At 41.1% G+C, this 126,264-nt stretch overlaps 4 protein-coding genes and 1 long non-coding RNA gene across 13 annotated transcripts; 3 read left to right on the top strand and 2 right to left on the bottom strand.

Moving 5' to 3' along the window:
* The first annotated feature begins 2,336 nt into the window (after positions 1–2,336).
* Positions 2,337–3,303, top strand: LOC122981879. Its single transcript, XR_006403355.1, has 3 exons — positions 2,337–2,455; positions 2,794–2,859; positions 2,969–3,303. It is a non-coding gene; the product is annotated as an uncharacterized LOC122981879 (long non-coding RNA).
* Positions 3,304–24,290: 20,987 nt separating this feature from the next.
* On the bottom strand, positions 24,291–85,184 carry znf385a (zinc finger protein 385A). Of its 6 annotated transcripts, none has more exons than XM_044352253.1 (8): positions 84,724–85,184; positions 55,025–55,176; positions 44,516–44,626; positions 39,316–39,490; positions 32,366–32,725; positions 28,294–28,478; positions 27,875–27,967; positions 24,291–27,556 (listed from the first exon to the last, which is right to left on the bottom strand). In XM_044352253.1, exons 1-8 carry the CDS (start codon positions 84,731–84,733, stop codon positions 27,308–27,310), a joined length of 1,335 nt encoding a protein of 444 aa, XP_044208188.1. In that variant the 5' UTR covers positions 84,734–85,184; the 3' UTR covers positions 24,291–27,307. The 6 variants fall into 6 exon arrangements, with proteins under 6 accessions (XP_044208188.1, XP_044208193.1, XP_044208190.1 ...); XM_044352258.1 differs by lacking the exon at positions 84,724–85,184 and adding an exon at positions 62,092–62,162; XM_044352255.1 differs by lacking the exons at positions 55,025–55,176; positions 84,724–85,184 and adding exons at positions 47,661–47,927; positions 49,885–50,281.
* Positions 85,185–97,051: 11,867 nt separating this feature from the next.
* On the top strand, positions 97,052–99,004 carry birc5b (baculoviral IAP repeat containing 5b). The gene is made up of 4 exons (XM_044352023.1): positions 97,052–97,297; positions 98,026–98,135; positions 98,549–98,666; positions 98,762–99,004. The coding sequence occupies exons 1-4, from the start codon at positions 97,139–97,141 to the stop codon at positions 98,849–98,851; spliced, it is 477 nt and encodes a 158-aa protein (XP_044207958.1). The 5' UTR covers positions 97,052–97,138; the 3' UTR covers positions 98,852–99,004.
* Positions 99,005–105,055: 6,051 nt separating this feature from the next.
* Positions 105,056–108,210, bottom strand: neurod4 (neuronal differentiation 4). Its single transcript, XM_044351211.1, has 2 exons — positions 107,934–108,210; positions 105,056–106,877 (listed from the first exon to the last, which is right to left on the bottom strand). The coding sequence occupies exon 2, from the start codon at positions 106,869–106,871 to the stop codon at positions 105,801–105,803; it is 1,071 nt and encodes a 356-aa protein (XP_044207146.1). The 5' UTR covers positions 106,872–106,877; positions 107,934–108,210; the 3' UTR covers positions 105,056–105,800.
* Positions 108,211–118,494: 10,284 nt separating this feature from the next.
* Positions 118,495–124,756, top strand: zgc:153867 (uncharacterized protein LOC337226 homolog). 4 transcript variants are annotated; one of them, XM_044351212.1, is made up of 8 exons: positions 118,495–118,643; positions 119,063–119,090; positions 119,316–119,343; positions 121,782–121,925; positions 122,095–122,268; positions 122,583–122,660; positions 123,072–123,106; positions 124,169–124,756. In XM_044351212.1, the coding sequence occupies exons 1-7, from the start codon at positions 118,510–118,512 to the stop codon at positions 123,098–123,100; spliced, it is 615 nt and encodes a 204-aa protein (XP_044207147.1). In that variant the 5' UTR covers positions 118,495–118,509; the 3' UTR covers positions 123,101–123,106; positions 124,169–124,756. The 4 variants fall into 4 exon arrangements, with proteins under 4 accessions (XP_044207147.1, XP_044207148.1, XP_044207149.1 ...); XM_044351213.1 differs by lacking the exon at positions 123,072–123,106; XM_044351214.1 differs by lacking the exon at positions 119,316–119,343 and having other exon boundaries at positions 118,561–118,643.
* Positions 124,757–126,264: the final 1,508 nt, after the last annotated feature.

Here is a 126,264-nt window from a genome sequence, read left to right as displayed (position 1 = left end):
AAAGCTCACATGAAATGTTCATTTGGATAAAGTTAAGAACAAATGTAAACAGGTCATTAATATAGGAGCAAGTGGAGTATCTCTACAAAATATATACTGGGCACTCATGGGATCTGTCTTTGACTATGGGTGTGTAGCTTACATGTCAGCAGCAGAATCAAACCTCAAGAAGTTAGCTCAGGCCCTGAGAATCTGTAGTGGATCATTCAAAACATCTCTAGTATCAGTGATGCAGGTGGAAATGGAAGGAATGCCTTTAAAGATCAGAAGAGTGAAGTTAATGCTGGCATATGGGGTTAATCTCCAGTGCAAGACAATGTGATACACATCCTGCCAAGGGTGTTTTAACAGACTGCTGGGAACACAGTGAGACAAATTTCATAAATTTGGGTGGATTGGTGATGTAAAGGCAGAAAACATAGAGGAGAAGGAAATAAATAACACCATTATTGCATCTGACAGGCTTTCAGCACTAACAAGCATAAGATCTAGCAGATCACCATTTAGAACAGATATTATCAATGAAATATTCCTTATAATGTACAGGATGGAAATAAAGGGTATATCTACACGCTTCCTTTGGGTTCCTGCTCATGCTGGTGTGGAGGGAAATGAACAGGTGGATATTCTGGCCAAACAAATACTCAGAATTAAGACAGGGAGGCAGGAGTTTTGGGATGATAATGAAACTGGATCTATATAACATACACATTTTGGTGCTGGGAGGATGGTGGGCTGGAAATGAACTGAAGAAAAGGTCATCACTTGTCTGAGAATAGGTCACATGCACACACTGTAGCCAACCAGAAATAGTCGAACATGTACTACTTGGACTTTTTTGAGGTCCTCCATGGGCAGGTACTTCAGTCGTCTTCATTTCCCCTTTAGAAGCCCAAATGCCCTTTCAATCACAACTCTGGTTGAGCTATGGAGTGTGTTGAATTTCTTTTACCTCTGGGATAAGTGCTCATTATCTCTGTATGGTGTGATGAGAGATGTGCCGAGTGGGTATGCAGAGTCTCCAAGCAGGTGGTAGTCACTTCCCATTACATCCTGGAGGTGGCCATATAATGGACAGTTCCGAAACACCCTGGCATCATGCACTTGGTTTGCCAGCAACCAAACGGAGCACAGCAATTTTTTCGGGGTGTCCTAGGTTAAATTAACCAAGAAAGGACCAACTTTCTCACAGAAGACCTGTTGAAAGTATTTGCAGCATTAGTTTATAGTAGAACTTTTTTCACCCCTACGATGCTTTAAAATAAGCTGACACAAATCAGCTGTAATGGCTATCGTATACACATTCACAGGAGTAAGCATATTGTTTGCACATATTTGTTTTACATCAAAGGCAGAACAACTCCAATAATAAGAGCACAATCAATCATATAAATATCATTTAGTAACTGAAATGTCTTCTGGTTCCTTTCCTTAGGAAGTAGTGCTAGGCTTTATGATTAATGTAACTGGAGCTGGAGTATTTACTGCTGTGCTTCAGGTTGCTGTGGTGGCTCATCTTCTGGTCTGTGGGTTCAGTGGAGGATGCCTTGTAATTCTGTCTGGCCCATTGTGGTTCTCTGCCGTGTCTTCCTCGGTTGCGCCTTCCTCTGCGTTGCCTGCCTCAGTCTTTCTTTCTGTGTCTTGGAGGTCTGGTCCCTCCTCCCAGCAACCCCATTTCTACAGCTGCACCTTCATGTCCGATTGGTTAAAAGCAATGTCTATATGAGCTTGACCAGGTGTAGGTATTTAGTGGTAATACGATCACATGCCCAGTGGCAGGAAGTTAAACATGCAGCTAAAATTTCAAACATAAAACATTCAAATAAAACCAAGCACAGCAATAAAAAACAATTTAAAACAATATATAAAATCATGCAGTTTAGGAAACCACCACTACAAAAGAAAACAGCATAAGGTAAAACTGAAACATTTATCTAACACAGTTATTGTGTGTTTAATGAATACAAACATTGAATGTTGCTTAGTTTGGGGGAAATTTAGGGCCTCAACAAACTGTACTATTCTGGCTACCATATTGTGGTCTATCATGCCACCTGGTTAGACAGGAAAACTGAAAAATTTTGATACTTTATGATTTTCAAATGCCTTGTATGAATTTATGGCACTGTAAGTAAATAGCATTCTATAATACAAGTTATGTTAACATAACAAAAACACAAACTTACATGATATAAAACATTCAGCATTTAGCATACAGCATTAATCCCATGCACTTTGTCTGCCAAAAATAGTGTTGTCTCTAAATATGATACAAAATAGATTATGACTTTATCTGTGTTCTGTTTTGATATTTACAGGATTCACAAGAGTGGCAACTTAAGATCTTGAACCAGACTTCTTTGAATCCTTAGACCACTATTCCTCATGTTTCCTTGAGATCTTAAAATATAAAAAGGAAACTGTTGGCAGGACACTTATGGAGATCCTTCCCTAGGTTAAAATGAGAGTATACATTTTCATTTTCTTATTATTCTCATGTAAATGCAGAACACTTTACAAGTTAAAGTGCCTTTGTGATTTTTTGTAATACATGTACAATGCTGCTCTTTGACTTCTTAACTAGTGCATATAAACTATTGTCTGCTTGTATACTGTGTGACTGGCATGTTCTTTGTGTTCTTCCTTTTTGACAATGTTCTAGTCTCCCTTGTTTTTTTCCTTAAGTTACTGAACTTGAACTTTAACCAATGTGATGCACTTGTTCAGAGCAAGAACACGGTTTTTCTTCAGAAAATGCTTCTCCCTAATTGGACTGGTTTTCCTCACTGTTAGACCCATGATGTTGTTACAATTGAACTGCTGTCCAGCAATATCTTCTAGTTTTCTTTGGTGGGTTTTGTAAGTATTGCATATTCCGGTTGTTTTGAAGGTCTTACCCAGTGAATACAAAAGATATTTGCATGGCCAATTTTCACCTCATCTTTTCAACTTTCCTTTATGCCTGCAGGATTCAGAGGTCCTCGCAGATTCACATAGGTTGCTTTTGGGGTATTGACTGTCATACATGAAGACAGCCAGCCACCAGATCCAAATGGCCCTACACCTTTAACCATTTTGCATTGATGTTATACTGGAAGGTTACATCATCAGGATGCTCAAAGTCAATCTCAGGTCTTTTATTTGAACTGATGCTTTTCTTCTGGATTATCATAAAAGACTGAAGAGGACCTCTAACTTCATTCAGATGGTGATGTTTAACCTCAGAATTGGTTGTCTATGGATCTTAATTAAAGTATCAATTTTTTATTTCATTGTATAGTTTTGTTTGCTTCCACAAACACAAGCCTCAATGTTCTTGCCTCTAAATGACATTTTGTTTCAATTAAAAGAATTCCTGCCGACTAATTGTTATATGTTGTGCTTGCTTAGTTTTTCTAAGGCAATCAGTTTACTAAATTTTATTCAGTAAATAGAACTGCTCAGTTGACTCACACTAACCTAATTTACTTAAGTTACTTACACTTGGAAAAAGCAAGTTGAGGTTACTTGCCATTTTTATGTTGTAAGAATCCAACATTTTAATTAAACTTAACAAGAAGATAAACAATTAACACACCACAAAACTAATAGTAACATTTAACTGGTTTCTTACATTTTTTAAATCAACTGGTCAAATTTTTACAGTGGACCTCAATTTTAGCTTAGTTTTTTTATTTTTTTTATTTGTTTTCTGTTTTTGTTGACCATCTGTCTGTTCATATACCTACAGTGTTAAGTTTCGTCTGGTCAGTGAGATAACAACCAAACCAATCAGAGGCTTTGTTATTATAACTGAGAATTTGTCGTAATTACTGAAAAGTTACTGCTTCTTGAGGAGTCATAACTCTCTTGAGAGCAGGAAACTTAAAATTAATATTTTATGTTGAATTCATGTTGGACGCAGTTGTTTTTTGGAGCTCTGCATGGATGATGGAGATGTAACACAGGGTTTTTATTTCATTACTGAGAGTGGGCAGTATTGCCTGACTGCACTGCGATGTGACCTCTCTTTGCTGCTTATTTAATTCTGTCCCGCCTGCTCATAAAATTATGTCAAGTGAAATTATGGAATCATGCGATCAAAGTGTGCAACACAGTGACTGACACAGAAAAAGTCACATTATTCACCCCATGATTGAATTTGAGTATTTGATATTAGGAGTTTTATGATTTGTCACTTTGCACTGTGTGTGTGTGTCTTCTATTTCTGCATGGGTGTTTATCCATGTGAGCATAATGTATGTCTATAAATGTATTAATGGACAGCATGAAAATCTCAAGAGAGAGCACAGACACACACATAAACACACAAATTGCCAATGTTTTATTCAGCTTTGATGAGACAGATACCCATGAGACAATGTGGAAAATTTCCCATGACAGTGTTGGAAATACTATAAACCACATTGATCTAAGCTCTTTTCTATAGCAATTACCTCAGTCATTTCCTGAGGGGGTTATACTAGTCCTTTGTTCTTTATTCACTAATATGGTCAGTAGGTTTAATGTTAGATACATAAAAATTTAATAAGTTTAAGTATAAGATTCACCACTGGCTGATGCCCACCATATACTCAAAATTACAGAGTTTCAAAACAGAATTTATAGATTGCCACAAAGATACAACTGGACCAAAGGTGAGTCCTGCATAAAGGTAATTTCAGAGACAGTAAAAAACTCTCTGAATGACCGCTGGCATTTCTGTGCTCCACTTTGTCTCTTTTCACAAGAGACAAAGTCAATGAAACACATTATTCATGGAGAACCTAATTTGCTGGTTGCATTACCTTCAAGAAACAGCTGTTATTGCTTTTGTGGTATGAGGGGTCAGCTATTGATCACTTCTGACACATCAAGAGAGGTGTGTTTCTATTGAAGGTAAAGCTACATCAGCTACTGACAGCACCAGCTCATGTCTTCAGTGAAATGTGACTAAACACACTGCGGTGGGGTCAGAATAAGGATTTGTGGCTTTGACTGTAGTAGTACTACCCAATTGTAAATCCATAATATTTGAGTGATGATAAATCGTTAATCAGGACTTTAAAGCTGCTTAATTAATATTTTTACATAACAATGTATCAGATGACTATGTGTAATGTGAAAGGCATTGCTTGTAGTGGAAACCCCACATAGAATTATCACCAACTCTGCTTTAGTAAAGTTGTCTTGTATTAGTATCTATGACAATCTATAAGTCACATAACTGATTGATAGACTGTAGGAAACCAGAAACAATGTCAAGACACCACCCTGATGAAGGCAACATAACCAAAAACTGTTTTTCTTGAATTAAGTGTGTTGGTGTGCTGGAGAAGAGTTGCACAGCGTGTGTTAATTTTAAAAGGGTAGAATTAAGGACCAAGTTAGTGGCTACCGGGTGAACATAGATTTTACATTTACATATAGGAGGCTAAAGAACCAGATATTTCCCTCAGGATTTTGTAGAGAGAGGAGAGGTGGCCAGAAACATGACTCCATATGTTGCTCCATATCCTCTGGATATGAGGACTGAGGATGAGGACTAAGTGATGTGTTTTGTATGGAGCCCCAAAGTGTTCAATATTAGATTAAGAAAATAATTATGAAATAAATAATCACAGTAATAAATTGTATATATAAATGAAACAATAATTTAGTAAATTATCAAAATACATTATCATAAAATATTATTTCGTCATTCTTCCTAATTTTTATTTCAAAATGTCCCTTTTCAGAAGTCTGTTTTTCATAATGGAATTTTTCCAATAATATTTTTGTTACTTGCAACTTTTAATTTCAAAACGTTACATTTTATTATGTCACTTTTTACTGTATTTCATCATGTCACTTATCATGACAGTGTTGTTTTCACCACCCTCTCACCTTTCAGCCAATCACTTGTCTTGCCCCCTGCCTAAACTCAACAACTGCCACCAGATTTAGCCAGTTAGCGCCTGTCAAGGTAATTCTTAATCAACTTTATAGCTGCAGCTGTAAATAAACACAATACTAATGCAGTAAAAATGCAAAGCAGCTACATAGTAGGTTGTATCTGTCATTCTCCTATATAAAGTAGGCAGAAATCCTAGTTTTGTCAAACCATGGATGTATCACAGGTCAAACTGGAGAAGGTCTGGGAGGAGTAAACAAGCAAGCAGCAACCACCACGGATGACTGTCATAGACTGAGACACCTGTCAATCAAAAACAAGCAAAAACACTAGAAAACCATCAATTGTCTCCATAGTTTATTTCATTTCAAGATCCTCGTGGTAGATTGGAGTTTTTTTCGCACTGAGTTCTGAGCAGGTGGAATTTTTTTGGACCCAGACTCTAGTGGCCATTATAGGGACTGCATCTTAAAGCAACCTCACACTGGCTTCATCACTCAACTATGGTTGGTTTTGACTCATCAGTGTATTTTTGTGTGCTTGGCATACTCAACCCAACCCAATTGAACACCTGTGAAAGATTTTGGACTGATATGTTAGACAGCACTCTCCACCACCATCATCAAAACATCAAATGAGGGAATATCTTTTTGAAGAATGGTGTTCATCCCTCCAGTGGAGTTCAGAGACTGTAAAATCAATGCCAAGGCTGAGGAACACCAAGCATTCAGACCTGTACCAGTTTTCCCTTTAATTTGTCACCCATCTGTATGCTGCTAATAGATCATATGACCCAGCATTGATCACTGTTATATATCATACTCTGTATGTGCACTTTTTCTAGTGTAGATGGGACTGTGCAATGAATTGCACCCTGACGTGGTGTACAGTATGAGTGATGATTTCCAGCTTGAGTGTTCATATTTAAAATAACGGCATTGAGATTAGTTGTCCATAAATGAGTACTTTGTAGGTTTGAATTTGACAGCCTGTTGAAACTGAGGACTGTTTTGTGCACATTCTGTATGCTTGTCTGTGCAACTGTGTACGCTCCCAGTACAGCACTTTTATTTTTTTCTGTTCAGTTATTATATGTGAGAAGATTTTACTGTCTATTTGTCTCCCATGGAGCTACAGACAGATAAAAAGCCTCACCAACTCCACCCACTCCACACACACACACACACACACACATACGCACTCAAACACACTCACACAGAAACACGTTCGCACATACAGATGTCTGATGGCCCTGGGCTCTACTCTGTAAATGACAAGTGCCATCCATAACAGACAGGCAGGGGCTGGTAAAGTGATTACATTCGTATCACACGGTGTCCTGGTAAACACAGCTGCCACCATGTCTGTCATGCTAGATATGAAGGCAAATTGCTCAGTCCATGTAAATTTATGGATTGTGTTTTAGGTTTGTCTTAACAGACGGCTGTCATTGCCCCGACAGATGGATGGACTATGTACACCTTTATTCCACATCACTTACTGAAGCAACTATGACTATCTGGACCAGAGGATGTCAGGGAAGTAAGATAAAAACTGATAAGATACCAGGAGAACACTTAACATCTATTGTGAGCATGGGGAGCACATTATAAACTCGTTATACTTCACTATCTCACAATTACATGCATTATAATTCATTATAAATCTGGCATGACTATAATGAGATTTTTATCTGATGTATAATGTCCTGAATATAATGAATGTTGTTTATTATTATACAGTATCCAGAAGTACAGGGTCAGAAGCAACTGGACTTCCTGGCACATTTCATTACTAAGAATCTTCATGAACCCAATACAATCTCAGAGAACTGACAAATTATTAGTGCCATGAAATGACGGCTACTATAAATTTGTCTCAGTTTTCTCTCCTTATGACAAAATATGGATGCTTTTAACTGGATGTCTATCATGATTTCACAGTGGGCCTTTTTCACAGCAGACACAAAATACAGGTGTAATTAATAACAGCAATGATGGCCCAGTTCCATTTAGGTGTCCTATTAGCCATGCATATGAGCCAGCACCCACAATACCAGGGGCCTAGAACTTGCAGACGTAACTGGAATGCATCCATAATTAATGACATTAATGAGTGCTATTCCTGCTATTACAAGTCAAAATATCTGCTTCAAAAAAGGCCCATTGTCATTACCATTTAGACTCATTTAGACATCTGATCCATGGGCCATTCACACCTGATATCAATAAGTATTCTTTTTATTGCAATTCTGCCTGCAATGTGATCGTAGCTATATGAATAATATTGTATTGCTAGGCTCTCAAATGCCCAGCCAGTTTGAGAGAGGTGATGGGACACACCTGTCATTCAGGAAATATTGTTTATATGTTTATACTCTATATTCACAGCAAAATAATACAAACACCAAAGGAGGAGGGATGCTATTTGGCTGAGTGTATTAATGACAGTAAAGTGTCTAATTTGTGGACTGCTGTTGTTAGCCCGCTAGCCATTCCAACTCGTGCAATTCATGTTTACAATCCTACCAATGCTATCTCCTGTCCTGCCCGCTTTTTGCCACACCATCCCACAATGTGGGTGTTTTTGCAGCTGTGAGCAGCTCCTCTATTTCCTTTGTGCATTGCATTGTGGGACAATAGTGTACATCAAGAGCACACTCAAAAAACAAATGTTTTGTAGTATGCACACTGATTTTTGGAGTATACTTAATTATACCACTTTTCCAATACAAACACACTACCTAATTGAAACCTGTGTAGAATTACTATGTAGTGTGTAATTGGGACACAACTACCTTTTTCATGGCATGTGCATCATTTGGCTCAGTTCCATTAAATGTCATTTTCTGAAAAAAAAAGGTCTATACCCAACTTCAGACTGAGCAGAGGTCCAATCAGCCAGAATAACTGAAAACACCTGTGTGGGTGTGTTAGTTGAACAGAATGAAAGGAGGTTGAGTGGGTAAAATAAATCATGACATCCACAAGGACACAACTGTAAAATGTTGAACACAGCAGTGACTATTGTGTCTTTTGAGATTCCATTTGGATATCAAACTGAGGCAAAACACTGCTAAGGTACAATTCTTTTTACAGCTGTGAGTAACATTTATGAAACTATGAATGCAATAAATGACTTTGAGGAAATCATCGTTAAGGCAGAAGTTTGTAAGTTTTCATATTATAAATAATGCTGCTTTTATTAACAAACTATACATCTGGCTTCTTCCTGTCTCATTTTGTTTAATTTAGCATTTTTACACACTTCCTGTTCCCTTGATTAATGTTATTTTGAGTATTCTTCAAGATTCAATTACTACATCCTGTTATGATAGTTAGTGTAATATTTTATTATGACAGTGTGTGAAAATGGAGACACAGGCGTCAGAGGACAAGAATAATTAGTGAGAGGCTGTCACAACAGGATACGTCGAATGACAACATTATTTGCTTCCTTCCGTCAGTAACTCATCATCTAATTAAAGGTGGCACCCTATCTTTCACATTACATCTCGTATCTGACCTTCAAGCTTCTGTGTCAGTTTACCCCGTCTCCCACTCACCCCACGATTGTTTTCATCACCATCATTTCCTGAAATGCTCCAGGGTTTACATTGCATGTATTGTGGGAGATTTAAATAGAACATTCTTGGGAGGACATCTGTGCCTTTTGGGTAATCACATCAATAAGGTGCTGTACAGTATGGACAGTAGTAGATAAGCTGGACAGGAGCTCGAATGCCAGGGGTTTGGTGTATAAAAGTGATATTTTCTCCTAATGTTATTTGTAAATTATGGATAAGAATCAATTACATTCTAAAAAATAAAAATAACATTGAACTACAGGAGACGCTCTGGATCATCTGGTCCGAAGAAAGCTAAAAACGTTTCCCTCCTGCTGTTCGCCTGATCTGACACATGCATCCACACCTGTTGTTCATTTGTCTTTAGTATCAGTGTAGCACCCACTAGCATATACACTAACTATTATTCTCTTTAATGTCTTTTGATCTCTGCCTGCCTCTCTCAGCTCAGGGTATTTGTTTGCTTTACCTGACTTTTAGGTCTACTAATAGGCCTTTTTTATGGCGGACATTTTGACATGCCACTGTAGGAAAAGCACAGGTGTAAATAATGAAATTAATGCTGTCTGAATTTCCTTTAATATCTTTGGTTTCAGGGTATCGTGCATGGCTTACTGGGTTATTTGAAAAGTATAAGCTGGTGCCTGCAGTCCCTCTTCTATGCATTTTGTCTGTGTTTGGTATATGCATGATTTCTGAGACAGTTTCCCCATTTAATACATAATGTTGCAGTATTTTGCCTGATGGCACAAATGATTTGGCGTGTTTGGTACTCAGAAAAAAATCTAGCTCTTCTTCTATTTTGTTTTATCGGATTGTCATTTGTTGATGCAGTGTCACCAATCATTGTCTTGTATTGTTAATGATCTTGTATTATTATTTAATACCATGTGGTGAAACATCATGGATAACTAACTAACTAACTCTGCTGTATTGTATCAGTGTTACCGTAATAAAGTTGATTCAGGATACTCTTCAATGAAGTATTTACTTTATTTTTTGCCATCTGTTTATTGTACATTTGGACAGATCTTTAATTCCTAATATTTGACAATAAATAATAAATATTAATTAATTAATAAACATACTAATACAGTACTACTATAGTACATTTTACTCTATTATACTAAGTTATGTTCTTGCTCAAGGATAAAAATCAGTGTAAGCACAATGTGTAATTTTTTTTATCCGGCACACATTTTATTGAAATGTCTCCATTCACTGCTTGAAAACAGTTAATTAGATTCACTCCATGGCCTCTGCTGCATCAGTGCAGAAGGGCAATTTGCCTTGACCGCCTACTCCAGTATGAAGGACTGCAGACCATTTTCTCACAATTGTGGCTTTTTTTCTCGAACTGCTGCCATGCCAACACAACTGAGCCACCCAGCTGCTGTCGGCTCAGCCCTAAAACTACTGAGACATTACTAAGATGCCTTGTGAGAGCAACATATTGGGTGAGCAACATAATGGACTCTAAAGTGACTCTAAAGTGACATACTGTGACTTTAGAGCCCATAATGACGAGCATACTGTAGATAGGCTCAAGGTTTACTTTCATTCACCTAAATTAATCTTCTATGACATGGTCCCTTTATAACCAGAGAGTACCGGAAGGAATGCAGCTATTTTGTGTGGCCCTGAGTGCAAGTTTGGTGCAAGTTATTGTGTGGATGGTTGAGAATTGACTTAATTTCCCTGAAGAGGACAAGATATTAGCCACCCTATTTGCCTTCCTCAGATGCTTGTCCTGCATCTTGAGGCTCCAGGAGAAATTGTACAGCCAAGAGAGCGTTGACAAATGTTTGTCACAGCAGGGTGTTGCCTCTTTTTTGGGAGTGGTTAGGAAATTGAAAAGCAGAGATGAATGGAACTGAGATAGAATCAAGAGTCATGGTGTTGAAGGACGCACAAACATTGATAATGACATCCAGCTTTTGAAAAAAAGACAAGCTGAACTGAAAGGAACAATATCTACAGTTGGTCTCAACACAATTTTGTGGCTAGTTAAGGAAATTAGATTAAAGACTTGTTTGTTCCACTGTGTCTTCTCTTTCCTCCTAGATTGTCTGCAGAGCCTGGCCTAATTATCTCCTCACCGATGCACTTGAACCTGCAAACTCATATTTGTGAAGACAGACATGAGAGCACATGCCTGGATTAACCTTAGCTGTAACACTGAGAAAGATGTTTTCATGCTGATGATGTCCTGTTCCATCTCAGTATGCATCTGATATGGTACCATCTGTGTTTTTTGGGCTTTTTGTTTTTTGTTTTTAATTTGCATAGTGATGACATGCTTGAGCTTGTTCACTCTGTAGTTAAAATGCAGCACAGGATGTATCAGCACTTTCAGTCAGTGACATCTATTTATTCAGAAGATACTCATTTAATAAATGCCGATCATGATTTTTTTCCCCTAATTTGTAAAAGCTTTTTAAAACTTTTTCTACTTTTGTTCATTTTGTCTGGAGAGTACAATTCACCTCTTACATTTACACACAAACCCTTCTGTCTTTTTCTGAATTCAGATTATAAATCCTGTAGCTAATCAATTTTTTTTGGGGACAAGGTTTTGTATTTACCATTTTCAGCCAGTGTCAATCTCTACACCTACAATACTCTGTACAAGACTTCATTTAAATGCTTTATATTCAGACATATGACGTTTTATATTAAATATTCTATAGCATTTATGTGTGGTAAATATGAAGAGATCCTTATCTCTTGCTTTTCAATTTCTACAGTTTGCATGCAATTCTAATGCAAAGCAGGCACGGAACCGATGGCTCATTGCAGAGGGGCCAAGGACCTGTAGTGGGCCCTTATACACCCTATAGGCTGTATGGAGATGCAAGACAGATCAACAAGGAAACTTAGAGATGGAAGGAGGGCGGAACAGAAAGAAATGGGGATTACAATGAGGTGTGCTATTTCAGCACCATGGACAGTGCCATGGATTTATCATTAAAGAGGTGTTGCACACTTAAACATGTTTTTTGAGCTGTAAGCTAAAGTACTAGAGTACTTTATGATGATGAAACGCATCAATGCTGGTGTTAATATTGACATTGACACCAAATTTATAAAAATCGGTTTGAAAATGATTCAATATGTCATCTGCTGTTTTAAATCAGCCCTGAAAAGGCAGGGCCAGTGCTGACATAGAATCGACCATTTGGGACTTCTCTATGTCATGAAATTTATATAAAAAAACAAGAGTGTTAATGCCCACCTACCCCAGCCCCGCTCTTGAGTGTGAGTCTGTCTGAAACCGCACAGCGCACCCACACTCATTGTCAAATACATGCTGACGTAGACACATCATTCGCAGGAGTTTATGTTGTGTTTTGCTAGCCTTGCTAACCTTGTGCCTTTATTACATTTTCTACTAAGAAGTATATTCCTACCTACTTGGTATTTTCAATTTTGGCGCAATGGTTAGGACTTGTGCTTTTGATGGCTGTAGAAGCACCACCAGACTGCATTCTTTCCCTTCAGACCCTCATGCGACTCAGCAATGGTTGCAGATTGCAAGGCGGTCCCTCAATAGCAACACCACTGCTATGTACATTTACAATCTGCATTTTTCTGAAGAGTGCTCTTCCAATCACATGGAGGCTGAGTTGGGATTTGTGTCAACCTGCCATCTTCACCTCACTCCCTCTGCAGTTCCCAACCCTGCAAACTTGTGTGTGTGACCTGAATGTAAGTTATATGAGCTGACACTAATGCCACAGTAAGCTATCTGAAATCTGTAAGATTAGCTTAAGTTATTGTCCTGCTAACTATACAAAATTTGTGTACCGAGAAAAGCACATACTGTAATAATTTGCAATGGTTCCTGCCAACAACAGTAAGTTATTGTTCAGAATTCTGTTCATCTTATTATGTTAAAGGTGCAGTGTGTAGGATTTAGTGGCATCTAGCGGTGAGGTTGCAGATTGCAACCAACTCTCCCTCCCCTTCCCCTTCCAAGTGTGTAGGAGAACCTAGAGTGGCTGCGAAACTCACAAAAAACCTGTCCTTTAATTTTGTCATTATTTTACCCTCCAATTAACATTATGCAAGTAAACACTGATTTGACATTAGCTTTTATACACATGCAAAATGCCATTACTGCCATTTCATAAATGGTCTAATAACGACATACTCTTGTTTCCAGACCCATGTTTTTAGCAAGGTTTCATGTCTGACTGATTGTGAGAGTGACCCTGGAATGAAAGAAACTGCATGTCAAACATGTCCAGTGGGTCTGCAACATGACACTGTACAAGTGAAACCCTCAAGGAGAAGTAAGGATGAGTGTCTACCTTGCTGTTTCCATTACATTTATTGGTGGGATTTTCTCTGTTGCGAATTAGCAAGTGGTATATGTGTCACTGTACTGTCCATTTCTATTAATTTCCCTAATAATGCTGAACATTCGTGTGAATAAAGAGATGTGTAACATTATAGCTTTAGTTACATGTTAGTTGAATCCAATTCTGTACTGGTGCAAATTGTGCTGACACCTGATGTGTATAATTGAGTTACTGTGTGCACCTGTGTTGCCTATTGAAATTCCTCAACAATTATTGTATTTGACACATACATTGTGTTATTATAATGTATGTGTTGTGTATCTAAAAGCCATTCAGGCCAGAAGTCAAAACAAAAGTGTTGCATGTGACACTAGTTCTATGGATGCTGCTTCATGCATCCTCTGGCATCATCAATCAGTAAAAAAAGCCCAGGCGTGAAGTGTGTCAAATCATTCAAGCTTCTGTCCTGAGGTTACTGAAACTACCATTGATGGTGAAAGATATTCCTGTTTTATTGCACTATAGATATCAACCAAATGTAGTAATGTATGGCTTTGTCATATTTAAATTTAATATTAATGGCAAATCTATTGCATCAGATTAGTTTGATTTAATGTACACAATTGTTTCATCTTTTTTTCTTATCATTCACAGGACATCAGTTGAGACTAAGTCTCATGAGATGAAGAAGTTTATCATGTATGAAGACAACTTAATGCAACTTTTTCAGCATTGTCCTATAGGCACCAGAAGTTGCGTTGTCAGCACAAGAACTGTTGGCTCCCTGCTGCATGTTGACCAGAGCTGCCCCCACAGTGAATATTCATTGCAGTGGGATAGCCAGCCCTCCGTGAATAGGATCCCAGCGGGAAACCTTCAGTTTGCTGCAGCTGTGATGTTCACAGGATCCTTTTTTCTGAAGGTCTCACAGGTGAGTAATGGGTATGGATAGAAAAGATTATTTTATTGACAGCCTCATAATTTACTTCAGAATTTAAATTCTTCTCAGTTCATCAGACTTAAATGCAAATGCAGAAGTGTCTAAGCAATGAAATGAGACAATCCCATGCTTCAAAACTGATCAGGCTACTAACCAAAAAAAAAGCACTTTTACTTGAAAGTGTACTGTAATCCTTCTAAACGATAATGCATGGTACATTGCTCACATCATATAAGGTATAAAAGGTGAGGAATTGTCATGAAGTTGGCCCTTGGAAGAAGAGCGTGATAAACCATTTGCACTGGTCATCATCCCCAGGAGAGGAGACTGTGGCCAAATGGAAATTTGTGGCAAAACATATTCAGGATGTCCATACACACGACTCACACGAAAATTTTCCCACTGCATGCACCAGCCTCTTGTCGGTGACCAAGCCAGGCAATGGCTACAGCCAAGTATGTTTATATAAAAAGTTCATTTTATCTTTGTTTACAATATTATATAACCTATAGATTCTGTTAAAAAAAAGATTATTAAAAAAATAATTAAAATCATGGAGTGTTGGGGTTTGCCATTTTAATTTCTATTTGACATCATGAGGCATAAGGAAACCTTCTTGTTTATTGATACTGAGGAATATACAGGTCATGGGGTTCATGGTCATAGCACCGACAACTTTTTATGTCAGCAGGTACACTCACATGTAAGAAGCTGGATCTATTACTCCTGGCTTCAAGGTTGGTTTAAGACATGGAGAAAATTAGCTGCACATACCAGTCCATTGAAGCATTCCACAGCTTCATCCTAAAGTTTGCCCCGAAAAATGTGGCCTTCGCCTTCTTGGGGATGTTGGGCAGGTATGAATGTAGGATTTATATAAAAGTCATGATTCTTAGGATATTTTTGACTTGAGATCATTAATAAATGTGAGTATAACATGTCAGCACCCATGATTCATAAATAATCACAGCATAGAAAGCTCAAATTAGCATCCTTCAACACTTAAGTAACTCCTACAAGAGTGGTTTTGGATTAGCCTTATTTAGAATACATTCTTTTTGCCCATTGTTATGCTCTCCCCGCTTCTTGTGTTCTTCTCCCTCTCTTCTCTTCTCTCTCTCTCAGGTGCCCCTGATTGGGTGATTAGTGGGTGGCCCTGTCTCATATTTAAGGGAGGTTGGAGGAGAAGGATTTCTCTCTCTGAATAATGAAGCAGCCTTCTTATCATCTTAGTGTTTTATTTGTTTTGCTCCTTATTTTTGTGTTTATCTCTTTTGAGGATGGAGGTCTGGTAGTCCAGTTTTCACAGCTTTATTTCTTAGTTTAGTTATACACTCTTTTGATAGTTTAGGTAGGGAAACTCTGGGTCCAATGGCCCATTGTGTGGTTCACCCAGACTTTCCCCATCTTTTTGTTCTGTTTGACCAGGCCTCCAGACCATCATTGTTTTGGTCACAAAGTTGAGCCAAATGTTTCTTTTGTTGCAGCCGTGACACCATAGTTTTGTTTCCTCTCCAATGTGAGAGGTTTAGAAGTGAGTTTTGTTTTATGTGTGCTTTGATTTTTCACTGCTAAGCAGAGGTTTCAGCCCCCCCTAGTGATGGTTCCCTCTTCAGTAACATGGCCCAGCCTTCCAGTTTCCTTTTCTGTAAGCAGCAAAATGTCAGTGGCTTGTAATTACCTTTTAATATCCTCCAAACACACTCTCCAACATTGAGAATTTTAATGTATAAGCCTATACTTGTCTGTTTAATATTAATCCAAAATATATCTACTTTTTTCCTCTTCTGTTGCTACTGGTTATTATTTACTGTCCACATAAACAGGACTGAATCATTGACAGAAAAACCTGGACTTAACTGATCCTCCTCGTGTTCTGTTGCTGCTGAAGCTAATTGTGTTTTTTTTATGTCAAAAATGTTTATTTTTGATATTTTCATGATTTCTCACAAATGTTTTTACTCTTTAGTCAGAAACATTACACTAATGCAGTTTTATTGCTTCTCTGTTCTTTAGAAGACAGCAACCATAACAGTGACAATGGTGAAGCAGGCCAACGCAAAGCTTGAGGTAACACTTCATCTTGTTGCCATTTGCTACAACATACTCAGAAATTCTTTCAAGACACAGGATTCAAGAACTTGTTGCCATTTCTTGTCTTTCACACACCAGAAACCGGGTGAAGAACCCCAACTACAGTGATGACGCCAGTGAAGACAGGAGCAATTCCAGTGAAGGACAAGAGGATCATCAGTGAGGAACCTAGTGACACCAGTATCTCTTAAGAGGATTGTGAAAATACAGCATCCCAACACAAGACACTAAGGTCACGTTAACCAATAGTCTCTATCCTCAGGGAACTCTTCTGTAATCCAGGTAACTGCACAGAAGGGTATAACCACCTGGACATGGTGACCCAGGTATCCCCAGCACCAACGGCGAGCCAGTTGTCTGTAACAACTGAAGGAGAGGTATTGGTATATATGGCATATATCTGACAAAAGGTGACAGATAATTCCTGAGGTTAATACAAAACATCCTGTTCATTCTTTATTCCTGCAACTGACCTGTTCAAGACTGGGGCTTGCATTTTCCCAAAGAGCTGCAGATGTGTCATAGGCAGCTTGCAGCACATGAGGATTAAGAGCCACTGCCGCCCACCCCTCCCAGGACAAATGATTTAGTTATAATATATTACCTGGTGTGAATAATTGACAGGCCCCCATGTATGTAGGAAGCTCAAGATGTTGGTGTTGTCATTCTCATTATAGGTATGTAGATATGATTCAGCAACTTAGAAAATATATGGTTGAGCTAACGTATGAACATTACTGTTGTTGTAGGGTAGGTAAGTAAACTAGCTACCTACTGAAAAGAGATGGTTTTAATCAAATGGCTTTAAGCAATGCATAAAACATCAAGAGCGCAGGTCAGGGCAAACGGAATCCCGTCAGATAGCTTTGAATTAAAATGGAGAACAAGACAAGGGGACCCACTCTCGCCTTTAATTTTTGCGATCTGTATTGAACCTCTGGCAACATATATCAGAGCGACCAGTGAAACTGAAGGTGTGAGAATTGCAGAGGAATATCATAAAAATGGCTTTATATGCAGATTATGTGGTCCAAACTAAAAAAAAATCATTACTAGCACTCAAGCAAATTATTAATAACTACGGTTCAGTATCAGGGTACAAGCTAAACATGAGGAAGTGTGAGGCAATGGTTTTAGGTGCCCCTGTCTGCAGAGAACTGAAAAAGGAATATTTATTGAGATAGGACAAAGATAGAGTTAAATATCTGGGAACTGCGTTACCAAAGAATATCAAGTTATTATACCAATTGAACTATAACTTTTTGGAAACCCAAAGGAGGAAAGATTTGACTTGGCCGAGAACTGTTTCCCTATCACTAGGTGGAAGAGTAGATGCAATCAGAATGAATGTACTCCCCTGTTTTTTGTTTCTATTTCAGACAATACCCTTGTATATAAGTGTAAGTGCTTTCAAAAACTGGGACAAAATGATAAGCAACTTTGTATGGGACAAAACCAAGAACCAAGAGTTACAATGAAGACACTTAAAATGGCTTAAGAGAAAGGGGGACTTGCTCTCCCCAGTCTAAAGCACTATTGTTATGCAGCCCAAATGCAACCAATACATACCTGGTTAAATGATAACTCTGAAGCAAGGTGGAGGTCAATAGGTCATGTGTCATGTGTCGTGTTTTAATAAAAACAATACATTTCTGTAAAAAGAGTCAATGAAGGGCACAAGTAGCTTACAGTACTCTATTTAGAAATACTTTGGAGACTTGGGGTAGCATGAAGAAAAACTGGGAATTGAGGGATGACCTAATTGTACTGACAGAGATAAAGGAAGATCCTGACTTTACCCCTAACACACAATATACAGCTTTTAATACATGGGCACAAAATGGATCGACTATATTTGGACATTGTCTAAATGAAAACGGAACAATGTCATTCGAATCCTTAAGGCAACATTACCATTTACCACATTCCCACTTCCTCTGATATTTACGAGTGAGAAGTTATATCCAAAATAGTAAAATAGGAAGGAAGACCAGCAGTGATCTTCACCCACTTGTGCAATTTTTGGTAAAGAACTATGGCAATGTCAGAGTGTCACATCAAATCTCAGCAGTTTACATTATTTTAGAAAATAGCCAAAAGCAACAAGACACAAGAGCAAAACTAAAATGGGAAGAAGAACTTAACACATGCATATCTGAGGACACTTGGAGAGAGTAAGCACGGAAAATACAGTCACTTACTTTTTAACACCAGCACAACAAGCTAAACACAATTGTAAAATATTACCAAACTGCTGGAGGGATTGTGGTGAATCTTATTCCAACTTCAGTCATATCTTTTGGTTTTAACCATTATTACAAGTGTCTTGGAACAATATACAGAAAGAAATCAATACGATCTTAAATAGTGTTATTCATTTGATAACAAGAAACTGGCTCCAAAAAACATGTCCTCTGATTGACAAATGGAGAGACACGGTTCAACAATTATATCAGATGGAATATTTAACGTATAAAATCAGGGGGAACTTGAAGCTATTTAAAAAAAGATGGTCCAAGTGGTCAAGTTACTATAATATGGTAAACAAACAGTGAATTGAAGCTACTGGATTGTGGCTTAAACATTTTAGGGCTGTTAGTCACCTAGGGGAGCACTACATGTACCTCACTTTGAGTAAGGACTTATATTTTTTTTTCTCTTTCGTTTTGTTTTGTTTTTGTCTTTATCTTTGTCTCAGCTTTCTGTAGCTGTTTGTTTTATTTTGGATTTTTTTTCGTCTTCCTCCTTTAAGAAGGTGGGAAATTTTGATAGGAGAATAAACTATGGATTTATGGAATATGAAGTAGGATCAAAGATGTTTATCTATGAATTGAGAATCACTATAACATTGTATAATTTAAATCTGTACTGTAAATTTTGTCATTATCCATTTATTTATTGTCTTTTTATTGTATAATTTACTGTATGATGTATCACTGGGTGACACACCTACCTACATTATTTATGTATGTCATTAAAAAAATGTTGTCATCACTATATAGGCTATATAACATGGGTAAGATGTATGACATGCCATGATGACAATAAAATAAAAAAAGTATTAAAAAAATGAAAAGAGATAGTAACCCTAAAATAAAAACGATCATAATCAGACTGGGGAAAGTGTGTTTATAGACAAACTTTGTATCTTTACAGTATCTTTTACATCCAGAGCATGACGTGCTTGGTCTTATTCCAATAGCAAAGCGTTGCCTTTGGCACCTCCCTACAACACACATTCTTTAAGGGAGACAGTCTACTGAAATGCCTGCAAGAATACCTGTTGGGTCATAAAGGCCATTTTTTGTTAGGGATGGATGCAGTGTTTTGTTGTAATTACATAGCTTCACAACTTATTTGAAAGTTTGCTAACATTAGCCTGATACCTAACGTCGTATTACCACTCAAGAGACTGCCCACATCCTCTCTTGCACTTGCATTGCCTCGGCTCTGAGAGCTCCAGCTTCAGGCATTACTGGGGCTGGAGCCAACGGCTCAAATTAAAATGGCTTGGGGACCACCATGGTCCTCCACCACACTAATGTCCTCCTCAGGGGATGCTTGGGGGGGAATCCTCGACCTCAGAACTGGGGGTGAAGTTGCACTTTAAACGGTGACTTACTGATATTTAAGCGGCACAACTGCTGATAAGCTATTTCAGAACCATGGTCACCGCCATGGATTTTACCAATAATTTGCTCAAATCTCAGTCAGATAAAGGATTAAAAAAGTAAGTCAGACTAAACTAAAAGGGCAGGCAACCAAAAATTGGATGAATGAATACACAGTTTGACATTCAGTGATGTTGGATGCCCATACAGCCACACAGCCATATAGCCTACACAGTCAAGCCACACATGATTAACCCACAAACGACAGCAAACTACAGATGTGCAAGCAACGTATGGCCTGCCATTAATACAATAACCAAGCAAACACGACAGTTTACAACACAAGCCGCAACAAATATTGCTATTTTTGAAAAAGGCCATATATGACAAGCCTATGTCATCACAAATTATGAATATGAAACAACTTACCAATGATGTTTTCATCCAGCGGCTGTCAGTTTGAATCCAATCCAGCAAAAATGACATGGTTTCCATTGTAGCCTACATGAAATGTCCAATGACCAACATGTTTGAACACGCCAAACTTGAACGTATTCCCGAACTATATATCATGCAGTAATTTGACCTGACCTTATAGCACCATCCTCCCTTTATCCTTGCAAACCTTTCAGCCACCTTGTTCTTATCAATGACAATATCCCTCTCTATGGATAGTAAGGTGAGGTTTGATAGTCTGGCCCAGAGATAATTTTTAAATAACTTAAAGCAGCTGAAATTGCGTTCCGCATTTGAACTGTTGGCTGGTAGTGTTTTGTAAATACGACACAAAATCTGACTTTTTATTTTTTGCTGCAATCAAGACACACAAATGGCCCCTTTGTACTTGGAGAGTGACAAAGGGACCCCCACCCCACCCCCACTCGCTCCACTACTGTTGCTGAGCTAATTCCATTCTGAAAAGACTGTGTTATCTAAATTAGATTGGAAATGTGTATATAACATGCCATCATAACATTTTCATCATGCACAAAATTGATCTGGTTTGTTTAATCTCTCTTTTTTTTTCTTGTAGCTCAGAACTTAATTTGTTTGTCTGGATCCACTCAGCAAACAGTTGTTGGAAGCTTATCTTATCTTATCCAGCAGAAAAAGAAGAGCCAGTGAGGAAGAAAGAGAGGGAGTCCAAAGAAACATGCCCTTTCTTCTCTGGTGCAGACTTCCATTTAGAGAAAAGAGCAGGTACATATCTTTACCTCTTCAAATTCCATTTGAAGATCCTGTCTGACCATCTCTCTGGGTTACTGCCACATCTCAATGCATGAAGCTCTCAAGAAAAGAGATGCTGGGTCGGCCTTTTACAGCTGTCTGGTACAAAACTAGGACCATGCTATTAGTTCTCTGCTTTCAGGAATTGTGATATCTACAAATGGAAAAATAGAATTTAAAAAAGAGGAACAAACAGTGTTAGTGCTCTTTCTGTCTTCTTCTTCTAATAAAACTAAACTAATTATTGGCAAAATAAAATGTCTTGGTAGAGGTATCACACATTCAACAGTGAATTTAATTATTCAAGATTAGAGAGACTTTATTGCCATTTGCACAGGCACAAGGTGCATACACACTGGAATTCTTGTGCAGTTCAGGTCTTGAAAAAAATAATAAACAGATTTACAATAAAAACTAAATAAAAAAGGTCTGAGATATTACATAATTATGTTAATTGACTTAAACAAATATTTTTCATACTTTAAATGATCAATTGAAAGTATTATGCCTAAACAACAATGTGTATACAATGAAATTCTCTCTCTGCATAAATAAAATTACAATTTAACACCATGATCATGCTCCCAAATTTACAAGCAACTGAGTAAAAATGCAAAAATGCCTCTGAGTCCATATCTCAGCAGAGACTGCAGCTCGTCAGATTAACATAACATTTAACGATCTATCTTTCAGTTAATTTTTAAAGATGCTGGAGAATCCTTTGGGTCATTTTGTTTTACAATGTCTTTGATGACCATAGCAATAAAGAAAGTATTGCATAGAAACCATCTGGTCAGTCTGCTTGTGGCCTTTTCTCTGCCACATGGCCATGTGTTGTACTTTTATGTGAGATCACAGAGCTGGAGGGGCAGTTGTAAAATATACATTTTATATTCAGAACAATAGGTGTTTATGCATACTGTATGTATCAGTACTGAATGTCCTCAGTCTTCATCATTGCATCCACAGCACTGCAGTGTTACACAAGCATGATGTGTGAATAATTTTGACTGCTGATACTTTGCAGAAAGAATAGCTCTTTTCAGTTATCATACTGCATTGTTTCATGCGGACCTGCTACACCGTCATGGCAGCAGGACCATCTAGTGGCTAAACCGTGTATTGTTTCAGGATGAAATGCTCTGTTTAGGAATGTTTGAAAAAAATCCCCAGGGAACAACATGAGGGCTGCCTATTACGGGAAATCAGCAACACCATACAATGGTGCTCTTCATCAGACAGTACAATGCAGCCCCAGTCAGCTACTCCTCCTGCTAGCTGCATCTGCTGCCCACAAAGGAGATTCAGCAGTGTCTCATAGCAGCTGAGATGTATAACTGTGTTGTTCATGTTTTTTGCTGGACCCATTACAAATCATGGTCTAATGCTCAAATTGAACAAATGCTCAATTGTTCAAACTCATAGAAATGTGTTTTATATTTTAATAAAGATCCCAAGGTTTCCATAAATATGTCAGATTAAAAGATTAAAGGTTTGGTGTGTATGAAATAATATTTCCATTTAGAATAAACAAATAGTTATAATGTCAAAGAGTGTGAAATAAATGATATTTTACCTAAAATGTGACCCTTTAAAATGTGGCATTGTCTGCTTGCCACCCTCTTCACATGTCCAGTCTCTCAATCTGTGAACTAAAATAAAACTTTCCAGTATTTCAAAAATGAACAAAAAGTCAGAAAAAAATAATCATAATTTGAGTAGCAGAACAATATTTTGTTCTTTCTTGTCCTATTTATCATCTTGCAACTCCTCAGGTTTCTTTAGTTCTTCAGTATTGACACTGCACTGAGGTAAGTTGAGCATCTTTGGAAAACCTTAAAGGATCTTGAACATATATGATCAAGTATCTCCTTTGTTTGAACAGCACAGAGACTAGATTGTAGCAATGATGTCATCTTGAGACAAATTCTGGAGCTTCTCCGTGGACAGCTAATAATAAAGCACCTCCTAATTTATGACAGCTGTCATGTTTTTTGGGGGTTTTTTTACTGGGAAGAGCATATTGTGACTCGCAGCTTATAGCCCTCAATTTACAGTAAAACAATTTTTGATTTAATATCTGAAAACCAAGTCTATGAGTTCATAACTAATTCAGTCAATGTCAATGAACTGAAGGCAGAAATTCTCACATAATGATTTTTTTTTTTAGCAGTTTGTTGCTATCAGCTTTACTGTTCAAAATATTCAAACTAACATGCTGAAAATCTGTTTTAGGGTGGATCTTCTCTTGAACCATAATTTGTTAGTAGTGTACATATGCCCTGAGACTGTGATGCACTGAGAGATATTACATTTGTATGTATTTGAGATACTGTATGAGATATCTTTTGTGGTTTTTCTTGATGTGTTATGACTTTTGATTGAAGGTGCTGAATCACACAATTATTGATTCATAGAAACTCTGCAGACATTTGTTTCATTTAATGATTTATTGACATTTACTTTTTTCCACCATGGTTTCTCTTGATACCAATAGTATTTACCATAAAGTTTCTTTTTCATTTAAATTACATTTATAATGTTTTACTCACATACACATTTATTGTTTAATTTTCTTATTGCAATAAACAAGAGTAGCCAGAATGAGTCAGGTATTGCTACAATTCGCCATACAAACTCTTTGTCCCTCTGACAATGAAATTCAAAAATAACTTTATTGGCAAGACAAAATTACACCATAGCCTCTCCATCTCTCTCTCTCTGCTCTGGGAGAGACTGAGGGCAGAATAAGGCTAAGGCTAGTAGCCTAAACACAGCTAACATGAAATACCTGCCCAGAAAATAGGAATCTAACATTTATTTCCCATATGTGAATAATGAGGATGAATCAGTGGGACTTACCACAGTATGAACATATCAAGGACAATATGAACATATCTGTAGTGTTGCTACTTGACTGACCTACCAGGGACAAGATTGCAGTACTTTGATTAGATTGGGTCATTGATCAAGTCTCTGAATCAGATGATTGATCAATCCCCCAACCCAAACCAAATGTGCAGGTTTTTTGCCTCCAGTATTGTGTTAGGCCACTTTATAGCTCCAGGTTGCCTCTGTCTCTGATTGGTGGGAAGTGGGGAGAGAGCAGGTCCCAACACACACTAGAATACATATGGTACACACACCAACAGGAAGGAGAGCACGGATCCTGGAATAGTATCTCACTCACAAAACAAACTCAGCAAAGAAGATTTCGTTCAGCAACAACAACAAAAAAAAAGAGCACAACGGTGGAAGCTGACACCAAGCCAGCTTCTTCTTTAAGTAATGGCATTGATAATGTTCCTCAGGATTTTCACTTTAACACATTTCTCACGCACAGAAAAGAAAAATAATGCAACTCAAGTCCAACTAAAAAATAAGCCTGTTGAACAAATCTAGCTTTAATCCCTTGATACCTGGCGCTGTACCCTGTTCCCCAAGCAGAGATTACCATAGTAAAAAGGCCCTTTAATATGAAGGGTCGGTCCCTAAGCCCAGCTACACCTCTGTCTCTCTTTGTCCCTCTCGCAATCCCTTTGAGGGCTTGTACTCCTCACGGAAGAACAGAAAAGTCTGTCAGCTGGCGTGCTCCCGGTTTACACACAACTCCAGACAATATGTCACAACATGTCACAATGATAACAAGTCACTCTGATAAAAATTGCTCATTGCATTGCAATATTCAGACAAAGGTAAGACATTAGAGCTCATTGCTTCTCAATGAAAGGGCACAGTGTACATCTCGTTCAGAAAAGGGTGATAGTTTCAAGCCGTTGAGCAAGATAGGTCTGTTACTGCTTATAGCTAGCTTTTGTGGCTCCCCGCTGAGTCAGTTGATCTGTCTGTATGTCAGTTTGTCTGGGTCAACACTTATATAACCCACGCTCCAATAATTCCACCGCCTCCTTCTTTTCCCTCCCATGGGTGCAGTTATGAACATTTCCTACCTACAAAAATATTTTTTATTGTGTTTTCTATTTTGCTCTTTTTTCATGTATGATATAAACTTGAAACAACAGTCCAAAACAAACAAAACAAAGTGCTCACCAGTCTTTGTAAAAGAAAACAAATCATGGTGCGTTTCATGGCTTTCAGTTGTAAGACAGGAAGTATCAATAGATAGTTGCCTTGGACTGGACGTCTCGGCTCACGCTCTGGGCAGCTTCAATGGACCTCTGGCTCAGTTGTCACTCCGGCTCAAGATCATCTCTCCACAAATGTATTTGGCTTTCATCTTCCTCTCTATAATTTGTTCCCTTTCAGCATAATCCTTTCCAGCATTATGGTTGCCAGTGTCGATGTGCCCTCTGCTATAGACTCATGTGAACCTTTGGAGATGGGGGAGGTGAGAATGGACGAGGTCAACCCAGTGATGCAGAAGCCTGACCCCGCAGGACCCTTTTGCGAGGCTGCATGCAGAAATGACATAAATACATCAGTACACAGGGTCTTCACCTAAGTCATACCTCCCCACCTACACTGTGAATCAGCCTGACAGGGACCAGGGAGATGTGAGGATGTTGCTAATCTTCTTTCTAATTGCTGGATGTGAACTCTCCCCAGATGCTTGTGAACTATGCTCTCTCCTTTACAAAATATTTCCTGTTGCTATAAGTAGCAGCACAAATTCTTGCCATCAAAGGCATACTAAGCTACAGATTGTGATCGTTTATTAAATACAGGAGTACAGTATGTACCAATGTGTGATTTTTGCTGTTTCTCCCATCCTCTCTCCCTTTCGGTGAGGCTCTGCTCTGACTGTTATGGAGGTTGGCAGATGTGCCCTGTGGCAATTTTTGTTGGTACAATCTATTTTAAAACACAGAATCGTTCAGGCCTGTGTGTGTCTGCATGCTGCCTGGGGTCAATCCATCCACTGACCCGTGCCAGCCCTCCTCTCACCTCACCCTCTCAGGAAATGGCAGGGGAGTGCAATCCCCCACAGTCACTTTTCTGCTCTCTCAACCCCCAACCGTCCGACAAGTTCAGATGGGGCTATCACCTGCCTGTCAGCACAAGTCATGTTGTATCTAGCGAGGACCTAGTGTCACAAACTGAAGAGTTGCTGGCCTCCGGCGCAGAGGAGGACATGTACAGTACCGTGGAGGCTACCACAGCTACATGTGGTGCATACAGCAAAGACCGATGGAAGCAGCTACCCTACTGACATAACATTATTGTCTTGGTTTTTGAGGTGCATAGGATGAGAAGAACACGTTGAGCCATGATGACAGGAGAAAACCAACCTGGCCCAGAATAATTATGTAACACTACATGTGGTTTAATGTTTCTAGAAAGGTCTGCATGTGTCTCTTCTGTAACTATTGAGGCGACCATGACAGGGCCACAGTGCAAGGGAGAGGGACCAGGGGAGGTAAGAGATGCACAAGGGAGTTCAATGCATAATGAGTATCTCTCCTCTGCTCATTCCATCTGTGGGTCACTCAGAAGTCTTTGAAATGGAGGGAGAGTTTCAGGTAAAGGGAAAAAAAGAGAGACATATAATTCTACTCCTCTCCATTGCTCCTTTCCCTTGCTTTTCTCTCAGTTATGTATTTAAATGGTTGGATTTTTTCCCCTATCAATTGCAGTTTGTTGATCATGTTTGTATCTTCACAGTGTGCTTTTGGAGTGGCTGCTCCTGACTGGCCGAAGTCAGAGGGGGATGTGTCAGTAAGGGGAGAAGAGAATTGGCCCATGGGTGGTGCGGATGGGCCCGGGAGCGGGTCTCAGGATGGCGTGGCTGAGAGGCGGGCCTTGCAATAGGTGATGGTGCGGATGGGGTGCAGGAGCTGCTGCACGGAGAGCCAGCTGGTTCGAGGAGGCTGCAGCGGCCATTGCTGCAGCAACAGCCAAGGGGTTGGGCAACAGCCCTGCACCCAAAGCTTTGGTGAGATCCTTTGAGAAGGTCAAAGAAGACTAAAAACAGAAGGGGGTGCACAAGGAGACACAAGACGAGAGAGAGAGAGGGGGATAAAATGATTAGTTCCAGAAGGTCAACACATGGATGAGAAAACAGATATAGACCTTCCCCTCCAGACCCTATTTGAGCTGTCATAATGCAGAGGTTTTCAATTCAACTGACTTAATAAGCAGTTATCACTGCTTAATAATCACTGCAAGGCCTTGCAGACCTCATGCTCTAGATTAACACTGTCTATCTGATCTGTGGATCTCAGGTTTGCTGACTGTGTCACAGGAGGAGTCAGAGTTCATCTGTGAAACTTGAAAGGTTACCGTCAGATCAGCTCCCCTGTGCTTCTTGTGTCGGCTGAGGAGGGGATTTGGCTTGCCCGCCATGCCGTCCCGATGCCTTCGACTTGATATGTGCTGATAGAAAGGAACACAAATTATTCCCACTTTAGGTCAACCAGTCAAAACACTAACCATGGACACTATAAACAAAATAGCATGAACAAAACCAAAAAACATGAAACTCGAGACCATTGGTTTTGATTTTAAATGTGAGGTAATGAAAAGGATTTATTCCATAATTAAGCAATTATTGTTGGAAGAAATGGCAGTTGCTCTCACATAATGCTTGTTGTGCAAGCATTGAGCAATGTTAAGATTTTTTCTTCCAAAGAACCAGTTACATTGTGTGTAAAGTGGTAATATTTTTATATTTAAAAAAAACATACATAACTTCCTCCTACCTGTTTGAGTTGCAGTTCAGAGTTGACCCGCACATTGCAGATCTCACAGTGGAAGGTTCGTTCCTGAGTGTTAGGGTCCACTGGCCCCCCTCCCTGCTCTCCACTGGGCTTGGGTCCCAGGCGAGGATATGCCTTGATGGGGCCCAGCCCACTCCGTGCCTCCAAGATAGTTTTGTGTTTGGTACCTGCAGCAGACACACACACACAAGCAAAAACACAAGCCATTAACCATGATGAAATTACATATTTAGAGGCTAATAGAATAGAAATACAGTGGAGATGAATCACTATTTATAACATATGAGTCAAGCTGCTTCCACCTGTCTTAACTGAAATGAGTCTGGACAGCATTTCTCTGTGGCTCAAAGCACTGATGGAGACAGTGACAGTGACAAATATCAGGGCATGAAAGAAAGGAATATGAACCAGTGGCTTCATTCTCCAATAAATGACCACATACAGAATATACACAATCCACAATGCTGTGTGAAGTTGTAGTGCTGTGTTGTTACCACTAGAGGGCTGCAGTCAGACAGCTGTGCATCTGGTGATCTGGAAGATGAACTCAAAGCCCTCTCTAACATTAACATTACAGTAAGTGATTGATAATGTTTAATGTAAGGGCAATATAAGATCATATAGTATGCACTGTGATAAATTATATGACCTCATGTGCCAGTAATAGTGACAGTGTTGGACCACTGAACCCTCATTGTCAAGATCAATAATTTTGACTCTAAATGTCAAAATTTGGGAATTTAAGAGCATGTTGTTATGCGAAGCAGGTTTTGTCTGGTCTAAAGATGGATTCTGAAGTCAGACATTTGCTGTGCTATGAGAGTATGATTCCTGTACTTTTTACTGTTTCACAAAATATGAATGTGATGAATTAGTACAGCTCAGTGTTTAGTCAAAATTGTAACAAATATTTTTAAGATCTGATACTGAATGAGGTTCATAATGTATACCACAAAATACGGCCACTGTTTCTGTTGAGTGAGGTGGTGAGGCATTAAAATAGTGACCTGTTTCATTAGGTTGGTGTGTAACACAAGAGAATTTCTAGTAACCTTTGTATAAAAAAATTACACACATAACAGATGTATTTCCTGGACCCAGCACAGTACCAAGTATGACACAGTTAATGGCTTGAGTCTCCAGAGATGAATCCAGCAAGAATAAAAACTGAAATATTCAGCTGTTCAAAAAAGATTGTGTCAGATGTTATCTATAAAAGATGTCCACCTGCTAAAAAAGGATTTAACAGAGATTCTTAACTCTGGGGATTCATGTTCATATTTTTATATGCAGTATTTCTATGTACAGTATTTTCTTAATTTGGACAAATCCAACACCACGTGGCTCAATTTGCAAAGGAGGCCACATACTGGGAGGTGCTCTTGCATATTACTTTACGTTTAAAGAGGTCCAAAGAGTGTGTCAGAATAATTTATCATTAAATAATCACACATTTTGTTCTTGGCTGGAAATTTTTAGTCATTACCCCCCATCGCCCTCCCTTACCCTTTCTCCCCCATCCCCCACCCCCATACCGTTGTGGCTGTCCACACTCGAAGTGAAGCATCCTACTGTCATTGGCTCTGACTTTGAGTTTGAGTAACTCTCTAAAATCCCTTTAAAGAAGAGAGAGAAATGGTGAGGGTGGGGTGGGTGTTTGGGAACATGGATGCTGTTGCCTCCACTGGGGAGAGAGAGGCTGGAATGACTGATTTCGCTCGTGGCCAAAAATGTGCTCCTGGGGTGTTTTTTTTATTTATTTATTTTTGCCTTTCTTCTATTTTGGTCTGACAATGGATGGCCCAGTGGATTTTTTTTCTTTGTAAGGTTGACTCATAGTATAAACCAACACACAAGCAGACAAGGCACATTTCAAAAAACACAAAAATAGACAATGGGTTTGACAGGAAGCTGTTACATAAATGTTGAAATAACATTACATTCATTCTTCTCTTGTTTTCCTTTTTTTATCTGCTGTCTATTCTTTGCCACGCACACTGTTCATGTTTTGGTGTCTGCATGGCATATGTGTTTATTTTTGAATCCTGCTAACATGCACAGTTTTGTTTCTGAGAATGAGTAGGGTGATTGCTTCCAGATCATTTCCCTCGTAGAGTTTCAACTGTTTCAACTGTTAGTCATTTGGGGGTTGAACTTTGGAGCCAACTAGCTGACAGCAGGCTGTGACCATGTGTCATGGACCATGTTTATTAGTTATAATATACGGTGTGTGTGTGTGTGTGTGTGTGTGTGTGTGTGTGTGTGTGTTTGATCTATTTTTATACTAACATGTGCATGTACTGTACATAGTTGATATGCTTGTAGACTGATTTATTGTTGTATAGTTTTAGAATGATAAACTATAAATAAATAATCAGAGAACATTAAAGCATGATTTCTGAAAGTCTGCCAGTGGTGAATCCAACCATAATAGTGGCAGTGATTGCACTTTTATTGATTAATACTTTATCCAAATTAAGAGGCGTTCGTTGGCCAACATTACTCAAGGCAAGTGGGATACAGTTACACTAATTTGAAGTCAGTTCCTTGCTGTGTGTTGTGTCTCTGTCTGTCAATAAAGGTCTCTGTGCTAGGTTCTCTTTATGTACAGTACATGTAGGAGAGTCTATGTACCTCGGGGGCTCAAATGGCCAGAATAAAGCAGATACAAACTGTTCTCAAAGGGAAATAAGGTCACAGGGACAGTTAAGTTGGTAGGGCATAAAGGATTAAAGCAGGCAGTGAGCACCTCAGGGGCATTTGGAGCCCTGATAAAGTGTCGTCATGTGTGAAAGCTGTCTGACAGAATGTTGAGGGTAGTATTGTGGTGAGCTCACCCACATAACAGCCTATTTTTCTTTTATTTCTGCGCTTAAATCCTGCATGCAGTGGTTACGCGCCTTAACCATCCTCCTCTGCAACTTTTTCAAGGGGAAGGCTTCAGGCTATGGGGAATGGTTTTTATGCTGTGTGCTGCAAATGGCAAGACAAATCATGAATCTTTGAGTGAGAGAGAGCTGTCTTTTAAATAATTATGTCTTGTGTGAGTGAAGAAGAAGTGGGACGTAGAGTGAGTGTGTTGCCAGTGGGAGAGAACAGGCACACACAGGTGAGGCACCTTGACAGAGCAGGAGATCAGTGCTCGGTTACAGAGGTCGTTCCTGTCAGTGTCAAACAGATCAGTTATCTGCTGATCAGTGTTCCTGTCAGTACGCTCAGGATGAGGGTGACCCAGGTTTTACATATATATATATTTCTTTATCAGACTCATGAATTGAGACAGGAGCTCCTCAGGGTGAGAATGGGTTTTTGTATGTGGTATACTGTTTTTCTGTGTGAACAACTTTGAGGTACCCAAAGTAAAATAAAGAATGTCAGTTTTGTTATTAACACACATGATTCAACACAATTCAATGGGTTCAGGGGTGGAGGGTGGAGGGGGAGTATTCAATTGGTAGTCTGCAACCTCACCACTAGATGCCACTAAATCCTTCACACTGCACCTTTAAAGGTTTTGAATTTGTTTTAAAAGATGTTATTGCAGTAATTCCTGGTGCACATGATAACCAGCAAGTATTAGTTATTTGTGTATTTTTTTTTAATTTAAAGTGTAAATTGTAAAACATATTTGACATATTTAAATGTGTCACCATAATGTATATAAAATGTTGACTTTTAAATGTCTTAAAAGAGAGAATGTAATGGAAACTCTTATTGCACAATAAATTATAAAATCAGCAGACATTCTTTATGAAGTAAATATTTTATTTGTGTCAGTTCAAAGCAGTGATGCTAAATTGTCAAAGCTGTGAACTAAAACATATGTTTTCATTGAATTTCTCCTATTAACCCGACCATTTTTGATTTTCTCTTTGCTCACTAAACCCAGCTTGATTCTTGATTTCACACTTCTAGAGTAATCATAAAACCCCAGGAAGCTATCACAACATCTTACAGTCAGTACTTTAGAAGGTGGGTCTTTTTTGGCTAAATCCCTCTGGCACACAGGATGTGATAAATTTGTCAACAAATCAGACCTCACAGATTAACTCACCTTTGTTGTGAGCCTCCAGTTGTGACAAGGAATTGACAGCCACCTTGCACAATGAGCAGTACAGCAACTTCTTAGCCTTGTCCTCCTCTGTCTCTGGATTGGACGGGCTGCTGGAGGCCGGAGGGCCGGCGGCTCCTGAAACCGGGGGTAGAGATCCAGGCTGCTCTGAGATGGCGCTGCCACTGCTGCAGCCTGGGGAGGAGGAGGAAGGGGGGACCAAGGGAGGAGTGGGGGTGGGCAGGAGGGGGCACACTGAGGGCACGGGGGAGTCCATAGGCGGGGTAGGCGGGGTGGTCAGAGGGGGAAGCGGCCCCGGGGCCAGCAGGGGCCCATTTAACTGTGACAGAGGCCGTGTTTCATCTACAAAAACAAAGAGAGAGAAACAAAGAAGATGTACAATAAATTTCAAATGCAGTGGAGAAAAATCAAACAATTCATTTTGTAGTCCAAAAAGTATATAACTCAAACAATAAAGTGTTTTACTATTGACTTCATAGTCTTTAAATTGCGGTGAAGCAAAGTGAAAAAACTCTCTGCTATGTCAAACCGCATCACTAACCACTCCCAGTTGAATGTGGAGGGCACGGTACAATATGGTGAGTAGATCAGACAAACCGACATAAAGCACTTTTCATTTCCTATAGGCCATAACTGATTAAAAACAGTTCCCTTTAATTTAAGTTACACATAAAGTGGATCAGAGGAGGCAAATGTATGTCTCCTGTCTGTATAGGAATGGGCACGTGTTTAATATGTTTCCAGGCTTTTTGAAGTGCTCAAGCCAAACTTTCATTGATGTGGTCTCATATTATTGAAATGTTTCCGAAAGAAGAAATAGGAAACAGACACCTCAACTTGTGCATGTTTTGACTCTTTCCCACACACCTGTTCACCTGTTGTTTTTGGCTGGGTTCAAGGAAAATGGCACTTGCCTTGTCACAAGGCAAGACCTGCAGTCCAAAGAAAATATCATTAAGTGAGTCCTTCCTCTCAGTCTGTGCTCACTTCTCCCTCCAATCCCCTTCAGTTCTAATGTCTTATTGTTGCATGTGTTTGACTGTAGAGGGTTTTTTTCATCAGGGAACATGTTTATACATACATCTACAGACATATGTTTCTGGTCAGTAACTTCCATACGCCATGCCTTTGGTATTCACTAAGCAATGGGTGTTGGCTGAATAAAGACCCCCTAAATTTGGGTGGGGTATTCACTCCCCCTCCCCCTCACCCCATCAGCAGGGACCCATCAGGCCTGTCTCCAAACTCCACAGGATGTAGCGCCAAAGGCAGAGCACGGAAAAGCCCTGCTAGATTATAGTATTATAGGGATAATATGGGGTATTTCTGGGAAGAAAACAAATATTGACTTTAACTGCTCAGTTTCCTTTTAAGGATTCCTACGTTTGTCATTTTGTCACACGACATGAGTCCATGGAGTCTGTGATATATACATATATGTTAAGTTAGCTAAGTTTACTTATTTGACATGGACATCACAATAACATTGGAACTGCAACATACAATTATGCACATGCACCAGATGTACTGTTTTTAGTGTTTGTAGCTAAATTACAGCATCTGCCCACAGGAGGCTTAAAAAAAATAATATATAATAGAATATGTTTTTTGTCCCACTCTGTAAGTCTTATATGATAATTTGTGCATTATGTAAAAGGTAACTACAGAGCTGCCCTGGCCACTCCATTACATCATTTCTGATGAAGATGCCATGAGTGCTTTCCATTCCAATGCTTTCCAAGATCAAAACTCCCTCTCTTTCCATATTGGAAGTTTCCAGTTGCAGCTGCTGGCAGCACAGAGCGTTTGTCAAACAGATGTTTTGTTAAAAAGAGGAAAAAAAATATTTCTCTCTCTGAGTCTATATGGCATTGATGAGTCTATAAACTGGGTGTGCATCAAAGTGCTGTGTGAGGGTAAGTGCTAGAGAGGTTTGTGAGGTTTGAGTGTGTGTGAATGTGCCTACTTTGCCACAGTGCTCACTGAGCTGGTTAAGTTGATTGCAGAGCTTGTACCTGCACGTGCAGAAAGGCAGAATGATAGAGAAGCAAAAGCAGTTTTCTCCAGTATAGTTGAAGTTTGCCCACACAGGCACGTACACATGACTTCATTACAACGCTGAGAGACAAATCATGAATCTACAGCGTCTGTAACATGTGGTTTGAGTTAGAATCAAGTCGGGAAGAGGAGAGGTGGTTGGCCAAGTGGTAATAAAGTATTTCATGATCCATGATGGCCTGGAGATCTGCCATACCAAACCATCACATCCCGTCACTGTTTCACCTCATACCAGAGTGAATGCCTCCTACACTCATCCCCCTTAGAACAAGTTCAGCTTGAGGCCAATCCCTCAGGGCCTTTAAAGGCCCAGGAATTCTGTTTCAGCAACCAAAACTCACGAATCTCACTGAGCTGAAACGTCTTTCTTTTTGTCAAACTTACTGACTAAAATTAACACAATGAAAGATTCATTCTAGATTTGATATTCTTTCAGAGTAGTAGAGACAAATTGCTATATTTTTCTCTGCTTGCCCCGAGAATCCGACTGTCAGAGTTACTTGATTCTCCAGAAACTAGGGATAGACTATAAGTCTAATTAAACATTGATAAGGCAGTTAACTGACCTTCCTCCCTGCTAGCTGGCCTCTTAGCTGAACAGAAGAAGGCATTATTCACTGGGAGAGGTCAGCAGAGGGAGATAACTCAGTCCAGATGCTTTACACTGTAGTCTGGTGTGTCTGCGTTGCCTTAATCCACTTCAGGAAATTATAGCTATGTATAATATGCAGTCTATGGGGAGAGGTTTTGTTGATAAAGCCATGGGATATAATATAGACTCATTGGAAATTCAGACCAAAAGAACTTCCGTTGTTTGCCTCAGGAGTCAAAGTTCACCCTCATTCCTCATGTGTGAAATTCTAGCTAGTCTGTGATGGCTTCATGGAAATGTAAAAAATACAGTATATGATTGTCAAATTAGTGTGGAAGGCTGTATATTGGAGAGTGCCTATATAAACAAATGTACCTCATTGTTCACAGAATGTAAGTGATCCCAAAGGGTCGGGAACCAAACAATGAGTAAGCTTTTTGTCATCAGAAAATATAAAGTTGAAAGCAAAATAACTTTATTGGTGTAATCAATCCTGTGCGTAGGTGGAACATTATGCAGTGATGCACACGTTTTATTCATTTTTAAAATGAAAGCTGTGCAATTTAAGTTAAACAGATCACAGAGGTTTGTATTAACGTAAGTTATAAGCCATCAATGCACTGTTCCAGCACAATACCAGGAGGATTATCATAGGATTGGGGTATTGGCTAGGTGTGGGTATGATCAGCTAGGTTGTAGGCGAGCCTGTTTCAGTGTGTGTTGGTGTGTGCGATCAGGGGTAAGGGTTAGGTAGGATGACTCCACCTGCTACCCCCCATTGCCCAATTCTTAATGATTGATGAGCTACGAAACCCAATGCTGGCTTTGCGAGAGCCAAGCCTCATTCATAATGCAGTTGGGTGTTTTTTTCCCCAGTTTGGCCTGCATCCGAACTCTGAGTCACACACACAACCACTCATAGACATACAAATTATATTTTTCAGAAACTGGTGTTGGTTATTTCTGGTATGAATTTCATCAATTAGAAAAAAAAAACAACTGGTCAATTCCCTGAAAATGTAATTCCAAGACCAACATCAAATTTAGAAAGAGCATGAAGAGCATACCAAGCCTGTGTAACTCAATACTATAGTCACCTCACAGCCATGCAACCCGAGCCCTCACATGAAAGTCATCTGTTTAATTGACCTTGGGTGTGTGTGCACCTATGAGTGTTTGTGTGGACTAAAGAGCGCTATAATATCATGGTGGTTTTAAAAGGGCCCTTCATTAGAGTGGGAGTGTCAGACAGCAGAGGGATAAAGAGGAGGGGAAGGAGGGAGAGGGGGAGGAGCAGTGTTTCTCTCCAAGTAAACAGCTGCCTCTCCATCGCCTGCAGGCCAAGCCAAACCCTCAGCTCCCCAGGCCAAATCCCCCAAAGCCAAGGGCCTCCTCTTTTGGGGCAATGATGACCACAAACCCTTTGAGGGTTTTAAAACCCGTGACCTGCTCTGATAGCCGGAAGGTTAAGGAACTAACAGTATCCAAACAGAATGCTATAACTGACCTTTCACTGTTTTAGCCCATAGCAAGGTCTTAATGTGTGCTGTTTATGGCCATCACTACTGACTGCATTTGATATGCTAATGAGAAATGATGCAATATAAAAGAGAAGGTCATCATACTGATGCTAGACTGTACTACAACTGCATCGTATTTGGATGTCTCAGAAGCCTGTGAAATTGCATAAAATCCCACATCAACAAACAGACCATTCACAGGAAAAATCACTGAACATCAACAATTGCCGCTCTGTGTTATAAGGGATTTGCACTGTGGGAAACCTTCTCCTCGTCCATCTGTGTGCTCATATGGGCCTGACCACATTGTGTGCGTATGTGTGCATAAGTGTGTGCATGCTTTATGTGTATAGACACCAGTGTGTCTTTGTTAGTTTCAGATAAACTGCCCCAGAGTGACCCGTGTTAAGCTCCACAGCCAAAACCACAGTGTCCGTTCTCCAGACACTGCTTTCCCAGTTGAGGCCACGTACAGCTGCCTGCTCCCAGAGCTCTGTCTCCCTATCATGGAGCAGTGGGACAGGATCACACTGAGGACATGCATACACACACACACATAAGCAAGCAGGCAGACAAACCAGGAAGAGACAAGGTTCCAGGGTCACGAGAAATAGGCTTGGATGGAAAAAGGCATTCTTTCACATGTTACTACTTTAGGATCTCAACCATGGCAGGCTTGTTTTGGCTCCCCATGCTCTTGAAGTTCACTCCGGGAAATCTCACTAATGGCAAATGGCCTGAAGCTGATCTCAGATCCCCCATGAGGGAGGGAGAGTAAAACAGACTGACCTCTTACTACTCTGGGTTCAGCTACAGAAGAGAATCTTGAATTGTAAAGTGGTTTTATTCTTACGAATACAAAAAAAGTCAAAGACAGTGAAATGCTGAGCCCTTGCTCTGGCATGTTGCAGCATTTTGGCCTTTATTAGACCTGAGTTTCATCTTTTCATTCATCGTGTTTGCTCTGTGCCCTCCCGTCAACAAGGTGGAAATGTCTGGTAAACAGTCAGCTACAGAAACCTTTGTAAATGTCACCAAAACATGGCCGGTCTATTCATTGCCTCGTGTTTGATCCAAGGACAGAGTGGTGACACTGAGGGAATGGAAATTTCTGGGTGGAGAAAAGAGAAGGGCAGAGGCACCCTGTACCCAGCCTCTGAGTTATAGCTCTAAATAGGAAGATGAGCAATACAGTAGATGAAGAGAGAAAGTCATACCGAGAGAACAGAGACTTGAATATAGATGCTGCTAAAGAAAGAGCTTGCCATGCCTTGATCATGCCATGCATCCTTACCAACTAATAAACTGTCAATGGTGAATAACTTTTCATTAAAGTCAGATCAGCTGTACCGTCTCTGTCCTTTCAGATGCTGGCTTCGATTCTGATCCATCATCCTCCATAATGGTGTCATCTATATTTATATTATATCATATTTTTTCTTAATCAGTATTAGCACTAATCACCAACACCCCAGGTCCAGGAAACATGTTCTATTTTGACTCTGTACTTCTCAATAACTCAGTGTTAAGACACAAACAAGCATATGCACACCACAGTGCGCTTCCTTGAAAAGATGCCAAGAAACTGCCATGTTATCAGGCCATGTGTGTGCCAATTCACCTGCTGACAGTCTAAATGGATGGACACCAAACTGGTTTTACATTGCGCAGCTGAACAATAAATTGTTGTGTTTAGACCGGACTAATACTGTGGATTGTCTCTGGCATAATAATGATGTCTCTACTTTGATCAACCTGTCACTCAGACACTTGGTGTCTCTTTTTCATGTTGATTAGTCTACTCTTCTCTGTGCTACTCCTTGTATCACTATTGCCCTAAATTAAAACAAAATAAAGTCTGTGATGTAATCTAATGAAGCAAGAGTAACTTTCATCTTCACAATCTATGGTCCTTTCATGTCGGCAATATTTCCAGTTGTAAATATTTCCTCTTTTACCATGAGATACTGTACATTGTAATGAATTGAAGCAGTCAATAATGGGTGCCGGTTATGCTAGAATTTCAGTTTTGGTTCTAACTTCTCAATCATATTAGAAAATTGGGTCAGATTCCTTCTGTTTTTAGTTTAACTTTCCTATAAACCTGCATTTCAGTCATCTGATCATTGGCTGTTTTCATTAAGTGTTTGTCAGCACTTGCTAACTGTAGCTGCATTCAGACTGACTTGGACCCACTGCTTTGAAGTTAAGGCTCAATCAAATTTTCTAATCTGATTTAATGTGTCCGTGGCCACAGAAGGAAACATATTGCTTCATCTGTGTCCCACTTTTAAAATAACTTCCTCTGTATTCTGAGCTTAAATAAACTGTTACTGTCATTAAAAAAATGTTTTCCTCATCTCAAAATGAGCCAGACTAAAGTCCAGGCATCTGAAAGTTTTCTTCAGCCACCAATCTTTCATGAAACAAACATCTCTGAATTAAATGTTTATGCTCCATATATGATAAACACTACTGTCAGTGCAGTTTCAGAGGTTTCTGGAACCGCACTGTTAGCCATAAACTGTGCTGCAGCCAAAACAGACCACACATAGTTGAGATGCTCACAAGAAGAGCAACACACTGCAAAGCCGCTGTGATTAGATGCATTTGTTATTCTTGCATATTTACCATTTCATTTTCCAGCAAAATGGTAAGCTCCTGACAATCCCACATGGCAATGATTATTTCTACAACAAAACTCAAATAAGCACTTCTTCTGTCTTTCCTCCTGTTACTGGGAGTGTGTTCTGCTCTCTCACCCTGTTTGCTGGGCTCACTGTCAGGGGAAGTGCCAGGGGCTCCTGGCGGAGACGGAGAGGTGGTGGGGGCCACAGTATGAGGCTTGTCCCCCTCCTGAGGACGACTTTTAGAGGTCTCGATGCCTTTGACTCTCCTGGCATGGCGGTTTCCTTTGTAGTGGGCTTCTGCCTGGCTCTACAGGAGAACACAGAAAATACAGTCATGTTTATGTTGGAAGTGAAAACCAATGTCAGGTGAATAAAACATTGCAGGATGGATTAGATTCATTGTGACATCCACACATGCATGCATGTCATTATGATAGTTTGTTATTCAATACACATAGGGACTGGAGCCACAGGCAGCAGGCAGGTTTACAGTGGATAGACAGATAGATTACAAGCATGGGAACAAAAAGATGCAGTGACAGAGACATCTGAGACCTAGACCTGTCTGTCCCCTTGTCCCTCAGCCATCTTATATGTCATACTTTCCCAGTCAGGTTTACTAATTAACTATAAATTATCTTACAATATATTAAGACCAACAGTTGTTTCTGGATCATCTGTTTGTCTACACTGGGCATAACCGCTCAGCTCAAAGTTTTGATGTGCATCCTCTGCAGTCTAAACCTCTACATACACCCTGACAGTACTTGGCTCCAGCTTTCATTACTACAGCCATGCTGACTGATGTACCATGGGGAGTTGAACTTTGGGGCAGTGGTATGCCATACTATCTGCCTGGAGGGCCCTTAAGCCCCACCCTGACACTGCTATCCTTCCTACAACACATTATCAAGGGGCAGCTGGCATACGTGGGTTCTTACGACACAAATACTGTGATCGCCTTTAGCTGCTTTCTGAATAACGTAGAGCCCTTCCACAAGCCCAGACTTCATTGTTTGCTTGTGGAGTGGTCAAGATCTAAATATATATGCTACCAGGCAGGAAAGACCCTGCCTATAATATCTTGTTGTGAAGATGAAATGTGGATGTGGACTTTGAGTCTGGAGGTTTTCAGGGACTAAAGATTATCCTGCATTCCAACAGTGAAAAAATGGGGCAGAGATTTATTACAGAACTACTGGTGTTCCTAAACTCCTGTTGAAAGGCTCGCTACTAGCTAATGTGTTTGTTCAGAGAGTAAACAACAGAGGTGAGTCATTCATCAGGAGACTACCAGGACATCAGGACGTCTTTCACTAGTCTGTGTATGCTTGTATGTCTGCATGGAGGTATGTGAGTCTAGGACAACATGGCGGATGAGATGCAGGGTTGCTATACTAAGCTGTCGCCAGCCGTCTAGCCACAGTGTGGTGACTGTGAGATGAAAACACACACAAACACACACACAGGTGGGCAGGAGGTAGTCATGTAACTCTATTTGCCATCTGTTCAAACTGTCTTTATCTCCCCTCCATCACTGTTTAAGTATCCCTCCATTAAAAACACAAATAGACTCGTTGCTGATACAGCCACATTATGTCAATACTTCACTTGAATCAGCTCCCTGCTATCTTAACAAGTATGTAGAGTGAGCAGGTGTGCCATGTGCTGCGTTGGGCAAATAATATTTGTATCAAGGGGCAAAAGATGAAGATAATTATTAAGTGGCTGGATTACAGTTAGATGCCAGGGAGAGACATGGTTTTGAAGAGCAGCTGACAGCTGCCATAGGTGCTGAAAGGCTTGGAGAATTTGACTGACACTTAGGACATCACACTGACCACAGGCTCAGGAGAGGAATAGAATGGCTTGGCAAAGGAGACAGGGGTTGATGAGTAATGTTTGTGAGCCCAGTTGTGTATGTTCGCTGTATGGCATGCAGGACATGAGCTGGCACAGTAAACAGCGGCAGTGGAGGTAGTGATTTAGAAGATTGTTTATTTCTTGTAAATCATGATGACAATCTCGACTCTAGATATAGCAGACCCTCTGTAACTACACCCTGTCAGAGGGGCCTTAAGGAGCTGCTCTGGCAGAGCCTGCAGATCAATGTGGAGAGAGCTGTGGGGGTGGAGAGGGTGGTGGTAAGTGGGGTTGCTGCAAGAGATGAGATCTCTCAGATGAAGGAAGGCATGAAGGGAGATAGAAAGGTATGTGGTGGTGCGTGGTTGAAGCAGCCCCAGAGGCTTTCTTAACCTCTCCCGTCCAAGCCAAGGGGATCAACTGCAAAGCAGCTGAGTGTCAGTGGTGTCAGTGTGAGGTCCTCAAGAGTGAGAAAGGAAAGAGAATGAAGGGAAGATTGGAGAAATGGTTCCTAGCCAGGGAACTACAAGACAAGGAAGGTGATGTAAAGAGTTGGACTGAGAATGAAATATAGAAGAGACAAAAGCTGCACCACATCAGCATGTGATGCCTGTGTTTCATTATGCAGAGGGTTCAATCTGAACAAGTGCTTTCCAGCATGACTATCATTCTGAGGGGAAAGCTGTGATGTTACAGCATAGCTACAGCTGCAGCTCCAGATGAGACAAAGAGAAAGTAAAAAGGAGGAGAAAACAAGAGGAAGTTAAAAGTGAGACAAATTAATAGATAGACTGGGACAATAAACAAGCAGCAAAGAGAGTGAGGGAGGGGAGGGGGGTGAACAAAAGAGAGGGACAGCAGTGAAGGAGAGAGGAAGAGGAAGAAAACAAGGGATGCTTATCAGCCAAGTCCTGCTGCAGCAGCAGCTGTGACGTTGGTCAATGCAGCGCGACGGAGCCTGTGATGTCACTAATGCAGCACACCACCAAGGTTATTCTGCATAAACTACCATTTAGCACCTCACACCACCACATGACGCAGGGACAGTGGGACACACACGCTCCTCCCACCCTGTCCTCCTCTCCCGTCCTTCCCCTCCAAGTCTCCTCTCTCCCTCTTTCCCAAGATGCACCGGGGCTGTCAGAGTCAGACACTAATCCCTGCCCTTGACGAATGCATCTTATAATAAGTAGTGGCAGGCAATTTTGGGAATTTCCACACTGTAAATAATGCAGTATGAGAGAGGCAGACAGATAGAAAAAGAGGGAGAAGGCTGCTGAGCGAGAGACAGGCAGTGAAAGAGAGAGGCACAGAGAGAAAGATCAAATGGGACGAATGAATGATGGCAAAATGATGCGTGAAATGAGGGGAGCATGGCCCAGGAGTAGGAAGGCAGAACTGGATCCTTTGAAGACACACACATTGATCAAGACATTACATCGTAAGCCCCCGTTGCTTTCTTTGACCCATGCAACCCAATCAACTCACAGATGGCAGATAAAGAAAAAGAAATGTCAATATCAAGGGCAAACTAATCTTTTTTTCCTGAGGACAAAGCCCAAACTGGAAAAATGAGACTGCGAATGTAGCACACGATCCTTCAAAGTGTTTCCCCCTATATTATTTTAATCCATGACATATTCATCCTGACTTGAGATTATGTAAACGAGAACAGTATGGGTGAGGACTCATTCTATGGTGATACGGAGGACAGTTTTTCTCCAGCTGAACTGAGCAGGAGAGCACAAACTATACACAGCCTGCTGCAAGTTTGACATTGCTGATATACTGCAGTGTGTGCTTTTTCTTGTTTACAGTGAAAGTGACAATGACAGCAGAGAGGTTGTGTAGTCCTGCATATCACAACACCGAGGATTCATATATGTGCACGTGTTTGTTTGTGTGTATGTGCGTGTGTGTGTGCTTTATCTATCAGGAGCCAGGACATAAGTCACAGCTGCTGTAGGCGTCACCTATTGTTATTTCTCACACATACGCACAAATAAACATGACATGAGATTCACTGAGGAGACCAAGTGCTCATGAAATGCACATACAGTATCTTGAGTCACGGTGAGGTGGAGACATCACAGGTTCATATGACAGCTATCAGAAATAATTCTCTGAGACGTTTATGTGTACTGTAGGTTACTGCTTAATTAGCTGGTATTGTGGCTGTAAATAGTATTCCTCACTCAAGAGTTCTGTCTTGCATGATAACATACAATATTGTTTTGGTTATACTTCAGGCTAAATATAATGGCACTAGTGTCTGATGCACTGGATGCCCTCAGCACTTCTTTTGTAACCTTGTCTTCTCCTTTTAGCTGTCATCATAACCAACCTTTTAGTTAAATATTTAAATTCTTGAAATACTTCACAGTTTTACTGTATATCCTAATTTTATCCAACCGGACGTATCTTTACTTATGAAGTGACTATTTGATCGCTAGCTCTGGCCCTAAAAGTATTTCATCATATAAACATCTCTGCCTGTTTCCTGTTTCATATGAAGATATGTGGCAGAGAACTCTGCAAAGAGCAGACTTAAGATTACAGCCTTGCAGCTCCCTGACCACATGGAAACCATGATTGTAGACCTGATGAGTATATATAGCACCGGTCCACTCCTTAATGTTGTGTATTGTAGATGAATATACGCCCTGACCCTGAAGTCTGCACCACTGAATAGGGAGAATCACAGCCAAATTATACACTGCACACATGACATTTGGCAATCTGAGATGTTTACGTGTACTGTCATGTTGTCATGTGTCTATCCTATTAGTTTACAGGGAAGAAGAGAAGGGTTGGCACCACTACACAGAAAATACTTCCATATGATTTTTGTTTTCATTCATTTGCCATCAGTCTTGTATGCAAGTTACCCGTGGGTGTAACATGCCATTAAACTCCCATTACGAGTTTAAATATAAACTACACCATATGGACAAACAGATGAAACTGCTGTTAAAATTAATTGATAGAATTATACAAAAGCATGAAAAAGACATACTGCAGTTAATTCTAAAGACATTCTTAGTTCATGACAGGCTACTATAAAATTAACTTTCCCCATGTTCATGATATTAATCAAGGTTTGCCAGTGTTGATGGGCAAGAGAAAATCTCTTTGAAAATGAAGGCAATATTTCTCACTCTTGGTTCCTGCAGCAGCTTTTCAGGTTTTGTGCTGCAGTGACTATTGCTTCTACTGTCTTGAAATAAATTAAATTCCAACAGTGTCGCAACTGCCAAAACAAAGCCCCAACAAATGTACCACATCCTCTATGTCAATATCCGTACTCAGGAGAGCAAACAGAATACAGCGCCATCCAAACACATTCCTAAGGAAAATATGTGAGAGGTGAAAGGTGTATAAACAGCAAAATACAGCATGCTTAATGCGACTTGGGAAATGGAGTCATCGTGAGAGATGGAAGGAGAGAAATACTGTGTATGTTCTGTACCTCTGAGTTGAAGCGGATCTGGCAGACGTTACAGGAGATGACTGGTCGCTTGGTCTTGACCAGTGGAACTCCAAAGGTGTGATTGATTACGGCCTTCTGCACCGGGTCCATCTGCCAGAGAGAATGACAGGGGAGGACACAGAAAGAGAAAGAGAGAAAATAGAGATCTGTGAGCTATAATTCATACTCTACTGTTGTCTGCAGGCGAAGTCCTGGCGCTAGGTCGACAGGCCAGTCCATCATAATAGCATGAGAAGTGAATGTGCTATGTCCTCTACTTCTGATGGTAGAGGCCAGCATGGAGTAGAGAGGCCAACAGTTTTGTCTGCTCAAGAGACTAAATCTAAAAAAATCTAATTGTCTACATGCAGGGTTGAATAAAAAAGAGTGTTTACGGTGCCTATCTTGTAAAAGACTGAGTTTTTACTATATGTCTGTGATCATGTTCAGCTAACATTGGTCAACAGGGTTGACAGCATGTTGCTACAACTGTAGCAACAAGCAGACACCTGTTCCATCCTCCCCAAGCTCAGGCTTCTGATCCTGACCAGGTTGTAGTTTCATAGTGTCCCTGTGTTAATTGTTTCAGCTGGGACGTCCATCACAGACATGGTGTTAAGCACCTCGTATAAATTTAACTGACTCGCTTTAGCAGCTCTCCAACGTGTCGATGACTAAGCCCCCCACTTAAACTCTGTCCCAGACACAAAAGACCCTGCCTGTACTGATCTAAAAGGGCTCCATTCCCATTATTTATCTATGTTTGAAGCTGAATTTATCTAGTGATCATTGTTAATTGACCCTAGCATTAGCCTGGAGTCAATGGCTGGTGTGGATTTCCACCACAGACAATTGTCTGGTACTATGTCTGCAGCTAAAGCAGACAGAATGTAAGATGATAGGGCATTGGACGGGTATGCAAAAGGAATGAAGAGAAACAAAAGTACTGGGCTGAAGAACAAAATGGATATGATGCTGTGTGTTTTGAATTCATAAGGCAGTGAGGGAATGTTCCAGAGAGTCCTCCAAGTCTGATGCAAGCCTGTTGGTTTGGAGAGGTTGACAGACTGTAAATGACCCAATTTGGCTCATCACTGCATTTAATTTGGCTAATCACCAGACTTTCCCTTAAGCTATCTTACACCCAGAGCCATAGTCTCATCTAATATACAAATGGCTGAGGACTTTGCCCTGAGGAGTGACAGACAGAAAAGAGAATATTCTCATAACTCAGGCACAAACAATCTGAATTTCTGCACGGGGCTTGTTACTCAGCAACAGGCTAAACAGAAAAAGAAAGAAATGGGGAGGAGGCCCAAGACATTTAGCTGGGTGACAGTATAGAATCACACCATCTGGAAGTACGAAAGAGTGAAAGAGTGGGAGAGGAAGATTAATTGAGACAGACAGATAAAGAGAGGGAGGGAGAAATGGGAAAGAGACCAGAGACAGAGATTGAGGCCTGGGCCGGACATCCTCTCATCACACATTCTTATCTCATTTGGCTCTCTTTTCCATACTCCATGTTCCATGACTCCCTTTATTTTTTCCCCAGAAACAGCCTAAAGTGGGGTCTGCTGCTGTTGCTATGAATTCAGATGGATAGAGAGGAGGGGGGCGGGTAATGAGCAATGACGTTCATGGATGATAACTGTCTGAACAATTGCATGAATAGCTCGGCAGTGACTATGCATTAGGCAGCTGATGCCAACAACATAAGACAGGGACTGCAATAATCAATTTATAACATTTTTATCAACTCCTGCCAAATGCTACCCGAATTCCAACATTACAAACAAATATAACTGAAGAATTGTGACTTAAGTACTGCATGTGGGTGTCCGTGCTGTGGCCCATTATTACACCTCTAGAGAGAGTTTAGTAAGAGCTGAACAGGCCCGGTGGAGTAACTGTACACATGAATCATGGGTTTCTCCCCAGCCAGTAAGTCCGGTGCTCTGGGTGTGGGTCAGCTATGATCCATCCAGTTGATTCAGCTGTTAAAAACACTGTCCAGCTGCCAACAAGGCTTTTTGGAGGGCTGCTCATATGGCCTCTTACCCAAATGCTCTCCAAAACATGTCCTCATCAAATAGGAACAGAGCATTGTGATGTAACTGAAAAGGGATTTTCCAAAACTCACTCAGTCTCTCTGACCGATTTTGAGAAAATCAGCAACTGTATTTAAAATTGGCTGTGTTTCCTGCATTACAAATCTCATAAATCTAATCAGTTATCAGTAAAAAATACATATAGGCATCTTGCTTGCTAAAAGTGAACTTGAGTGAGTTTTGTAAAGTTTCATGTCAGTTGGAGTATGGAGCTATTTGAATGTGCTGAGTGCTCTGGCAGTTGTAAATAAACCACACAGACCACTGACTTCAGCATCACTCAGCAGTCATGTCAATAGCTCCAAAGGGCCTTAAGACCCAAACACCCTGATGCCTTTTGTTACCACAGAACTGCCTCTAAACAGCTTTTGGGAGAAATCGCCCAAAGTGCTTACCTAACTGGTCAAAAGTGGGCAGCGGTGGCCTAAAGGTTAGAGAAGCGAGCTTGTGAAAAGGGCACCACCATTGAGGTGCCCTTGAGCAAGGCCCTTAAACACAACTGCTCCAGTGGAGCTGCTCAGTGCTCAGATCAGACTGTGGTTGTACTGGACAGCTTCCAGGTGTGAATGTGTAACTGTGTAAATGTGATCAGGGTGTTCCTGAAAAAGAGTGCATTGCTCTCAGTGAAACTCCCCCCTGTATAAATAAAGGTGAAAAAACATCTCCCAGAACTGCAGAAAGTCAGACACCAAACTTCAGCACCAAAAACTCTTTTGTCATCCTTTTTTTTCTTCTTTTTTACAGTTTACTCTCTCCTCTCTTTATCTTTCATTCTTCCTCCAGTGTGTTTGATCAATGCCCCGCAACAAAATGTTTGGAAGCATTGAATTGCAGCAATGAGGAATGCACCGCTCTGTGACTCTCAGTGGGACCACTCTGGCAGTCACAGTATAGTCTGCACTGAGCCAGATAAAAACAGCCTTTGAAGCGCAAGTTCTGCAGTACTTTTGAGTTGTGCCCAGATTAAGCCACAGTTGGGTGAAAAACAGAAAACGGCGAAAAACTCCAACCATTCCAAGCAGTTAGGCACTCACCTTCTTCTCCTCTGTGTCTGTAGAAGCCTGGAGCTGCATTGTTCCTCCTGTGTGTGTGCTGCCGGCAGAGGTGTGTGTTTGGGTCTCAGCATGTGAGAGACTGAGAGTGTGTGTTGCACTTTCCTCACTCATTCAGCCTCCTGGTTGGTTGTCAAAGCTGAATACAAACTAACTCACTAAAAAAAAAAATTGCACCTAGTGATGCATTGCCAGCTAAGATTTCTTTGTTTTTCCTTTTTGGCACACTCTCTGCTTCTCTTTGAGATTCTGCAAGAGAAGAAGGAAGTGCCTGCCGTAAGGATTTTTTCAAATCTCTCTGTTACTCTGTTTTTTTTTCACTGACACATCACCTAACAAGTGCCTGTCCTTTTTGTTCAGCCTCCTCCTCCTCTCCTCTCAACTGCTTTCTCCCTGTCTGCCTCACGCTTCCCTGTAGTGCATTTCCCTTACTCTGCTTTCCAGTATTCTCCTCCCCTTCTTGCGCTCTCTCTCTCTCTCTCTCTCTCTCTCTCCCCGTTCTTCATGCATACTTGATCTGTCCAGATGCAGCCAGGATTGTGTGTATCCAACTCTCCCTCTGCTCAACTCTCCCCCTCTTCCCCATGTTCACACCATCTATCAAATGTCATCATCAGCTGCTTGAGCTTTTACCCTGGGCTGGCTCAAGGCATAGACTATATAGGTGGTTGCTTAGAGCGCCACCTTCTGGAGAGTGCTGGTCACCCTCAAAGGAAAAAGAAAAAAAATAAGTAAAAAGAAAGAAATACACTTTGCACCCCTGTTCCTCACAATTTTCCATCTGCCCTGGCATGCACTTGTACTGTGCACACTGAAAGTGGGGGATGGGTGTTATGATGACCCTTGAGAGTGTTGCTAAAAAAATGAGGTGCCATGGATATGGGACACTGACCAACAAAATGCTCTGAGGACTTGAAGTCAACAATCACTGAGGACACCTTCTTAAAATACTATGATCCAAACACACCATTAACCCTTGAAGTAGATGTGTCACAGAAAGGACTAGGTATAGCCTCGGTGCAGAACAACAGACCCATTGCTTTTGACTCAAAAACTGCCAAACAAGATATAGCAACATGGAACACGAAATGCTTGCTATTGTTTATGGAATAAGGTGATACCACACCTACATGGAAGTCATTCCTCTTGATAACAGATCCCAAACTGCTCACCACCATATGTGCAAACCATTGCATGCTGCACCACCACGACTCCAGCAAATGCTAATAAAGACACAAGGGTATGACTATGAAGTCATGTACTGGCTTGGAACCCAAAAGATCCTGGCAGATACTCTCTGCTGGTTACCAAACCAAGAAAACCAAGATGACATCAAGTGCATCGATGGAATAGATGCAGAAATTGAGGATCCAGAGTTGCACACCATCACTATATAATAATAAATTTCTCCTCTGAAAAACAGGACGCTCTCTGTATAGAAACTACCAAAGACTTCAGACTCAATGCACTGAAGGAACTGATTCACCAAGAATGGCCAGAAAGGATAGAAGACCTGTCAAAAGACCTGTGTGCTTATTGGTCCTTTAGGGATGAACTTGCAATGGAATCAGAAGTCGTATTCAAGGGCAGACGGGTACTCATTCCAGACTCCATGACTGATGTTATCCTAGAGCAGCTACATGTGGGCCATCAAAGCAGTGAGAAAACACGTTGCCTTGCAAGAGAAAGTGTCTATTGGACAAAGATAAATGATGACATCAAAGATTTTGCAGTGTGGAACATCAAGACGCAAACCCAAAAGAACCTCTCAACCCACACAACATACCCTCGAAACCATGGCAGCCTCTAGCTTCTGATCTATTCGAAATCAATGGACGTCAGTACTTGCTAAGTGTGGACAGATATTCCAAATATCCAGTTGTCGATGAAATGCCCATGCCCATGCAGTCACACAAGCAGTCACACAAAAAATGCAAACATACATGTCCCTATCCGGACACCCTGATGAAACAGTGACAAACAATGGACCACAGCACACAGGGCAAGCCTTCAAAAAGTTTGCAACAAACTGGTGAATCAGACACATTACAAGCTCACCCCACTACCCAAAAGAGTAACGGGTTTATCGAAAGGCATGTGCGACACATCAAATCAATTGTGAAGAAAACTCTGAAACACGGAGGTGATCTACAAATAGCATTAGTACAAGTCAGAGCGACACCTATTGATAGTAAGCTACCATCACCTGCAGAATTGATCTTTGGAAGACTCGTTACCGCCCTGTTGCCGAGTCAAGCAGACCCAGGCAAGGAGGGGCATCGACTGCACCTAGAATGGAGAACAGCAGATATGAAAGAGCATCATGATCACAGCAGCCGCAGAGAACCGCCTCCACTCTGGCCTGGACAGCATGTGACTGTGCTAAATAAGGAGAGAGGAACATAGCACCCAGCAAAGTGCAATGAGCCAAGAAGCTACGTTGTCCAAACGCCAAATGGAAACAAGGTCAGACATTGCAGGAGCCATCTGCGTGAACGATATAATCCACATTTGCAGAAAAGTATTAAAAAGATCCGTTTTGCTGAGCTACAACTTCAAGATGAAGCTCACAAGAGTCACAGTGTCTTAGCGAAAACATGTACCACACCACCCTGTGAAACAAACACGGAGGAACTTCAGAGTCCAAAGCCAATACGCACAAGATCTGGAAGGACTATAATCAGACCAGCTCACTAAAAATACTGTATAGAGTCAGTATAACATCCAGAGCAGTAGTACAGCCTACCCTGATGAGGACTCTTATATTTTCTTTATTTTTCATGCACACATTTCTAAACATGTTGGTTTCTTTAAAAAAAAGAAAAGAAAAAATCTTAAATTACTCCAACAGACAACATAGACACTAGTTGACTCATTACAACCTAGATGTTGATAAATTGATACTGAAGATATTTGATGCAAACTGAAATTTTAGTTACTGTTTATACCACAGGACTTTTAGAACATGTTTTGTCATGTTAAAGTTTGTGGGGCGCTCCAGCATAACAGGGGGGATGTTGAGATATGTCTAAGACTTGTATAATGCTTAGTGTGCAGCGCAGAGTGATACATGAGTAACACAGACTAACTCAATATGTGGTGCCCGTACCACAGGCATATAAAAGTAAATGTTCAGTTCCACTTTACTCTGGTTGTCTGCATTGTCATCAATAACACTTAAATGGGTTACTGTTTGATGCACATCACAGACAGCCCAATTCTGGGGTGTAAGAAGTGCTAGAGATTGCTCGACTCACTGACTGATGGACAGATGTCAAAAGGCCTTCAGGTGCCCAAGGAAGGAAATGGAGAAAAGAGGAGGGGGAAAGAAGGCCCAAAATAGAGGTATGTCACCTTATGTTAACATTAAAATGCTGTTTTGTTTGTATGTAGACATTTCATTTGTAGTAGCTAGCTAACTAGCTAAGTAGCAATAAAGCCAATGCTAGATAATGATGCTACAATAGCTGGTGGAGTCAGATACAGACTGAATGATATGAATGGCATGAATATCTGAATAGGAAGCTGGTAGCCAGCTATCTGCATAACTGTTCTTTCCTAGAATGGTGCTGGGTTGCACCAGCTATGTGTACATTTTCCGAAGTTAAGGTGTAAAGTCAACACTAGAGGCTTAGTAACTACTAGTTAGTTTGTAACTAAATGAGTGACTAAAATCGGTTGCACCATGATTACTTGGGGCATAACCTAACTAGTTTGGACATACAGTCATAACTAAGGCAAGAATGATGTTCCTCAGCCTTGGCATTGATTCCACAGTCTCTGAACTCCTCTGGAGGGATGAACACCATTCCTCAAAAAGATACCCCCTCATTTGGTGTTCTGATGATGGTGGTGGAGAGCGCTGTCTAACACTTCAGTCCAAAATCTCCCATAGGTGTTCAATTGGGTTGAGACTGGTGACTGCGAAGGCCATAGCATATGATTCACATCATTTTCATACTCATCAGACTCCTTGTGCCCCGTGAATTGGGGCATTGTCATCCTGGAAGAGACCACTCCCATCAAGATAGAAATGTTTCATCATAGGGTAAAGGTGATCACTCAGAACAACTTTGAAATTGATTTGCAGTGACCCTTCCTTCTAAATGGACAAGTGGACCCAAACCACACCAGCAAAATGCCCCCCACAGCATGACAGAGCCACCAGATCCCCTCATTGTAGGGGTCAAGCATTCAGACTGTATGTGTATATATATATATGTGTATATATATATATATATATATATATATATATATATATATATTACTGGATTACTGTGTTGCAAATGACATGTAGCTGATGAAAAATGAAGCTGTGTGGCATTTTATGATTTACACCTACCCTAGGGACATGTGTAGCTGTTAAGTTGTTACTTAAGAGTTATGTTGTAACTTATCTCTGTGGTGCAACCACTTGTATTTCAGTAATGCATAAATCACAACGTAGTAATAATTTACATCATAACTAGGCTAAGTTTGAACTTACACACAGCTGGTGCAACAGGCTGCAGCAGTTGTTTGTCCTACTCTGCCGCTACGTGTTTTTGCTTGTAATAGGCTAATATCTACTTTATAGCTGTCCAGATGTACTCTGGAAATATTTGCTGAAGCCTCCAGCTGCTGGAGAAGGAACATCTGCACCACTCTCTGAAGCATGGGGGGAGGGCACCAAAATTTCGCCTAGGGCACCAAAATGGCTAGAGCCAGCCCTGTTTTGCCCCAACCAAATCCTTTCAACCACACATGAAAACACTACACTGTTCTTCTCTGGTTTCTTACTACATCGGTTTGAAAACATACAATATGTGATGCCTTTCAATCAGACATCATTACATATGAGCTGATTAAACCTTATGAAGAAGTGGACAAAACATACTCCAAATTGTTACAATTTTGATTGAACAGCATCATTCTGAAACTCATAGAGGAAACAGGTGTGATGAAACGTCAGTCAATTATTCTGGGAAAATTACTTGGAATAAAACTGTTGTGAAGTAAGACCCATGCTGTTAGAGAGTGAGTGTTTTATGAGGGGAGCGAGAGAGATGAAAGGAGGACAGACAGCAGGTGAGATTCTACAAGTCTGCACATGGATTTGCATGATTAGACACCTTCATTGGAAATCCCTGACTTTGCAGCCTTAGCAAGTCCACATCAGGGCAGGCAGTTTGGCTGAGAATTGTGTGTGTGTGTGTGTGTGTGTGGGTGTGTGTGTGTGTGTGTATGTGTGCGCACATGTACATCTATATAACGACCAGCTGCTGCAGATAAATAATTCAGCCTCGTCACTGTCTAGAGGCACATTGGGTGAGACAGGCAGGTAGAGGACAAATCGCATTAGAGGACCATTAAAGCTGTATATGTCTTTAGGAGAGGCCATTCCTCTGCTATCGGGCTAATAACCCTCAATGTGAAGTAGAGTCTCATTAAGACTGTACAAACTCAGCACAGATCACTTATTAAGAGAGAATGATAGAATAACTAGCTGCCAGCTTAGTACATGAACATTTCTCATTGTTATTACTGCTATAATGCTGTGTCTTCATTGAAATAGTCTGCATGTCCATATTCATTACAGTGTGTTGGTGCTCTAGGAGGCATCTAAGACACCAGAAATTATACCTTTAATGTGAATTAATCTTACTTCAAACTCCATTCATAGCATAGCATAGTTATATGAAATACAAGAGACCCATGCAGAGTGTGATTCACTGATTGCTTAAACATTCTTTCACCTAAAAGTCAAATAGGCCATAAAATATTGTCAGTAATGTAAACAGAGCTGCAAACATTTACTCTCTTACACAAGCTTTTCCTGTATACAGTAAACGGACTCAACTATGAAACATTAACAAAAATCTCTGGGAAAGCTGAGGGCCATGACTTCCTCCGTAGGAAAACATCAGGAAAGTGCCTTCATTATAAGCAAACAACATTTTTTGTTTTGCATTTTAACAATTCAAAAATGTTTTTCTGGAGCTATACTATACATGCTGCAGATAATAGAATGTGCACTACACTTCAGGGAGAACAATACCAACTGTACTATCAGGGTGAGTGTGTCAGTCAGTAATTTCCCCATTGTTTTTAATGCATTGCAGTAAAAGTACTTTCCAAGTGTATGTTCCCCTGTATGTTGGAGCTATAAGGTCAAAATGTCCTCCAAGCCTCTCCTATGGCCCCATCTCCTGGCCACAGGCCTGTAAAACACCATTCGGGGTGGCTCGCAGCCATCAGCGGCAGCCGCTATTAACATTCACTGTGTCCCTGTGGGCCTTCAGAAATAGTTAATGTTCTAAAGCGGAGGATGGGGAGCAGAGGGATGGTACAGAATGAGAGGAAGATTCAGAGGGAGTGTTGCAGAGGCAGCCAGACAGAATGAAGAAAGAGCAAGCAAGAATGATTTCAAGGCTGTGCTAACAGACGCAAGAGTGGAAACTGAGTGCCTGCATAATTTCAGTATCTCTGTTAATCCATGTCTGCTGGGCGCACTGCTGTTTTAACATCAGTGAGAATGCTTCCACTTATGTCATGGCCTATGGAGCGCTATTAAAATGACTATATCATTAAAATGCGTTTAACAGTGTCTGGACTCCTGTTACTATCCCCGTAGTAACGTACATGGTCAGAGCAAATGCCAGACATCTCCAATTAGTGACAAGAGGCTGCTATGTCACCCCTTTGCAAATTGCAGCCAAATATACCAGACTGACACATGCAGAGAGTAACCCTCGTCCAGGAATAGCATTGCCCCACATAAAGCACATACAAAGTTCACTAATTTTACGTATTGCTGATGAGAAATGTGTTGACGTTCCCTAATGGAGTCTGGAGGAACAGGCGGCACATTACGCTGAGTTGGTGAAATGCTAAATGTCTCTACGGTCTAATCTAAATGATAAGATGTTAGTCAGGGCCTGGGGAAACAGGAAGATCCCTCTCTGTTAAAATATATACCACATCAAACAAACGGTGGTGTTTGAAGTACACGGCTCTAAGGATGGCCTTGGAAGTGCTCTTTAATTCTTAGATCTTTGATTTAAGGATGGGACGGAGTTGGTAGTTTTTGATGTATGTACATGAAATAATACAGTCATCGGAACAAAATGACTATCTTGCAGAGAGTCCTGTCTAACACACAGCATTTTGATTTGTAGCAGCACTTCAACCATTTTAAGACACACGTGGGCAGTAAAAGCTTCCTAGAGTTTGAGGAGTAAACAGTTTCCTCTTGTGTGTTTTCCTTACGGCAGTAGTTGAGTTGAAAGACTGCAGTGTGTGTGTGTGTGTGTGTGTGTGTGTGTGTGTGTGTGTATGTGTGTGTGTGTGTCTGTGTCAACTCTCACCGTGTTGAAGTTGTGGAAGAGGCTCATGCTGTGCGGAGGAGGGGGGGTCTCCATGGGGAACTGCAGGAAGGGCTTCATGTCCAGGTGGGGCTGGATCACTGTGGGGGTCCGCAAGAATGTTGGCACCGCCGCCCCGGCCCGGTTTATGCCTCCTACATACAAAAAACAACAAAAAATTGATAAATATACAAGACATACTCTTATAACTCATATATATATATATATATATATATATATATATATATATATATATATATATATATATATATATACATATAAGATGCTGGCAATAAATGTTTTTTAATCTACTATGATAAAGTATAACATTTAAAATGAGAGACACAAATTGTGTAGCTTATTATAGATTTTGCAGTGTTGCTTCCTGGAATGTGCCACTATATTCCAATAAGAGCAATGAGCCATAATTGCACTGCAAAAGCAATTATTTCTCTGTGGATGGAAGAAAGCTATGTGGCCCCCCGGTGGAACGTGCAATCACTAATTTGTGAGAAAAAGCAGCTTGAACTGTTAAGGACGCTTAAATGACTAGTGTGGACAGACATTTGGGTTTTCCTGACAAGTTGACAAGATTGAAGTGCCAAAGTGCAGCAGCACTACTGTGCACAAATACTTTAACACTGACAGTTTTGAGGGCTTTGTAGAATTTACATCACCGAAGCCTTTCATTATACTAAAACATTCACATCAAATGAAGCAGGAATGCCAAGGAGGAGAAAAGAATGCCACAGAGACGGTGGGGATTCCTCTTAACCACCTGCCTGCTAGCCTCTTCTTTTCTCCTCTCCTCTCCTCTCCTCTCCTCTCCTCTCCTCTCCTCTCCTCTCCTCTCCTCTCCTCTCCTCTCCTCTCCTCTCCTCTCCTCTCCTCTCCTCTCCTCTCCTCTCCTAGGAGACATCTGCAGCTTGATGATAATGAGTTTCATCTCAGCGTGTGTTGCTTTATGTCATCTTGACTCGTGCGAAAGAGTTGGATCACTTGGATGTATCTAATTATGGAATGAATGAATCATACACTCTGATTCCTCTACTTAGGTCCGACACATGCTCCCTGGCTTTGACTGTATCCAACATGCTGTTTAAGTGGATTTTAACAGGACTTGAAAAAAGCAGTCACTTATGAACATACTCTTTATACACACACACACACACACAAAACACACACACCTGTGCACTTTGTCAATGTTTAATTCTCCTATAAAAGTGTGCAAGGCTGTCATAATGATACACAGCTCCCTATTCTCGTCATCGCTCCCATCTGCCTTCTCTTCCTCTCCTCCTTATCCCCCCTCTTCTCCTCTTTAACCTCTGTCAAGGATGATAGTGATGGGGCCCACACAGCAAAACTCAGCCTCAGCAAGCTCTTAGATTAAGCCTCTTAATATCCGCAACTGGATTTCTGAGGCTTTCAAATTCCCCCGAGACTTAAAGCTCTGCCGCTCTCCTTTTTGGGATTGCTCTAAGCTACTCTCTTGCTCCGTTACTTGCTGTCCCTCGCTCTGCTTCCTACTGCAATTCGTTTCTACCTGCCTCCACACTTTCACATGGTAATTTTTGCATTATTTGACACCTCTGCATTTTCATCAAGCTTTATGTCAACTGAATGTGATCAGAGGAAATAATATGGCTGCCGCATTGGAGGAATACGGTGTTAGCAGATGCAGCCTCCAAAGTTTGGATTAGAGAGAGTGGGAGAGAAAGAGAGAGAGAGAGGGAGAGAGCTTGACTTTGTCAGACAGAGTGAAAGTGCTGTCTCAGCTGAAGCCCAGCTGCCTTCTGCTGCGCATCTGTGGGCCTGGAGGTGGAGAGGACTGCATGATTACTTCAGCCTCAGTCAGGCATGTAAGTTTCTTCCACTGAACAAACCATAAACATGTAAACATGCTGTGTGTATGAATGCACAAACATGCTCACAAACATAACTATTCTGACAGCATAACAAATAAGTTTGTGGCCTTGTGCTTGTTGGTTTTCCAGCTGGTGGATTGCACTTGTATCGTCCTCGCAGGCTGACTCAGCACTCTCTAACTCTCCCTTATCCTGCAAAAACATTTGCATTGCTTCTCTATACATAAACTAAAAAGTGGTGTGTTTTTGTGTATTGTTTCACACATTCTTTTTAAATAGACAAAGTCACAAATTTCTCAGTAGTACAAACATACAGTTTCCTCAGTTTCTCTTTTAAGCTGAGCTCCTCCTTGATGCTGTTTGTTGTGATGAGAGAGGATGGGAGGTCCTGTAGCTGCTCTCTCCTCCACCTCTACCTCCATGACTGATGAAGGCAGCTCCTCCTCTGGGGCTGCGCCACTAACAACATGACTAATACACTGCCTCTTGACTGCATTTATCATGACACAATGCCGCATGTTGATACATGGCGTGCGTTCGTGTCTGTGGCTCTTTGTGCAATGGTTTGTGAGTGTGTGTGTTTGTGTGTGTGTGTGTTAGCTGAAGTTGCACAGTAGTGATGTTTGCAGCTCCCCAGTGAGTCTGCACTTGAACATGGAGACTGTTACTGGCAGTGGGTCAGCCAGCCTCTGGCAAGCAGACAAACAGAGAGATTGGCTGACCGGGGAACAGAATGTGTCTCTGCAGCAGGAGGAGCTGAAATCTGAGGAAGTGAATGGAGCTGAGAACCAGACAGGAGAGATAGGAGCAGTTGTCCTTGGAGCAAAGACAGAGTCTGTCCCATCAGGGACATTGTGTGCATGTGTGTGTGTGCATATATCAAAGTGTGGCTGCTTTCTTCTCCCAGTGTATAATTATCCCATTAATTTAAACTTCTCTTTGGGGACCCTCTCACAGTGTAAATCAAACAAATTGCTGTATGGTGCAGGAGTGTTCCTGTGTGACCTGCACATGTTTTTGTGCATGTGTATGTATGTGTGCAGTGCATGCTTGTATGTGGTCCCGCCAGGCTCTTCTGAACACATTGATAATTGCATTTGAACTGGAACTAATAATAATAATAATAATAATAATAATAATAATAATAATAATAATAATAATAATAATAATAATAATAATAATAATAATAATAATAATAATAACTTAATTTGTATAGCAGCTTTCATACAAGAAAAAGCAGCTCTAAGCGCTTTACAACAAAAGAAATTACATGCACCAAGTACTTCACATCAAGAAAGATATAAAATGAATATAAAAACATGTAAATGTACATAAGATGGAAAATAAAACCCTTTTCATAATCATAATAAACATAAGATAAAATGAAGTGTACTAAATACGATACATAGCATGCGTACTTCAGTGGTGTTAATTTGAGACTTAATAAGTGAAAGATCAGAAAGTATTTCACAATGTGTAACACAAGATGGAAGATAAAACCCACTGGCACATAAAATAGAATACATAATAATAATAATAATAATAATAATAATAATAATAATAATAATAATAATAATAATAATAATAATAATAATAATAATAATGATAATGATAATAATAATCATCATCATCATCACCATCATCATCATCATCATAATAATCATAATAATAAGTAAAAACTAAGTTAAAACATAGATTACATAGAATGTATAAAATCGGTAAAATTCAGCCTTTTAAAAGAAGTGCAGTAGTGCGTAAGTGCAAAATAACATAAAATAAAAAGTCCTACCTCTTTCTATTCTCAAAAAAACTGTTGAGTAATAACAGAACAACATTACACAATAAACCAGAGCCAGTGTTCATACTACACTGCTACTGTGCACACACTAGTGCTGAATGCATAACCGACAACTATTTTGATAATCCATTAACAAGCAAAATGTCAAGCATTCACTGGTTCCAGCTTCTCAAATGTGAGGATGTGTTGCTTTCACTCTTTTACATCATGGTTGGGCTTGGGCTTCAGGAAATTGAGATGGGCAGTATTTTCTGACATTTTATGGACTAACTGACTAATAGAAAAAAATAACGACAGAAATCATTGATCAATAAATAGTGAAAATAACAATCAGCTGCAGACACAAGTAAAACCAAAGCAAATTAATGCATATAGAAGTAAGTGAAGATAAAACTGTGTCTTTGCTCTGTGTATTGCCATTCCCTCCCTCTGCTCTCCCTACTGGTTCTTGGAGGCTGTATATGTCTGTGTGAGACAGAGTGACAGACAGGGCAGTCTAAGAGCTGAGGGGACTTGGACAGTGATTTGGATGTTATTAAACCAGGAATCCTACCAAGCTCACAGGGGCCATAATCAGAGCTCTTAAATGACCTGCAGGACACCGCCAGGTCTTAGTACTGCAGCCAGTGGCTTGCTGCTAATGTGTGTGTGCACATGAGCTTTTATGCTTCTATCTTTGTGGGGACCAATTTGCATTTTGGACCTTGAGAAGAAGAATATTTTTGGCCAGAATTTTGATTAGCACCCACACTTACCCGAAACACTCATGCTTACACCATACTTACACATACAGAGATAACAGTAAGAAACAGAGACAGAAGAATGACAAAACAGGCTATATGCACGTAGAGACTGAGGAGCATGAGTTAAACATTAAAACTGGTGCAGTATAGACAGAGTGTAGGGGGAGAAAAGAGGGAGGGTTAAAATTAGAGAGCAAGCAGAAGAGAGATCAAAGGCGAGAGACTGATTCTCCTGTTTGGAATAATTCGCCAGCCTGCACGGCCCTGATAAATCTGCTATTGGCCACATCCATGCCCCCACTCACAAAGTGCATACATGCATACACACACACGAATCAGTGCTCCCCAATCCTATTTCTCCACGGGACACATTTTAAGTCCCTAACTTCATGTGTGTGCGTGTGTGGGGGGTTTTGACGACTGGAGCCAAATAACACACAAGGAAATTGCAAATAACAGATGGAGGATCACAGCAATATGACGGTGTAAGATTTTCATATGTTCTGTGTTTCCTGTGTCTCTTTTTCCCATCTCAAGCAATAGTCATGATAGGATGCAGCATCCTAATGATAGTGAATTCAACAAATCAGAAACTACTCCAGATTCATTGAGGACCTCATAATCAATCAAATGAAGTAAAAATATGATGTTAAAAGTTTGAGATTTGATTATTTTCACATGAAAATAAATATACTGTTTTGTATATTATAACATATCTCATCAATATTATATAACAGCATTATGCTCATGAGAGATTGTGATCACTCCAGTGAATGTCTAACTCTGCCGTTGGAAACAAAATCTGATAGAGGAAGAATCTTATGGAAATCACCTTCGGGTGTTTTCCTTGCCTATGCTGCAAGACAAAAAGCTGTTTCTAGAATCTAGGCTAAGAGAATCTTTTCATGTCTTGAGATTATCTAACAGGCTGTGTAGGTTGTGCCACACTGTGTTCAGCCTTCTTTCCCATGGGCGTTGGGTGCATTCAGGAGAGAACAATGGGAGCAGGGTAGCTGGCACAAGGCACGCTGGACAGGCACAGATGTGCCAGAGTTGTTGGCAGCAGAGGCAGGGAGAAGGAGGTGGTAACAGTCAGACTGCCAACTTGCCTTTCTGCTGGTCCATGAAGCGGGCACCTGTCCTCCACATGGCCCAGAGGGGAGGGAGACATCAGGACTGCGCTCAATTTATAGCCAGTGCTGCCGATACGTTTGATGTTGTAATATCACCAACACAAATGCTGATAAGATTCAATACATTTGATAATACAGCCCCTGACTGGGATTAATATAATGAAACGACAACTAAGAAATATTTTTTGGCATCTAGAAGTTTTGTGCCAAGCAGCAGCTTTAGTGATTAAGTGTGCAGCGTTCATAATTTACTTTATCGACCTGATGTGTGCAGCACATTGAGATTTCAAACTAACTGCTGGCTCTAAATCCTGAGAAAACCTGCCCTCGGCTTATGTATACATTATTGAGAGAGCTCTGAGTCAGTGAGATGATTTAAAGAGACCAGGGGCTGCACTGGGAGCTTCCTCAACATAACCCCCAACATAGTCTCCCTCGTCAAATCACTTTTTTCACTTTCTCTCTCTCTCACATGCACACACATCAGAATACACCACATAAACACTGTAGAAACACCATTAGCAGCTCCTCAGACCCAGTCTGACAGTTCAGACGATGGTGGCTGTCTGCACAATGTCTAATTCATGGCAGAGATACAAACCGGGGTTGCCAGACTATTTCATAACTACTGAATAGGAGAATCTCCATGACCTAAAATGACTGGCTTATTATGATTAAAGTATTTGTAGTCAGGCAATGCTGTTGGATTTTGCTGTTATGTCCCTGCCGGTCTTCTGTTTCATATGGGTTATAATATGTGACGGATGGCTGGCCAGCTGTCTGTCTGTCTCCATTTCTCTTACCATCTCTTACTCTCATTTGTTCCTTGCCTCCCTCATGATCAGCTCAGTGTGTATTCTGTGCTGTACACAGCTGTGCACAGGCCTACAGGAATAGCCAATTTATTTCAGCAGTGGAAGCAGCATGACAGAGTGCAGACACAGGACACAAGAGGGAGAGAGAAAGAATGAAAATTTGGCCATGTTCCATTCAGTATTCCCTTCCAGTCTCATTCCCAACAGGACACTGTGCCTCCCTTTCACCTGACCACAAGCACAATCGACGGGATCACAAGCCTGACTAAAAGCCCTGCTCAAATGCACAAAGAAAATAGCACACATACACACTAAGGTAAGCAGATACAGACAAATTCATGAACACACACATCAAAGAGACAGGTATGTGCATGCACACACAAACACACAGTGTTCTAAAAGACAAAATCGACATTACACTTCAGTGGACCCAAGTTTACACATATAGAGGTTTATTCAGTCAGGCCTATCAAAAGGCTGCATTCCTCTGACTCACATGTCTCTCTGGATTCATACCTGTGTCCGTCATAAAGCAGATGAATCTGTTTTAAGTTAGCCTCCACATATCCTCATTCTCACACTATCTCAGATTCATTTTAGGCACAGGATCAGCCTGATGCCTCAGCTGTCACCTGAAGATCCTGCAGAACAGAGCGCTGCACAGGCCATTAGCCCTGAGTGTTTGTCTGGCGGCTGTATCCTGAGCTGCTTACCTTCCTGGACGCTCCATTCACAGACAGCTGTGGCAGCAGCAGCCTGCCTCCAGATAGCCTCAGTCTCTACTAGGATTGAAGTATGGACTTGCAGCAGGTGACTCACAGGTAGTGATACGCTTCATCAGAAACAGAGTGCAACACAGTGAGGCTTCTCACCTTGATGCCAAGCATGCAAAACCACCAAAAACCTGAGCTGGTTTGACTGTAAGTGACCACAAGAGTGTGCTGCTGAGCCCCTCTGTAAACTTCAAAGCAGCCAATCCAAATGCTTATTTTAGCGCCTGAAAATCATTACTAAATATAAAAACCACATGCTCCTACCAAACTTTATCTCCACCATCTTTTCTAATCATGGTATGCTAATTTTTAGCTTCCTGTGAGGGTTAATACATGCACACAAGTTAGGTGGATAGAGATAATGATCTGTTTGATTTGCTGCCTGGAACTGGTGGTGTTATGCTACGCTTTAATGGGAGGATTATGCAGGCAAAGCTGGGAAAGCTGAAACTTGATTCATTGCCACAAATGCTAGTTGGCTTCTGTGATTGCATTCACGTTGCATGTAAGGTATGTGTGTGCGTGTGTCTTTCTGACAATATCCACACTTGTGCGCACATCAGGTAGTGTAAATAGGTTATGAGGGCTTAGTTACTGTGAAATGATACAGTGGTGGCTGTGCAAGACCTCAGTGCTAAGTATTAGTCAGAACATGTCTCAGTCCTTAATCCAAATATATGCACTGCAGAGATGTTTATGAACACACACACACACAAAACTGCAAATAACCTATTACAGTGCAGTGCCAGTAGTGAAATATGATGGGTTAACTAAATAGCTTGCAGATGAATACTGGCTTTGTTTCTGTTGGTTTTTTGTTAGTGTCAGTGTGGCCAAACTGCACAGACAATATGTTTGTGTCTGTACATTTTTCTGCATCAGGGAGAGTGTTAAACCCTCCCCTCTAATTGTAGGTCTTTCACATTTTACCCAACCTACCAATTTGGAGAACAGCAATTTTACTAATTTCATTGTACTGTAAGATACAAGTAAAGTACAGACTGCAGCACGTGTGGTATTTTGCTCTGTGACTGGAATGAAAAATGCTGCAGCAAATGAAGGTCAAGCAAAGTTAAAACAGCTTCCAATGAGGGATCAGAGCTTCTAAAGTCTCACACGCATAGTTTACATTTTTAGGTGAAAGGACAAATGAGTTCATCATCCCCCTTTCATCCTTCCACAACCAGTGCTCAAAGTGGGCCAGTACTCACTTCTACATTTTACTCTTTGGTGTAGCTAGCGTGACTTTTTCTTGCACACCAGCACTTATCACAAGCTGCTGGTATTCTTTTCTGTCCTCTCCATATCAGGTTCATTGGACGATTCATAATGGCCCTAAATAAACTGCATTACCCAGGGGTCACTATATGACGTTGACGAGTTCCCGCTCTCGCCTGCCTGCTTTTCTCTGTTGGTGGCTAGTCTAAGTAATGTTACATTAACCTTACACTAATGTTGGCCTGGCTCCAAAGGGACACAAAGAGAACACGAACAGAGTCAGACAATGGCACAACAGAGCTTCAGAAGTCAAATCCTACCCAACATTTTACTTCTGATGGATATCATCACTATTGTCTAATAATATTCAGTGCATACAGAATATTTTTTCAGAGTAAGATTTAATATTTCTGTTTAGGCTACTTTTTTGTTTACCTCTTCTGTATTTGGCAATGAGTATTTGTCAACTTTGCTGATGTGTTTCATTATTCCAAAGGGCAATACATGACAGGTGATGCTGAATTAATTTACCATTCAATGTGATATCCTCACTGAATTCATTCATTGCAGGCCTGATGACTTCATTGCACCACACACCAAAGGTAGTGTTGATAGCCTGAAGGACAACTGGACATACAGTAGAGCATGGTGATTCAGAGGTGCTTCGTTTGTGTGACACACTAAAAGTAGAGAGAAGAGAAAGTATCCAGGGATTTTGCGGGAATACAAGGAACTGAGGGCATCCCAGCCTGATGACTTCATACACTGAAGCTAGTGTGTAGTCAATTAGTTTTTACTCTAATAATTGAAATGATTGTCCCCTTGATGAAATAAATGTATGTTGTGAACATCAGCAATATCTCCTAGTATCTTTTATTCACTGTCGAAATTCAGAATGTAATATTGTAATATATATTGTAATATATATAACTTTTTTCCACTTTAAGCACTGTCCATAACAAACATACACACACCAGCAAATAACACAAAACACATATCAGCTCCTAAAAAACAAACTCATACACACACTATGCAGAGAATTACTTTATTTAAGGCAGGGTAAACCTTCAGTCTCTTCGAAAGGGGAGTATTGTGTGTAATGATAGTGGATGGTAATGACACCCTAGTGAGATAATATGACAGTGGCAGTGGCAGGCCCCAACACCCCCCCCCCCCCCCCCCCCCCCCCCCCCCCCTCAAAGATCCTACCTTGATCTCTGCTAAGTAGCTGAATCAAGGCTGGGAGGATTTAATTGCCAGTCTGCCTCTTTGGTAGACACAGAGGAGCTGACTGGGGATTCCAAGAGAGACAGTGAAAAGAAAGATGGGAGCAAAGGGAGGAGGTACGATGTAAAAATAATGGGATGAAATGAGGATGAAGACAGCCTGCCTCTGATACCCCTGCCTACCTCACCTGTCAGCCCAGAACTCCACAATACAGTCTCCAAGCACACACTAGGGCAAATGCACGTGAGACACAGAAGCAGATGCACACCCCTTAATCCTTCAGATAAATCTCCTGCTGGCTCCTGGTCCGGCAGCGACTGAACTTTTGGAGGCTGTTAGCTTTTGTTACTCGTGGGTTGAGGGATTGTGTACGTACAAACACAGAGACACGATCACACACTGACATGCACATGCATGCACACAGATCTAGTGGGCTGATCTCTTTAGAGTAGGTTGCGACTTTCCTGATTCAAACTGTAGATATGTTGCAGCGCTGAGATCAGGTTTGCAAAGACAAACCCTTTCTTTTTACATGGGATCTGTAATAACTATTCATCCAAGGGCAATAAAGGTGGGCCGGTAAAATGATACAGCTCTATTCCCCCCATTTGACTGATATCCTCTTTGTCTCTGGTTCCACCTTAAATCAATGACAGCACTAATAATGATGATGCTCCAGGAGAGTAGCCGTACGCTGGGCTTCATGTTGCAACTTGCACCAACCCATTCAGGACAGGATTAATAGACTTAATGAAAATATGTCTGAATTGGCCTCAGTCTCAGTGCATTCCAATGTGATATTTATCTCTATGGCACCTAGAGTGATGAAAGCATAGCATATAATTATGTTTGAACTATAGCTCCAGCACAAAATGATTTTGCAGTGCAAGGTTCAGCCAGTGTAGCGTGTATGTGAATGTGTGTGTGCGTGTGTGTGTGCGTGTACATGTGCGTGTGCGTATGCGTGTGTGTGTGTGTGTGTGGTGACGGAGAGTGTTTGTGCTGTTTTGAGGTCAGTAATGACAGACAAATAGCTGTCAGGGCTAATGGGAGGGGACAGCCCAGGATGATGGGAACACAGTGAGAACAGCGCAGCGCCGCTCAATGCTGGCCGACTGTGGAGACAGGGCATGCAGCACTGTCACAGTGTACACACAGAGAGAGGGTCACAATGAGAGCACAAAATAAACACACAAATATGCACAAACACACACACCCCTGTGTGGTTACCCTTGTCAGGGCACTGGCTTACAGTCCCTAACTTCAACCCTTAGTACTAACACTAACCCTCACAGTTACATAAGCTAACCCTATTTTATGTAACCTTAATTCTAATATAAATCCGGATCCTTAAAGGAATAGGCCATCAAAAATCTATCCTTTGAGGTTAAACTCACCACTTCTAGGCTTGAAAAGGTTAAAAAGTTTATAGTTTGCTATTACTACTAGCATGTATAGACCATGGAAAATGGATTATGCTGTTGGAGTTGTTTAAGAAGTCTCTATGGACATTTTGACACTTTTTTCTGCCATGACTCTTGGCCACCATTGGAAGCCGGTGTAACTGCTGAGAATTCAAGTTGACTACATAAGCTGCCGGCCCCCACAGAGGAGCAAGCTATAATCTTTTCAATGTCACCTTTCATGTCCACAGATGACAAGTAATTGATACTTAAAAGCAACATTTTCAGTGGAGTATTGCTTTAATAGTCTGTGTATGTCCACACTTACAAGGTGAAAAAAACTAGACACACACGAAATGAAGAAAAAAAGAAAGAAATTCCCATATTGCATGTAGATACAAGTTTTGGGCAGTTGTATAAAGCCCAGCAACTGGTTTCAGTGAGCGCACCTTAACTGGGAATAAACTGACTTTCATCCAGCAGCTAAAAAGACAAACAGCTTCACAGCAGATTCCATATTCCTTCCCTTCATCTCTCTTGTCCTCTTTTAAATTCCCTACTGTCTGCTCTCTTTCTCTCTCAGGTTCTGTCTTTTTATGTATTTTTCTTTTGTAATAAATACTCCTCCCTTGGCTGAGGGCCAGTCAGGTTTGTAAGATGATCACAGGGCTGTCCAGTGAAGATGTGTATGAATGTCACTGGCTGTGGGCAATGTCTAAGTCAATGATGGATGGACTGTTGGAATGCTGTAGAGGAAGAACCAGAGCATTGCTTTGATCCGCTGCAGCGGAGCAAGATTAGACTTATGGCACTGGTAGAAAGGGGAGAAAAATACACTGTCCATACATCAGTGCACTGCAATAGGAACAGAGGGATGAAGAAAGAGATGGAGAGAGAAAACCAGAAAAAGGAGGAGAAATTAAAAGAGCAAGAACAAGGTGACATTTTTTGTCTGAGAAGGCAGCACACCAGAACATGTACCCTTCCTGCCTCTCGCCCTCTTTCCACCTGTCCTCTGTTGTCCGTTGTTTTCCACCCTGGAGCCTGTTCAAATCTGCTCTCACTTGTTCGCTGTCCCCCCACACACTACCCCACCCCCAACCAAACCCACATTTCTCTCCCATCTCCTCCCCTTCTCTTGTTCGAGGCGGTGGTCACACACCCAGGTGGAACAATAGCCAGCGATTTTATTCCCATGCACCTCCCAGAAACCTGTGCCCTCAGGTATGGAATTCTATCACTCAGCCACAAACAGGTGGATCAACCCGAATACTTTGGAGGAGAGCAACAAAGGCACCAGATTCTCTCTTAGATTAGACCCTCAGGCCTCAGGGAAGAGAAAAGGAGGAGGCATGATGGGTTGGCGGAAGGGGGATGTGGGGATTTAAAAATATATGTATACCTTTGCTCTTTGAAGAACACCAACCATAATGTACCCTTGTCCTAGTGTTTGTCAGTCCATTTCATTGACTTCCATTCCCCAAGGAGGGTAGAGGGCAATATGCTATCAGCCTAATAGAGTGGGGGAGGAGACTTTATGTGGTTGACGGCCTGCAGTGTATTGTCTATGAATATGTAGTAGTCTAACGAACAAGCATGTCCTCTAACATGCTGCTCTCTGTTCATCCCTGGGCAATCTAACCACAGCCTCAATCTCTTTAAGTGCTACGGGGGTCTCCTCTGTAATGTCACTTGTCATTGCTGTGACCACAAATGACACTTTTGTTTAAATCAGCATCCATCACCTCTCTTGTGTAAAGAACTGCAGGCAGCTGGGGAGGTATGCATGCTCAGGGAAACAGGGCAAGCCACCAAGAAGTTTTAAAGGTTAAAACAAGATCTGAAATTTAAAACGCTGGGCTGAAATTGTGTGCTAACGTATTCTAATTGAGACTTGGAGTGGAGCACAAACAAAGAAAGTGTCTCTATGGATGCTAATTCCCCTGGCATAGCGCATTTTATGAAAGAGGGAACCTCCTTGAACCAGACCTGAGCTCATTTGTCAAAGTAGAGAGTAATGTTTTCCTTCTGTCGTCTCATACGTAGAAGCTAAGTTGAGAGCAAGCTTTATGCTTCTTCATACCACCTCCCACACCTTCAAGTTCAGCTGAGTTGTATTCAGCATATTTTTCCATGATAGCAGGTGATGCATTATTCAGTGAGCTCTGGTTGATCTTGGCTGTAATAAATCTCTGGTCTATAGACGTGTGGACATAAACACACACACGCTTGCACACACACAAACTTACATTCTCCAGTGTTGATGTATGATGAATAAAGAGGAACTGAGCATCCATGAATCACACCTCCATGGAGAGATCTTAAACAAAGCGTACCATGGATGAAAGGAGCTCAGGGCTTTTGAAAATCTATCCAAAGCAGCATGGTAATGAGAGTAATGAGGTTATCAGACACTGAATGTGGTGCAATATGCTTGTTAAATGTGACAGCTGAATTACATCAGAGATTCACACACGTGAAGCAAAACATAGCTGAGGCAAATATTCTGTCCTGTGGTCGAAAATGGATTCATTTCATCTTGAGGTATAAGGGCACCTTATAAGCACACACTGTGGGCATGGTCACAGAAGTGTTCACTCACAATATAATTTACAACCACAGTAGCAGGGATACAGTGGTGGGCAACACTGGGCCACAACTGGAGAGTCACAAAGTACTTCTCTGCCTGGGAAAACAGTTGTAAATGTTTTCTGTGGCTTTGGAGGGAGCTATGTTTACCTCATCTTGGGTTTGGAGAATATAAACTTAACAGACATTCCACATTACAGACTGGAAGTGTGAAGTTTTAAAGATGTGGGATTTACCAGATCAGAGGTCTAAAAAAAAAAAGATTGAGTTGCATTATCGGCAGTGTAGCTAGGAACTAAAAGTCAGGGTACCTCTCCTACATCAGTTTTGACAATTATTTTTTAAAAGGAATAGTTTTAGGACATGCCTTGCTTTCTTGCTTAGATTTAGATGAGAAAATTGACACATTGACCACATTCATGTGTGTATGGTAAATAATAATAAAAATAATAAAAAAAATAATAAGATACCACCAGTAGCCAGTTAGCTTAGCTTAGCACAAAGGTTGTAAACAGTTAACCTGGCTTTGTCAAGTGTGACAAAGTCCACCAACTAGCACTTTTACAGCTCATTTAACATGTAATAGCTCATTTGTTTAATCTATACAAAAATTGAAGTGCAAAAATGGACTTCCTGAAGTCTATCATAACCTCAAAGTTATGACAAGAATCCACTGCTCCTGGCCAAGGAATTGTTTAGGTAAACTACATTAAGCTAAGCAGCTGCTGGTGGTAGTCATACGTAACCATACATATATGAAAGTGATATCAGCAGTACCTCATATAACTCTTGTCAAGAAAATGAATTAGTTTATTTCCCAAAATATCCAACTACTAATTTAATTGGTCTCTTGCCATTTCCCCCAGCTTTATGAAAGTGCAATGCTAAATTGCTCAAGTGCTCTTTTAAACAAGACATCAAACTTAACCTTGAGCAACTGGCAACCTCTGAGCCCTCTGATAAAGTGCTTACAGGCACGCAGTAAATATAGTATTTTTGTGTGTCTCAGTGGGTGAACAAATAACAGTTCCTGCTATTAAATCCTCAAATTGTTTTTGTGGTTTTGACCTTATGTAAGACCTGGAGATGACCTTGTGCTCCAACTGGTGAAGTGAAAGAAAACAAATTAGCCATGTAGACGATGTGTGTGTGTGTGTGTGTGTGTGTGTGTGTGTGTGTGTGTGTGTGCGCGTGTGTGCATGTATGCCAGAAACCTCATTGGGCAGTGAGAACAGAGTGAGGATTGAGACACGTGGAGAGGACAGAGTGCTGACTTGACATAATCTCTTTTTGTTTGTCGGATGATTTAGGAAGCTGTACTCTCACGCACCCTGCCTGATTTCCACCTCCACCTCCTCCTCCTCCTCCTCCTCCTCCTCCTCCTCACTGACATAAACCCCCACACCACCAGCACTGCTCGTCAGCGGCTTGGTGTATCTTAAGATCAGACGGAAAAAGCAGGAAGGGTAGAAAAGACGGACGACGGATCAGGAGTGTTTTCAGAGAGAGCAGAGAGGAAGATAGAGTTCAACGCCGTAGCTTAGGTGCTGCTTGCCTTTGCGGCTGGGGCCTCATTGTTATTATGATTTATTTTTTAATGAGCAGCACTGCCCTCCCCTCTGCCATACAAAGGCCTGATTGAATCTGGCGTTCCATTAGCATGTTAAAGAGGCCCGGCTTCATCTGTGAGCCGATGACTGACAGTGGATATCATCTCTGTAATTGCTCTGTATACTGGAGCCACTGCCAGCCAGCAAGAGAGAGAGAGAGTGAGAGACTGTAGGGGAGGGGGGAAGTTGAAGAAAGATAGGGAGGGGGGGATTAGGATTTAAAAAAGGGGGGATGCAGAAAAGAGGGGGAGAATTGATGAGAGGAGCTGGTGGATTGAGCTACATCTCTGTATATCTCAATTTGGCATGGTTGGGACCCCATGCAGACAGCTGGGAATAGTCTGTTTGAATAAGGGTTTTTTTTAAAGCTACACTCACAGCCCATGACACTTATCAAAGCAAAAACAGTGGCAGCGTCTCATAACAGAAGCCCTGTATGTACAGAGCTGTTATACAAGAAAATGATGCTGTAGAGATTTTATGTTTATTAACGTGCAAGGTTAAGCAAATCAGACGAGATTGTGTTGTACGTACTGCTTGTATTTTGAAGCACAGCATGTCATGTACTGTAAGGACATGACACTACATCTGACATGTTTATGTGACGGCGTGTTTGCTCTTCTTCCTCTTGTCTGCTCTGCACCACATCTCACCCCACATCTCACCCCTGTCTCTGCTCTCTCCCTACCTCTGTGAACAGAATGTTTTTGCTTTTACTGTCTCCCCCTCTGATTTCGTACTCACTCTATTCTCTCCAACTCTTTCACATCCACTTCCTCATCCCCTGCATCACTGAGCACCCCCCCCCCCCCCCCCTTCTTCTCCCCCCCTCCTCTCCCTCCGTCGCCCTTGCTTACTCTCTGCTCTTCTTTTTCTCTGTTGCCTCTCTCCTTCTCTCTCTCTCTCTCTCCCTCTTCCTCTCTTTCTCTGTGTCCCTCTCTTTCTCTGCAGTAAATGGTAATTGAACAAACAGGGTGGTGGTGAAGAGCTGCAGAAAAGATGGTTATCCTAACTCCACATGCCACGCATCCAAAATTAGCCCCGCTTCCTCTCTCCCTTGATTCCCCTCTCTGTTCTCCCCTGCTCCGCTGTGACAGTGTGACATGAATGCAATCCCACAGCATCGTCAGCCTTGTGTATTAATATTGGAGGACAGCCCAATGGTACCATGGTGAGTGAGTGTGCGTGTGTTTGTGTGTGTGTGTGTGTGTATGTGTGTGTATGTGTGTGTGTTTGTGTGTGTGTGACTGGGATGTGCAGCACCAGCACATTTTCAATCCTAAGGAGACCAGGTGACAATGAAAGATGTCAAGCATAGAAGTACTCATATCCAAAATCTGCACAACATTGCAAAAGGGAACTCTCAGTAGTGTCAACATGCCACAATTAGTCCTGACTCATTAGATTAAATTTGCTACTGTTTGTCCTACAACAATCAGAATTTCTGCATGAACTGTCCAGATACCCTTGCTGTATGATGTTGTTTTTTTTGTTTTTTTGTTTTTTAATATCTTATCAGGATTCATTTGAATGTAATGTAGTGTCATGCAGTGGAATAAAATATGTGGGAGTAAAGGGGTTTTCATATTAGAAACGACAATGCACAAAGTGCATTATGTCACAACTGGTTGATAACACCTTGCTTTATAGACAGTACACAAGAAGTAAGTCTTTTTCCATCAAATTCCATCACTAATTTAATTTAAACCTGGGCACAAAAACTGGAGAAATACCAAGGCAGTGCATACTGCTTTCTGTCTCTCACAAGAACGCAAAAAGGCACAGCCATATCCTCCATTAAGTACACCGAGCTTGCACTAAAACACGTCTGCAATTCTGGTACTGTATAAAAGCCAGGTTGCCACATTATTCTATGGACACACTGTCATTTCACATTAAAGTGCGCAGATTGTACCCATCAGAGTCTGTTTATAGGTCTTGGGGAGTACTACTGCATATGTGAAAAAAGTTGTATGAAGTCTTTTATGTGCAAAGTCATTAGCCGCAAGTGACATAACTACAACTACTTTAAAAATGAAAAAAATCTGGGGATGTTGATTTAGATGTGAGAAAAGAAGTGAGATTACCAGAAATACATTAGCCGCTACTAGCATGACCTAACACACTCAAATCTCTGACTATCAGTGGTCAAGTTGCATTTTGGGTGAAAATAGGCTCCAGGTTTTGACAAGGAAGAAGAATGCATTGAAAAAAAAAACAATATTCTACTGCATCAATTTTGATACTTTTTTACTCTCCATCATTGAGCCCCCAAGTTATAGAAGCGCATTGCTAAATTGGCATCTTCATGCAAACATCCTCAGGATAACCCCCACCCCACCACCATTTTCTCTTTTTCCCACCTTCATATTTGCATCCAATATAACCATCACCTATCCCGATACAAAAAAAATGTAATGGGGTCTAGACTCAGGACCAAAAGTGCAGAACATCTAAACACTATGTACCCCTGCACACATATAAACATCATAGTCCTTCTCTTTACCCTCCAGGCACTCCCTGCTCCACTAACACACCATGAAATCTCTAACACTCACAACACATTTACATGACATTACTGCTGAAGTGCTATAAAATTGTTGCCAGAATAGCAACTGCTGAGACGCATTGTTTGTATGTGATAGCAAAGCACAACAGGAGCTTTGGTACCCATTTACATTTTGCTGATTGTCAAAAACATCATTTCACCAATGGCCTGTAAAATAGAGAATATTAGTTTGGATGAAAATGAATTCAACATTTGAGTTGAGACAATGGTTGAGTCTGCTTGTCTGACTGTAATGGTCTCCTGTGTGTTACTCTGGGATTAGCATGGTAATCATGGTGCATGTTGACACACACTGTTAGTCAGATTGATGTGTTTGTTTGACTGGCGCAGGGCTACACAGCTTTACACACTGACTGACTGCATTATCCACTTGCTACTAATCTGTGACTTAATGGCTTTTCCCAACAATGTTGTTCCCATGCACAATGTTTTATTCAAATGCTTGTGCTGAGTCCATTCGTAAAGTGTTCAGATCTATCACTGTTGCTTTCCCTTACACAAACCTTCTGTCCAAATCAATGTAGCCGCGTCTGAAGAGGTAGTTTATCACCAGCAATTATCCTCCAAGTAATACCCTGTCTCAGACCAAGCAAATGGGACACGTCAGAGTTTCAGTTTCAATGAATATTGATGCAGCCCTTAAGGCCAATGTTGACATATGTATACTGTATGTGTGTGTAAGGATGTGTCCAAAGAAGGAGACAAAGAGGATGAGCTGGTAGACTGGTTTGTATCTGCAACAATACAAACAGCCACAGAAACAAACCGAGTCCTTCAGCCTTCATTTCCATTTCACTCCCAGGTGCTACTAATGTGTACTGTGGTAATATGTCATGCACATCAGGCTGAAATTGTAGTTCCTGGAGGGACTCTAGACACCACAGCATTATACAGCTATGGCATCTGAATTAAAGATTTGCTCATGTCTTGGATAAAAATATACGTTCTTAGTCTGGGTATGCATGGCATGCGTAGCAAAATAACCAAAGGCACTGTGGCGGCAACTCTAAGCGTCTCTACTCAATAGCGATGATGCCATATGCATTATGCAGTTTGCATGCTTGTACATGTCGCCGTGCATGTGTCTGTGAGGCCACAATGACACTGTAAGGGAGTGTCTTGGTGATGCAGTGTGTGTTCGTGGGCTAGCTGCTGCTCCACTGCTGCTAAAAGGACAGACAGATGTGACGCTATGGTGATGACGACAACAAACCATTATGTAGCCTTTCCTGTTTCTGCCCTGCGTGTTGCACAAGTCCCATGCCCGCCCCCTTACTCTCATTGCGTTCCCTCAGTCCTGCTATCAGAGTATCAGACTGCGGCAGCGCAGGGCAGTGAGATGGAAAATACAGTGATTGTTTCTGACGAAAATAGAGGGGCTCAGTGAGAGGGCAACGCTAAAAGGGAGCAGGAGAAAGAGAGAGGGAGTCAAAGAATGACAGAACAAGGGGACAAGAGAATGGAACAAAGGCATGAGGACACAGAGAGCATTAGAGCAGACCATTTTTAAGGTCACTGTGTGGCTATAAAGGCTCAGGGGAGACTTGTAGAGAGTAACAGCTCTGCTTAGAACTCTTGATTTTGTGTACATTTGTGAGTGAGTGAGTGCGTGAGTGAGAAAAAGGGATGGCGATAAAAAGAGATAGAGAGAAAGAGTTAGAGAAAGAGCTGGGCTGTACCATGAAGAGTCTCACCTTGTTCTGCACCATGCACACACAGCAACCCAGCTGTCATCCAGCTTCGCTCTCTTTCTCCATCAGGGCCGATGGGGACATGCATCATTCATGAGCAAGGACTTATTTGGCTGCGTCATCTCCTCACATAACTGTCAATAACTTTTTCTGGCACTTTTACCTTTATTCAGGCAGCAGGGTGCACTGGATGCACAGCAGATGTTAAATTATAAATAGCATTGTTCCCCAAGACACAATTCAAACTGCAGGAAGCTGTTTTAACATTGATTGGATGGTGACAAGCTTCTTTTCAACACAACTTTCAGTCAAGATTGATGTATACGCCATTAGAACCTGTGACACTTATAAGATGATGGATATGGAAGACTTTTCAAAGTATAGAAAACAAGTAAAATCCAATTCATTGATGTTTTTTTTCTTTTTGAAATTAAAATGTAACCTTTTGGAAAAAGACACTTTAATATTCATCATACTGTTTATGAACAAGAAAGAGAGCAACTACATGTAGAGAGTGTAATATGAAAGGGTAATCTAAGATCTGCCGTGTCCTGCCGCCAGCACACTTTTTGCCTGGCCTGTCCTCTTCCCTGAGTGCCTGTGTCGCAGCCTGCTGTGAGGCTGCCTGCTGTGAAGGTCACCCTCCCTGCAGCTATGGATTACACAGGCGCGCACTGTCAGGCAGAATACGATACTGCCCTTGAGGGGAGGTCTGGGGCTCGGGCTGGCAGAGACGAGCCCTCTGGAACTTCTGGACCCCACTGGGACCAGCCAGTATCCATCCACCCACCCATTCATCCATCCATCCATGCATCCGTCCATCCATCCATCCAGTGGTGGAAGGTAAGATTTACTTAGTTATTTAGTTCTGTATGTCAGTATAATTTTGAACAATTTGTTCTTTCTATTTTATGCTACTTTATACTTCTACTCAATCACTTTTATTTGACAGCTAATTACTTCTCAGGTTTAGATGATAAGCTTATAAAATACAAGATTAAACCATTGTTTCCCAAACTTTTTCACTTGTGACTCCTCAGAGAAAAGCACATTTTCAGGCGTCTATGAGTTTTTAGTAGTTTCACCAGAGATATTTCTCTCAGATGGTTTTAAATAACTGTTTAGAGCTGAAAGAGGTAAAACTACCGGTATATATCCAATATTTCTGAAAAAAGCAACAATTATACTTAAGTCCAAGAACTGTATAGAAATGTGTGTCATATGTTTCTTCTTTCTTTATTTTTGGTGCAAGAAAATTGTAAAACAGACATCATTGTGCTCCAACCAAGTGTCCGTGGCTGCTGTGCATGCCCACCACTGAAGTGTCTGAAAAGGAATCCTCAGGTATCAGAGCAGCATTGATGGGCCAACAACAGCCATAGATGAGTCACAACACTCCCGGCAGGCACAAGAGGGAATCTAATCCTGCAGTCTTCATCAGGTGATATCAAAGAGCCTTCAAAAGAGCATTCATCACTCTGTTTTCTAGCCTGAATTCAAAGGGGGGGATGGCACCTTTTATCCTGCAAAATGGTGCAATGAGGGTCAGCTTTCCTTTGCGTGGGACAGGAGCCATTTGACAATGGCTCTCTCTGGAGTCATGCCAGTGTTTAGAGGTCGTAAGAGACAAAAAAATATACGCACGCACACACACACATACACATTTGGCAGCTCGCATTGTCCTTTGCTGGCTCGGCTCTCCCTGCTGTGACCTTAATTTGTTCTGTCTTGAGTATGAGTGCCCACCGGGCAGCTGATGCACCTCACGGGAACAAACTGACAGGATGTGTGAACATTATGTACATGTGGGCTTGAGCATATGGGGGAGAAAGACAGACATAGAATGAGATAGAAAGCGGAGGGCAAAGACTGAGACAAATAAAAGGCACATAGAAAGAGTGTACGTATATGCACACATGTTATGTGTTTGCGTGATTCTCAGGTAAGCTGCAGCCATGTTCACCGGTTTAAGTAGAGGAGACAGGAAGGGGAGACACTGAGGCTGAAAGCGCTGGACGCAGGGCCTCCAATAAAAGCAAAAGAACACAAGCTGTCTCCCAGCTGGCTAATCCTCTAATGAAGATTTGTGGCAGTGGCTAGCTGGTGATTATTGGCCCAGCACAGAGACAAAAACCATCTACGGTGCTACTGTAAATACAGTCTCTCACATTTACACAAACCATCATAGGTCCAAATGAGAAAATTAGGATAGAGGCAGAAATACTGCTGTTACAATGTACATGGGCTGGCGTGTGCTCTGACACGCTGTCAAACCCCTGATGCTAAATTAATAAGCAAACCCTTTACAAGCCCAAACATTAAACAACATTATTCAGACGTGAAGAATGCAATGTGAAGTCGCTTATGTTTATGCTGTTATTCTTGTCTCATCGGGCCAATTGCACCGATCCTGACTATGCTAATTTTATGGAAATGCTTGTTTCCATCTTTCCTTTCTGCCTCCCATTTGTTACATTTCATCAGTGCTCTTTTGAACTACATTAACAGCCACTGTCTCAGTTTCAGTGTTAGCTGAGAGCTGTGTTAGACATATAAGCAGGAGTTTATCTATTATGTTTCCCATTTTTATGTATCCCATAAAAAAGAGAAAGCTACTGCATTACATGAAACTGACAGTCCAGGCTACAATCTCCACACTTCCTTCAAAGATCTCCACTTGGATATTTGTGTAAACACTAAATGTATATCTTTCATAACAGCTGCCTTCAAAGGAAACTAAGAGCCTAAAATACAGCATGTGACCATTGACTGTATAGACTGTAAAGATGGACGACGCATCTCCACTTCCTACCGCTATGCAAAAGTGAAGCCAAAATATCACCTTTCCGGGAGCTGCCATGTTGCTTGTGTGATGTCATTTAGAGCCAGAGTCTCCATAGTAGAGTTGGGTGGCGGGATGACGACCCACGGGACATGCCCTCTCAGCCGTCCCACTGTCTGATGAAGGTTTGAGAGCGACTGTCACAGCTGTCGATCATGACGTCACACACACTTTTACATCGTCAGCATGATAAGAGCTACCTAAAATAACAGAAACCATCTTTGGGAAAAATTTATTTGACATATAATTTGATTTTTTAGTTTAGCTCATGTCCCATCTGCTAAAATGGGGGAGGCCTATAATGCAGCCAGCCACCAGGGGGTGATTGAGATATCTTGGCTTCACTTTTGGGAAGCTGTCATGACGTCCATATTTATATAAAGTCAATGCATGTGACAAATACCAGCAATGAGGTAAATAAACATAGTAACATACTGTGAGTGGATGACCTCAGATACCACATTACCCCTGCGTCCCTTACAGCCTTCTAATCCACACCTCTGGCACTTCACCCTCCTGATCCTCCTTTTCAGCTCCCCCACGCTCCCCCTAGGCAGGGGAAGGGAGCTGCGATGCAGGTCCTGGCAAAGCCCCGTCTCCTCCTCCTCCTCTTTCTTTCTCTCTCTCTCTCTCTGAGGGGAAGGGCTGCTTGTTCAGGGAAGAACTTGTGTGGAGACAGGTGTGCATACCAGACGCCAGCATTAAGCCCTGTGCCACGCGAATCCTATAACTACCTACTAGCGAGGCTTCCCCAGTTCTCATCCAACCTTGAACTAAACCTTTTCCAAAGAGCCCTTATGCTAGTTGTAGCTACAGTAGCTGTCAATGAGCAAGATACCACAGAGGGCAGGGCTGAGCTCAACCTGCTGCCACCTTTTTATCACCAGGCCTTTCCGCATACCGTCAGCCATTATACACACCATTAAAACACACTGGAACAGATTTAGTTGGCAGGGGGAAGGCGTTGGGGTGGAGATTTAAGCTATTTTGAGCTGTTCATGTAACATTAAGGATTAAAAGCTATTGCTCAAGTCTTCTTGGAAGCAAAAGCAAGTACTATTCATTCAGTCTGTGTGTGCCTGGCTATCCCTGTGGAAGTAAAATGAGAGCTGTTTGGATGGATGAGGTCACCGATCGAGGAGATGTCCTTGTGGCCATGAGAGAAGTTCATTTAGGGCTTTAGGATAACATTCCCAATAGTGTGTCAGATATATAGCTCACATTCCCAGATTGCATGAGTCAGATGATACAGAGAAACCAAGGCTCTATGTATGTTGTTGGAAGGAAGCATCCATTTCTCCCCGTAGGCCAGTTTTAACTGAAAAACTGTCATCTAATCCCATCTCCAGTCTTTCTCATTTCGCTGTTTGCTCATTTCCGCTCTGCATTTATCCTTTCAGTGCTCCCTTAAGCCTCTCTCCTCCTACACTATTCGCTCAATCGCACTCTCCCATTCTTTGGTTGCTTCATCAACTTCCTCCTCCTCCTCCCCTTTAGCTTCCTCCTCTAGCCATGCCCCCCATGAATTGACCTTGCTACATCTCAAGGAGAATTGATTTCTCTTTTGGTCTTTGTGTGAAACCCTATCTCAACAGCACTCAGAGGAATTTCCTCTTCCCTCCAGAGCTGGATGGAGCTAATTCTCTTTCATGAGGACACTTTTCACTCCATTTTATCTGTCTGCATTTTCTGTCTTTCTCCCCCTCCTCTTCTTCCCCTCATCTCTTCTGAGCACACAGAAATAGAGCAGGCATGATTAATGCAACATCTATCGCCGCCAAACGTTAGCTTTGCTCAACCGTTTTATGCTTGGCTGCTGTTTGAGAAATTGTTATTCATGCACCTTCTAGTTCACTGTTACTGAATTATCACATTAATAGATCAATAAAACAGTTTGACCTTTTTCCTTTGATGAGCTTGATTGGTAAAGTGAAACACAAGGGCTGGATCAAACTGATAGAACGTGTACCTCTCATATTTTCATATCTGATGCGTACGGGGGATAACAATCTTCTGCTTTCAAACATTGCAGCAGCAGATTGTTGCATTTAAGGAAAACACATAAAATGCAATGTGAAACTTTTAAAATATGCTAAGCATATATGCTTTGAAGCTAGCTGACAGGCCTATATTTTTTCATATCTTTATAGTGCGCCTGCACTAGTACGAGATGTACAATACTAAATCACATTACGTCAGTATATACTGTTGGTCTCTGGTTTATATTTGGGTTCCCAAATTTCATTTACAGAATCAGTACCAATACTAGTGTGTACAAACAGAATCAGCAATGCATCTCAGAATCAATAGCAAGCAAGCAGTGAAGATAAAATCAGCCTTAAAACACAGTTATGTCACTGCTCTGTCTATTATTGCAGCTCTCTTAAGTGACTTTCTGTTATGGCAAGAAGAAGACAAGGAGGCTGTGGACACTTAAGGGCTATGCAAGCATTTAATAATGAAGCCAAGCTTCTGGTCTCTAGAACATCATCGGGGCAAATGTTTGACACAAGAGAATCCAACACCTGTGCATACACCTGTGCTATGTCATGCAAATACATTTGGGAAATTTAGTTCAATTCCTTTCTTTTTCTGAGATCCAAATTCACAGAAAATTTATATCACAAGACATGAAGATTAATCAAAACAAAAAGCAACCAGACAATTGAGATATCAATAAGAGATATCAGAATTGGAGTAAAAGTGTAGAGTTAAAGTACTGCAGAGACATGAGGAAAGTAGATGACAATAAATATTCTACACAATTAAGGCAACAGTGCCGCTTTGCAAACACTAGAGAGCTGCTGTGTGAAGAATCATCTGTGCTTCTTTCCACTTTGTGATCAGAGTGACTGTTGAAGCATACAGAACATTTTCCAGGCTTCAACTCCCAGGTGTCTTGTAGCCCCAGGATTCCCAGTAAGTAGTCAGCCAGGCTGCCTTGGTGAATGCACTAATGTGACACCATAATCACGCACAGGTGCATTTTTGTGCTTCACAGAGCAACAGAACCAGGCTGATGGGGGTGGCAGGTGCCGGCACTGGTGTGTGTCGGGTGAACTGTACATTTTACTCAAGCATATGCATGTGCTGAAAAACAGCATCATGTTTACATTCTCTGTGTGTTTTTGAATGAAAAAAGACCTCATCACACTGAATTCCCAAAATGCGTACTCATGTGCCCTTCTGGGCTGAACTTTTAATGAATGGTCTTTGACAGAGGGCACTGCAGTGAGGCCAATGAAGCAGTGGGAGTCAGAGGGAGAGACACCTCCACCTCCCTCTGCTCTGCAGTGCTACACACACTGATGGGCCACGCACACACGCAGATGCACTCACAGACACAATGGGTTGCCTTCCCACTAGTCCAATAACAGGCCTATTCATTAGAGTCTCTTACAGACAGTATTGACAACCTGCTGACACACAGTCACTCTAGCATAAACAAATGGAGCAATAGAGAAGAGCAAGGGAGGGAGGCGAAGAAGGGAAGAGACCTGTTATAGTGTTTTTTTGACTACTTGAGTCCTCTCCGCAAACCAGGAGTGAGCCAGACTTAGATGAAGGAGAGAGAGAAGAGATGCAGTGTTGCTTCTTCTACCAAATACACATACATAGACCCACATCATCACCCACACACACAGACACACACAATGCAGTCCTCCCTCAGATGAGTGTCACATTAATCTTGCATCCTAGGTCACTCCTGAGTTATGTAGCCTATTCTAATTACCATTACGGGAATAAGTCTTCTTAATGAGTGCTTTGCTACATAGAGGTGCTACTGAAAAGTGAAATGGGTCAAGTGCAGTGAACTATCTCATCAAACAGAACTATGTCACAGCGACCCACCTGCTCACCAGAAAAATAAAATTCCCACTAAAAGGAAATGGGATATTTGTCAAAACAACACGCTGAAATTTGAAACCAGTGGCCCACTTGCTAGAAAGCAGTGAAGAGTGCACATAAAGTTTTAACAAACAGCAGTGATATTGCCGTGTGATTTAGTGAGATTTAGAACGCACAGGTCTTGATCACTTATGAAAGTTTATTTCTGAGTATTGCTTAAGAATAAAGAAGTAGTCGAGCACGGTTTGATCAGCATGTCTCACCGCAGAATTCTCAAGTGTCAGCTGCACTAAAGCATTCCAGTTATAACTTGGATATTCAAAGAAGCCTAAAGGGACAAACTGTGCCATGCATACCAAATATCTGGCTCATTAAGGAGTTATAATTACTGTGTCACTTTGACATAAACAAAGAGAGCAGAGCAGTCATGGAGAAAATGGCAAAGAACTGCTGATCTGCTCGAAGACATATTCTCCGGTGTCTCTTTGAGCTGACCTGGGGAACCAGGTGAGTGTGTGCATGCTGTTAGAGGAAGGGGGGGGGGGTTTGGAATGAGCAATAGCTATGCAGACAGGTCAACAGACAGACAGATTTTATGAAGACAGATGAGGCTGGAGTGGGCACAAAAACACAAAGACAAAGAGACAGATAGACTGCATGGCCCTGAGCTCAGGAGGTCAGCTCTGTCTCAAACAGACAAGACAGATGAGACATAAAACAACATCCAGTCATGGACTGATCGTGACTGAGGCTACCCCCGAAAAACTTTGAGATGAAGCTAACAAAGTGGAATGTCCCAGGAATGCTTCTTGCTTGTCAAACAGTCATCATGCAGTATTGTGGGTGACAGCTAGAGGACTTTACAGACATTTCTTATCTAAAAGCCGATTTCATACCAGGAGCTCCCTCTAGGTGTCGGGGAGCTGAAAACGTAGGAGGTTTTATAGACAACATGGCAGCGATCACAATGACGCCACAGTCAATCGAGAGGCTCTACATCAACAGGAGCCCAGTGATCATGTTCTCCATTAGCTTGCCATTGTTCTCACGCTGCTTCAATCTGTTCTCTGTTCAGATAACACGCACATGCTTTAATACACGGAACACACAACAGTAACAACAGCAGCAGCAGTTCCATACCCCCCTAACTTGGTGCAGAGCCCATATTAGGCAGAGAGCTAAGCTGGCTGTCCACAGCTGTGTATAAAGACCACTGTATAACACAACCACACATCCTTTGCCATTATCAGCATCAGGACTGTCATCGCTATCACAGCAGCCAAAGACCTCTGCCAGGGCCCCGGACTGCCTATTCAAAGCCAGTTATCGTGGACTTTTCAATACAACATCACGGATGGAGCAGCACTGGGAAAGGTTATTCGCTCAAGGTCATACAAAACAAAGGATAGGAATAGAATAGCCTTACAAACGCCGCTGGTGATGCATACGGTTTACACAGGCATTTCACACAAACATTATTTTATAAAATTGTTGTTTTTTTTTCAAATGAAATATATTGCCATTTGATATGTTATCAGAACCTTGCAGATTCATATCAGTGAGCTGAATCAGGAAATTTGCTGATTGGAGGTCCAGATCAGCCAGCATCAAAATTGTAAAGGTCATTACAATGACATTACCCTTTTCAGAGGAGGAAAGCCAGAAATGTCAAATCGCTCAGCAGCCACATCATCATGCAAATGGAGCAGAATGTTAGACACTGGAAAATCTCAATGTTCAGACAGAAATAATGGAAGATACGTATCTGAGTGATATCTTAATAAGGAAGAGTCTAGGTCAGCTTTATTGGCAGGTGTTAAGGGAGAATATTTTACAGATGGATTAGATGTGATGGAAACACACGTATTTGATATGTCTGAGCTATAGTACATTATAGCAGTTTAAACACCATTCATTCTGCCCCAAATATTGTGCATGCAGTGAACTGATACTGACAGCATTCAGTGTTCCTGCTATTTAGTGTTAAGTCACATTCCATGTTTTATTAGTCCTACCACAACTGTAGTGCCAAACAGTTAAAATAGATACACTGTAATAACAACCCTAAGTTAAAACCTTTACTCTTGTAAGCAAGTTCACCAACTGTTAGTTAGAGTAAGACAGCTGTGTTTGAGGGTTAATGCTGCTGTTAAAGCATCCTGTCCAAATATCATTTACGGGAGCAGCTACCAGCTGTAAGACGCTGATCAAGACGGTGCTTGTCTAGCTGTTAAATGAGGTAGTGAGTGAAGTCAGGTGTATGCTCACTTCTGACCAGCTGCAGAAACTCAAAATGTAGCCCATGCAAAAACAGACACCATGAACGCAAGAGAACAAAAATAGAGCAAATCTCCATGTAAAACAAACAAAGGACAAACTTGAGAGTGAGAAATTTACACTCACACATCCTCATTCTCATAGACATGAACTTTACTGACTTTCTTAGGAACACACACTCTTTAACACACACGCTTCAAACTCACACAACTCAGACTATATGACTCCCTATTAATCATTAGAGATGTCTGTTTGAAAAACATGCCTGCCGGGAGAGGAGGGGAGCAAAGCTGCGCCTGAATCAGCCCAGGCATGCGTTAAAACAAAGTGGCCTCTCCGACAGAGCACATAGCAACACACACACTTAGAAACAAAATGCACACACAGTTTACACACACAGTCTCACAGACACTACCATGCACAAATTAGAAGACTCTAGAAGACTTTCACAAGCTCACACGCACTGTGTTGCATATTAAAAACACAAATGTTTTTTCTATCTTATCCACACAGCAGCACATCCAGGATTGGTCATATCTCTGGACTTACAGTGGTAATCTCCCATCCTCTGTATGAATGTACAAGCTGAGTATGTAGAGCTCAGAGACCACACTGAATCCCTCTCTCTCAGACATGGCCACTATGAGACCAGAATACTAAAGAAGAAAGCGCTGGCTGACTCAGAACAGAGCAACCTTGTATAATAACTAAAAGCTATACTGTGCTGCAAGCAAGGGACGGAATCTTTTTATACTTTTCTTTTTAAAATGCCATTTGTGTGATGACCTGTTTCCTCATCACTGATGAGCAGAGTTATAAGGAAATGTTAAGTATAGTAGTGCAAAAAACCCCCCAGAGAAATACATATACATTTCATGTATGTTGTATTAGCTATTTGCATAAATTTACATTTTATTATCAGTTATCAGTGGGTTGTTACAGTATGACACCATCTTTGTCACTTCACCTCTCCTTCCAGGACGTGAGAATGGTGGAGTCTGGTCATGTGACCAAACAGCCCATAATGATACAGTCCAGCTACAAACACTTTGACCTTCCCTGTCATCACTCACACCTGCCATATTAATGGCACACTATTATCGTAATTACAAGCACTAACCATGATTTAAAGGGTCATCCCAGCGGTCAGTATTGACAGATGTCTGTGTGGAATGGAAACCAAGCGGAGCACACTATTAATAAAGAGCTGCTGGTGGCCAACTTTAAGTAGGGATTAGTGATCCAACAACATTACTGACCTCTCCAAAATCCCATGCACCAAAAAGTGACAACTCACCCAAAATCATGCTGTGTGTTGCCTTTGGTGTCCCTGGGGTTGACAAGTGCTCCCTCACTGCCCCCGTCTCCCCTTCTTTCGCCAAGGGACAATGGCTCCAAAATCTCTTTTCAGAGTTCCTCTCCACTCTCCAGAAAGAGGCAACTCAGAGAGGCAGCGCTAGATGTGAGGAGAGACTGCTGCTGCACATGCCGTCCTGTGCGCCTGCCCTCTCCAGGTGAAAAGCTGAGTGTGTGTAAGAGAGAGAGAGAGAGAGCGTGTGTGTATGTGTGTGTGTGTGTGTGTGTGTGTGTGTGTGTGTGTGTATGTGTGTGTATGTGTGTATGGAGGAGGGGGTCCAGTGTTCCTGCAGTTGTGGCTCAGGTAAGCCTGAGGACAGTATGGAGGGGGTTAGTTGCAAAGGGGAGAGAGAGAGAGAAAGAGGGGAGTCAGAGAGAGGAGGGGGAGCCTAAAGTGTGACAACCAATCACAAGGGCAGGCTACGGAGCCTAGATCTTCCTCTCCACAGCAGCCAGGAGGAAATCACAGGGGGGAGGCTACAGAGCCTAGATCTTCTTCTCCACAGCAGCTAGGAGGAATTGCAGTGGTCTCCAACAAACAGCTGACAAGCAGTTTCTTCTCTCATATCACAGGGAGCTTCAGAGAGAAGGTTTTCACTGCACTGTAAAGTCGGTGCCTGCTTTGGTCTCTCTCACACACACTCCCTTTCCCGCTCTGTCTTTCTCTCCCTCTCTCGGCTTCTTGTTTTTTGGGGTTGGGTATAACCTAAAGGCACCTTACATGCCTCTGCTCTGATTGGTGGCAGCCTCGACCAATGGGAACAGCAGCAGACACTTGTCATCATGCAGAGTGGAAGTCATGAAGGAGAGACAGAGCTTGACTGAAAATGCCGTCTCCCCCAACCACTGTTTCTCCCTCTCATTTCCCATATTCTTCTCACCCCAGTTTGATTGTCAGATCGGTTTATTGCGTGTGCAGTTTATTACCCCTCCCCCTTCTGTCCTTTGACTCTATGTGTGTGTGGACTTGTTAAAGGATTAACCTTTTATCTGTGAGGCTCTTTCCTCCCCCCTTGTTTCTCCCTCCAACTCTTAACCTGTCCAGGCAAGGTTACACATTTTACCAACCTCTGTTTTCGTCAAAGGGATGGAATTTAGACTGGGAGTGGAGCGGGGAGTGGAGGGGGTGGCAAGCAAAAAGGAGAGATGAAATAGAAAGCGACAGAGCGGAGGAAGCAGTAGAAGGAGGGGCAGAGATTAAACAAAATACAAACTGACAGAGGGATGAAGAGACATGGAGTGACAAGAAGAGACGACCGGGAGGATGGAATACAAAGACAAAGACAGACAGAGAGCCGGACGCAGGAGAAGGGCTGCAGAGAATTAAACTGTGGACCATAGCAATGCAGTCACTAATTGAAGAGGAGCTTCACAGCCAGCCTCATATGGTCCACTTCCTCCACACCAAGAAGCCTCTCAAACAATGTCTGCTGTCATGTCCGAGCACTACTGTGTGTGTCTCTCTCTCTTTCTCTCTCTTCGGTTTCCCCTGCGAAGAGGAATCACAGGATAGCTAGAGAGAGACCTTTTGAAAACCACACAGCCACGATGATATTGAGAAGCTCAGCGCTTAAGAGAAGGCTTAACAAAGCTGTCAAAAAATTAATCCCCTTGGGCGGGCATGCTTGCAAACACACAGATACAAACACGTGAGCCTGGGGCTACAGAAAATGCTGCCTGATGTTCATAGTGCCTCCCCTTGTCCTGCTCTCTCTTTCTCTTTTTCTTTTCTATCTCTATCCCCCCCCCCCCCCCCCCCCCCCCCCCCCCCCAAGCCCCCACCCCCTTCTCATGCTCTCAGGCTGAGGCTGTGAGTCACAGGGTGTTGGAGTGAATACTAAGAAGGCTGGCTGACACCTCCAATACCTCTCTGCATAGCAGCTCCACTGCACACATTTAAGCCATTGTATGTAAACACTAACAGACTTAGGGGCCACAAACACCCACACACATTTGAACAGACTGTAAATCAGGGTAAAATCCACTGACTACAAGCTGCTGGTGTTAACGTAGGATAGCTCTTAGCTAAGGTGCACAAAAATCCTCCCAATTCTAAGACTGCCACCAAGATCTGACAACTGCCACTGCAATAAATATAAGCATTTTACACACTGAATAATGAACTTACTTAGAGGCAGATGTGGGGTATATATCTTATAATGCAAAAGGACAGACAGACAGGATAGAAAAGGAGTTTGAGCCTTTGGGCCTTTAGATGAAACACACAACCATCCATCATTTCTGCAGTAGACACTGAGAATATTAGTTTTTGAAAATGGGACACTAGCAGCAACAATAGTTCATCAATACAGCTATGCGTGCAAGTCCATCCATGACCATCTGTGTGTGTGCTTGTGTGTCAGCAAAAGAGCTAAGATAGGGTTTCCTCATTAGTTGTGTTGGTATCAATAATTCAGAGATGGTCCTTGTTGGCGTTCAATGGTCCGAGTGCTAATGTGCTGTCGGGCCAACGGGGGCCCAGGGCCCAGCGCCACTTTAATGGATGTCATGATGAGAGGGTGAAATCGGAGCATGCAGATCCTGTATCATCCATAGGCATGATGAGGGAGGGAGGGAGGTAAGGCAAGGCAGGGGAAAGGAGAGGAGTGAGGAGACACAGGCAGGGTGAAGGCCACTGGGGAGAGGACAGATGGCATTATTGGACAGGTATGAGAAAAGAGGGGTGATGAAGAGAAACAGGAAGAAGAGCAAAGAAAGTGGGGTGGAAATTGGGCTATTAGGTCCCTCCATTTGCCATTGGCAACAGATCAATCATTCTGAAGATGATGTGCTGACCTCAATCATCTCTGGATGGGAGGACATCATGGCACACATGTCAAGTGGCCACTGGGGTAATATTTTAAATGAATAATGAACTGACATTGTTTCATTTGCCATCCACCTCTGTTGCTACAGGTACTTTAACCATCAGGAATTGGTCTCCATGGAGATATGATGACAACAAATACCTCCTCAATGTTTATCTTTAAAAGCCATGTGAGAAATATAACATATTATAACACTTTATTTTACAAGTCTGTAATTTCTAAATTATTATCTAGGAAATTTACAGGAAAACTGCATAATTTGGTACTAATTATAGGAAAGACTAGAATTCCCTTGAAACCCAATTCAACCCTAAGTAAATATTTCATTTTTATTTATTTATTATATGTTGTACTGTATTCTTGATTGTAGACAAATCTTCTGTTTTTGCATGTCCAGCTCACTTGCTGAAGCTCACCTGCTGTGCTCTAACTAAAAAACTACCGCACCAACAAACACCAGCAATTAACTGGAATACATTACCTGGAAGTGCAGCAATTGAACAATGTTTCTATTTTACATATAATTAGTACCATATTATTTTCAGGAAACTTCTGAGGACATTATCACAATGTTATTCAGACATTATGGACCTTTTTTTAGGATGCTTTTTTTCTGATGATGAACAACAAAGTAAACATACCCTATAGGCTAACACTGGCTCATATACTGCACAGTTTTTTTCTGTTGATCGACAGGCATTTCTTACTAAATAATTGCATTTCTGTATGAGGAGCTGGTGAAGTCAAGGGATATCAATGGATTCAACCAACACCACATGACTTTCATGCTCTGTGGCATGAATATTACATGGTCTGTTAGCCACCTTTCCACCCACACACACGTGTTTTGGTGAGTTGTGAGAACATTGTATAGGCTCACACTCTTTCCATGGAGGCTTATTCCAACCTTCACCAAATACCAAATGCCTAACCTCCAAACCTTACACTAATTTTCCCTCAAGTCTACCTCTAACCCTACCACTGAAGATAAATGGTTAACCTGAGGACCAGCTTTTGTCCTCAGATTGATGGTGAGGTCCCACAATGTGTCTGTGTGAACAGATTGGTGTCCTAACAATGTGATCAATACAACTGCACACACACACACACACCATGTAAAAGAGGACAGATAGAACTCAATATTGGATAGGTTGGATGGTGATTGGTGGTTAACCTATGCTGCCCTCTACTGGTGTAAGCCTGTAAACACAAGATTCACTCTTCATAAATAAAACTTTCAATCTGTCAAAGTATTTCAGCTTTACCGACCCCGGTACTGAACAGCAGTTTGGAAAAATGATCCCATGTAAACTGAGAGGCCTATATGTTCTCAGAGACATGTCAACACATACAGGGGTAAATAAAGGAACCAAACAGACATGAGACACAGCTGGTATGATATTGATGGCCTGTCGGTCTGAATCAAAAATACCTCGCTCAAGCAGAAAACTATCTATACAACCAACTTGACAAAGCCGCTGAGTTGAGTATCATTACTGGAACTGTTTTTTATCTGAAGAATGGTGAAATAGGCAAAGTCCACAAAGCCTGGGTGTAGCACGTCAAATGGAAAGGAATGACTGCTGAGTATGGAGAATTTATAAGGATTTAGCCAGCTGATGTGCAGCAACAGCCTGCAAGAGATATATCAAACCTGAGGGACAGTACATCAAACTCCTCCATTTATACAATGCTACAATCTGTCTTCCTCATTCTTTCCTGGAGGGGAAGCTCACTGCACACAGTAAATCTACACTCACTGAAATCTGCAAGACAGACTGTAACTCACTTCCTTACAACAGTTCAAATGCAGTGTCAAAATGCAACTTCTGTTGATCATCATTTCTAGTCATATTTCATGAGCCTGACCCTGCAGGTGCTCTGTGACTTTCTAAAAAACGTCAGTTCACCCTTTTTTCCCTCTCTATATTCTGCTTGCGTGGTGTAATGAAAGGAATTGTTGTTGATACAGAGTACACACCTAGGTCATATATCATGCTTTGGGTGTCTCCTGGCACTGTGGTGGTGAATTTAGAGACTGCCTATGAAGGTCAAAGGTGAGGGGGCCAGGCAAGCATCAGGCATCAGTATGCTTGCACCACCCCTCATAATGTGGCAAAGCATTTACTACCACTCTCAGACAATAAATTACAGCTTATTAGACTCTGAGGTCTTAGTTAATGTTTAAGGAAAGCAGTCATCTCTCTCTGTACCAAATCATGGCACACGCTCTATCTAATAGCTTCATTAAGAGCTTACATAGCAAATAACAAGTAAGTCAGCTCAGTATGAACGAAAAGACCTCTGCATTCCCCTTGAATTGGCCTGAGCCTGCAAGTCTGACAGTTAAACATATCGGTTTGCAACTGTGACGGATAATCATCTCACTAAATTTAGACTATTGATCAGGTGTGGATATGTGCAGGAAACATGGCCACCTGTACAGTATGCTTCCTGTGCATTCAGTGGATTTTCTTACCCAGGAAAGACTCAGGATACACATGCATTGTTAAAAATGGAGCAGGATTTTTGTTGCCTTTCACACTTAGTTGATTAAATCTGTGCCTTTAGGTTTTGTAGGTGTGTGTGTGTGTGTGTGTGTGTGGGGGGGGGTGGGGGGGGGGGGGGTGTTATGTTATGAAAGTAATCATTTATTTCAAAGACATTTTCAACTTGCCTAATTTTTTAATCCAAGTTAAAAAACCCTGTACACACGTAGTGATCACCAATTTAATCTGATTGACACTAAAAACAGTCATTAGACAGAAAAACAATGTTGTGCCCCATGTGAAACAGAGAAGGTGTAGAACAGAAGAAGGTCAGAAGTTTCCCCAAATTTCCACCAAAATATCAATTATTTCATTCCCTTTCAAGAGAAGAGCTTATTCAAACTCTCCATGAAATTGTTCATCAGACAGAGACAAAGACATGCCTTCATGTAGGACACACTGTCTTTCTTCTTTATTTCAATAAAATGTAAAGACAAAGAAAATCTTACTCTTTATTTAAGCATAGTAATTGTTTAATTTCATGAAATATATCACTACTTTTATATGTATTAATTTTTTACTTTACTATGTTTATTATTATACTTACGCAACATGTTTTTTGATCAAAATGCCATGCATCACAGATACAACAAAAATGGAGACTGTAAGCATGTGTGTACACAGGTGGGTGTGTCTGTCCTGTGAATCCACGCCTGCCTACAGAGAAGGAGAATGTTGATGTTGACTGTCACACTCTCACACGTCCCTGACATTTTTACACCAGCACTGGAGGACAGGGCGTCTTTCTTTGCAACCACATTCAGGTCACACATTTGTACCATTAATGTGTAAAGTTTAAATACTTCTTTAAACTTCACTACAATCATTTCTGTTATGTTGCGCCAACTAGACTAAACACTTTTGTCTGACACATTCCTAGTCGTTATTGTGCAATGCTGCGTATATTTTAGAACACAGCAATTTGAAGTAATTATCATCTCCATAGATCATAGTCTATTTCTAAAGCTCAGACATTCCTCAGCTGAGAATGATGTGGCACATGAAGAAAAAAATCTCAAAACAGTCTCCTTCACAACTTCAAGTCAGACATATCACATCTCATATTTATCATATTTTGTTCTGACAACCAACAAAAATGGTGCATAGTCACATGAACATGTCCCTTACTATCCCTTAGCCCTGCAGAGGACATGTTTCCATCACTTCAGAAGACATTACATCGACTTACTTAATTTCCTGAAGACTTACCCTAACCATAACCACTATTTTCCTATACCTAACCATGTACCAAGTCTTCACCCAAAAATGTAATAAAAAAGCAAAACCTTATAATGTAAACATTTTAAGGTTTTGCTTTTTGTCCCCAGAACAGAGACGAGTCCCCACAATGTTAGTGAACAGATTTATATCCCCACAACATGAGTAATAGAAGTACACACACACACACACAAGATAAGATCAGTTTCACCTAAATATGTAGTGTTCAATCTGGGTGTGAGGGCAGCAGAAGACAGGTGGAGCTGTCAGGACACTTGTCAGCTCCATGGGCACCATGTGAATATTTGAACCAAGAATGAAGACTCAGTATGAAGATCAATCACTTACAACCACACAGACACATTTGTCTGATCATTCATTGAAAGAAATTTTTCCTGCTGCATCAAAGCATATTTATAGCACAAAAATCTCACTCAATTATCGCCTTCATTTTACATGGGAGCAACTGGATATATTTCGTGCTGTCCACAGAGACAGTAATGCGTCATTTTAAATGGAAGCAGACAGATACAGTGATATAGTAGATCGTAATAGGCTCCTTTCTTACCTGAGCTCCACATTGATTGCACCTCTCAGTCCTCCTGCTGCTCTTACAGGGTGAGTCAGATCTCGAGTCCTACACAGACACACTGAGAAACAACTATTTCCTCTGTGAAATTCTTCCCAGGATGAAACTAGTCAGGGTTCTTCAGGTGGAAGAAAAATGACCAGAAAAGATTCTCCACGGTTCTCATTCATTCGAAAAGATTTCAAGAGTCGTGCATGCAAATAACATCCTTGTGCCCACAATGGCAATGTAAAGGACGTGGAAATAGAGAACACAAACACACCACAGCTATCACCTCCCCTTCACCTCTCTACATAACTTCTCCTCCCTCCCTCATTTTCTCTCTCTCTCTCTCTCAGCCCTGTGTGAAAACAAAGTGAGAGCAAGAGATTCCAGCAGCTAATCGTGGCAGGCCTTAATAAGTGTGTCAGGAGACAGAGAGAGCAGAGAGTTAAAGGCTGTAGCAGGGAGGCTAAGAAGGGAAGAAGAGTCAAATGTCAATGAAGGCATGAGGAGTAAATGTGAGGTTCAGAGGGAAGATAAATTTCAACCTCTGAAAAGATGATTTGTGGCACAGCACATGGCAGGAATTCTCTGATAGTCAAAACAGTTGCAAAACTGTCTCTCATATAGGACGACCATTAGCAGAGTGAAAGTAACAAAGCAAATTCTCCAGCCACTGTAAATAACCATTAGGGAGCTTTACTGCTGAAGCTGTCAGCTACACAAACATTTTCACTGGTGCAACATAGACACAAAACGAGAATGAAGGAGGGTAAACTGGTAAACCTTAAAACTTAGGTGCAGCAACGTTGAGTGAAACAGCAAAAGTTAAGGAAAATAGTGAAAAATTTGAATGTATAGAAGAATGCTGTGTGACAACAGTAACACACACATGCAGGAATTCAGAGGTAGATGCTATTCAACAGTGCCTGCAGTAAGCAGCCACACATCATACAGGCTGCTTTGAGCTAATGTAATATGTCATCAAATGTACAGTTGATGTCCAATTCACTCCGGGCCTGCTGCTCAGTAAGCCCATACAAAGCGCCAACTATTAGAGTGCAACACACATACAATATAAAAATCACACAATCTCAGCCTCATAAACAGGCACACTGTGTCTCAGGACTCCCACAGGCACTCTGCTGGAAGATAAGGTTATAAGGGGAAAAGGACAGCAGTTTACAGTTGTAAGCACATTTCAGCACCCAGGGGCCTGAGGGGTAGTGTTACAGGGACACACTGCGGACAAGGTCTATCCCTGTCTTTCACATTAATAAACAGGCAAGTTCACACCATAAACCATTAAACTGGACAAGTGGCTTTCTGGCCTTTATGTCTATATTTACATTTCTCAAAAACTCTCAGTTGGAAATTGAAATTCAAGCCTGTTTCAATAAGAATGCCTGAATACATGTATGGCTATGTATTAATATATTTATACACATCCGTGACTGAATGAAAAACATGTGATGTGGCACAATTTTAATATGTCTAAAGTCAAAAGTCAAAGTTTATTTATTTAAAGTGCAAAATCACACCAGGGTGTCTCAATACACTTTACAGCAGTAAAACAATATTAGAAGAATCAAGGAGGGACAACATAAAATAAATAAATAAATAAATTATGGAAAATTTAAAGAGGATCCAATACACAGAAAACCATCTGAAGTAGTGAATCGAGTGACACACGCACGTTATGACATGCTGATGATTGCAGAAATGCAGATTTTAGCGAGACAGTCTAATATTCTACAACCTCACAAACACACCCCAAAACATAGAGCAATACAGAAGATGTACAAAACCCAGGTGAGTTTCATACAGACATTAAGGGTGCAATACACGATATTCAGCCACCAGACGGCGCACCAGCAGACTGAGGTGAGGGAAAAGACTATATTGAACCCATGCCAATGGTGCCAGGGCAGGTCATATGATTGCAAGAATAAGTATGTTTTGAGTCTAGATTTGAAGATTTCAACTAAAGTTGCTCCCCTGATTGTAACAGGTAGCTGGTTCCAGAGATATGGAGCTCAGTAGGAGAACGCTCAACTGTTTACTGATTTTTTCTTAATTCTAGGAACAGATATCCAAGATATCCAGCATCATGCGATCGGAAATCTTAGCAATTTCTCTAATGTGAGCATCAAATGAGAGAGCTGTGTCAAAAATAATGCCAAGGTTTTTAACTATGGAGCTCTGGGTAATTATCCCCAAAGTTCAGAGTAAGGTCTGCAAGAAGAGGGAGTTGGATTTTGGGGCCAACAATTAGCATCTCAGTTTTATCGGCATTTAATCGCAAGAAGTTTTGTGACATCTAATTTGTAACAATGACTAGATATAATTCAAGATTTGCAATTTGTGAATGATCATCAGGTGTAATTGGTATGTAAATTTGGGTATCATCCGCAGACAGTGAAATTTGATACCGTAGCTGTGAAAAATTTCACCAAGAGGTAGCATGTAGACAAAAAAAGCAAAGGCCCCAGCACAGAACCCTGCGGTACGCCAAAGTTAACTTTAGAGTATTCAGATGTTACATTTTTAAGTCACAATGAGTTCTTTCAGATAGGTAGAAGCTTAGCCAGGAAAGCACAGAGTCATGGACACCAATGTAGCTCGCTAGGCGATTTAAAAGAATATTATGATCGACAGTATCAAATGCCGCACTTAAATCAAGTAAGATAAGAATAGAAGAGGAGTCAAAATCTGAGACGAGGAGTAGGTCATTTACCACTTTTGTGAGAGTGGTCTCAGTGCTATGGAACGATCTAAAGCCAGATCGAAAGGGTTCAAGTAGACTGTTAGATGAGAGGTAGTCGGTTAGATGGATGGAAACAATTCTTTCCAAGACTTTAGAGAGGAAGGGGAGATTGGAGATAGGTCTGAAGTTATTGATAATATCAGGATCGAGGTTAGGTTTTTTGAGCTGAGGTTTAAGTGATTTAAAGGAGGTGGGCACAACACCAGACAAAAGAGAGGTGTTAATAATGTTGAGTAGGGAGGGGCCTAATATCATAAGAAGTTCCATAACCAATTTAACAGGAAAATGGTCAGATACGCAGGTTGTGGATTTAGAGGAGAGCAGCAACCTACAGAAGGTGTCCAAGGAGACAGCCTCAAATTGTGAGAGCGTGGCAGTGGTCTCCAATGCACCAAATGCACAATTTTGAGGGGGTCAACACCCCCGGTGGGTAGAGAATACAGTCAAGTTTGTGATTAAAGAAATTAAGAAAATCAATTGCAGTAATTGGAGAGCTCACTATAGGGAAGGGTTTACGAGCAGACATAAGGAGAGATCAGAGTAAAAGAAAGTAAGAGGGTATCATAAACTTAAGATCAGCCTTCCTTTGGATAGTTCTTTGCATAAGGAGACAGCAATTCAAGAGAGATGAGGGAAGTATTCATTGCTACAACACACAACATCCTTAAATTTCTCTCATTTGCCAACAGAGGGAGTCAAGTTCCTTCACTTTCTAAATGAGGACTATACATTACAGTTCATATAAAATTTTAGATGTTATTTGATATATATCTTTAAAAGTTTATGTAGCTTCATTGCTTCAGGGGATCATGAAGTCAGGTGATAGATCCATTTTCATTTCACAGCTGTGGATTACAGTATCTTAAAGGACAGGTACACTTTTTTTTTTTTCCATGTGTGTCTAAAAATAAAATTGACATGTCCATATGTATATTGAAATCTTGTGCCACTGGAGCAGGCAAGGGCAAGATCAAAGGTTTTACTTCTGACATGCTCATAATGTGTGCAGTGAAATTCAGGGTGGGGCAGGTTGTGCTAAAAAGGCTAGTGTGCAATAAAGAATAATTAGCTGAAGAAGAATAAAAACAAGAATTAGACAAATAAATATAAAGGATATAATCATAAATATATGTAATATAAGTATTAAAATGCTATTGTCCCAGTGTGAAGGCGGTCTGTGCAATTTTTCTACTATATACGGATGTTAAATCTACATACGTACAGTATGTCACAGTTGAAAGGCAAACTATATAATACAACACAACAATGTCAAGAAAATACAGAGGTCAGAGGAAATTAAATTCCAATTAAATGTAACATTAAGTTTAAGAGTAGCTGTCGTACATTTAATGTGCATTAGAATTTTTGATATTGGACTTCTGAACTGTAGCAATATCTAGGTGAACTAGTATCAGAAATGTCCAAAATGTATGTTGTAGCAAATATATAAAGCCATGACTTACATGTAAATATAGCCTTTGACATGAGATGCAGGAACAAGAGAGATAGATGTGGAATTAATTCACATTAGGTTAATAAATAAATGTGGATTTAGTTAGTTAGTATTATAGATTTGAGTAATGAATGTCCTGAAGCATAGAAAAAAATATGTTTGGACCTCTTAGTGTTTATTACATAAAATGCATTTTACATAGAAAAACATTATACAATAAATATTTCTTATCTACTGTAGTGAGTTTGTGTAATTTTTTTTCAATTTTTTTTCTCATTCTGCATCAGAACAGAAGGGTTGGAACAAAAATAACACCTTTAAATGAAGCTTGAGTATACCATAAACATTATCTTTTTGTGTTAACTGTGAAGACAACACACTAGCATCCAAACACGTGGACTTATATAGCTCACACTGGCCAGGTTTTTTTCTTGTTACAGAGATGGCCTCACAACACCCCTTTGGCCCTTCAACAAAAACACAAACGCACAAAACAGGCCCAATGCAAAGGATGCTGGGGCTGTAACACGAAACCCTGCACTAACGAGTGTAGCATGTAGTTCCTGTAATAGGTAGAACACATATTACCACTTGTGTTTTGCTACATGAAAAACATACTAGTTTAGTGCACCACCAAGACTTGTGACAAACTACAAGTGGCAACTTGTAGTTGCCACTGCTTATTTGGCAAAAATGCAAAATAAGCACATTTAAGGTGCAAAGTAACTGAGAAATGATGTAGACCAAGAGAATATAAAAAAAAGCTGTTTAATAGCAAAACTATACTGTGTATTTTACCTAAGTAGACCTTTTGTAGATGAAATCTAGTGACCTAACATTGTTTCATCCTAGCCCCGCCCACCTTGAACCTGATTTTAATCAGCCAAAAACTGAAAACACCTGTGGAAGTGTGCAAGGCAGTCTGGGGGCCATCAGCCCATGTCTACATCAACACCCACATTGTGAATTAATGTATGTTAGGTTTTTGGTTTTTGCTGAAGATATGGCCAGCATAGATGTATTGGCAACCAGGTTTTACTCATATGACAAAATGTACAGTCAAGATTTACGAGAACAAACTTTTGCAGACTGGCCATTTCGAGAGGAATGTAATTGCACACCTGAAAAGGTAAGCCTGTGACATCTTGGTGCCTTAGAATATTTATTATTACTTAATGTTCATCATCGGAAGTTAATTTTGACAGTGCAGTGGCGCAATAGGTATTAAGTTACGAGGGGAATTTGTCCACAAGGAAGACACTAACTATAGGTAACATAGGGTATGTGGGAGGTCAGACTGGGCACATTTCTGGGATGGTTCCTCAAATTTCAGTCCGGATATGTCAGACACTCTAAAAAAATACAGCCTAGTCTACATTAACGTACAGAGTACACAAATATGAGATGAAAATAATTATTGCTATTATATACCAACCTTGTTTACACAGCGATTTTATACCATTTATCCAAGGCTGTGACAGCATGTGATTTACAGTCAAGCAGGTGCCATATTTAGTTTCATTGCATCTGGTGTCAAGTGCACAGACCCTCTGCCCACCCTAGTCTAGTGATGATGGATGGGCTGCTGACACTTCACTGGATGAGCAACACTATATGCCACGTTACCAGCTCTTAACCCTCCAGGAGCCAAAAAGAGATCATCCTCTGGTTTCATTCTCACTGGCACTAATCCTCTTGCAGTTCTGGCCTTTTGTTCTTGCATTGCACTTGTCATCTTTGTCATTGAGTTATCACCTCCATAAAATTCCTTAATTTTTTGATATTTATTTTTGAGTTTTCTGTGAGAAAAATGTTTTTTGACATTATGTGGCAACTGTTACTGTTTTGTCTTTGTAGATGGCCAAGGCTGGGTTTGTCCACTGCCCCAGTGAGAATGAGCCTGATGTTGCCTGCTGTTTCTTCTGTCTGATCGAGCTTGAGGGCTGGGAGCCAGATGATGACCCCTGGTAAGAAGAGTGTGTCAATGTCCTCAGGCCCTTTCATTTCCTCTTCACTGGAAAACATAATGCCAGTAGTGTAAGGGGGCACAGCAGCTTCAGAACTGAAATTCTTTTCATCAGTATTACTCAGACCTGAGTGTTATCCATAGTCATTAAGGGACAAATTTAAATATACAGAACATCACCATTGAGAATGAAAATGATGGCTGCCAAATAAAGTTGATTTATGTTTTTAAAACCTAAGTGGATGCAAATATTGCAGCTGCTTTCTTGATCAGCATAATACCAAATTAGAAGATTTTTATAGTTATATCCTAATTGAACTGGATTCATTTAAGAATAACAAAGCATTCCTTTTTGTAGGCCACATTCAGATGTTGTCTTCGACTAATTTCTTCTGTAACATTTTCTCTGCGCAGGTCTGAACACACAAAACGCTCACCTAACTGTGGATTCATAACCTTAAAGAAAGACTTCACGGAGCTAACGGTGGCTGAATTCTATCACATGGAAAAAGAGAGGCTGAGGGTCTACGTTGTGAGTGTTCCTACTATCTGTGTAGATTGTGTGCAAAGTAGAGGCTGAAGTACTTATGCAGGAGATGTTCACATTCTGCTTTTTTTTTCTTTCAGAGAAAGATTTGTCATAAGAAGATGGCCTATTTGCGAGATAATGTAGACCATACACATGAGAGCCTTAAAACCCTGTTGGACTCTATATGATTCCTCTCAAATTGTGGAAGGAAATCTAAATTATTGTGTATATATTGTGATTTTTATCGCTACACTAATCTTGTGGGTGTAGCTAGAGCCTATAGTCTTGACTCAGTGCTCTAATGTAAGTTTAAAATATCAATAAAGTTTTGAGGAATATTACTTTGTTTGTAGTATTGCCTTTAACCACAAGATGGTGCTTTTGCACTATAGCAACAGTTTTCCCATATCACAGACAAACTTTATGCAACTCCTAATCTCACACTCAAAACCTTCACAAAGGCAATCTGAAATGAAAGCGCACATTGAGCAGATTTACAATGTGGGCTATATTCCCTCTTTTCAACCAAATACTTACCATTTTCCTGAACGTGCCACCATCTCTACCACCCCTTTTCAAACCTTGACCCTGGACAGATGGCCTGAAGCCCCTCCCTTTCAATACCAACTGTTGCCCCAGTAACATCTGTTACATATAGGGGGACAGTGTGCACTGAGAGGGCTCACCAGGACACTTGCCTAACCCTGTGAGGAGGACTGAGATTTCATTTGTTGAGACCAGGCTGGAAATTTAGGAGACACTGGAGGATGCTGCAGTTTACAGTGGAAATTGTGGAAAAGGTGCTCATGCAGTAAACACTCATAGAAAAGTTCTGTCACACTGTAAAGCTTCACCGCTCTCATTTAGCAAACAAAGGTTTAACATCAAAATTATTTGCCAAACTTGGTGTAAAGTCTTGAGATTTTCGTGTCTTTTATGCGGAAGAAACAGAGGATATTGGGTTCAGTTTGCAGAATGAGTCTCTCACTGTGTCACATGGGAGGGTGGGCTGGATGGAGTGCAGGATTAAAGATGCTATCTCTTCTCCAACCTTCCACTGTTCTGGATTAATGTCTAATGTAACACTGTGGCCACTGAGCCCAGATCAGCTGCTTAATTCTCTTTTATCCGCTTGCTGCAGAGCAAATTGAAGAGAGAATATTTTTAGCCAAAAGAAATAAAACACCCATAGGTGATGTAACATTTCTAATGAAACTATTATGCTCACATTTTTTAGATGCTTTTAAATCTGTGCTGTGGTGTGATATTCCCTCAATCGTTCATAATTTGCTGTGAAGGCAAAACATATTAATTTTAGATAGAAGTAGCTGTCTGGTGTGGAGAGGAACATCTACTGAATGTACCAGATAAAAACTCCAAACAGTTATACTAATGAGATGTTGGTTTTAACTGTTAGTTTAGGTAAGTGGTGCGGTATTTGAATAAGTACACAGATCATAAGGAGCATGTTTATAGTAATTGCTAATGTAACTCTAATCATGGCTTATAACCGCATCCCGTGTCAATCCACTTATTCATGTGTGCTCCAGAAAATGAACAAAGAGGATGCCATGGTGTGGCTTCTGTCCTTAAGCGGCACAGATGTGATAGATGGGCTTATCTGTGGGAACGGTGCAAAACTGTTGATTTGAATGGATCATAACTGAGGTGGGGGATCATATGTTTTCCCACACCCCAGTTTTATATTTTTTAAGTATAAACCCATCGAAATGTATTTAAACTGAGTCATTAAGCTAATAGGAATCTGCATAGATTTGGTTCTTCTCTGATCTAATTAATATGCTGTGACAAAAGGTTTTTTCTAATGACTTTCTGCTAAACAAACTGTAAACAGCGAGTGTAGCAGATGGACAAATGGACAGATGTTGCTAACAGAAAGTTTACAACCTGAGCTTTCCATCAGGCCCCATCTGTTGCTCCTGCGCCTGGTACCTCCCTCTACCCTCCTCCAATGCTTCTCGTCTATATCCTCATCAGCATCTATCACAGAACCCTCTAATGCTCCCTACACTGCACTGGCCTAAATGAATGACATCAGCATTTGACCTCTCGTCTGGCCTAGTCTAACCCTCAATAAATATAAATAAAGGCCAAATTAATGGCATATTATCACATCTGAGCACTGCTTAAAAGGGTTTTAACATCTTTCACACCATGGTGCTTTTTAGTTTTGCCAGCTTGGTCCACTCTGAAAAGTACTTTTGAAAATATACAAAGCAAGATACAGTAAATGATTATAAAGGCTGGCATGTGTACAGGCCAGCCCAGTTTGCAAAGTGATCCTGAACCAGAGCTGTGTAAATGTGTCTAGATCATGCCAAATTTACTGACAGATTACCAGAGCAAAGAGACACCCAGAGTTACACTCTTCCTTGCATTATAATTAGGAAGAAACTAAAATCCCTTTTCAGTTTTTCCTCTCCCTTCCTCCACCTCTAATGATCTCCCACATCTCTGGCAGCAGGGCATGCTGGCTGCTCGCTCTCTCAGACACCATGGCCCTCCTACCTTGGCTGTTTTTTGTGCCGTCTTCGAAAAGGGACCTCCATCTGTCCCTACACTCAGCCTATTGTGGTGTCCCAAAGCCCAGCAACTTCCACAATGCAGTGGGCGTGCAGAGGGGGGCCAGGGTAAACACGACAGCATCCAGATCCCATTAGAAGCTCTTTAACTCCTACACCCCAATACTCTGAGAACTCTGGGAGGAGAAGGCCCACCCCTCATCCTCATGCACACAATGTCACCTCTTACTCCCTGCCATAGGTAATGAGTCTGTGAGCTACCCTCTTTCCTCCCCTCCCATGTACATCTCCTTTTTTTCTCTCACCATTGTGGACAAGCTGTTATTTTATATCTTCTTTAGCATTATTTTTCTGACCTTATTAATAACATTTTTTGAACTTTCCTTAAATTTCTTATATGATAATGCAAGTAGTGGAGTTCTCTCTTTTTTTAAAGTTACATTGACGTAGAGAACCATCCTTGGATATTTATTAGAGTTGAGTGAATTCATGTCTCACTAAAATAAGTTTAGGAATGGTAGTCAAGTCAGATATAATGTGGTAATAGATAGAACCAGGGTCTGGAAAAGTTAACAAAGTTTTATATTTAATTGCTTTCACCATGTTCACCATGACCAACCCGATCCTCATCATTTTAATTCCCCCTCCTCCAATCCTTACAACTTCTCATAACGCCAGCCTTGCCACCTTTCATTGTTTTCCTCTGTCTCTGCCCAAATCTCTTTCTCCATCCATCTCCTCATTCTTTCTTCTACCAGCTGCTCCTCTAAGTCTTGGGCGTCTCTGTTTCAGGGTGCTCCACCTCTCAACCTGGGCACTCAGATCCTTATGCTCCCCACAGAGGCGTGCATGTGTGTGCACGTGTGTGTATGTGTGTACATGCGCACTGTGGCCCAAGAGGAGGCAGGCAGGGTGGGGGGGTCGTCTCTGTGTGCTAGCCCCAGCTTAAAGGCAGAGGGATTACCGGCACACAGACACTGATTAAAGCCTTCCAGCCTCCTATGGCCCCATTAATACAATCTTAATCACAATGCTTTATCCCTCAATCTAGCTCCTATGGATCAGGACCTTTTCATTTTAGTGGGAGCCACTCTTGTTTGGCCAGTGGATTAAGTGCACTGCACACAGAAACTAAAATATAAGCACAAGAGAATGAGACGGAAAGAGCACAAGCCTCATACTGCACTTCAGAAACTCTGCTAGGTCAGATTTCATATTTTACTGTTTTTTACTGTGATGTCAGCTTCGTACGGCAATGAGTTTAATTAGCATTATTTCATGTTGTTATTAGGACTTATGTTGTTGGTATGTATAATGTATAAAAATAAAAACCACAAAGAGTGCAAAAGTTTAGGAATCAAAAGTTGGAGTGCAGCTACACTGATTCTCTGTGGGCTGATATCTGACGTGACCTCACTCTCCCAGGGGACTGAGCCACAGGTTGCGCTCTGCTGCCTGCCGCCTCGGCCAAGATGGCATTACAGAGCATGCATTGCCTACTGAGATACCCTCATGCCCTTATCATAGATAAGAGCCACTTGATACACTCCATCTGTGTTACCTGTAAAGCCACCTGTAAAGTACTTTTTTGTAGCACATTTTGAGGTATTTATCATTATCGTTTGCATCATGAAATATTAATTGAATACAAAAAACTAAACCTAAAATTTATTTTAAATTCATAGCATGCATGTCTTCTTCTGAAATTGCCCCATGTTACCATCAAACTACATCTCCACCACTATGCCCCAATCCCCCAAGACTGTCCTGCATCTCTGTGTTTTGTAATCTTGTATCCAAAGTTAATTTACGTGGATTATTTCTATATCCACCCACTCATGTATTTGGACTCAGGAGGATAATCCACATACCCTGCCCCCCACCATTTTTGCCGTAACAAAACAGCAATGACACAAAGAGGGTGTGCGCCAGCTAACTCTGCCAATACTTTCTCACAGGCCAAATGTCTGCCTGTGTGCAAAGCTATGTGTCATTCCTATGCCAAGGCTGACATGCAGGAGCAGAGAGGACAAACTCTTGAATGAGGAGCAAGGACCTCAGTCACCTTTTCTGCCCTCTCCCTCTTTTTCCCCTTCTCCTTTTTACCTCTCAACACACTGATTCCCCTTTCCCTCTCTCATCCCTCTCGCATGCTCTCACTCTCTTCTTTCTCTCTCCCCAAATTGGCCCAGCTGTCCATCAGCCCCCCGCAGTTCCCCCAGCTGTCTGCCCTCCCCAAACGAGAAACCCCACAACAATACAGGTCACAGGTCAAGAGAAAGAACAGGCTGCGTTCACAATGGACCAGTGGCGCCCAGTAAAACAATCATTCCCTTTTTCTTCTCCAGTCTTTTTCCACTGTTGCCAAGACTGGAAAAGACAAACCTTTGGAGAGGTAGCTGAAGAGGAGGGGAGTTCTCTTGGACAACAGCCTCCGAGGCACCTTCGCCTTTTACAATTGTCTAAAGGACCACAATGATAAACACTCGTACACACCAGCTCTTGCTCTCACCACTCCATCTTTGCACTCTACCACCCCGTTCTTTGTTAATTTCAAGAGCCATCATCATGTCCTTCAACACCATCATTAAAGTCAAAACTGAGACTTTTAGAGTTAGTTGAATGATATAAATGTGTTAGGAACCTAGCCAGTATATACTGAGACGATCTGGAAATAAGCATCAGAATACTATATTTTATAGCCTCTATGTGGAAATTTAAATTTTAAAAAAGGCTTCATGGTATGTATGTTGGTTACATTATTTCCAAAGTAACATTGACAAAGACATATCAATTAATACATAACATCCATATTCATATGCTTTGTCTTTGAACAGAAGTCTGGAGCTTTTCTCTTTTTTTAGTTACTCTGGATGTATTCTTTGAAAATGAGTTCTTGCCCCACAGTGTTTTGGCATGAGCTGGATGGGAAAATGGGACATGTGGGAGAAAAAGCGAATGTTAGAGACTCCGAAAAGCCTCTGTGACACATTCACCTGTTCCCCAGAGCTGTTTTCCCATGGCCCACAACAGTCTCCCGCCTGACCTGATAGAAACCCTGGAGCAAGCCTCTGAATGACATCATACACACACACACACACACACACACACACACACACTTACTCACACATCCTGCAACAGATCTCTTTTGCCCAGCCACAAAGTACGCCTTTATTCCACAACGTTAGTCTTATACATTTTCATTAGTTCTGAAATCAGTGTGTCCATGTAAGCCACTGTGAAACACAGAGACACAAGGATCTAATCATAAACTCTCCGAAGTCTGTGATTCCTTTTTCAGTTTCTTATTTTTGAGTTTGTGTAATGGCATTGAAGGCACTATCAAATAATGAGTTTCTATCATTTAACCACGTGCCCTCATGCCATTAAAGTATTGAGAAAAGTTCTTATTTGACTTGTTAGAAATCTGTCATGTACTGTGACAGTACAGTACAGTAAAACAGATGAAACTGACTGTATTGGTTCACTAGTTAAAAATAATCACTTAATTTACTTGATTTGGATTTTGTAGCAAAATTACAGAAAATAATCAAAATCACTCATATGACCTGTGGTACTTTAAGTGGGGTCTGGGGACTGCCAGCAAAAGCAGGAAAACTTCCATCTTAGTATACTAAACACATGACAATGTGAAAATGCAAAAACAGGTCTAAACCTCACTATATTGTTAGAATTCAACTGGTGTCCCAGTCAACTGGTATATAGTAGGTATACTGCATATACTCAGGTATTTGTATTGCTGACTGTTGGGAGAGATTAACTCTCTCTCGACTTGACATTTAACTACAGAATGACAGCATAAGAGAAGAAAACTCATGGCAAGCATTGTTACTATGGAAATAGTATATAATATAAGAATATTTATTCAATTAAGTGCGAAACAGCAAAATATTTACAACAGTACAGTATGACAAAAATTGTAACACCAAATGAACAAGTACCTGAAAGACCTCGAATAAATAATTTAAATACAGTACAGCTGCCATGACTGACAACAAACCAAGAAGACAGTGAAACAAAAACTGTGCTGAGAAAAATATTTAAAAAAAGGACAAGACATTATCAAAATAAATATTAAATACAGATATAAATAGATGCATTGCTTTTCTTATGGCAAGAGGGGCATTGGCAGTAGGCCTCAGTTCACCATTTGGGTTGGATGACTTTTTGAACAATTGTTGATATGCAGACTTGCAAATCATGTTCTCATGTTTTTGTTCAATCTTTACACTTTGAACATCCATGTGATGCTTAAGCGTGGATATTTGATTTGGTAAACTATTCTTTACCTCCACTCTGTAACAACTGAGTGGGCAATTTTTTCAGAAATAATTATAATCCAAATAACATATAATCATAACAAAAACAAATAAATAAAATATTAAAAATTATGGGTGTGTGCTTGTATCAGGTAGATCGAGTTGAGGTGATGAGTCTCTCTCTGAGCATTCAGCGCTCTCTCACAGTATTAGACAACATAAATGCAAACCATTGTGTCTGTACAGTCAGTACCATGACTGTGATTTTACAGCAGTTTATTCAGGAGCAGTGCTTCTCCAGTTCCAGTCAGATTTCAGATGGTGCCCATCTGAGAGGAGACCAGGTGAGAGGGAGTGAAGGGGTCAAAGGCCACATCCAGGGGCAGCTCATAACGTGATGCCTGAAAGAGTGGATGGCCCTGAGGCCCCCCTGGTAGGCCGCCAGGCGTGGAAGTGGGGTAATGGTGGGATGAGAGGTAGTGGGCATGGTGGCCAGGGTGGGTTGTGTAGTTCCTCTCTGACTCGTGGGGAGAGGGCTCCTGCTTCAGGGCAAAGTTGCCACTGATGCTGAGGGGGGGAGTGAGGGGCCCATCGTATGGTGGGGTGCCGCTGCTGCACTCATTAGGGGAAGGGTTATCATAGGCTGACCCCTTGAATCCCTTCATATGGAGGAGATGGGACGCCTCCAGGGAGCCATAGGGGGGGCTGGGAAGGCCTGGGGATGGGTAGCTGAGGGGATGGCCACCCTGACCCCCCACACCACCCAACCCTGGGCCTCCACACTTGTCCTCCAGCTTGTTGAGCATCATCGAAGTGGGTCCCAGCTGCAGGCAGCCAGCAACTAGGTTACTGGTGGGCTGAGACAGACCTTTACACAGCATCTCCACAAAACCATGGCTCTCGGGGGACTGGCCATTCTCAAGCACCTCCGACAGAGCCCAGATATAGTTGCGGGCCAGCCGTAGAGTCTCAATCTTTGACAGCTTTTGTGTCTTGGAATAGCAGGGCATCACTCTGCGCAGATTTTCCAGGGCATCATTCAGTCCATGCATGCGTGAGCGTTCTCTGGCATTGGCCTTCATCCGCCGGGCACGAAACCTCTCCTGTCTAGCTTTGGTCATCTTCTTCTTCTTAGGGCCTCTCCTTTTGGGAGCATTTTCTCCATTTAGTCCATTCTCTTCATCATCCTCTTCCTCTTCCTCCTCCATATCCTCACTGCCCAGTTCTGTGCAGGAGTGAATCCGGCCCCCTGCATTAAGGCCATGGTGTCCCCTCATCTCCGGGCTTTCCTCTCCATCCTGAGAGCTGCCGTCCTCCTCCAGCCAGCCGAGGGAGCTCACCAGCTCACTGACATCTCCGCTCTTTCCAAATGGTTTGGTCATCATTTTGATCTGATGAGGAACAGCACAAAATATTTGTCAATCAACCAACGCAACCTCCAGTGCTTAATATCTATAAATGTAGTTGCATAAAGCTGCTCCCTAATATTTATGATTTTTTTTGTTTTGTAATTGATTAGGGACAGGAACTAGAACAGCATCCTGGCATCTGGTGACTGGCAATTCATGTCCCATGAAATACATAATGAGTGCTCTCATTTCAGCACTGCAGAGTGGACAGCTCACTCTTGAAGAGCTGGTACAGTACCTCTGTTTGGATACATACCAAGGCTATTTAGAAGAAGCCACCCAATAATTATTTGAAAAACATTACATTGTGATATTCTAATATTAAGGAACAGAATACTGTTTTTAGAATGAGGTGGCTGAACGGTCCCCTGCTGTTATGCTGTGGTCGTCACAGAGACGCTGTCAATCTGGGACACGACGGGATTTACTCAGCATATAAAGCTCAAAGATTAAATAGGCAACATAGAAATCAACAAACACGTAGACAAGCCACACACAGACTGTTTATAACGTTACAGACGAGTGAATTTCTCTGCTTTACTTTTATTAAATCTTTACATCTTGCAGAATAAAGGCATAGGCTATAGCCTAAACATTATAACGGAATTAATGCAATATCTTAATAAAAACAACGTAGCCCTAGGTAGATAATTTGCTATTGTTTTGGGGGGGGGGGGGGGAAATTGTCCCACATAATTATTGTGCACTAATGCGTAAAAGTGGGACAGATTACTATAATTTATGAATTCAGAACTTTAGGCACCCGATTGTGTCTGAGCATAATTAGGCTACAGAAACAATTACATGACTTTTATTGCAGCTTATAAAAAACGACAATGAATTTTATTAATCAGCTTTAGTGGATTTTATTCGGACCCCTGGAAGGCAACACAAGTGCGCCTAAAAGTGCACGTGCTGAAATTAGTAGCCCAAATTTGGTTCACTAATACCCAGTTATATACCCAAGTTATATTTCTGATCTCTTTCTTTATATTACACTTGGACCTAAAAATGAAAAAAAAAAAAAAGTAAACTCACCTGTTTGGATTCACTGCTCACTCTGCGAAAAATAACAAAAATCTGGCTAATTCAAAAAGCCCAGCAATTGTCTAATTAATCCAGAGTCGCTGCGTTTCTGCCAGTGTCCAAAACTCTTCCGCTCCTCAGATAGCCATGCGTGCTCATGGAACTTTCATCTCCAAATGGCACGATCGGGCTGATTTTTTTGCCTTTAGCCGGGTGAGGCCCCTCCCTCCTGCGCCCCACCCACGACCAACCCATTCAAACGCGCGTGGCTGTCTCGTGGCCAGAAGTTTCACCCAGCAAATGTGTGAGGGAAAGAGAGAGAGCGCGCCTGGGTGCACGTGTAGTGAGTGATTTATTAGTAAATTAGGAGGTCCTGAGTGATTGTCGGACGAGTCAATGCAGAAATATCTTGGGACGCTTTAAAACACAGTGGAAATATAGAAATATAAATATGACCATCACAAATTATGTTCAGGACACTTGATATAGGTATAAGGAGCATATCTGATGTTACATCGGAGCGCACGGTGCAAACACACATATAAAGTAGCTGTACCCACATTTATATGACTTGGTTTTCACCAGCCACAGTTATGCTCTCCACACCGCACAAAACACCCACTTGCTTGGAGCTGTAGATTTTACACTAATAATCTGCCAAAATTATTTGGCTAGACACTTGCATAGTTTATTCTTCACCATCCTCTCCCTCTTTTGTCAAAAACACCTCACCTTATTTCCTCTTTTCCAAATCTGTAACAAGATATTCTGTGACCTGTTTTGGAATTTCAGTTTTGGACACAATTTGTAATTGCTGACAGCAGATAGGAGAGCCAGGAAACTCAATATCTGTTTGGTCGCCTGTCCCAATCTGGGATAATGTTGCGGCCAGATCAGGCAGAAATTAAGTCCTGCATATAGCCTAATTTGTTCCTCTTAAAAGCGGCATTGTGTTGCCTGTACATCTTCACACTTGGAAATGTTGGAAAAAAAAACAAAAATTCCAGTGTTCTGATTTATTGTCATGTGTGGGTTAACTATATTAATCGATTGTCTATCTCTTCATTAGTCGGTTGGATTAGGAATTTTCCACTTAATTAAACACAGTGTAGGCCTGTTCTTCGCTGAGTAAAGGGACGCTCTTCCATGTGTGCCTATGTAAGTGATTTTGACAGCTTGGTGTGCAGAGAGCAGGTGTGTGCGTCATTTTCCCAGTCGTTGAACTGTTTTCTTCCATTTTTAGCGTCATAATCTGCCTCCAAATACTGTCTTATTATTGAATGGATTGGTGCAAGGATGAAAAGAAAGGTAGGCATATAACTCTACCATGGCAATGAAAATTGCAAACATAATATAATAGCCTACCGTATTAATAACGTTACTAGTCTATAAATTATTTCAGGATTGGAGTGATATAGGCTAGGTTTCCTGTGTTCGGTTCATTTCTTTCTTTGTTTTTATTAGTTTGTTTTGTTTTTTATTGTTTTTGTATTATAAAGGTTCGTCACGTCATTAGCAGGACGAGGACTACAAGACTTGACTTTTCAACTCAATAGAGCCCGTGGAAGAAATTATTATCTGACCTTTATTGTTTTTACACTGATTGTAGATCAGTATTGAGCATTTCCCCCAGTTTTGACTACAAATGCCTCGGCATAATAAACGCCCGCCAGTCCTCGTGCGTGGCGAGCCGCAGCGCAGTGGGGGTCTATTGTCATCACTGGCCATTGACAGCCGGGGTCTAGCGACTCGCACGTGCCCCCGCATTGATCCCATTGAGCAAGCGATTGCGCACAGCTGTGCTCGAGACGAGTGAGACTGAACTCTGCCAACAGCACTGTGGGCTCTCCGTGTTTACAAGTGTGCGATATACTTCCAAAGTCTGGAAAAATAAGACATGGTCACGTGGCTAATCGGCAACATCGCGTAAAAACGGGCACTTATCCAACGATTTATTGAACAACAGACCCTAACAGATGGCTGCATATAAGAAGCGTTGGGGGTGGGGCATCTGTTGCTTGGATGCTCACGCGTCACTCGCTTGGCCAAGATGATGTCTCGTGCTGAAACAGCATTTATCCACCTCGCTAACGGCCCTAATCACTCCTGGTCAGTGCACTGGCCACAATGGCATGTGGACAGAGAGGAAGCGGAGCCCTATGCTTTGTGTGTATGTGTGTTTGTGTGTGTGTGTGTGTGTGTGTGTGTGAGAGTGTGTGTGTGTGTGTGTGTGTGTGTGTGTGTGTTGCCCCATGTGAACCAGACATTGCATGTGTACTGCAACAACTCTAGACTAATGTGATGTGTCCAAAACTCCCCAGGTACATGCACTCATACCCCCTCCACACACACACACACATACAATGCCCTTCAGTCCCATGAGTGAGCATGGCCTCCACCACACCTGCAGCCTGCATAGGGAATTGGAGCCACGCAGTCTCCCACAGTCCCCATCGGTTTCCCAAATGACTGACTGAGTGACGGAAAGGGAATTGTATCCTGCTCCCATTTAAGCAATAACATAGATAGCCAACCTTCTGGAAGAGGTCATGGTGAGCACATCTGATCTGAACCAACTTTTGATGAGTTTACATGACTTTATCATTATCATTATATTATTATTTACACATTATCTAACAAATTGAGTCATTTATTGACTTTATTTGTGCATAAGATGTTTAAAGTTTAGAAGAACATTTTGTTTTTGGTGTTTATTATGTGAAGTTGTATGTGTAACATTATGGCTACAAAGACATTCTGCTGGAACTGTTCAAAACAAGTTTTTTTGACAAAATTTGACCAAAAGAGTACCAGTCTTGCATTATCTATTTAAGTTCTGTTGTTGCTATTAATGGAGATAACCCCCTTCCTTAGAAAAAACACTGCCACAAGTGAGTTGTCTCTCGCTCTTGTCCCTTGGGACTCAGAGTGGAATGGGAGGGATTCGTGCGCTGTGCTGACAGATGGGTCCTTGTTCCTGTCTTTTTCTTCATCTCTATCTCCCTCTCCCTCTTTCGCTAAAACACAGACACACTCACACACACCAAGACTGCACGAATACAATAGGAATTAAAGCTCTACACACATGCTCTCTGCACCGCTCCTGAAAGCTGAGCCCCTTGTAGTGATCATAAAAGATGGAGGGAGCGTGGATTTGTGAGAGGCGCAGGCGTGCTAAGAGGTGGGGGGGGGCTGATGTGGCACAGAGTAGTGAGGCTGTAGGGGTGATGAAATTATATTGTTATCCAGCTAAAATTAAAAGTTTGGTAATGTCAACCATTTGCGTTCATTTGTACATTTAAGGTTTATCTGTAATGTTTTTGATAGTTTTGAGAGTTTCTAGAGCTACTCTTTCCTGTGCACATGCATGTTCTGTAACTGTTTTCGAACTGTCTGCTTTTTATTTCTAAGCTTTACAATAATTTGTCCGTTAGTGTTAAGAAGTCCCAGGGCTCAGTTCTCTCCATTTGCTGCTCACTGAGGCTGAATAGGGTTACATAGCAGACTTTCCTGAGGGAGAAACTGACAGGCCTACTGACTCTGCTGCACACTGGGGAACGTTAATGGTCTAACACACACACAAAGTGGTGAATCCTGGACTTTTAACCTCAGTTAAGTCTCTTGATAAAAACTGATTCATTGGTTCATTTTATATTATATCCTCAAGGTTCTTTTTAAAGAGGACATTGTATGTAAGTCAAAATGTTGAATCACTTTAAAATTGAACATCAAGCCAAAAATATTTCTTCATACTCTGAAGGAGAGTGTAGCGTGTTTGTCTCCATGTGTAAATAAAACTATATTATACATGGAGAATGCTTCATAAATGGAAGCTTACAAATGCAAGTTTTCAAACTGTGTCACCTGCAGCCCTTACATACAGTGTACCTCTGCACATCAACACACAACATGTAGACTCAAAAAAAGGCATGTGTGTGAATCGATGCCTCGCAGACAAGTGGACTGTTACCTTTATTTGCTTGTGTAGGTAATATAATAACACGTTTGACGTCACACCCGCATGTAAAAACTTTCTGGAAAATGGGATTCCATATCCATAAAACTATGGTGTCAACAACTCAGAGTCTCCCAGATCACAAAGTATGTTTTGATAAGATCTTGCAGCATTTCATTCAGGCAATATGAGCAGATTGTTTGCAGCTTATTCCTCTTCCTTTGGGCTAATGGATTTGGAAAACATTCCAATCGGACAGAAATGTAGCTACAGAATGGGAATCAGGCCTGGGGGCAATTCTCACTAAGTGGAGAGAGAGCCATTAAACAAAGGTGCCTGTGGTTTCATATTCAGGATACTTTACAACCTCCGTCCCAGGACATCAACAGTGTTTTTGGGTGTGCTGTTAGAGGGGGCAGAAGAGGGGGAGGAGGATCCATCTGCCATGCTGCCGGTCCTCAGGGAGATGGGCATATCCCAGGGGTGTTTTGGAGAGAGAGGGGCTGAAAGGATTACACCCAACCACTAATCAACGACGGTAATCTGTGGGCCCCCATACAAAATCCCCTCCGATCCAAACAACAATTTGGGACAGAAGATAAAACCTCAGTGTACGGGGACATCTTACTGATGTTGAACAACCTGACAAATACAAGGACAAATACAGGTGATTTTTAATTGGAGAATCAACTGTGGAGGTGTAATTGGCAAAGAGCCATAGTGTCTCTGTGATCAGGTGCAAGTGTCCCACAAGTGGCCTAGTCTGATTCCCAGTGTGACCATTATGCAAATACAGCAACGAGACAAGCCTGCAACATAAATTAGTCTAACGGATAAAAGCACTTTTCTAATGAAATCAAATTGCAATAGCTTTTTCTTGTAATATATTTTAGCATATACAGCATAATGCTAACTTACAAAGTATTTCTAAATTACATGGTTCACTTTTTGAATTAGACTTATTTTCATTTCTGTATGAATCAAAAATGTTTGTTCATTTGTTTGTAGTCTTAAAGACAAACTTCTAACAGCTGATTTCATGCTGTCTCAAGGTGAGCCCTGCAGAGCAGGTTTTCCTGAGCCTTATCCAAAGACTTTGTCACAGCAGGACTCGACACAAGGTGCAGCTGCTGAGCTGTTGTCCTGGCAGGTCTTTCCATCCGGTGAAAGAATAGCAGGGAATCAAGTTGCCACTAGTTTCATGGTCCCTTGTCAGTATGGTTTTTGATGTCTGGGGTCTGGGTGGGGTCTGAATCTGGCAACGGTGGGTTTAAAGCTCCGCCGGACTATAGACGAAGCTGCCTAATGATGGTGCCAGTCCTCCAGGGCATAGGGAACCGGAGCATCCTGGCCTGCATCTCCTCTACCTCCTGCAGTATGCCCATTGGCTAGGCAGCCTCTAAGCTCCCTATCCCCATAGCCTCATTGTTTAGTGGGCCCGGCACTGTCAATATTAAGCCTGGCTAATGTGATCTAGAGGCAGCTGGAGCAGCGATTATTACCATGACACAGCCGAGTGAGGGGTGTAATATCATTAAAAATAAATCAGGTGGTTTGGAGATTTGCTGTAGCAGGGGGGGACTTTGAATGGCATTAGGTGGGAGAACTGCCATAATTTCATTAGTCAGTTGGGGAACCTCAGAGGATCTGTTGAAACATTTCCTTTAAGTTGGAGTAATTGAATCTGCTTTCACAACACTGCAAACAAAATGAAAGAAAGGGAAAATTATTATGGTAATTTTCTTTCAAAATCAATTTCAGACATGTTAAGAATTATACAGACACCAAAATATCATAATAGGATAATATTTCAATTTCCTAATTACTGCAGATAGCCTACTGAAGGTAATCTATTTGAAAGCAGACATAAAGGATATTCCTGTTGTTATTATTAGCCTCTTGTGGTGGATTATTGTTGCAAATGATGAGGAAAACGTGAGGCACTGCTAATCTTCTTAAAATGCTTGACACTGAGCTGTCTGCTCGGCAGACTCATCAGCAATCAGCTGGCTGTAGTGAATAAGCCGCTGACAGAATATATTAACATCTCAAAAACAAAATAATAAGATATTCCATGTTTTATATCATTATTTTCCTGTTATTTTAATAACGGGCTTGGTCGGAGTGACTTTGTTGAGAGGTCTTTTTTCATTCCTCATTTTGCATGTTCGATCTGCTATTAAAGGGCCAGAAGTGCCGTTGGTCTCGCAGCAAGGGTCTTATGCCGCTATTGTTTTGAGGCTCGAGACACATAAACGGTGATTTCAAGGCCCATTGAGCGCGCGATGGATCGTGCGCAAAATCCGCTGACGAGTGGAGACCATTGATTATTGGAGGAGCTGGTGGAGTGACGCTAGACGTTGTAAATCTGTCCGTCGAAACATGCCTCTCTCAAACCCCCCATTTAGATAGATAGATAGATAGATAGATAGATAGATAGATAGATAGTGTTTTGGGTTTTTTTTTACTGTTTTTGTTGTTTATTTATTCATATCTCGTCCATCATCAAATTGTTGTTGCCTTGCAGGGTCGCATGTGTTGGATCAAAACTTGCTACTTGAGATAGATTCAATTAACTGGCAAGAGATTTTTTTTTTTACTGAGTTGCAGCCGCTGGCTTTATGGGGTCGTGTAAACTATTCCTGTTGTGTACTAATGACATCTAGTGGTACTATATTAAACTACAATCTCCCTTTGGTTTAATGTATCTTTACCACATACAGTAAGAGTCTGTGTGGTGGTGGAAGAAGTACCACAATACTGAAAAAGTACTCTACAACTACTATGGAAGTTGTAAAATTTAATTTAAAAATTGTAATAAAAAGTATTAAAGGTATACTCACAATGACCCCTGTTAGTGAGTTAATAATTTTGACTGATTATTATATTTGACACATTTCTGTGTAAACAGCATTTCAGTGTTGTAGCTGGTTGAGGTAGGGCTTTAAATATACTTGGACTCTGTTTAATCTTTAATAAAGCACCATATTTTATAAGATTATCATGGGTTTTGTGTTTTGAATCTTAATCTGCAGAGTAATTACACAAAGGAACTACCGATGACAAATAGATGGAGTAAAAATATAATAATTACCTCTGAAATGTAGTGAAGTAGAGATAAATCAAGTAGCATTAAATGAACAGAAACTCAGCTGTAATTCTCAAATCATTTTTATGTGTCATTACACACTAATTGGCATATTTGCTTAAATCTCTACTTATTTTGGTCAAAATATTCAACAATAATGGTAAAAAAAAAAAAAAAAAAGGAATGTGGCAAAAAATCTGTTAAGAGTAAACATGGCTGCACACAGTATCCATTTATACATAATTAATACCTCAGGCCACTCAGAGTTCCTTGTGCACAGTCCAGGCAATGAACTATGTGTAAATCTTTTATTCAATCTTCAACCCTTACTGAGAAAAAACATATTTTAGAGTTTAAATTTGGCTCAAATCATGGTGAAATGTTTCATATCTTAGTCTCCTATCTCTCTTTTTGGGACATGTAGAATCAGTGCCAGTTTCTCTACTGGAAACAGGAGGAAGAGAGTATCTGGAGAGCAGATACATCAGCTAAAATAGAGCAACCTATTATTAGCTACATGGTGGTTTATTAATGAGAAACAGTATTTGTTCATACTATTATTTAATATATAATAGTATGAACAAATACTGTATGGTATTATTCGACTATATACCATACCTCTTATAACACCTCTACACAAAAATAAGAGACTGATGTTAGGTTAAGGTCTGTATATTTTATTAAGCTTAACACAGAAACCCTTCTCGTTGCTACTTCGCTCCCCCACACACACAAGCACACAAGCACACACACATGCATTTCTGACCCAAATACAAGTATGTGCTTGGAGTCATACAGCTGAGCCTGGTGCTCTCTATATCTATTCTACACTAAGGATTTCATCTCCACACCTCCTGCGTTTTGCTTCACTAACTCACACACATGCTCTTCCATACATCCACCTCTGCCTCATCCACCTGCCAGTCCCTGAGCATCATCGGCATCATCAACCTGCTTTTCTCCTCGCCCCACCCCTCCACGGGATACACACAACTGACACACTTTAACTCATAGCTTGATATCTCCTCTCAGCAGCCATACCAGCAGCTGGTGCAGAGATCTGAGACTACGTTTATTGGCTGTCCAGAACAGGATAGGAATGGCTCCTAAAAGAGAACCCTCCGTTAAGAAGTCTCCTTCACCAGTGTCCCAACCCAGACTGGGACCCCCTTTCCCCTGCCTCCCTGCAGCTCCTGCAGCTCCAAAACCAGCTCCAGAGCAGAAGCCTAGGATGCTGCGTCCTTCGGATTCACCATTTGACCCCAGTACTTTGGAGGTGAGTAGAGAAACTGCAGTGTACTTTTTGTTACAAAGCTAATGCGGGGCATTCATACATACTTTATGTTCTGTTGATCGATTTTATTCCATCCTTAGTATAGTGTTTGATCATCTTAGCCAACAAAGTAAACCTATACAAAATAGTGATATGTTGTCAGATGTCAATTACTAATGTAAAACATCAATTGTTGGTTATTTGTAGCTTTCTTTGACTCTGAAGGTAACTAGACAGGCAAAGCTCTCAGCATCAATGAGAGTGAATCTAAGCTAAAAAAAGAAATGGAGCACTGAGGATGAGGCAGTCAGTCAGTCAGTGGCCTCCTTAGGGAGAAAGAGGCTGTTCCCTGCCAGAGTACATGTGCTATTTCTTTCATCAGGCAGGTGATCCCATCAAATTAGTAACCTAACCTTTGTGACCTAGACAGTTGCAATTGTAAAATAACTTAAAACTCTAAATCAAATATAAATTTAAGTCAAGTGTTTACTGTAAATTAAAAATGTAAATTTTTACTTTACAAATCTTTGTTATTTGACAAAACTACAAATCAACTGCAAAGAGAGTAAAGAGAGTATACTTCCTGATAGGTCTGTACTGATGACAGCTTGTGAGATACATCAGAGATAAAACCGGACTAATATATCAGAGGGACAAACAGTGTTTATTGATCATCACTGGCATGTCATAGATATATTAGCAAATGTTAGCTGCTAAACCACTATAAAGTAGCTAACAACTATATATACCACTGTATTTAAAAAATACAGCATATAAGGCATCAAGTAAATACCGTCATTATTTCATAGTTTGTCCACCAGCAAATTCTTTACTTCATCACATACATACAGTACTAAAATATCAATCAATATCACTATTGGAATACTAGTAAATTTTGCATTTACTTAACTATTATGGCAGTCTAAAATATGAGTCCCATTTCTTCAACCCTCTGAATGACTGGAAATTAAGTATCAGTATATACAAAATGTCAGTAAATAGATGTAGCTGCTTTGACTACCCCGGAGAGGTAGAAATAGATGTGTTGAAAAAATTCAATTTCTCATACTGATGCCCACATTAGACTTTGCACTAATGTGCGTTAGCTTTGTTGGTGCTTCAGCTTCATTGCCATCCTCATATGCTGAGTGTAATTTTTTGTGTGCACTGCATGGTTTCATGGGGTGACTGTCCCATTTAGCCTGTGAGCATATCTGTACCATATTAAGACCCCCTCTTCTGCTCACAGTGGGACCAGACACATGACAGGAGGCCAGAGCTTCTGCTGGGCAAAGACAGTACTTTAAGAAATGTGGCATCAGTCCATGATCTCACTGGCCTTAGAGTAATCCATCATTCCTGCATGGCCACATCCTTAATGCAAAGCCAAGCAAAGTCACTCAGTGCAATTATGCAAGTGGGGTCAAAATCACCAAAGTCAAATATACACCACCAGGGGACGAATAAAACATCTTAAAATGGTGTCCTAATCTGGGCACACATCACTAAATATAGGTTTCATACGTACTAACATGCCCATATGTGCAGTGGAAGAGATACTGGTCACTCTTGTCCATACTGGCTATGAAGAGATCCTTCTTAGTGCAGCTCTTATGTAAGAAGCAGAGAACAAAATCCACAGACCACCTTTCCTACAAAATGCATTCCATAATTCAGCCGAAGATAATAAGAAGCTTAAGCAGTCTGAGTTAAACAGATCAGGAGCATATATTCCAAAATCATTTTATGACATTCCCTCTTTGTCTCTCTGGTACAATATTTCCTTTCTGAGCTGCAGGGATAGTAACACGATTGTAAATTTTGTACTAAAAAGAACATCAACTGAAGATATCACTTGATTTGTCTGACTAAAACTGCTAAAACCTCATAATTAGCTTCAGTTAGACTTTAGAACACGTTTTTGCACATAAAAAGGACTGTGGATTTTGTTCCCCATCTCTTGCACTGGAGTTGCACTAAGCAGGACAGGAGTAATAAACACAGCGACCAATAATTCCTTCAATGTACATATGGGCATGAGTGTATTGTCCTATAAACAGACAGAAAAAAAAGTGAACCCATCCGAGCAGTTTGATCAGCATAAATGACATTTAGCCTTCTTGCTCTTTATTTCTGCTATGTAACAAGTTATAATTCCATGTACATATCAACTGAATCATAAAATGCAATTTTTAAGGAGCTTTGAGGCATATATCACACGTACCGCAAATCACACATCATCCCTAGACCTTTGTTCCTATATAAGGAGTGTATGGTTGCTCAGGGCCCTCGTACGGTGACGTCATTACGTACTGCTGCTAGGGTTTTCTCACCCTGCCTCTCAGAACCGTCACACATTCTTTGGTTCGCCGACGCCTCGGACACACCTCAGCCGACACAGCCATGGTGGGTTTTTCGTTCCACTCGACTTAACTTAACATTACACGCAATTCTTGTGTAGTTAGCTAACAGTGTAATGCATTAAGAAAATCTGTTAAGTTTTGCAAAGATGTTAAGTTGCGTTTGAATATGTGGATTGGCTCCTTGGTCGCTAGCGGAAGTGCAACTTTTGAGAAGCTAGCTAACGTTAGCTTGCACGGTAGCTAAAGTTAACAATTACACAATAAGCTAAATAACGTCACCAAAGTACCCGCTCGTAAATGTATTATTTCGCAATGTGCTACACTTGGGGAATATGTGGTTTTAGTAACGTTAAATCTAACTAACTGAAAATTGTCTAAAAGCCTTTGAAGTTAACCGGAGTTAGCTTTGCACTCCGTAGTATAAGGAACCATCTTCATTTAGCCTAATTTCTCTTTGAACAGTCTGACTTCTCGGAAGATCAAATCCTCGGTGAGTTTTGAGTTTTATGTTGTGACATATTTCAGACCCCGCTTGTTTTGCATGCTTTCATTTCTGCTTGATTCAAATGGCACTTTGCCCTGTGTCTCCACTATCACCCTGCTCTATGCCCGCCTCCTGTCATAGTAGTACTGGTTTTAGACTAACGTTAGGTTTTTCTTCTTTATTTCCGTACTGTTTCATCACTTTCCACTTGCAACTGCTTGTCCTTTCCAGATTGAATTTAACCTGGATCAGATTCATGGTAAGTCAGTGTAAAGGGTCCGCCTTAGCATTAAACTGATGGCTATTTCGGAGTGTTCAGGGTGTGATCTGCATGTTGGTTTTGGATAAACCAAATCTGTTTTAACTGTGAATGAGGCGCTTTGCACTGTTTGGTACGTCAAAATCAGTCACATTTTGCATATAACGTTGTAATACTTACTGGCTTTCACTGTGTGTTGCAGTGTTTTTGTATGTAGTCAATCATGCATTAGCAGTACTTAGAAAGCCAAACATATTCAAAGCTCATATCTGTTCTTGTTGTTCTGTTGGACTGTAGTCATTCCTGGTTATGTGAGATTGCCATAAACTTTCCCTGTTATCTTTCAAGCGGCTCATCTCCACGAGATTGCCCTTTTTTGGTGCTGGATCCAGTGGTGGATGGTTTTTGTCCTAGGGCTGGTTTGTTTAATCACCGTTGACATAATAGGCTATGGCTACTCTTCACTCTCCTCCTACTTTCCTCCACTCCTCTAATACCAAATATGGTGTTGGGGAAAAGTGCTCTCATGCCAGAAGGGAAGAGGCGCATTCCTCAGAACAGGAAAAACTCCACAACAGTGCCTGAGCTTTTTTGGGAGAATAGCTTGTTCCATAACATTAGCAACAGCCTGCTGCCCGGATATTGTGTAATCCAAACCTATGTCTCGCTGATTGCTAGATCTTAGCTTAGCTCTTTGTTTGGCTCTTGAGATAAACTAGAATGCCTGTTGTTAGATCAAAGCAAAATTAATCAATCCTGTGATCAGTGACAAGATTGCATCATTGCTGATAGTTGATCAAGCTTAAACTTATAAATTTATTAATGTTAATACTATAGATGGCTCAGGTACCTCACATCCTTATTGACTGTTCAACAGCACAGTAAAACATTTATGTCAAAGTGAATTCGGCAAGCAGTAGAGGTGTGTCTAGTAAAAGTGATGATTAAAACTTTGAACCACTGACACTGATTAATCTTTTGTTTGCTACCATAAAATGAGTGCCAAGTTATTAGAGATGTCTCTTATCCATGCTGAAAGGGATACATAGCGCAACATTACTGCTTTCACATTAACACACACAAGTTTGTTTGTTTGTACTATAATTTTTGGAGGTGATTGACTAAATTTTTTAAATTATGCACAGTTTTATGCTGTATTTCTTGTAAACTAGTTTATACATTTGTGTTGTTTATCAAGTAAAATAGCAAAACGTGTTGGTTACAACTATTCAATTAAGATTACCTGCTTTTCTTTTTTTTTTTTTACATTTTCTATCAATGCCTTTTGTTTTTGTTCGCTCTGAGGATAGTTTGCCTCAGTCGACATTCGCAAACCAATCATTGCTGGTTGACGTAAAATGCATCACTACTGGTGCACCAGCACCAGAAAGTCATCACAGACACCAGATTTAAAAAATCCAGTATACTGCGAAATATGGAGAGATTTACCTGGCGGTGATGGGCTTAATCAGCACTGTGTGAACTTATTTGGCAAGAGCTTGAATGTAACGGATGTTCATTTATATATAAAAGTCCTGCACAGCTTTACAGATTATAAATCTCTTTAAAATGTTTAACCTCAGCAGCTGTTTTCCTCACTTTCCCATTTAACTTCAGAGCTTTATAATTATTTTTTCTAACATACTATGTACATATCTCTTTGCTCATTTATATATTTATACAGTAATTCAGACACATCTGATGTCTTTGGAAATGTTATCTGTTATTGTTTTGCATGTTGAAACTGCAGCCAAGATGACAGTGCATCTTGTGTCAAATTGATGCAACAGTTTTGCCTTGTTCCTGATGGTGTGTAGTGAAAATATCATTGGCTGACCAGATGACTAACACAAATATGTTATTTGCTGAATTGGGGAAGTTGGAGGGTGTTTTCATTGTCAGCCAGCAGAGTACAGAGAGTACACTGGTTTTAGTGGTTGCACCACACTCTCCCACGTGGGTGTAAATAATGTGATATTAATTCAAATAATTGCAGAGTTCAGTTATAAAAATGTAAATCCTGTGTGTTTGAACAAATTTTGTCTGCACAACATCAGCATGGAGTGACCCATAGAGAGGTGTACAATGTATTATTGATTGTACCAGGTAGACTGGCTGGAATTATCTTTCCTAGAGTGACATATGAAACTGATGTAGGCTTGTCAGTGTCGCTGTTTGTCCTGCCTGCTCACTTTAAAATTAGGCCTGCCAGTAGAAAAGCAGATAATTTACAAGCTCAATCACTTTTCATAATCTGTGCTTTCTCTAGTCTGCTAGTTTTCTTCTTCACAATCTGTCTGGACGCTTTTCTGTTCTTTACTTTTTTCAGTTGCCTTACTGTCTCCATATCATCCCTCCATACATCCCTGTTCAACTCTAAATTGTTACAATGATTCATATCCCTGCTCTAATTTATTGTGTGTGTGTGTATCCTGCAGAGTTTAAGGAGGCATTCCTGCTGTTCGACAGGACAGGAGATGGGAAGATCAGCTTCAGTCAGTGTGGGGACGTCATGCGGGCCCTGGGACAGAACCCTGTCAACGCTGAGGTGCTTAAGGTCCTGGGCAACCCCAAGGCTGAGGGTGAGGGAGAAAAATTATATTTACTGGGAGTTGTGTCTTTAATGTAAATTGTTTGATTGTCACTATGCTGATTTTTGTCTCAAAATTCACGTCTTTCACTATGTTGTACTGAGTGTGCTGAGAGACTCAGACTTGCCTAATTAATTCTGTTTTGCCTGTGTTTTTGCAGAGATGAATACCAAGATGCTAGATTTTGAGCAGTTCCTGCCCATGTTCCAGGCCATCGCTAAGAATAAAGATCAGGGCTCCATGGAGGATTTTGTGGAGGGACTGCGTGTCTTTGACAAGGAGGGCAACGGCACAGTAATGGGGGCAGAGCTACGTCACGTCCTCACCACGCTAGGCAAGTTACAATTATATCATATACCCATAGATATCACTTAGCACTTTTTACTTAGAGGAAAACTGAAAAAGTGTAATCCCCAGAATGGAAAGCTGTAAGTTGAATTAACTGTAATAAGAATGTACACGGCATGAAAAGTAAATGAATTGCACGTTTGTAAATTTGTTTTGCTTCAAGGATTTTTTGCCATCTAGTGTGTAAATTTATTCGCATTATTTTACTTATCTTTCCTTATCCTTTGCTTTCACATCTAAAAAATCATGTTAATGTCACTCACATTATATAAGTAAACGTTTTATATATTCCATTTTCAGGTGAGAAAATGACAGAGGAGGAAGTGGAGACGCTCTTGGCGGGACACGAAGATGCAAATGGCTGCATCAATTATGAAGGTGAGAGTCTAGGAAATAAGCAGGACCAAGATTGTAGGTTCACCATAATTAGACTGATGGTGTGTGAAAATGCTATTGCTATGAATCTGAAAATTACTCCGTGTAACCATTCTACCCAGTTTTGGCAAGGCGATAATGAAACACTGGTCATGCCTGACACCGAATGTTGACGTGAAATATTGTGTAATTTGAGGAAAAATAATAGTTTGAGTTTCTGTAAAGTTTTATGTAAATCCTGTTTATCTAAATGTAATACCAAACTGACTACAGTAATGCTTTGATGTACTCCTATGAAGAAGTGGGTGTCTATTCATGTTAGCATCGTCCGCCTCCAAGTCATTAATTGACTGCTTTAAGAGGCCATGTATAATGTCAATTGCTGACAGTGTGTTCAATGTTCTTCTTCCACAGCATTTGTCCGCCACATCATGTCAGGCTGAGGGCCGGTACGGGCATTGGGTATACCATGAGATGGCACCTCCAGGCTTCCCTGCATTAAATAATCCACTACCATTAGGCTTTTCTAACACTAATAAATTGTAGTTGTGCTCCTCATATTGCCAAACAGCAACAATGAGCTGTTGCAAAGTAGATTTGACCCGTAGATGCCTGTGGGAAAGCCTGGTGGTCCCTCTCATCTTTAGTCCTGATGTTTTGACCCATGTGTAGCCTCCTGCTGTTCTGTCTATCCCTCCTGCAGCCCTCTGTCTTGGCCCTTGGCTGCAGCATGCCCCTCTGCATGTGTCTGGGAATCCCCTCAAGTTTATAAGGGGATATGGTGGACACACAGGGAAGTGACTGGTCTCATTCAGGGAAAAGACTGGTGGCCACTGTCGAGTCATTTGAGCTGCTGGGTGTGGAGATCATAAGACAGCTCTTCTAATCTCATTTGCATGTCATTGGTGCTATAAAAACAGGGTTATCCTCAGTTGGTGTTAGAGGTGCTACTCTTCTCGCAGATAATTGACAACCAGTTCATTACCTTGTAGACATGTTTTTAGATTCAAGTATTGCCACCAGCTTTGGGAGAGTGGACCAGTCCCTTTTTTCTACTAACCAGAGAATTGCAATAAGTTGCTCTTGTGCTGATTGTGTTCTCCTCTGTACTGACGGAAGCTGAATTTGTAGCTGGCCGCTCTCTGACTGGACTGTAGCTCCCTGATCTTCTCCCCTTTTCTCTGCTTCTCAACTAGAGGAAAGCATACAGCGAGGATGGCTTCTCTAACCAGCTCTTCTTGGATCATAGACATGGCCAAAATGCTTTTGGCTGAATAGGAGATAGAGATGATTACCTCACCTCTTTCTCTCAGTACCTTCTTCAGCCCTTTTTTTTTCTTCTGGGTGATCGGAATATGGGGGATCTGCCTCCAAATGCAGCATCTCCCACCCAGCCTCACCAAAGCTGGATGAGGAGAGGGGCCTCAGCTCCACATGCTGTAGTTGGAGTAGGTCTCTGCCATAATGTAGTCGATGTGTCTGACATTTGTCTTTCTCATCTCTCTTTACAGAACTGGTCAGGATGGTCATGAACGGGTGAAGACGAAGAGCATCCCACTTTTTTTTTTTTACCCTGTCACATGTACCCTCTTTTTGCAGTTGGCATTCTACATTCCCCCCACCCTCACCCCCCCAGCCTTTTCCATGGATTCATCTTCCTCATTTAATTTAAAAAGTGCCTTTACATTCCCCACAAAAGACAACGTTTGACCCTGGCCATTGCTGCCAGTACATTCACACGTGACCAACTTGTATGCATTCAGGAGTCTTTGTGCGTGCATTGTTTGCAATAACATTCCAAAATGCAGCACTTAAGACTTCTTAAATTTGGATAATGATATATTGTAACTATTGCTACTAGTGTGTCAGTATTGGATGGGACATTAATATATATGCATCGTAACTGTTAGCGACCTACTGTATCATTGGCTAAGACTTGCTTTGGCTGAGGAACATGTTCCTCTGATATCACGGTAAACCAGTATATTCAAAGCCATACTATCATGAGGTAGAAAGGAACATTTCAAATGGGTTCCCATGTTTTTAATTCACCCTACTTTTGTTGCTGCATTTAAATAAATGTCTTTCCTCAAAACCTATGTTGGTTGTTGTGAGTGAATTTGTTTGGTTCAACAGAATTAAGGAAAGATTTGTGTCTGCCTTGTCTTAATAGCTTTTGCACAGTGTAATGATGTGATTGCACAGTTTTTCCACTGACACAAGAGGGCAGTGTTGTCGCATGAATCTGCTGTGCTTCAAGGAACGGCATTGTCAGAATATACGGTGTAAAATACATGAGAATCAGCTCTTTGTGCTTTCTTAAGACAAATGAAGAACTCAAAGCAAGAGTTTAGATTTTAGTCAATAGACTATTATTGGTAGTCTGAGACAATTTAGGGCTTTTCCTGTTTGTTGCAAATGTTTACGGGTATTATAATAATAAATTTCAGCTAAAAATAATTTTTTACATATGTCTTACAGTTTTTATGGCCATGCTTGAAATTTCCAGAGAACAGATTTGGTGACCAGGTACCAGGATATGAGCAGGAGAAGCCTGTTTGGTGGCTTCCCGACCTTTTCTTCATTTTCCTCACAAGCAGCTACAACTATTTCCCCTCATTAGGCACCACAGCTATTGGAGTGTGGAGCTTATGTGTGTGGGGTAAGGTTCAGGAGGGTGTCATAGTCCACTGCTGAATAGGTTGTCCACTAATTACTCGGTGTGTGTGTGTGAATGTGTGTGGTCGATGGAAGTCAAGGCTATTGATTATTTTAATCCTCCTATTTGTGAGTCTGTGATCCTCGTGGCTCTGCATTCGACAGGGGAATCACTAATGGGCCTCAGCGCAGCCAGTCTCAGACCTCTCCCCATCCAATTAACTTTCAACTGGAATCTGCCAGGAGAGAGAGCCGGGGGCTGGGCCCAGGCATGGCGCGGCTACATGCCTCTCTCCGCTCGGAAGCAACAGATTCACCAAATCCTTGAAGTCCAGACTGCCATCAGCTCTCTAGTCTAATTACATACTTTTCTTTTTGCCAATAATCTAAGAGGTATTCAGGATTTATTCTCTTTAACATGGAGATGATGCCTCTTTTTCCTGGTTTAGTAACTGATAAAGTGGCTTTATTGAATATTATGCCCCCCTGAATAAACTTGAAATTATGTGTGTAGAAAACAACTCAAAGTGTGGGAATATTCATCAGCAGACAACTTTTGTATCAGACGTTATTTGTAAGCATATTAAGGTACTTTTCTGTTTTGTTTTGTTTCTGCATAATTATATTTATTATTTATTTTATTATTTATTATTATTATTTATTTTATATATATATATATTATTTTATATATATTTATATATTTATATATATTTATTATATTTATTATATTTATTATGAATTTACATCCAGTTTCAAAATATCTTTATCTCTGTCATTTCATGCCATTCTTAATATAAAGTGCAGTTTAGATCAATCATAAACTTAAGGCTGAAAATGTATCACAAATATTTCCTTTAAACAAAGAGCTATCTATTTAAAAATAGCAAAAACAGTCCATCTAGAATTCTAATTATATTTCTTAAAGTTGGGGTAAAAAGAGTATATTGGA

The sequence above is a fragment of the Thunnus albacares genome, chromosome 5, assembly GCF_914725855.1.
Source record: "Thunnus albacares chromosome 5, fThuAlb1.1, whole genome shotgun sequence".
Taxonomy (NCBI): domain Eukaryota; kingdom Metazoa; phylum Chordata; class Actinopteri; order Scombriformes; family Scombridae; genus Thunnus; species Thunnus albacares.
This window is presented reverse-complemented; position numbering and strand designations above follow the sequence as displayed.

What these genes read in the sequence shown, in the direction of transcription:
- znf385a (XM_044352253.1), bottom strand. An exon ending in TCTTCCACAACTTCAACACG is followed by an intron (nt 44,627 to 55,024) that starts GTGAGAGTTGAC and finishes TCTCTCTGGCAG; the next exon opens with ATGGACCCGGTGCAGAAGGC. An exon ending in ACTGGAGGCTCACAACAAAG is followed by an intron (nt 28,479 to 32,365) that starts GTGAGTTAATCT and finishes TGTCTGCTGCAG; the next exon opens with GTACCAAACACAAAACTATC.
- birc5b (XM_044352023.1), top strand. Translation starts at nt 97,139, where the DNA reads ATGTATGTTAGGTTTTTGGTTTTTGCTGAAGATATGGCCAGCATAGAT. An exon ending in GAGCCAGATGATGACCCCTG is followed by an intron (nt 98,136 to 98,548) that starts GTAAGAAGAGTG and finishes TTCTCTGCGCAG; the next exon opens with GTCTGAACACACAAAACGCT. An exon ending in AGAGGCTGAGGGTCTACGTT is followed by an intron (nt 98,667 to 98,761) that starts GTGAGTGTTCCT and finishes TTTTTCTTTCAG; the next exon opens with AGAAAGATTTGTCATAAGAA.
- neurod4 (XM_044351211.1), bottom strand. Translation starts at nt 106,871, where the DNA reads ATGATGACCAAACCATTTGGAAAGAGCGGAGATGTCAGTGAGCTGGTG.
- zgc:153867 (XM_044351213.1), top strand. Translation starts at nt 118,510, where the DNA reads ATGGTTGCTCAGGGCCCTCGTACGGTGACGTCATTACGTACTGCTGCT. An exon ending in GGGCAACCCCAAGGCTGAGG is followed by an intron (nt 121,926 to 122,094) that starts GTGAGGGAGAAA and finishes GTGTTTTTGCAG; the next exon opens with AGATGAATACCAAGATGCTA. An exon ending in TGGCTGCATCAATTATGAAG is followed by an intron (nt 122,661 to 124,168) that starts GTGAGAGTCTAG and finishes CTCTCTTTACAG; the next exon opens with AACTGGTCAGGATGGTCATG.